The sequence below is a fragment of the Arctopsyche grandis genome, chromosome 8 (assembly GCF_051622035.1).
Source record: "Arctopsyche grandis isolate Sample6627 chromosome 8, ASM5162203v2, whole genome shotgun sequence".
NCBI lineage: Eukaryota > Metazoa > Arthropoda > Insecta > Trichoptera > Hydropsychidae > Arctopsyche > Arctopsyche grandis.
Genome location: NC_135362.1, coordinates 20,618,145 through 20,762,323, shown reverse-complemented (window position 1 = coordinate 20,762,323; position 144,179 = coordinate 20,618,145). Strand labels below are relative to the sequence as shown.

Genomic DNA, 144,179 nt, shown 5'->3' with positions numbered 1-144,179 from the left:
TCTGGCTTTCTCACATTTTGGAAAGCTGTGGTGGTATTCGCTGAGCACAAATCGATGTTCAAATTCAATTTATGTAATAATAACTGTATAAACGGTCGCGCATTTTGACACCACCCAGTGCTGGTTAGCGACGGGGTCGGGGTCCCCGTGGGCCCCCGCTGGGAATGCACCCGGTCCCCCCACGGTGAGTTATCACCCATAATTTAGTCGGTTTATTACCGCCGGTCACGTGAGAAAATTTCTCCGAGCTCGCATAACTCTGCTTGGTTTTAGCCACCGCAATATTGTCTTTATTTATGGACGAGAGGGGTGAAATCGCGCCACAAGATTGACGTTCGCTGAACGTCGCGGATAATCGCGCTCGAGCGCCGATCGATTTGCGAAAAGTCAACCGAAGCTCAAACTGTGGCGTGCAGGTCAATCTCTTCCGACGAGCTTTGTAAATTGTGGATAGGTCGATGGAATTAGGTATTTCGATACTGGATGAAAATTTCAGACCCGGATTTATGGGACTAGACTTTTTTAATACCAAGGTCCTGGTATTTTTCATACATAAAGCTACTAGTAGACTGTGATTGCACTAGTTTAATTTTTACTTTATTTATGTACATATAGGTAGGTTCATACATTTATTTTTCATTGATATATATTCAGTATAAATAGGCACCTGGTTACGTTTTAGTGATAGAAGCGAGTGTTCAAAAAAAAGCTACGTCGACAACTTTTGCAGTTTTGTATTTTGGAAGTTTGAATGGACTTAAATGAATTTTTTTATTAGAATTCTCTCTCCACACTCTTTGCTTCATTTCTAAGTCATCTTCTTCAAAAGGCAGCAGTTCAAATATTTTTTAAATATATTCTCTATTAAACATTGTATATTTGCTTATATCAAAGAAACATGATCAATAAATTCTAATATATTGTTTTTTTACACTTCTAAAAAATGATATTCTATATTTTGATATTTTTTGACATCGATTTTTTGCATGTAGATATGAGCCGTTATATTTGAAAGCGGCATAAGTCCACTTTTCTTCATTTCGAGAAATATTTCGCAAATTAAATATAATGTTTTGCGTTAACAATATTTAAAAATACTGGTAGCCTGTAATGCGTTTATTCTGCTTTTTCTAGATTCTGGACATATCGAATTAAGTAATGACAATTTGTAAATTAAGTCAAACAGAAATAGCGTTGTTGGAACTGAAAATTGCCACTTTCAAATATAATGGCTCATATATTTTTCTTCAGTAACTCAGGAAAAATGTTTGTTTTTGAAATGAAAAATGGAAAGTTCTGTTTTTGCATGCTTTGAGAATTCTCTTGAGGTATGAAAAAATAAACAAAACAAAGGTATGAAAAAATAAATAAAAAAAATAAAGTTTCTATCGGCGCATAAGATATCGACTGCTAAAATGAATTTTCCAATTTTTATTCTTCATGTTAGGTACGTAACGTAAACTTGTAAAGCTATATATATGTACATACCATTTCGTCATATAATTTTCAGATTGCAGCTACACATAACAGTCGAGAAGAGCGTGTCCGTGGACCGCTCTTTGATAAAACGATAACTTTCATATGAATCCGGTGAGATTTCGCGCTCTGTCGATAATACACACTTACAGAAAATATTTCATAACGGCCATATGTGTGTGTGTGTGCTTTTGTGATACTTCTCGCTGAATAAACATCGCCTAATAAAATGAACCTACAGAAATAAAACTAAATAGAAACTAACCGGTTGTGGAAGCGAAGGGCGATCTCGCTCGATGGACGAAGTAAAGGGTGGGATCCTGAGTGACGGCCGGTCCATTCAACCGGAGCAAAGTGTTACAAATCAAGAAGCCGGCTGAAAGGGAACTGGAAATGATATCTTAATACTTCAACTTTTGCTCATAGACATATGTATGTACATATGAGTGTATATATTGCTTTTGCGTGGCTCAACAATGGCTTAAAAGCTCCGCGCGCTCATCAGATGTCCAAGGGCTGGCGTGATCGATGGGTGTCTCTCGGCCATTGTGCCGCCATTATGTGGCAAAATGCTCACTTTGTAAGAGGCAAAAGGATGGCGTTTATTCGGCGTTCAACCGCAGCTATGATACTCTGCACGGCTTTTATTGTCGACAGATCAAAAGATGCCAAAATGAATAAAAGTCAGTCGAGCGTTATGTGAGGTCGCATAAAGAGCGAACGAACGCATCGCTCTCTTCATATCCCGTGGACTAATTCGATCTGGATACGTTGCTTTTAATCTCCAAGGATTTTTTTCGAATAGGGTTAGAGGTCGGTGATGTTAAAAAAAAGTCAAAAATCGCCGTGATAGCATTTGAATGTGTTGATTTATAATCCTGTGGACAGACTGTTCACTGTCAATTCTAGAAATTCATATTGTATGAGGAGCTATGATTGGGTTCAAATGCGTATATAATAAATTGATTCTGTCAGTTATGAAATAAATTGGAATGGTAGTGGAGGTTAAATTTCGTACTATCGAGGTTTCGTTATGTTGACCGCACATCAGTGAGATTTGACGTTTTGAAATTCATTGAATGTATGATTGTATTTTATTACGAGATAAAATTATTTCAATCTGAAACTAGGGGCTCCAAAAACCACCTGAAAAAAAAGCCGGCTTTCGGTTTTTTCACAAATCAAAAGCCGTTTTTTTATTTTAAAGTTTAAAGTTTTTTAAGTTTTAAATTTTTATATTGCAAAAAATTGTAAATATAATGCAAGTGCTGTCCCTTTCTTTGGTTATTCAAAGAAATATACCTCTATTCCCTAAGAAAGTCTGAAAGTCTCATTTCTTTGGTTCTTTCATAGAAATTTGAAATTTATAATTTATAATTGTTAGCTTTGAGAAAAAAAATATTAAAAAATAAGATTATATTTCTCTGTCGACTATGCGGAAACAATTGAAATCTCTATCGGGGACCAATCCTCGAAGAAAGTTTAAAAGGAATCGGAAAAGTATAGGAAGTTTTTCTATAACATTGGGCAAAGTGAAACTAATATAAACATTGTAATAATAAAAAGCTGGTTAAAAGCCAGTTTTCGGTTTTTTGAAAAATGGTCAAAAAATCGGTCTCGGTTTTATTCGGATTGGAAGCCCTAATCTGAAACCATCCAATATTTATTCGGATGGTTTCAGATTACTATTATTTTTGTGTATATTTAATAATTTCAATTTACATGTATAATATCTTAAGGCATGGATATTTTAAATCAGTTTATTAACTTGGGAATTTAAACTTTGAAAAAATAGTTAGTATTTTAAGATTGAAAGTATATACTAATAAATTGATAGTTTCCACTATGAAATTTCCCTTGGGTTTGTGTAAAAAATGTATGTAAAAGTTTTGTGCATAGCTTCAAAGAAATCTAAGTTTTCCAGTATCGTAATTTATGATATAAATCAGGTGAAAACCTTTTTTTTCAATTATCTTGTTCTCAAATGTCAGTATTCACGATTCAACTAAATCTACAGAAGATATATCGGCAGTCAATAAACATAAATATGCTTATGTAAATAACGATTCAGATATTAATTTTGTTGTAAATGTAAATTGGAATCGTTTTATGGCAAACTATCGGTTTATATATCTAATGACCAGGTAAAAGTTTCGTGAGTTATTGCAGCGTGTCGTGTCGTCTTTAATTTTTCATTGAAGACTTCATTCATTCGACGAAAGAAAGATCAATAACTGAACGAAGTTTTCACTAAGTTCAAACACCTACTTTGCCCCGACAGTTAACTTGCTTCAATATGGCTAAAAGCATTTTAGCTTTTCAAAAAAAAAAAACAAAAAAAAACGGTAATATTACACGATCGTTCAATTCACGTAGTTATTACATTATTTATTCCGATCAGATTTAGCCTTATAATTTAAAATAATTTAGTGGCAGTGTAAAGCGTAAGTTCGTCGGCTTGTTAAATCGCCTCTCACATGAAAGTTTCCTTTTGATTTTCTGTCACAGAGTTGAAAATTCCAAGAGCGCGTCACGTTCACGCGAAGAAGTTCAACTACGGAATTGAGCCGCGGCTCTAGCGGTTGCTTGGGATTGCTGAGGATGGAAGGGTATCATTTATTGTAAATTAGGGCAATTTGCGTCAGAAATATGCCCCGAATTCCATGGGGCGGTGATTCGATTCGGTTTGCGCCCAAAAAGAAGGGTCCGGTGACTCATCGCTTGTGCCGTGCAATTGGAGCCCGAAATTACGCACCGATTATTACCCCACCACCCACCGAATCAAGAGAAAGAGATGATATTATGCAGGAACGTGTTTGAATTTGAAAAGTGCTGATTTCTCTACGGAATAGCCCGAATTAAAAGAAAATAGTTGAAGTTTTTAATGAAAGCAGTAATTTAACCCTTCCATCTGTCATCCTTTGTAAACGAATCGAATCAACTGAAAGTGATGAATTCTATAGAAGAAGATCGCAGTGATAGTTCAGACGACGTACCATTTACATATACAATGAAAAGCATTTATAATACAAGAATGCAAATTTTTTTAATCCCTATAAAAATTTGAACGATGTTAAATATAGATGTCTCTAAAAATTGCTTATGAGAAATGACGAAATTAAATTTCTCATACACCTATGTGTAATACATACGAAGATAAAGTGATTTGAGTTGCTTTTTAGAGGGGATATAATAGAGGTGTAGACACACAGAGCGGTTCACGGCACGTGTCTTTTTAGCGGTTCACGGCACGTCTCTTTAAAAATACTAGCACGCTTAATCTATGCCATTTCAATTTTTTGACAAAAATCACCCCCTGGAGTATTTTCGGTGATATTTTTATCTATGTATTGGCATGACCTTGGCAGTGATCGATAACGGTGATTACCAAATTTGAAAAAAGGAGAAATTTGTCATCATCTCAACGCCGATCTTTACTCATAAGTAGTCTTCGGCTTTGGCTGGGTGCTTATCAAATAACAATATACTGCTCTATTAGTGTTGAAAGCAAGAGATAAAAAAGCGATGTCGACAATAGTACAATAGTGACAATAGTGAACTATTTTTTGTGTGAATATCGATCGTTTCCCATCAGAGTTTGCCAATTTATCTGATTTTCACTGAAACGGTTCTTGCACAATTGGTATCCCCGTCTATCTCTCTAACAAAAATTCGAGTTATTCGGCATCTCGATTTTTCGCTCGTTTTTATACATCCTGAAAATTTCTTCACATATGTCTCTGTGGATGTTGATCGTATTTGCCTTGTACGTACAAAGATTACAATGCTTCTGTACAGTGCTAGACCATAATTATCGTGATCATGCAGAAAACTTCTCCATGATCACGATCCTAAGGAATGAAACACACGGCTACCGAATAATACGCATATTGTATGTATAATATAAAATTGTTTTTGTAAATAAAAACGGTTTGCAGATTAGTGAAGCAAATTAAATTATGGCGAGTTGCTTTACCATACAAAGAAAAGGTTAGCAATGATAAGCGAATCCTTGGACTAATTTTAAATTAAAGGAAGTGTTCTTCATATAAAATGCATATGGCTGTTTGAGTCAGTTGAGTAATCATCAAAACGATTGCTTTTATTAAGTACATAAGCCCTGGGCCATAAAGATAAGCTGTGGGTCGGCAACGTTTAGATATAACAATAATGAATTTATTATGCATACAAAATTAAATTAACAGGCTAATCACAAAATTAATAGACCGTCAAAGTAATATATTGCAATTAAACGTCGGTAATTTTCAAAGTTATTAAGGAATGAATATCATATTACATCAAATATATTCATTAGTTTAAACGGTAGGTGCATTGTAATACTATACGCATCGGTCGTAAAAACCGGAAAATTATTTGTTTTATAATTATGTATTTTAAATATGACAATATTTCTATCGAAACATTTCATAGCAATCCCCCAACTACGATGTTAACTGATTCGAAAGGTAATGCCACCTGCATTTTTCACGGGAAAATCATCATCAAATTAATCAAAGCGTGACGTACGCTATTGGAAACGGGTATTGGAAATGTTAGTGCTTGCGTCGAGTTTTTCCAGCGGCGTCCGTGGGCATATTTGTTCGGTCTTCAACAAAGCAAGCTGGTTAGTGGAGCTGTCAGGCCCAGTTTGGGTGTCACATCAGCTCTAATTTAATTCCAGTGTTCTCTCCCGTTTGTAAGCCTATATTAGTTATGGGGGACCCATTGTGGCGCCGGCGCGCGGGGATTCGGCCCTCTATCTCCTGCGCGGAAAAAGGGACCCATTGTCATCCCCATACCATCATGTGCACCATCAGCTCGTACAATGTTCATTGATTAAAACGTAAATATCATCATCGAACTTCAATTAAAATTGACAATTTATTTGATGTTACATATATGTATACATACCTGCACTCTGACCGACTAGATCCGGTCGACCTCCTATAACGATTTCAAAGCGGAAATCTGTCGATGAACTTGATGTTTCTAGTTTTTTATTTATTTAATACTTAATGTGATATATTTTCGTATCAGATCTACCGGTAATATGTATGTACATACTTCATGGATAATAATAGTATTTTTTTATATTCCAGACGATATGGAGAATGGTGCAATATTTAACATCCATATAAACAATATCTAACTAATAAAAATGATGAGATAAATATAATATTAATATACATATTAAAATAATAAATGAATAATTGATCATTAAATTGAAAAATAGTTTATGCTCGGTGAAACAATCACATCCATCAATATACAGTGATGAATGGAAGTGAGTATTCGCGGCAGCATTAGTATAATTAGGCGATACAGAGACACGATAACGTAGGGAGGCCGTTTTTTGCATGTGCAAAACTATCAAAAAAAAAACACGTACCGCGTACCTCCTCGTGTGTCTTTACCTTAAGCATAGTAATGAATCCATGATCACTATTGATATTTACTTAGAACAACAAAATTAAATTATTTGTAGTCCGTTGATCTATTGGGCTAGTATTTTAATAGGAAAATACATGTGTATGTACATTTGAAACATGCGTTCTTTTTCTAATGATATTTTTAGTATAAATTTGATTTTTCATTCAGATGTAAGTCGCATATTAGGCTAATGATCCAAATGATACAATGTATGAACAAGTTGCATCATAATAAATTACAAAGTATGCATATGTTTCAATACGCACTTCTCGTAATGATAGAAAGAAGCAAACGACGCAGTCACGTTCTGGTTTAAATTTTCGTATCTCCAAACATTGTAAGTTGATCTCAAGTCTCGAATCGTCCGGTTCGTTGAATGGTCATGTTCAATCCTTAACTTTATAAATATAATCTTGGATCTTCATATGTGGAAACAAAGCACGATACTTTGTTGTATCAATCAAGTTTGGTGTGAGCATACGCGATCTCAAAAGACGAAACAATAGTTTCACTGATCGATTTTTGATAATGTTTCAAATCACTTTAGACTTGTGTATGTGCGATCTGAAATGAAAATCAAGATACAAACAGTTGTTTTATTGGTTGCGTAATATGAAATGACTGGTAGAGTAACTTACGTTTTGTGTTATTTTTCGGTAACAATTTGAATAATTAATAAATAATGTATCATAATGTTTTTTTAAGCTTCTGATGATTATATAAAGATAAAAACAATCACATCATTATTCCATATCAGAAACGGAGTCCATTGTATTCAAAACGAAATGCGTTTTTTGTCGACTTAAATTTAGAGGTACCTAAGTTATGAGAATAACAATGATCGCTTCTTAGAAACTTGGAAGGCGTATCATTATGCAAAAATGGTTTTTAAGGAAAAGGACGATCTTTCAATGTGTGATGGACATACATCACATATTGAAATAAAAATTTGAGAAGAGGTTTGGTCAGTTGAAGATAAGGTGTCAGAATGAAGTGGTAGAGATAACGAACATTGGCAGGGTTGGATGTTAATTGGTCAAGAAAACACCTTTGTCGAACTACCGTGTGAGAATCAATTTGCAAGTGGTCTCAATTGAAAGCCAATAGGTCGGTAGCTGAGTGACATTATCAATTAATTACAAAGCGAGCATCTAAAGCCCCAATATAAGTTCTATGCATATTTAACAGGCCGGTCATAAATCTCGCCGTACTTCCTATCTCCCCTGTATATCAAATGTATCAAACGCTTAATGGAAATTATCCTGCATCGACGGTGTAAATCTTCTGTATCATTGTCGAGGTTCTGAACCACGTGGAAATAATTTGAAATGAAAAAAAAGAAATCAACGGAGTAAAAATAAAAACACGCAGAACGGTGCTGGTTCACATCTGTTGTTCGCCCACTTTAATTGGATTAAGATTGATTAAGTGCGTCATATATATCGAAGTATATGGGCCGTAAGGCACTTTGTACTCGTAGCTTGTTAAAAAAGTGCACCTAGGTGGTACTTACGATGTGAACATAGATAAATGCCAATTTTCTAGTCAATAACATCCGTAGAACTGTAAAACGCACGTTTTCTGCGTAATGACGACTTGAAAGTTAAGCCTGATAGAGATCAACGTGGCACAAAGCAGATAGTATCAAGGACAGAAAGAGACTGACTATTCTCTAGTGTGCATATGAATGATCTTGTAAATGTCAATCGACTGATAAATGAGTCTATTAGACAAATCATGATACCGATTATGGTATACGATGTAAAAGTACTTAAAAATAATTGACCACTTTATTTACATTACAGGTAAAATTTTTATGCAAGTACCTATTATACACATTTTACTTATACCGGTTTTATATGTTTTGTAGTGTGACTGTTTTTCGATTCAATATATTCCAATATATTATTTGAAAGGGTGCCTTCAATTGAAAATGCAAATATGTAGATGCGAATATTTTATATAGTTTGATATTGAAAAATATCGCATGAAGCCTTAGTGACCAAATGGAAAATTTTCCTCTCATATTATTTATATACGAATTGTGAAAACCGATATGATAGTGAATGAAGACCTTGATTGAAAAAAAAAACAAATATTTTTCAATTCAGTATCTCGACTCTGTGCACTTTCAATTATTATTAACGAGTTGTATTGTATTTCGTTAATATTCGATTTCACCGGTTTAATCCCCAACAAAAATGTCATACTCTGCTCACGTTCATTGTGCTTAAAATAATTATTATGTCCATGGTACAGTTTCTGAAATATGAATTGTGGTATGAAAATAATTGGTATTGGTCGCAAGAGGTAATAGTTGGGAGGTACTAGGACCTTCGCAGAGACACGCCTTGCCGTTTTAATAATGCAAAATGCAATTGGGATGATTTGTAGTCCCGGTTCTAACAGTCACCATCCAATAAATCGTACGGCACAATTGATTACATTATCGAGAGTCCCGCGTTAATAAATAATGCATCGTTACCGCTCGATCTACTCATATGCATACATGTAATGTATGGGGCTTTTATAAGCCCATTCCCCGAACATTTATATTTATTTATACGTATGTAAGCACACGCTTAATATATTTTTTTCTAATATTCAACGCGTCTATTGTCGTTTAACAGTGATAATTGTTTGTTGTAAAAAATATAATAATTGCTTGTTGGAGCTATAAATCATGTCCGGTATGTTTGTATGCGAGCGCATGAGCGGTAAACGCCGCATAATGTGATCGCATTGATCGCATTAATTAAATCGAGATGTTACAGTCGTAAAAAACAACCGGTCTGACAGGTACACGGTATACACTTGCATTGGATTCTAATTGGCAGGTGATAATTTAAACAGATATTAATTTAATTGCAATCCGAAAAATATCTCCATTACTACGAAGGCTAATGCTTCAGCGTATTCATACCTAAATATAACTTCCACGAGTATGTATGTATTTGATATTGGAATTTGAATACTTAAATACATACATGTACGTATTATAAATACCATATAGGCATATTGGAAATGTAATTTGCTCTATATTCGTCTATTCACAATGTTCGGAAGTGTATTAAAATATTTAATTATTTCGTTAAATATGTATGTGTTAAATTTTCAACGACAATTATGGGTATAATAATCATATAAGTGCAAACCTCCTTCCATATTTTCACAGGCTATAAATAAATTAAATTTGATGAAAATTCATATTGTAGTGATAATATTATTCATAATATTAGAAACGTCTCTTATATAATTATATTAAAAAACTTTAATAAACTACATACATATGTATGTGGTGGAAATGTTAGAACTAACGTCAAAGATCTATCGGGTTGTAGACAGTATTTTTGAAACTTGCCTGACTGCTAAAAACATCCGCTAGCCACTATGCTGGACCGGCAAAAATGTGTGTTTTAAGTTAAAATAATGTAAAATATGCTAGGCTAATTATTTTGATTACGTATAAAAATCTTTTTGCCATGTATAATATATAAAATAAGTGTAAGAAATGAAAAAAAATAACAAAAATAAATCATTCCAAGGCGGATATCTTTCTCACACTGACCGTTGAGCGCGGCGCGTACTGAATCCCCCCCCCCCCTCTCTCTCTCGCATCTGTGAGGCTCGTGTACAAGGGGCTTCCCGTGAAAATAATTATTTTTGTTGATTATGATAAATTTTTTTATGTCGTAATGACATAATTCGAATCATGGAGGTTTTGACGAGGAATACATACAATATGAAGACGCTGCTTCAGTTTATTTGGAGAAATAAAATAAAATAAAAGTCTTGGTCACTTGCCATCTATCACAGTGCGGCAAGTGTTAGTAAAAATGGTTAGTATTATTTAGTAATATTTACGCTGACATTAACCTAAAGGAATGTATAACATTCCGAATTTGAACCCGATTTTCATACGTTTATAAACGGGCACGAACTTATGGAATCATGCACTCACCATCCATTGCTGGATGAAGGTCTCTCCACATATTTCCATTCGTCTTTTTTTGCGGAACTCTCATCCGTCTCACCACATTCATTTTCCTAATGTTGTCAACCCATCTTTCTTGCGGCCTTCCTTTTACTCTTACATACAATATGTACATATATTCTTTGGGTACTATTCTAGCACTTATTTCGTCCATTCTTCTAGCTACGTAATTCGCTCATTGTCATTTCAATATCTTCACTCTCTCCACTATATTTACTACAAGTGAATACATACATATGTAAAAACACTGGAAATACCGACACAATTAGATTACATGTACATATTATCATTGTGACCTATTTTGAAAATAAAATAAAATATTGATTTCGAACTTGTACATACGTATCGATATAGATACTGGAGATTCATTTAAAATAAAAATACCGACCGGTTAGTCAAATTATATATAATTAGTATATAATTAACGAATGTACGTTTGAATGAGTATTCAATTAAAAAACTGAATTATTACAGTTTTCTATATTTACGCATATAAAAATCATAATAAATTAGTATAAAAATTTAATTTGTTTGAATGTCATATTATTGAATTAATTTGCCACCTGTTGAATGCCTAGAGGCATTTCGCTAGTGGTACTATATTTGGAAAATGTCGATTATGAAATGAGTTAGCACACATGCTCAAATTTGAGCGGAAAATTTCCGAAGTTGGCCAAAGTGTAAAATTTAAATTAAACATCCGAAGTTTTCTTCTCGTTGTATCGAAGCGATCATATTGTATCCACAACATGTATAATTTATATGCAAATAATTTCGGGTAAAAGTTAACGTCGGGGTGGGTGCAACCATGCGTTCAGAGTTAAGGGGGATTTATTATCCTCAGGCCTGTGCTTCAACCAACTTTTAGTTATGACTAATACGCCCAAGAAAACTTTGCTACGATACAAGCTTAAGTGTTACGATTCAGAACCAAGACAATCTCGGCGCAAGTGTTCGCTTGTATTATACAAATATACAATAAAACCATACTAAAAAGAATTATTTTTTTATATTAAAAAAACAGGAAATATTCCAAAATGTTACTGTGTTCGATACATTACATACATACGAGCATTGGTAACAAATTCCACACGTTTAGAGATTGTGTGTGGACCATTGTCAAGCGATCGTCCCACACTAGCTTGTAAATTATTTAAATATTATGGAAATCCGATTCGGTGAGAAGCTACCGGGGTCCTTGTCATCAAAGGGAATCCATTTTACTAGAGGGCCCCCTCCTGTCCTCCAGTGCTTCTTATCTGTCGTGTTGACACTGATGTTGGTTTTAAATGTTGCCTCAACAACTGTAAATGCAATATAAAGTGACAATGCATGTCCAGAGCATAGAACAATTCGAATACAAGTAAAAAATGCAACTTCCGTGTAGCTCAAGTAGTGGACATGTTCAATCATTTTATCACTATTGTACGCAAGAAGGCGATAGCTAATGTTTTGTTATGTTGTTTTACGTATGAACCTGTAAATGTATGTATCATATACACAGTATCAACTATCAGGTATGTTAGTTCCAAGGCAATAGGAAAAAAGTGTGTTCGTTTACTGACTTATTATAAAAATTATAACAAAAAAATGATCTGAAGTATGTATATGTAGGTATAATCAAATTTTAATTGGACATTCGTCCATATTGGCGTTCAATTTTTTACGTGAACAACAACGGAGTGTGTTCTTATTGTAAAGTTTGCCGACAAAAAATTTTTACAGCGGCCGCAATAAACTTTATGGTGTTATAAACAGTGGTTATTTAAAAAGAATCATTTTAATTGTACGAAAAGTCGTTTTAACGTAAAAATTTGATGCAATCTCGCTCAAAGGCTCATTTCAATATTTAAAACAAGCTCAACGATAATAATAATCGCCACCGGTAAATTAGTAATTTAACGTACGTATGATATTGTATGTATGCCTACATACATACAATATGTATATTATTTCACCGCGATGAATATGTACCAGAATTTTTTGAACCTTGAATTAATTAAGTACATGCGTGTGTTCTAACGTTCGATAAGAAATTACAAAGTGGAATGCTTAAGATATGCACACAAATTCACTCATATTTAACATAGATTTTCCATCGGGAAATGCATCCTACTTTGCGTAGCGCATAGTTTTCCGCATATTTAAAAGTGTTCGCGCCGAGTAAAGCGGATGACGCACACGGTGGCTTCTTCAATGCATGCACACACAAAAGAGACATAATCATAAAATTTGACGACAGAATTTTGCCATATTCCTTGACCCAAAACTGGTTTCTGATTTCTGAACGTGTCGATACAATACTGTTTCACTTTGTTGCCGACGTTTTCATAGATAATAAACGCGCCATTTGAATAATTATGCGACTACACATTATACGTATCATGATCACGCTATAATATTATCTGTATTTGCATAGAGGCGTGTTTTTTGGAGGTATTTGCCCTGTACTTTAAAATGTACATTTATTTTCGGCTTGAATATGTTGAATTTTATATGAAATTCTATGAAGTTTTATCTTAGCATATCTGCATCATTTCAAAAAAATCTCGTCTAGAGCATATTGCATATGTTTAAAGCAGCAAGCTGTATTTTATCATTATCATTCACCATTCACTGTTGGATTAATGCCTCTCCATCACGCTTGCATTCGTCTATGTTTTGCGAAACTTTCATCCATCTCACCCCACACATTTTTCTAATCTTATCCACCCATATTCCTTGCGACCTTTCTTTCATATTTTTACAATCTCTCTGGTACCATTTTAACATTTTTTGTCCATGTTTCGTCCATTCTTCTACCCACCCTTTTGTGTACATTTCGTCTATTCTTCTAACTATGTGACCTGCCCTTTGAAATTTCAATCTTTTCACTCTTTCCACTATATCCATTTCCCTTTTCACACTTCTCGCTTATGTAAATACGTCTTTTCTTATATGTACCATCATAATCATAATCATTTATAGCCATTTTCCATTCACTGTTGGATGAAGGCCTCTCCAACACGTTTCCGTTCGTATCATCCATCTCACACCACACGTTTTTCTAATTTTATCCACTCATCTTCACATTCTCTCGGGTAGTATTCCAGCACATATTTTATCCACCTTTCGTCCATTCGTCTACATACGTGACCCGCCCATTGGCATTTCAATATTTTCACTCTCGCCCACGTATATCGCTTCCTATCTCTCCTCACTATTCCTAGCATACAGAGTTCCACGCTTATTTGATTGAGTATTATTTAATAAGTATAAATTATGTAAAACGTTAAAACGTGTATAAATAAAAAAAATGAGCCACATTTTTTCACTGAATATAAATATGATTTTTTTCGCTTGTTTTATTATAATTTGAAAGAAATTATTTAAAGTAGATCTTTATATTTGATTTCTTATTGTTTAATAACAATAAAAATGTGACGTTTTTAAATATTAGCTGTGATTTTATTTCACTATTTGATGTTTACATTTTTAGTACAAATAAAGGGGCAACAACAAAATTACATTAAAACAAGTTGATAGCATTATTTAAAGTTAAAAAAATAAATATGGAATTCAAATTATACCACATTACATGTACCTATAATATCAGCACTGATTTTGTTTGTGAAAAATAAAACGTTTGTACAAAGTTTCAATACAACTATTATTTTGAGCTTCGTCCCCGACAAAGTTCAGTTTGTCCCGACGATCAACGTTATTATAACATGAACGGGATTTTAGCAGTCGGAATTACATATATAATCTCTTTCGACAATTATGAACACACACTTGCATAGGAACGGGCAGGTAAAACGGTAGGTTATCCAAATGGATATTGTTCGAGTGGACAATAAATGGGCATTAGTGGATTGTATATATATATATATGTATGTATGTACATATATACGTACATGGTACATATTGTGGAGAAAATAAAAACAAAAAAAAGAGAGAGGTGAACCTGACGGTACATTTGTTCGATAGGGACGAGAGTGCATTTTTCCATTAATTCTAGCGGAAGTGTCCATGGTTCACACATGCCAGAAACAAAGGGCCGCTCATTTAAATATTACATAAGCGAAACGGCTAGGGGCTTCTCTCCCTTTCCGCACTGGCCCATCCACACTGCATACCTTTTGTAAATGAACTACCTGTCCCCCACTACAATACTCTATACACGTGTGTTTGTATAGGTATAATATAACATAGGTATTATGTTGGTTAGTGAGACAGTAGATCTCCCTCCCGTTCTATTTTTTTTTCATTTAAAATCCTTATTATTAATTTCATTGTGCTTATATTACACAGAGAAAAATAATTCATTCATATGCTACTATTGAACACTACTCTTGCATTCTCTATATATGTATATAAAAGGTGCATAATATGTATGAGAATGGCTTGATGCGTGCACGTCATAAAGTTAATTCACGAAAGTTGAGGTGAGAAAACGACAATGTTTTATTTGTGATTAAAATATCCAGATGCATTTTTAAAACTTATTGCACTATGTATGTAAGTGCTGAAAACAGAATACGTTGGTGATAAGTGTGACAAGCCAAGTGACTATAGTGGAGAGGGTGAAGAGATTTAAATGGCAATGTTCGAACCACGTAACTAGAAAAATAGACGAAAGGTGGACAAAATAAGTGTTAGAATGGTGCCCGAGAGAGTTCAAAAGGGCGAGAGGTAGGCTGCAAGGAAGATGAAATTAGAAAAATGTATGGGGTGAGATGGATGAAAGTTGCGTAAAGCAGAAACGGATGGAACCGTATTGGAGAGGTCTTCATCCAACAGTGGATGGATGAATTCCTGTAAGCAGGAAAGGGGGAGTCGGTTTATTATTTTGTTATTGATTATATTCTAAAGATTGATCATGGAAGCTTTATTTTGATATTTTTACGTTATTTTCACCGAGATTATTTTTTTAAAAATTTGAAATAAATCTATGATAATTTTTAAATCAATTACTACTATATTTTTTAAATGATAGTAGTAATTGATTTAACGTTTCGATAAAAGGAATGATGAAAACTTAGACATGTGGGCATTAAATTGATAAAAAAATTATCTTCATTGTAACTTTTACATATATAGACTTACTATAATAACGAAAATATAATATAATATGCTTACTATAATAACGAAAATATAATATACTAGTTGTTTTATCCGGCTTCGCTGAGTATTTGTAATATAAACAGCGTAAACATGGCGAATCTAATAGTAAATATTCATTTGTTTTTTTATTAAATTTATTTGAATCGAAAAAAATATAATATTCAACCAATTGAATTGTCGACATAGAAACTTTGTTTTGTTTATTTAGTTCCCAACCAACATTACATATTTTATTACATACTTTGTACATATAAAGTCTCTTTCGAAATTATATATCAAGATAATACGAAAACATAATATGCTCATAATTTTAGTTTTGAAAGACATTGTTTATTACGCAATCTTAATTAACAAGTAATATAAGTAAATGTAGGTAATGTGGTGATGAAAAAAACTTTATATTTTGGACAAGTAAAATTTGAGTAATAATGTACTTATGAGTAATATTATATTGTATCAAGTATATGACAATGGTTGGGAAAAACGAAATATGGTTGAATTTTGAATTAAAGATAAAAGGTTGAGCATTTCTGAATAAGAACGATGCGTTTAGCACAGTTTTTGGAGATTCGTGCCGGACAGATATTTCACGCAACTACTTTGGAAAACGTTACGTTCGCAGCCATCACGTAACACGTAATCACCACTCACTCACTCACTCACAGTTTATCTTGCCCTCGGTTAAAATTGGTTACAGTTATAATTGTCGAAACGTCGGCAGTTCGTACACTACCGTCTTACATAGAAAAATCATCTCGGACACGCAATCTGCGGAACGAGAAAGCGTGATTGAAGATGGCCGATTTGATATTGAACGTGCCCGGTCGTAACGAGTCCGCTCGTATCCGATGGTAAAGAGAAGATGGAAAAAAAATTATTACCCCGGTCATCGGGTTATGAACTTTTCGATACGCAAAGATTGGCCCGAAATACGGAATAGGAGACGATGTTTGAATGCTGCGGGAGAATGTTTGAGAGTGCGTGGTGACGTTTATGGGTCAAACGAATGCTGGTACGCAAGAGGTTGTTTTTGTAACAAAAATCGAACTGTGTACGAAAGCATACGTCGGCTGTTTGATGGCTTCCTAATTTAATTGACGACTCTCATCAATCTTAGTTAAATCAACACTAAATCCTTGTTTACTGTTGCGCAACCTCTTGTTCAACGAATCGCCAAATATATGTATGTATGCACGTACACACGGGCTTTAAAAGTTAATTCCGGGAAATTGATCTTAATTTCCAAGGATAAGAAAATGCATGACGGTGCAATGTTTTTTGTTTTTTGATAAATCATCATCGTTAATCTCGGGGCTTATCTGAGCTTTAGTATTACGTGCTGACACACTCGAATGATGTACGAAATTTTAGGCACAATTTAATATTCAAATGAGGGATTGGGAGGACGTGCAACCTAATACGGGTATATAAATGAAGTATATCATACATACATATATGCTATCACATATTATATTATTTAAGTCAGTAAAGCATTTATTTCATTGTTGACATGTATTGAACTTTATATTACGGCGACTTATTATTTATGCAGATTTTATTTCATTTAATTCTCGAGATGTTTTTGTAAACAAACCAATATATTTTATCTGTAAAATCAGTTCTCCTATATTTTAATATGTACGTAGTTTTTAGATAAGTAATCTTCTCAAGAGATTATTTGTTTTTTATGATAAACCTTTTTATTGCTCGAAATCATTGTGAATCACTATATTAACCATTATTTATCTCTAGGGACATGTATAGTAAGTAATCATCAAATTTATTATATTCTGTTTGATCTTATGAGGCATATCGTAGGTTAATTGTGTTAACCCTGTCCTAACTAGAGGGCGTACAATTGAACTCGATTGTTACTCATTGATCTCCAAATTGTGAACGAACTATTTAATTATATCATTAGATTATGATTATTATATTTTTATTTTTAGTTTTGTAAGGAATACTATCCCTTTTAACGGTTTCCATTGACTGTATGCTGAGGGGAATTGTACAATGAATCTTACACAATATTTCCAAGGATATCAAGTTCACACGAGCAGGTGTTTTGACCGCAGAAGACTGGTCTATGTTGTACGAAAGAGCATCCCCTTGTGAGAAGGTGAGTGAGGTCGGATCCTTTTTTTTTTCATCATAGGATCAATTATTTAATTTGGCATAACAGGATGTCGTGAACCACCGACAATGGTTCTCTCTCAGCTGTTACCGGCAATATCTACTACCGCATTTGGTGGTCGGTAATAATAGACGAAAATAAAATAATAATAATGAAAAATAAGTTTGAATTGAGTATAATAATAAGCTTGGTTCATATGTTTCTTGATCGTTCAATTTTATTATATTGAATTTTCATATGGTCGAAATTCGTCTGTATGAGTGTCCCCGTTTCACACTTTCCTTACTTATTTATTATAGGCTAAAATAGGCTTTTTTCCATTAGGTCGGGGAGGGTGGGGACATGCCCTTCCACCCCTTAGCACACCCACAGCCCAGTCATACATATTTATAAGTCGTTAAAACGAACCTCGTAACAAATAACGACAAACGCGTCGCAGGAACGTGCGACGGCTCCGCATTATTACCGCGAATGAATCAACAGTTTTCCGGCCACTTGCACCATTTAAATTCGATCTTGATTATTTCGGGAACGATATTCAGATGCAATTTATGCGACTCCGTTGGAAAATGTGATGGTTTTTCGAAGGAAAATGTCGCCTTTCCGTGTCGCAAAGAAAACCTTTAACGCACATACTCGTACATTATCAAACCAACCACAGTAGGTGATTCTTATGAGATTAATAGCAATCCTATGGAGCTATGATCTATTTAAAATTGCTTTACTTACCAGTAAAGAGATTGTGGGTTCAAATCTCATTCAGAATAGATTTTTTTTTTCGATTTTATCCATTATTATTATTGTCATTGATGGATTGATTGTCTCCTGCTAGAGTTTTCCAATTTCATCCTATTTGTATAATCTTGGAATTTGGACGCCAAGATGCTAAGCAAAGTCCAATGCACTCAAAGAAGTATGGAACGCTGTGCGATCAGCATAACGAGGATAGATAGGAAGCGGAATATGTGGGTGAGAAGTATTACAATGGTAGTGGATATAATAAAGAGAGTGGACAGATTGAAATGGTAATTGGCGGATCACGTAGCTATGTATGTATGTAGAAGAATGGACGAAAGGTGGACAAAAGAAATGCTAGAATGGTACCTGAAACAATGCATAAGGATGAAAAGTAAGCCACATGGAATATTGGTAGACGAAATAAAGAAAATGTGTGGGTTGCGTAAAACGGAAACGAGTAGAAGCTTGTTGAAGAGGCCTTCATCCAGCAGTGGATGGTGAATGGCTGTATATGATGATGGTAAAAAAATTTCATATTTAAATATATGTATGCAATATGCTGTAGATGAGATTTATTTCAAATGATGCAGGTATGTTAAGATAAAATGTATTGTATTGTATTGTAACGGTTCAAAACATTTATACAAAGTCAGCTTCATTGTATTTATTGATTTTTGACAAACATTATATTTATTTATGTATTTATTTACTACAATTTAGCTATAGTGACATTTCAGATATAATCCAGAGCGTCATATAGTATGGTCTGTAATTTTTACAAATTGTTGCATTATATAAATTATTATATTGTTGTAATATGTTGTACACGTCTGGCTATAGTGACGTGTTGGACAAACTTTTATTACTATGGCATACAAATTTGTTAAAAAATAATTTAAACTTAACTTAAAAACGCAATCTTGGCGCCTTTGAGTAAGCAGACGTTCAACTACATATATAATATTATATGAGCCGCTATTTCGAGAAATATTTCGCAAAACATTAAAAACATACATATAATGTTTTGCGTTTAACAAAATTTAAAAATACTAGGGACCTGTTATACGTTTATTCTACTTTTCCTAGATTCTGGAAATATCGAATTAAAAGAAGTGATAATAATTTGTGAATTAAGACAAACATAAATAGTGTTTTTGGAACTGTAAATTGGACTTCTGCCGCTTTCAAATATTATACAACGGCTCATATGTATGTAGATATTTTATTAATATACAAAATTTTATTCTTTTGAATTATATGAAATATGATGAGATGGAATTGAAATGTGCCAGCAAGACATTTCATGTGATTTTGCATCTTTATGGAGTTGCCGATGCACATGTGTAATACAATGAAATGTTATATATGCATATGCAGGTATAGTCTTGAGCGCGGTTAGTGTTCCGCTGACGCTGATGAAAAATCGAACGAAATTATGCGATTCAGTGCATTTATGAGTTTCGTTCCTCATTCAAAAAGTCCTTAGCCGACACGAAGTCCTCACACCGATACACTTTTGTTAGTTATGACGTTATGACCTGCGGGTGCAAGACGTGGCAGTTTCGACGTAAGCACCACTCGTTACGAAACTGCAACGCGAGCACAATATTTGTTATATTGGAAAAGTCCAAAATAACGACAAACCAGAAAAATTGCGAGACATTTATTATTGAAGGACCCTTCACTTCTTTACAGGAACGATTTCCTACTACCGGTTGTTCACAATGCACTTTGGCGATATCGCATAACTTTGTCAAGGCGCGGTGTAAAAGTACATATATACATATATATGTAGATAAGTACATATGCCTGATTGAATTTCAACTGAATCGTGCACCGGAAATATAACGATTCTATTTGCTCAAAGCCGGAAACAATAGAGTCGGTGCACTTCGTTCTAACGACGTGTGGAAAAAGTGCAATTAATCAAATTGAATCTGTCAGTCTTTGGAAAATGCCATACATACATATTCACCTACAGTGAGCATTTTTTATAACAAAAAATATAATCTTTGAAAATAACTGTTTGTATATGAACCGTTAATTTATTTGAGTGGAAAAATAAAAATCGCATAGCATTAAAATAGTCCTGATGAAAATCAGTTATATTTGTTTCAAAAGAATGATAGCATCTGAACATAAACTTTTGAAATTTTAACAAAAAATAAAACACAAAAAAATGGGAAACAGGTAGCTTTTTTTTGGTAGATAAAATAACAACCACAGTTTTTATCAGAATACTAAAAGGATAAGCTATGTATCGTCTAAATATACAGCATGCCTACATTGAATAGTGACTAGACTTTAGTCATTCTTGTAATAAATTAAAATGAATTTTTAGACATCACTCTGTTTTCAGTGGATACGTCTCATATTTAAAATTCAGATTTTGACCAGTGCAATATCCTCTTGGGGTGGGGCAAGTTGCCAATTGGCCGTATTGGTAACACATTAAATAATATATAATTTCTATCGGAAATACATATAATAAACAACTTTCTCTTCTTCATCTACTAAACTAAACTTGTCTTTGGCTCATGTACTTTTTTAATTAGTCAGAGGGAGAATTTTAGTCCTCGCCATCAATAGAAAATATCGAACGCTAATATTAGATGCCCATTAATTTGGTACTAATAATTAAAATAAATATATGGTTCTCGTATTATTCAAAAATAATTTAAATTTTATAAATTATAATAATTCCTGGAAAAATATTAAAAAGCAATTGCCAAGTTCTGCCTCCAAAGTGATCATTTTTAAATTGTGCCATAATATTTATCCGATTTTATTTAAATATTCATTAGTTGATCTCATTCATATTTCATTGTCTTTTCCAAAAACGGAAGTTAAAATATGCCTGTTTTCGATGATACTAACAAATCTAACCTGGTAGCCGAAAGATGAAGATTTGCCACGGTGCAACGTTTACAGATAACACAACCAAGTGGCCAGCATGAAAAAAGAGATAGGAGAGAAAAAAAAACATAGCACCACCGTGTTATATCATTCGTTTTCTTCGACCGGTGTTTGCTCAAGCCTTAGTTAAGCCAATTTACTTTGGTATAGTGCTGTCACGATGCTGTCATCAGATATCAGCTACTGTGCGACTAACCGAACCAACAGAACTGAGAATGTTCCAGAAGCACGCCATTCGCTCATGATCACGGCAAATATTTGAATTGGAGTTAGTAGCAATGGTGGTGGTTGTGATGGTGGTGGTTATTGTACTACCAGCGGTACGCGTTTAGGTTTTTCGTTATTTCGTTTTAATTGCTCTCTTTTTATTGCCACTATAACGAGCTCTCTATAAAGCAGAATGTCCTATGTCCTCAAAAGAGGCACCAAAAAACTAATGCAACCCATTGAAAATAGATAAATACTATTGTTTTCATGCGATATTAATGACATGGAGACCGCTAGATTCATGCAAACGATCCAGGTCGCGTTGTGCAATAAAATCTAATAAGCTCGAACCGATCGCCGAAATGACAAATGAAAGCTCGTATAAGAATTGTGGCAATTCTAGCTAAATCATTATGCCAATTTTATATAGATGCACTAGATCATAATCTGATTGTTGGGCAAGAATCGACCGAACGTTAAATCAAAATGATCTAGATTTTTAGCTGATTGGAATTGGCATTTAAGTCAATTGAGAAACACTGAAAACGCATTGCAAAACGTCGCTTTCGGATAAATTTAATAAATGCGTAAATTCGCCTGTTTTATTACATACGTATAAAATCGATAATACTATATTATCACATGTGCAGTATAAATATGATTCATAGTACCTATTGTGTCGTTTGCATTATATTTCCATATTGTTATATTTTTATTCGCTTCAGATAAATTTCCGTACGTACAATGGGGGGGATCCTGGGAGGTTTGCCTATATCCTTCGTAAGTCTTTTACAATTGACTTATGTATTTGCGTCTGAACAAATAAAATGCGTTGCGTTTATGTCGTCGTGTGCGTCATTGTTTTCCCATTGAATAAAACTGAATTCATTAACAGGAAAAGTGATAAGAATTTAGGAAAATATGTATTCTTCACATAGTTGGAATATTTTATACACAATTTGTAAATAGAAATGAAGATTTTTCAAATTCCATTGGGAATACGTCAGGTAAACAAATTTCTATTATATCAATTATGATACATGATAATTATGAAGCTATTACTCATATATGTATGTAGATCAAATTGGACGTTTTACATATCATGAAAAAAATTGACTTTAAATTTATTTTGAGAAGCCCTTTTGTATATTTGAAAATTATTAAAAGAAACTTAAAGAATAATTATTTAGATTTAAATTGCATTCAATGCAATTTATTGAATGCTAATTTTTGGCATATTTTTTATCGTAAAAATATGAATTAAATGTGAATTAAAAAAAATCTTGACATGTATGTAAATAAAATAATTAAAAATTTAATTTATTTTTGTTTTGAATTTTTGCGTTGGCATTCAATTGTTTTGAGTGAAAAAAAAAAGCGACCAGTTTTTATCTAATGGCCGCGGAACTTGCACAGTGTTTTTTTTAACCGTTTTAAATCAACATGTCAGATAATTCAGATGGATTGAAATGGTCTTGCATAAATGCAGCGTCTTTGTGAGTGTGAAATTATACCGATGATAAATGTAAACAGTTTCTTACGATAAGTACATAAACATTTGATAAAACGATTTCATGTCAAGCGGTCGTCATACATAAAATTAAATTTAACGAAGGTATTTTTTAAAATCAACACATCGTATTTTTTTAAGTAAATGCACTTGTATATAAAACATACGTATATGTACATAAATATAGTATGGTATACTTCAATTGCACAAACACATGTAATTCAACAGTGCATATGCATGTTTAAATTATGGATAATTTTTAATTTACTTTGAATAATATTTCAATATCTCAGATATCGGTCACATATGTAAATTCAGTATAAGTATGTACATACATGCACGATACATATTTATGTATATCATTATCATCCATTATAGGCATTCACCATTCACTGCAGGCTGAAGGCCTCATCAACAGGCTTCGATTCGTCAATTTTTTGGGCAACTCTCATCCATCTCATCTCAATCATTTATCCACCTATCTCCCTTGTGGCCTTTTTCGCACCCTTTTACATTCTCTCGGGTACCACTTTTTTAGTTCAATCTATGATCCATTCTTTTAGCAACGCGATCTCCATATTGTCATTTCAATCTCTTCACTCGTTTACTATTTCATATACCCTTCGCACCAACGTATTCTGTTTCTAATCTCTCCCCAGTATGCCACGCTTCTTTAAGTCCATTGGACTATGGAATTTAAATGTAGAATTCTGACATTCAGTTACCAAACTTCACATCCATACGTCATCACCGGCAAAACCCATTGATTGAAGATATTTTTCTTCAAGCGAAGTGACAGTTTGGATTCGAAAACAGCGTTCATTCGCCCAAATGAACTCCGTCCTAATTTCGTGCGTTCCTTTTTATTTTCTCTATTTTGCTACTGGACATGTCGATGATTTGGCTTGTAAACACAACGAAGTATGAAATGCTCTATGTTCAATATAACAAGGAGAGATAGGAAACGGGATACGTGGGTGAGAAGTATGACGGGGGTAGTTGATATAGTGAAGAGAATTAAGAGATTGATATGGTAATGGGTGGGTCATGGCTTCCAGTTTACGAATTCTGACTAAAACTTTATCAACTCTAAGTTAGTACAAAATTAGTACAAATATAAATTTTCAGCTTGATAAGTTCAGGGGTGTGGAAAAAATCGTGTGGTCACAATATTTTTGACTTTTCTAGGAGGAAAAAATCCCACTTACGGTTTTGTCAATTTAGTGATTTTTTATATATATTTTTACTGCCATTTCCGGTTTAATTTTGTAGTAAGCTTAAACTTCTAGATATGAAATTACAGTTCAATAAACTGAAAGGTTTCGGAGAAAAACACAAAAAAACCTCGATTCTCTAGTAAAAATACTACTTCCGGTTGAGGTAAAAATATTTTTAAAATCACATTTATAATTTTACATTCAAATTTTTTAGTCTGATTCGGTGAGCGGTTTGAAAGATAATGGAGTTCAAAAACCTAAAAAAAAGAGGACACCTGTAAGGGCAGGTACCTATTATTTCCAGTCAACTTAAAATTTTGAAAAAAATTAACGTAATATTGATAAGAATTATAATAAGTATAATAAGAACCGATAATAAGTTTCAGTTCGATAAGATGAACGGAGTTCAAAAAAAAATCTCCAAAATACACAGACACACACACACACATTTTTTCTAGATCATGAAAATGTGATCAGTGTTCCAAAATAGATCATGAAAATGTGATCATTCCGAGCTCGAATCAGTCAAAATCTCAAGTTCAAATTTTCGCATTATCGCAAAACTGCATCTATTGTTACTACGTAAAATAGATAAAGTAAAAAAAGGATAGTCGGTAGAACAGGGATTAATGTGAAATAATGAAGAAGTACGGAGGGATCTGATTAGAAATTGGAATAGGATATTACTTAATAAATAAGGACTGCCAATTATATAATTCGAAAGATTTAACAAAAAACATAAATTATAAATTTTGCTGTTAAGAAAACAAAACGATCATGTACAGAGCTTAAAAATGAAACCCAAATTCTTATATACCTATGTATGTATGTATGCATATGTATGATGTATGTAATAGCCATAGGACATACATACATATGCATGCATATTTCAACAAAGAACGTCAATTGAAAATCTCTGAATCACAATAGCACACTTTCTGCAGAAGTTGCAGATATGTATGTCCTCAAACCAATTAAAGCTGAATAGTTGATTACGTAATCAATGAAATTAATTCGACACAACTGACAAATCGGTATGTCACACGTGCGTAGAGTGGGGAGAGTTTTCTGAGCGGAGACAGGGGAGGGGGAGTCGGGAAGGACGGGAGGGGGGCTAGGAAGAGTGACCGTGGCGGGGAAGGGGGTGAAGCCTGCGACGAGTTCCGTAGTTCCTCAGTCGGGCGTCAGCGCTCGTGGCGAGTGAGTGTGCGTAGGGGAGTTTTCCGACTGTCGAGTAAAGTTTTTCCGACTCGCGATACGCGACACGTGACGCGAACGTAAGTTTTCCCGATCACTGTATTGCTGCGACTCTTCACCACCATACATTTTCTCCGTATTTTTTTTTTCAAATGAAAAATTTAATTTTGAATATTGTTCAATCGCATTAAATATTTCATACATGTGTGCACATACATACGTATTTTTATCGACGAATTCGAACGTTATAGTACCCATGTACTCGTATTGAGACTTGTCGTGTTTTAAATTTAAGTGAATTGTCGGTATTGATAAAGTACCGTGTGTAAAAGTGAACCGTTTGTAGGTAATGTCCGTGATACGATTTGTTTGATTTGTTTTACTCATCAAAGTTGAGATGTTTAAATTTACAGTCGATATAATTGTTTGTATTTGTGATGTGATGATTTTATCTCTTGTAAAATGATGACAGTAATGTCTAATTACTTAGTAGATATATTTGTAATTGCTGCGCTTACATACATACATACTTATGTTTCTTATCTACAACGACGGATGATGCGTTTTTTTTTTATTTATTTTTTTATTTTTAGCTTCAAACGTGTTCATTGATTTGACCAATTATTGGAAATGTTATATTATTAACGTGTCGTCTCGTTTGTTAGTTCATGATAGATTGTTTTATTCAATAATGGTAATAATATTAATGGTGTTTGATTTAAATTATTATGTGTGTGTGAGTTATAGCGAGATTAGTATATAAGTTGTCGATGTCTTTTTTCGGAAATTGAACATTACATCATTCAGATTTGTAACTCGTGTGCTTTTTTGTGTGTTTTTCTCGACAGTTTTTGCTGTAACGAAAGTTCTGTACGACATCGTATCACTTCATAAATTACGAATCTCATGAATATGTAAACGCATACTGGTGGCGACCCGTTCGAAAGTTTCCCGAAATGAAAATTAATTTTTCAACTCGCACCCAGTACGAGTAGTGTGTGTGTATGTTTGTGTGTTTGTGTATGGATGTGTTACGGTACGTCCTATTGCGAGTTTCGTATGCGATGCTGTTTTTCGTCCGTTTCGTTTTGTACAAATTTAAATATTCAAATCGTGGCTGTAATTTAATAACAATTAATCATTTTGTGAATTGTTAATAAGACCTATTCAGACACACGACGCCAAAATAAATTACGGCCGAAAACAAACGTAAACGCCACTGCACACACTCGACGTGAAAATAAACGAACGAAATGCACACATACCGTTTATTATGTATATGTGTGCAGTGTATAATAATAATACATCTTGGTACTTCTTGATACACGCGTGCGGATGTGTAAAATTCAAATTTGAAATCTAGTTTCCTAGTTTCCGTTGCGTCCAGTTTTGCCAGTCGTATCGAGTTTCCTCGTGTGCAAGTTTGAACTTGCGTCGAGGTACAGATTGATAAGCGATCGACGTGCTAAATCGCGGATAAGTGAAAGATCAATGTGACCGACACACGATTTAATCATTAAATGGTGTTTTAGAATCATTATAGACAGTCAAAATTGGACATCTACTTCCGCTAGAGTGATTTCAATGTGTGATACATGCGTATGTTTCTTGTTTATGCATGGCGCGTAAGTGCACGGTTACCTACTTGGTTAGATTGCGAAAGTATTACGAATTCAAATACATGTGTGTTAGATTGTAAATCGAAACATATATTCAATATTTATGTGCCGTTTGTATAAGAAGTGATTCATATTTAAATATAATTATATATTTACGGAATATGATGCAATCGTTTTGAGATGTCAGGTTGTCGAATTGTCTCTAAATAAATTGAACATTTTCATAAAGTGATATTGTAATATGTATGTAATCGCATAATTTGTGTGAAAAAGTTGATAATAGCATATTGTATGTATGTATAATAGTGAAAATTAAATCAAAATAATTCTTAAACCACGTTCGATTATTGAAATTTACGTAGAATTATACGTTATGTTTGAACTTGAATAAAACTGATAAAACAGTCAGTGTGTTTTTCAAACGTATATACATTTTATGTATAGTAAGTGACACAGGACTATTTAAATTTTACGTCCAACGGGAAGTGATTGTGAAGATGTCGAATGATGAAATCTATTGTAATTGCAGTTGTGTTTTAAATTGAAAATTATTAGTTGTTTTATCTGATAACGCTATCGTCGGTTGATGCAATTTATAAGGCGAATCATAATTACGACTGTAGTCAAGCTGTCTGGCTAGCTACACAGATATTTCGTTTCGAATCGATTAAAGTGTGATGTAACAAGTGTTATCTTGTTGTATTGGATGTTCACTATGTATGTACGTACTATTTCGATAGTAATTATATTGAGACATCCGAGTAATTCTTACTTGGAAACACTTCAAGCGCATTATCAATCCCTTGGTGTTTAGGTAAAGTGTTTTTCAACATTTTCCTTGAACAAATTTTTTTGTTCAAGGAAAATGTTGATTTTATAATTTGTTCGAAAAATTGTGTCGTTATTAATCAAATATCGCTCGTGTGGATTTTACGCAAATGTACAATCGAAAATATTTGCTTGTTTGTAAGTACATATGTATGTATGTAAGTACATGAGCATAATTTGAAAATTTGAATAAAAAAATTGTACAATTTTGATAAGATATATTTGCATACATCAGAATAAATTAAGTGATTTCTATTTTTCATACCATAGATTCATTTTTCCATAAATACGTATATATGTGTACATGGGGTATGAATTTTAAAATCGAAATTTCGTATCGGAATCGATGATTTTTTTATATACTGATGATTTCAATGTTATTTCAATTTGGCAATAAACCTATTTATAGTGAATTTTGCGTCTTTATATCAGTGGTTTCCAAACTTTTATCTACTCGGTCTCCATTATGAAAAAACTAATCTTGGTGCCTCCCCCCCTCTCGATCTTTATTTCATAAAATAGCACATTTTTAATTGACAAAATGTATTAATACAAATATAAATAAAATTCTTCTTCCAAATGGTTCGCATATGATTAACTAAACATTATTTCAACCATATCAATAGCTGCTAGTAAAACTAGTGTTGATCCTATTGTATGTGGTCTTTTTACGTTTTGCGAGTCTGTGAGAGATTTTGTACGTTGCTATGTAGCAACAGAAACTACATATTTTATTGAAAGTTTGCTGCTGTTTATTATTAAACTGACCTAATTTTCTTAAAAAAAATTATATAGATTTACCAACGTATTCAGTATGCATAGTTTTAAGGTGCCGTTTTAATTTACTCGAACTCATCCTATTTGCAGCCAAAACTTTCGTACAGAGCAAACACATTGGTGGTTTCCAAGACACTTGTGAATCCCATTGATAAATATGTAGGATGAATCGTATTTTCTTGTCTTGATATTTCTACTTCCATGTTCCATGTCGTTTATATTTCATACTATATTTAGTTGTATTACCGACAGTATCTTCAGTATAAGTGGATTTTCTCTTGTGACCAGTCAAAAAGTACGTGCGTTTCAGGAAAGTTTGAAAGTTTGTTTATATGTACATATACATATATTATTTTATTTTGTTATGCTATGTTATAAATTAGCTCTTCGTGAGCTCCTTTGTACTAGTCAGCGCCTCCCAGTTTTAAGTGGCTGCTTTATATATATATATATGTATATCTCAGTAATACTAAAAAAGCTATGTGAAATATTTAGTGCGATTATTCAATAGTGGTTGGTTGAATTTGAGTCGCCGTCAACTTTCGATATTGTGTCTATATAAGTTCACATTGTCGTATGAAAGCATTAACGAAATTCAATTTATCTTTTCAGTGTCAAAGGGAATTATTGGCCGTTTTTTCAACTCGCTTCGACTACAGGCCGGCAAGTGCTGCCGCCACGCGGCCAACGGCTAACAACACACCGGCACAACACACGAGAGACTTCACTCGGCCAGTGTGCGCGAATCACTCGCGCCGACAGGACGTGTTGCGTGTGTGTCGCGTCGACGCACGTTCACATGAGTTGCGCACGCGCGACTTTACGACACGACTCGTCAAAGTGCTGAAAACACTCGCAAAGTCGACCATGCACAATCCGACGCGACTCCACACCGTGCGAAACTAATCGTTAATCAAAAAAAAAAAGTATAAACTCGAATTTAAAGTTTGTACTTTTTTTCGTCGTTGGTTGGTTTTTTGTCAATTTTTTTATTTCGCGCGTGCAAACTAAAAAGTTCGATTTGACAGTTGTAAACTTTGCGTATGTGAGCCGTGTGCGTGCCGATCCGCTGGCGAAGGGGTGGTGGTGTGTGTGTGTGTGTGCGTGCGAGTGTTTCGGGGGCGAGGGGAGGGGAAGAAGTTGTGCGCAGGGGCGGCGGGAGTGCCGCGCTCTGATTGGTCGGTCGCAGGTGGTGGGGGGTCCAGCTGGCTATATTGACAGCGGGGACCACGTTGCCGTCAGTCGCGTCGCGACCTCATGCGACGACGTACGTGTGTTGACGTGTGTGACGGATCGCGTCACGTAGTGTGCGCGCTGGTCTGCTCTCGATGTTGTCGCTCGTTCAGTACGCGTTCGGACACCGCGGGGAGCGTTCACGTGCCATCGCCAAAATGATATTGCGCTCACACAAACAATAATAATACACGCATCTCTACGAATCGTCGTCGACAATTTGCAATTATTACATTTAGTGTGACAATTTGAATTGTTCGCCTGAGACTTGGAAGTTTTCGGATTTGCGGATATCGACTTGTCAAAAAAAAAAAAATTTTTTTTGCCGATATCGTTGCCGCGTGCCGAACTCTCTCCGCCGTATTACAAATACTATGACTTTGTTGAACTTGAGAATATATAAGTGTTGATTTTGATCGTCGATATATTTTTCTCCGAATAAGTTTTTTTTTTTTTTTTTGATTAATTCAAATTTTATATGAAGTGTTAAAAATGGTTCCACAACAGTTGGCTGATGGAAGGTTGGCTAGTCCATCCTCGAACGGAAGGGCTGCTGCTACGCTCTTCGGGTCTCAACTCGTCGATAAGAATTCGTCGACGCCGTACACGGATGCTACACAGGTAACTTATTTCAAACTTGTTTATATAGATTTATAAAGTGACATGCGTGTTTTGATTTGAACACTTTTGTACAATTTCGAGCGTGAGTTTTGAATTTGTAAAAGTTTCGTATAAGTGTGCGGAATGCCGACGAAAGTGAATCCGACGACTGGTTCGACTCGTGTGTGCAACAATTATTTATTCGCGGATTTGATAAACGACAAATTTTAGTGGTAATTTATCGTAAAATGTTAATAAACGCAATGCACGTACTTGCGTTTATATTTACGACCGATTGCTGTAATTTACGGTTGTTGTAAAATCGAGTTTTTTCTGCTAAAAGGAAGTGTGTAATATAATCTCGTATGGTTTTTTTTTTTCGAAAATAAATTCGACGCGGTAAAAATGTTACGATCCGTTCGATGAATTCGCAATTAACTCGTTGCACCTTTGAACGTTAGTTATTTTTTTTTTAAATTAAATTTGGCAACGCGAGTCGGTGCTAACTGTGAAATGTTTCTTATTTTCACGCTGACATGTAATCGAGTGCAAGTTCAGAAATTATGACGAAATTGGCTGAAAATTGCACGTGTGTGCACTAAATGACCGTAGTACGTTTTATTGAAAGTGAGCGCGCAGAATGCACTTTTAACGTGAATAAATTCTCCTATGCGATGATGATGAATGTCGCTCGAGATTGAAAAATTGATGTTATATACGAATTCGTAAATTTTATTTGATAGCTTTTGCCTTGAAATGTGACACAGTGAGAATGCAATATTCCAAGTGGTAACAGTGACCGTGAAATACATATATTATGTACATTATACATCCCTTCTCTTTCATTTTTGGTTTATTTTTTTAAAGCAAAATATTCATCTTTAGTGGGATTTTTCATGTACAAAATACGTAATTATTTTGGCTGTCGTAATGTTCTAAAATCGGAGTGCAACGATTCGTGTTCTATTTCTAAGTCGCTCGTTACCCATGCGCTTGCCTAAATATCTGAGTTCCGTTTTGAAGCAAGTTTTAGTTTTGATTTTCGTGTTTCCTACATTAATTATATGAGCCGTTATATTTGAAAGTGCCAGAAGTCCATTTTTGAGTTCCAAAAATACTAATTATCTTCGACTTAATTCAAAAAATGTCCAGAATCTCGGAAAATCTCAGAATATGAAAAAACTTTTATTTTTAAATATTGTTCAACATGAAACATTATATGTGTCGAAATGAAGAAAAGTGGATTTTTGCCACTTTTAAATATAACATATTTTTGACTGAATTCATTAAAATTCGTTCGCACAATTTGTAATGTTCTGTAAGTAGTTAAAAAGACTATGTTCGTTTTGAGAAAATCGAAAAATAATTTAGTGGAATTAAATTTAGACGATCTTTCGAAATTACACATCGTTTAAAATTTTTGTAACTACTTATTTTATGAAATTTTACGTAAATTGAAAATTTTGGACTTAGCTATTTTATGGTGTCATAATAGAATGTGTTGTGATTTTTATTGATTCAATATAGTTTTTAGAAATGTTTGAAATGAACTTAAGTCACTTAATAGTTTGAGTTAATTTGTTCGTTACATTGGCATGATTTACGCCAAAAAAATATATTTTCTCGTATTTTTGTGCAAAAATTAGACTCAATTAAAATTTTTGAAAGTATGCAAATCGAGCTTACGAGCATGTGTATTAAACCGGCGTACCAGATTTGGCAATAGTCTCGAATAAAAACAATAATTTTACGGAATAAGTGCTCCGACGAAATGTCGTGCGTGACATTACCAACATTTAGCTTTTAAGCGTTACGAAATGGCGAATTTGTACGTTTCGGCTCTAAAATAAATGTACATAATATGTATGCACGTATAATATTTCGGTGGTCGTCTGTCAGTGAAGTCCCCGAATATACATACCACATATCTCGAAATAAACAATACTTGTCAGTCTTCTTCTCCTGCATACTACGTATGTATGTATGGATGCACTCTCGCAGGTATTTGGAGCGTTCGCGTATATGTTTTTGCGTAAATAATTTCGCATATTTGTGTCTTTCGAATCGAAATCATATATTTTTCAAATGTAATCACGTATCGGACGTGTTATCGGCAGTGTGACAAGAAACTTTCCCTATTTATCACGGTCCTGTATTAACTTGACGTCATCGCGAGGCGTAGTGTTAAAACGCTCGTGTATCGATAAGAATTAACACGGTTAAGATTCGTTGAAATATCTCTTTTGCATAATTCGACATCGATAATTGTGGAAAAATTTAATTGTTTTACATTATCCGAGACGAAATTGTATGAAATTTTATCCGTCATCGTAGTTATTGTTATACGTAAATTTTTCACACGTTCGGGCGTGTATTTTTTTTCGTTGATATATTTACAATGCGCGATTATTAATATGATATGTATGTATGTGTATCAAGCAGGTATCGTTTGTTGCGAAATGTTTCGGCTCGTATCGGGGTGTGCGTTTATTTTCGGGATTATAAGCGTGTCGTAAATTTTATACGAATTTTATAGTTTTCAAATAGATACGCTTAATATCCGTGACAAGACTCGAAGTTGCACGCATGCCAACTTACCGGCATGTTGTGTTTTTGGCATCGTTTCGCAATTTCATATTATATGTGACAGTGTGTGTGTGTGTGTGTGTGGCTGTTTTTGAGGTAGACCCCAAGGTGTGGTGTAATAACATAGGTCAGGTGTGTTGAGCTAAAATAATTTCAAGTTCAAAGATTATTTTTTTTTGTTTGCCTTTTTCGACACAGCACTGAGACAAGCGCTGTTTGATATGCGTAAATATAACTCACAGCTGTTGTCGACGATTGTGAATGACAGATATAAAATTTAAAAATTGAATTGTCAGGCTTAATTTTTTTGCTCAGTATCAAAGACTCGCTTATTATGCAAATCGGAATAAAATGTATGTATGTATGTAGATATAAAATTATTCGATGTGAAACGTACATAAATCGAAAATTTCATCTGCAGATATTTTTCCGATTCGGGTTTGAAATATTTATGAATATGTGATGAGTGATATCACTGAAAATCTCTTGACCTTACCATATAATATATAATATATGTATGTATATAACACCTACTTGACTTTTTTTTTCGAAATTGGCTTTTTTTTTGTTTTTGGATTGTAGATTGCTATTTTTAAGGAACCGGTTTTTCACCTTTGGGTATAAAAACTATGGAGATTATTCTAAACATAGATTAAATTGTAAAATTATTCAATTCAAATGTGGTATTATACAATTTGTCACACCGAAGCTGAATGGAATGATTTATTTTCTGGTCTATTTCTATACACTTCTGAAAGTGTGTGGTATTTACATAGTTGGTGATGAATTGAACGCAGTTTTGCTTGACGGAACTAATCCACACGAATCGACGGCTATCACAAAAAAATGAATTGTTTCAACACCTTAGAAGGCACTGAAAACCTCAAGGAGGAGAGACCAAAACCGCTCGTCTCTTACTGCGTTCTCAATCTTTGATACAGGTGTACTAATTTTCTTCGTTTTGATATTTGAAATTCTAATATTTTGAGGTTGTACAATTCGAAAAAATGATATTCTATATTTTTATCTTTTTTGACATGATTTTTTGCCTTATTTGTATAATATAATGTATATATATATAAGAGTAGATATGAGCCGTTATATTTAACAGTGGCATAAGTCCACTTTTCGAGAAATATTTCGCAAAACATTAAATATAATGTTTTGCGTTTAACAATAATTTCCGAGTTTCTGGACATATCGAATTCAAAGAAGTGACAAATATTTGTGAATTAAGTCAAACATAAATGTAACGTCTTTGCTTTTATATTGCACAAAAATGATTCATTAAGTTGCAGTTTGATTTGTTAAAACTGGGTATATTTATCTGATATAATGTTGGAAAGGTTTTTTTTGTTATTTTGGTGATTTGATGCAATTTTACAAGGCTGGGTTTTATAGCTGGGTTGTCGCGCGCTTTCGCGTCGTGTTGCGTGTCGTGTGTTTGTACGTGTATAGTACGTTCACGAAGCGAGCTTTTATTTTCTATCTGATTGCACCGGGTGCGTTTTATTGGACGGCTCGTGTGTGCGTTTCCGGTGTTTTATTTCACCGACTTGTCGGCCATATTGCCGACAAGTCGGCGAAAATTTATCTCCGCGTGTAAAAACACTTGTTACTGGCGTCGGCCAACAGATGTCGCCTCTCGGTCCAGAGTGTCTCGGGATATATCTCGGGCAATTATCGGGTAAACGTTGCTTTATTGTGGTGCAATAAAACCGAGGCGGGGTGAAAGGGGGGGGGGGGAGGTGGTAGGATGTCATAAATACGTATGTGCAGCCAACTGCTGCCAAAAATGGCGGTTTAATCATCCGGGAAGAGTGCTTTTAACCGTTGTTAAATATGCACATGCTAAGCTGTATCATTGATTTTGTTTGATTGATATGAACTTTTAGGATTTTTAATATTACATTTTTTTTTTTGAAACATCCGACACGAACGCTCAGGACTAAAACACGAAATTACTGACCGTGTAATTTATTTATTAAATACATTATTGCCTAATTATTTACACGAAAATACCTGTAACGTGGAAAATGTTACAACCATTTTTTTTTTCACCAATCGCCATTTCATTAGAGCGCTTTAATTTATTATACTGTGTGTATATAATAGATATATACAAAAAAACCGATTTTAGTGCATGTGTGTGTATTGGATTCGTAATTGAATTCGTAATTAACGTTCACGTGCGCTTTATTCGCCTATTATTCTACTACGGGGTATTGTTTTTTTTTTTTTTTAGTTGTCTAAAATATTAAACAAATTGCTATCTTCATTTAGTCGGCCAGGCGAGCAAGCAAGCGTGTTAATTGTTATTATAAAATTGTATCGCGGCTCGATGGTGCGTTAGCCCTGCTCTCAACGGAGTTTTATCTAATGAGAGGAACAGCTGAAAAAAAAGTTATGTATGTGTGTCGTCATGGTCGGTTTCGGGATGTGATTCGCCCTTGCTCTTGGCTTGCCGCTGCCTTGCCGTTGCTTTGCCACTTCAGCCGCCACGGAGGGACGAATCATTGCCTCGTTGTTGCCGAGCAATTTAATTGTCATTAGCGTTTGAATTAATTCATTTCGGAGATTAAATTGCCCTCATCCTCGATTAAAAATTAGCGGGTAAAAAACGAGACCGATTTTTTGGGAATCTCAGCTATTTCCGCACGGTTCGAATTTTTAATTATATATGTACGTACATACGTGCGGCACTGAAACGGGACGTTTTGAAATCTCAATCGCTTTTCGATTGAGGTGTTTTTCATTTTTTGTATGTTTTGAATTAAGCAAAATTGGAACGCTGTGAAAGCGCGGGGTATTTCCAATATATTGGCACTCGAGCGAAGATAGTTTTCGCTCGGCTCTCCCTCGAGCTCGATTCGTATGCTAAGGGGGTTAAATTGTATGTTTACTTACTTCGTTGCATTTAAATAAACGATTTGTTAACCGCATTGTCTGACGTTCTTGTGTTTATTTTTTTAAGTAGTAAGCGTCCTCGGTCCACAAATGTGTATGCGAATTCGCATTTGCAAATTGACCGGTTTATTTAAAAAGCGCGCTCGCTTACTTAAAACCGGGTCGTATAAACATTCATTGTTCGTTTAATAAATTTTTCTTCGGATGTACATACATACGAATGTGTGGGTGTGTGTATATGCAAGGCATACATTTTCTTTTTATGAACGAATACATAATTTTAGGGGTGTGAAAATGAAAGAAACGTTCAGTCGAATGCCAATATATTATATATGTTTTTTTTGTACAGTGGAGCATAGCGTATTTCCAATTGCCATTATTACTATGGCTTTCCTTGAACAAATCCTTCGCGGGGGAAAGTCTTAGCTCTCTGCTTCTCCAATAATATATCCTCCTTTTATTTTTCCACTCCCCCCTTTCCTGTTTCTTCTCTCACGTTTCCCTTTCTCTTGTGGGGGAGAGGGATTCCTCCCAGCTTTTCCTTCGACCGGGCTTATACACCATTCTCAGTAAATAATTCTCACACCACTCTCACATGCCTCAGCTAGGCAACGTTTCCCTCCTGCGAGCCGACGTTGAAACTTAAAACGAATAAAATTGTTTTTAATCGATTTTGTTCCGCTGCTCGTTCCTTCCTACACCGAACTTCTCGGCTACCTATTCTCGGTGGAAGCTACAAAAACTTGGACCGCTCCAAGTTCTTTCAAAAAAAAAAAAAAAGAAACTAAAGAAAAGGAAGTGTATAACTACAACCTTTGCGCTGCTGAGAATATTTACTTATTCCGTACCTTTGTCGTTTTCGTATTCCGCAAACGATGTGGTTTTAATTGCCTCGTTTGCCCTTAAATTCTGTACCTTGTTTATCGCTATTAGTTCGACATTAAATGTCTAAAAATAATTTCTTATTAAAATTTAATAATTGCTCTAGATTTCACAACTCGAAGTAATGAAGACTGTCACCAGCTGCTTGGTAGACGAAAATGTATCTAAGTACATATAAATTTAGTCGGTAGATTCTGTGTAATCTTCGCTTTGCCTCCTGCTATATATTCATAGACATATTTTCAGTTGGTGATAGGTGGAAAAAGCGACGACTTTCACGCCTCGACGATCCGACCCAGACGATCCAAATCGCATTAATAAATTACTGGGTGGAATCGGCACTCGCCTCATATATTTATTGGATCGGTCCAGCTTCGACTCCTGCGGGGGTTGATAGCCTCAAGTTTCTGCAGGCGATTTAATAGTCTTCCACAGCGGTAAAAGCTCCAGAAACTTTAACGTACTAACTTTCGAAAACCCCTCCGCGAAGGTTATGCTTAGGTAGATAGAAGTGGTGGGGGGGGGGCTCGTTTGCACAGTGAGTGGATATTCAAATGTTAGATAAGAAAAAATAAATGAACCGAGGATACAGTATGAAATTGAATAAAATAGCGTCGTCGACATCCACTCTACGATCCCGAGGAGGACTCGGGCGGTTCTTGTTGTTTGCTTGGGAAGTTGTCGGTGTGCCATGTCGTTGCGCATAAGCCGAAAGAAGTTTCGATGTCTGGGTTTTGTAACCCCTAAACTGGCCAAGTCTTAAGTGGCCATTTACTCTCAGATGACTTTAAAGCACCGACGCTCCTGAATGAAGCATAAGCGACACTCTCGCTCTTCTTCTACACATCCACTCTTATATGCATGAGTTCGCTCTCCTCTTTTTTTGCTATTTTAATCTTTAACGTTCTTTTGTTTGTATTGGTCGGTTATATGTATATGGGTCACGGGAGTCGCAAAACCTTTACGACATTCGTCCTTTACGATTGCCGTCGAGGGCCACGTGTCGGAGAAGGGCACTCGATAATTGCTTATCAATTTTGGGTTAAATTACGTGAGCACTTCCGAAATTGACCTTATTTTGAAGGTTTGACATTAATTTTTGTTTTGGATGATTGGTCGCTGAAATTGGAATAGATATTTATTATATTGCTACTGGAGGTCTGTCTATTTTTCTTGACGTTTTCATGTCAGAACATGTCTTTTCGAAACATCAAAATTAAAAGTTTTTAAATTATTTTATTTAACATTTTACAGTTGCATTTTATATGTGGCGCGCAATTATTGAAGTATTGAGATGGACTTTCACGCTGTTTAAGCGTAAGATTACATACCCCTCCCTAGCTTAGGCTTAGTATTTTTTGTGGTAATAAAAATACCAAGGCTACTGTTTTTTAATTTATTTCATCGGTGTCACAATTTATTTGTATACTTTTAGTTTATTTTTGAAATTGTATTTATATACATACATACATACATACAGGAAGGCCTAAAAAGTAAACCCCAATCCGCCTTCCTGGCCAATTACAGTTATCGATAAACAATTTTTAGAGTAATTTTACAGAGCATCATAGAGATATCTATGGATATGTACATTTTGACAAATTTTGATAAGTTTGCATTGTTTTTATGAGTCGCCGAGTTTCATGATGCTGAAAAACTTTAAATTTGCAAGACATCTATGGACAAATTTGTAGCATTTTATAAATTAGCGAATCCAAGATGCTGTAAACTCATTTTGCGAGAAGTATGGTAGGGTTGCCTATTTATTGGAACCTTTTCAATGAAATCATATAAATTGGCAAACTCTGATAGGAAACGATCAACCATGCAGTCACATATCCAAGGTATGGCCGGCAGCACAGCCAGGGCTAGAACCCGTGACCACACGATTGAAAGCATGTAATGCCGTAACGCTCACCACTGATCTGTGCTGCTGGTTGTACGTTTTATATTTTTGAAATCATTGGAATTTAGAATAGTTTCGTTTGTTGAAAAGTTGAGAATAACTTGAATAATGAGGACTGAATATTAATGACTATCGCGTTGTGGCTATCGCTAACATATGAATGTACTTTCATGAATAGACATGAAATGTCGTCTATGGAATTTAGAAAAAAATGTTTTATTGTATTTGATGTAACCGTTCATAGAATTATTGTTATTTGAAAAGTTTAGTCCGTTGATTTTGTTTTATTTAGTTTTGAGGGCTCGTCGAATACCTTTTGCCATCGTATCTTTTGATCCACTGCTCAAAAATCGCCGGAAAATGTCGATTTTCGAAAATTCGTACACCGAAAGCTTTCCGTCGCGCATCCGAAAATAATACGAAACCAATAAAGCTCAAGCGAGGAGAAAGAAAAATAAGGGCAACAAATACAAGCGGGCGTCTCGAATCATAAAATACTTTTTTATTGCCGCTAGGGGGTGTGTGGGTGGGACGGGGAGGTTGAGGCTGTGCACCACCCCCTCCCCCCTTTCCCGAGCCCACCCACCCACCCCACTGTTGACCGCTGGCGAGTGCAGAGAGAGAGAACACTTGCGAAAACACCACCGGCCAAACCCCCGTCGTATTTTCCGACTTAACGGCCGCTGGGGCAACGGGAGATGCAAAGACTCTGTTTTTAAGCGATATTGCCCCTAGCGGTGATCTATTACGCGCCCCTCTTATTTTTATTACCCTTTTATAATTTGCCTTTTACGACCGGACTGCCGATATCGAATCCGACGCGATAAATGCGGTGTGCGAGGCCTGAGGTAATGCGATATCTCGCCGATACTGCTGCGTGGTCCAACTCGGATTACTCGACCATGTTAAAATTAATTAATAAACAATTGTTATTAATTTGAAATTGCACTCGAAACACGTGTGCTTAGAAGCACACGTGTTTTATTCGCTACCCATTGGGAATTGTGTGTGTTTGATTTGGCACAACAGTTCAAAAGGCGTAATTATTTACAAACTGCACTTTTGAACGTATCGTGCTAAGTTTGTATATGTACATGTGTACATACAATATTCGTTGTTGATTTAATTTAAGATATTTCGAACTGATTTGTATTGAAAAATTTTATGACTAATCGTTTGTTTGTTTTGTTTCAGGTAAATGTCTATACAATATATGATAAAGCAGTTTTTATGCAGAAATGTGTATGTAAGTTTTTGTTGATCTTCTTTTCTGTAATAATTTGATTGGAATTGTATGTATGTATGTACATACATCCTTCTATATTTTTGTATATGATTATATATTATTATATTACAAGTATACATATGTATATGTATAAATTCTATTTGGGTACATCGAAAACAGCTACTTTTGGAATTTGGAAACACATTTAGTTGGAAAAACTTTTTTTTTGGATACCCCATGATACAGAACATGTTTTCTAATTAGAGGTGTTTCCAAATTCCAAAAGTCGCTGTTTTCGATGTACCCTAATGTATATGTATAGGTTTAAGTAAAATATATTTCTATTTTGGATTCAATGTTCAAATTTTATAGGCCTGTTTACGATTCAAATGTATACATGTAGTTTTTTGTACATGATAAATTCTATAAAGGGGAAATGTACTTGATTTTAATTGGCTTGCGTGTGGCCATAGATTTTGTCGACCCATCTTTTTATGTGCGACTGTACGCATACAGGTGTATTATGTTACTGGCATGTTTTATTGAAAGTGTTTTTTTTTTTACGATTTTCTTCCGAGTCGATCAAAGGGAATTCTGTGGATTCTATTTGCGTCTGAAAATTTATTGCGTGTAGTTCGCGCCATTAATAAAAATTTCGTGTTTTGTGAGCGCGCTCGTGTTCGCCAAAAGTGAGGAAAACTCGATAATAGAAGTAGTAGCGTAGCCCTGATTGCCGGTCTCGAAAAATGGGCGCACGCCCCTGTCTGAGGTACGAGTGTGGGGCGGCTTAGGAGAATGCGAGGGAGAGGGAGGTGGGCGAAAAAAGGTGAATTTATACAGTGAACAAAGGTGAATGAAAATAAGCAAAATGACAGCGGATATTGGAAAACTTTTTTTTTTTTTGAAGAATCAATATTGCGAGAGAGAGAGTCCGTACGTTGAGCGCACCTGGCCGGTCGGTAACGGTGGAATCTACTGCGATAAAGTTTTGTGGGCTTCATTGAATCAATACGACCCGTTTTGGCAAATTTATTGCGTGCGATTTTCACCCGGTGGCCCCCCTGCAAAAAACGAATGTAAAAAATGCACGTACGCAATGTATTTTCACTATCTTACTCGCATTTTGTACCGAAATGAAGCAGTATTGCGACCGTGATCGAACTTCCACATTGAGTTATTGTTATCGTCATCATTTACTACCATTCACCATACACTGCTGGATAAGGCCTCCAACACGCTTCCTTTTACACTTTTACATTCTCTCGGGTACCATTCTAACACTTCTTTCGTCTACCTTTCGTCCATTCTTCTAGCTAAGTGACCCGCCCATTGACATTTCAATCTCTTCACTCTCTTCACTATATCCACCACCCTTGTGATACTTCTCAACCACGTATTCCACTTCCTATTTCTTCTCATAATGCGAATCGCACTATGAGGATCTTGGCGTTCATTGTCCAAGTTTCATATCCATATGTCGTTACTGGCAAAACGAATTGATGGAAGATCGTTTTCTTCAGACAAAGTAGCATTTTTGATTATTCCAAATGCACTCCATCCTAATTTCATACGTCTCTTTATTTCTTCATCTTTACTACCGGACATGTCACATTATTATAATATTAACAAAAATCCAAAGTCTATAACTTTTTGTTTAAATATATAGGGTAGTAGTGTATGATACTAGTTTATGGTTGTATGGAACATTTGAAAATCGCAAAGTGGGGTGTAGTTGTATATATAATAGTAGGCCACGTCAGATTTTGTCTGTCGTCGAGTTGCGAGATACTGTCGAGTTTGATTTGGCTCGTTCAAATATTGAAAAATTGTTAGGGCCCGCTATGTCGCAGAGCTCGCTGTTTGTAGTTTGGTGGATGGTTCACCAGAGTCTGGGACGTGACTCGGAAATTCCAACGGCAAATATGAAACCCCTTCCCCCCAACCCCACGGTTGTAGGTAGATTAGCGTCGACAGAGAGAGGTTAGAGGACCCACTCACTCACCACCCAGTACCCAGTAGATTCTACGAGTCTACATACACGGTATACCGTGCTTCGCCGGCTATAACAATCTACATATGTATACGGGGCCGCTCTCGCGGTGCATGCCAAAGACCACTTGCACCAACTTATGTGAAAATCAATACAAAACTATATCCTCCGGGGAAATTTCGTGCTTGCACATCCTTGCAGACGGTTCGTGCCGCTCTTATCCTTGCCAATTTCCCGTGCGGAATTCTTAAAACGGGCCATCCTTCAGTGGAAACCTCGCCGCAACCGCCGTCACATATGTAAATAGATCATTTTATTTGAAGCCGATCTATGTATTTATTTACAGATTTGAAACAATCTTCAGATTCATAAATAGTTGTAGCATTTGATATTAGAAGGTGTCATCATTGACGTACTACTACTACGCAAAGGACAAGAATACATTGTGGAATGAATATAGGTTACTATCAATTTTACATACACCTGAACTTGACGGGATATCTTTATAGGTTTAATATTATACTCAATTTGAAATTAATACATAGGTACGGTTTTATATACATACATATTATTCGGCCATGTTTGTATGTATTCAAATCGTTAAATTGATTATTCTGTTAATTCATTATGGGCCGTTCGATTTTTCCGAAAACTCTCCGAAAGCACGTGTATTTTTTGAAAAGTAACGGTAAAAATATTAGGTTTTGTAAATTAAACAGAACTTTCAAACATTTCTATCAATTTAATTGGAAATTGGAATACAGCTTCTGTAAAGTTGTCAAACTGTGGTGATTGCTGTATTCAATTTTGTATAAAATTTATATATGTTACACTTTTCAATATATTTTAACTAAATAAAATATATCTATCTTTTGGATCATTGTGTTCTTCATTTGAATGAAATATTCAATTTGAGATATGTATGTATGCTAGGCGAGAAAAAACGATATTTGAGGATTTGAAATCTTTTCTGAATTTCGGAATATAATCGGAAAATTCCTTGGAAAAATAGTCAAGCCTTAAATTGTAGAAATATATTTGATTTTAAAATTATTTATCGATATTTTGGCGACGGCCTTTGAATAAAGTTTTATTAAAAACACAGCGTATGTGTTTATGGCCCATAGTGAGTTAATTTTCAATATCAATTTCAATCTAACATTTGAAAATAATTAAGAAAATCTAATAAATATGTTCACTTATGTACAATTCTTAGCCTAGCTTCCTATCTACTTAAATATGTACATGCATCAAAGCAGTAAAAATATTTATGAAAAATTGGCAAACAAAATATAAAGCTCAGTGCATTTTGACACTGAGCTCTGTTGTGCGAGTGTGTGCATTACATAATGTTATATTATATTTACTTAGCATACATTCTCTTATTTGATTCAGTTAATTGTTTTTTATTTGAACCGCGAAAAAAATTGTAGCGTTTAGTTATTTTGCTTCCGCGCACGTTCATTCGTATCCTTCAAATCACCTCTATTGTTTTCGCTCTATTGTGCACACTTCGCACTGCAATTAATTATATTTCAACATTCGTTTAACGTTGCCGATTTACTTTTCCGCACTGACGATCGGTGTTTTGTTTCTATTATATACAGATATATGTACATTTTTTTTGATCTCATGCGAAATCTTCCTATGTTCGCCTCGAGCATTCGGTTCAAAATTGTTTTGATAGAATTCGGTAGGGTGTCATTGGATTCAGAGGATAGTTTGATCGACCCTCTCTTCGTCCTTCGAGTCCGCAACTTCGCCGATCAAAAGTTTGCTTTGGCGTTTTGTCGATTAGATAGATAGTTTCGCCTCGGGACTTGGGGATATTTTGTTTTATACCGGGATAAATTTAGCTTTCGGGCCGAAAGGCAGATTGTCGACGGACAAGTTTATCCCGCCGTTTAATATATACGTATATTTATAGTGTACCTACCCATATAGATTCTTATTAACATTGCATCGAATAATCTGGTACGTTAAATTGATTCCAATTCTAGTGTTTGTTATAAAATTTGACGATTTTTTTTATATGAATCGATAAGATTGTAATATACTCTAGGCGTTGCATTGATTTGACAATATTATTGATAATAATTTTGCATTGATTTGATTAAATTCCAGTTCCTAGCTATTTAATTAGTGTGACATTAAAAGTGTATAATGTTTTAATTGAACGTTAGTATTGCCATTGCAATTTTAATTGTCTTAGTGAAGGTTTCTCTCTCTCTAGTTGTCATTCGCGCTCCCATTCTTAACATGTACATACATATAATCGGGTATTCTGACGTTTGTAATTTACATATTTATGTTTTATTTTTTGTGCATCTTATTTATGTTCATATTATTTCGTTTTAAACGGTTTGTTCCGGAAGGAGGAGACTTCTCCCCCTCTCCAGTTAAGCTTTGTCGGTATTTAAGCTGCATATTTTATATACACAATATATGTATGTATATACAACGAGAAGGGAAAACCGTCAGATATACGCAAATTTAAATAACAAATCACTATTTAAACGAGACTCAATGATAATTTTTCGACGGATTTATTAATCTTTTCCGAATTTATTACGGGGCAGTAGGTGCGTCTCCTTTAAATGCATATTGTGTTCGATAATGATGTTTCGCGTAGGTCTGTAAACGTTTTTCATCAATGAATTAGTGAATGTGTGTGTTTTTCCATCCACCGTTTTTATGATTGTAATTGTAATTGTCGTGCTGTATATCATTATAAAACCTCGAATGAATAACCATTTTCGTACTTTGGTGTGTCTTCGTATACGAGCGTGCACACATACGTGCCCGGAAAATAATAAAAAAAGTATATAATGGCTATCAAATTATTTTTATGGTGGAAAATTGTTTAACGGCCAAGTTATTTTTGTGTAATTTATCCATTATTCTCACGACTTTATCACGGATTGATAATCCATAAAAAGAATTTATGAATTATAACGGGGAGCGATAAACGTCAATACACGCGTACGTATCTTTCAGGAATATCGTTCGATACGATATCGTTTGTGTACTCTTGAGAAAAATTTCAAGAGATTGTCGATTTTTTTTTGGCATTTTTTAGTCCTAAGTGTCGGGCTTAAAGCGGATTTGCTGAAATTCAAATGAGTACGGCGAAAATCTTTAAATTTATCTTTGTACAAGTATTGAAGTACGACTTTTTAGTCGCTTTAAACAATGCCTTCCGTGCACATTTGTATATAATGCACTCTGATGAATATGGAAAGCGGACGTTGCTTTGCGATGAGCTTGCCTTCTGTTTTTTTTCCCTATACATAATATTTTTTGGGCTTTTCTTTTATTTTTCTCCCCTTTTTGTTCTTCTTCTCCTCTATAGTCGTGAGGAAGAGTCTGCCGTATAGCGGGGCATACCGAGCGGATTGTTGAATATTTAAAATTATGCATCAGGCAATCTCGTCGGCTTGGCGGGGGCGTCTCTCTCTTTGTTGCTATTTCTTGGAAGTTTTCTTTCATACTTGATTTCCTTTTCGTAAATTGGATCGGTCATTCTTTGTAGTGAATGGGGTGTGCATTTTCTCCATTGAGAAATTTCGCACTGGCGTAGAAAATTTTCCAGCTGTATCACGCTGATTGAACGAGTCCGCATCAGAAACTTCAAATTTTAATGCATTGCATCAATTGGAGTGGGTTTTGTGTAACCGGCGGTTTCAATTAATTTGATTGACAGCTCTGATAAATTGAGTTTTGTTTCACCGGGCGTACGTATGAACATTCGGTTGCTCAAGTCCCTCGCAATACGTCCATCTCTGATGTTCCATACATTGTCTTATCACTTCATATCCATTTTAAAAGCATCTGAGCAATAATTCTGTCGATATTATGCAGCTAAACATCCGTTTTGTTTTTTTCGTTCCGCTTTATCTGTAGCAGCTGGAAAACTATTGGAAAAGTAGCTTTTCCGAATGTGGTAAGTTTCGGTCGTGGTACGCTCTAAATCGCGTTTGAATTATCAAAAATATAATTTGAATTGAAATTATAATATTTTTGGCCACTGTCGACTTGACCTCAGAAGGTTCGGTAAGCCGCGACCGTAGCCGCTCATCCACGACGGTCAGCTAACCCATGTATTATGACCAGACGGCCGAAACCAGGCAATCAAAAGAACTCCATTGTGTTATTTATTTGATGATGAAAAACGTAGAATCAGCAGAGGTCTCTCTCATCATCACGACACGCACACGCTCGATCCGGACCCAAAATGCAAATTACCGACTACGGGAGGGTTTGTGTATGCCTGGAGAAAAATTCCACAGTCAAAAAGACAGACAGACGAAAAGGGTTTTGATAATTCATATTTAAAATTATTATTATTAAATAATGATAAATAATTTGAGGAAATATCAATTTCAAAGATTGATCTGGTTTATATGTAATATTGTAGGAATGGAATATTTGTTTGAATTTGTTTGGAGAAGGTCATCCATATGTGCTGTTCAGATATAAGTTTTATTCTGAAAAAGGTGCATGAACTTTTTTAGTTGTCTAATATTACGTATTACCTCCTCTTCTCTTCACCCCGTAAAGTTAAAGGTCGGTCAAACGCGAAAATTGACATCCCGTTGTTGTGGCCAACACAATGACCCCACACAGGCAGTCGGTGAGTGACTGACTGACGGTCGTTCACTGTCATCGACCGGCAATTACCTCTTTTCAAATTCGCTCTACGATCTTGTCACTATCCGCTAATTCGGCGCGATGATACTAAATAATTCAAAAACAGTCGCCGCGGAAGCTGCGGATTCCGAAATCGAAACGAGCCAGGTCTAAAACCTTATCGTCGATTCTAACTGTGACTGTTTGACAATATACAATGACCCTACTTAGTTGACGGTCGTGTCATGTCATCGACCGACACACCGGCGATTTCCTCTTTTCAAAATCGCCTATCAGTTCCATTATCATCGCCACCATCATCATCACCGCCGTCGTTACGCATAGTCACGGTCGTAATTGAGATTCCACATGTTGATTTAAAGCGATCTTTAACACTTTCGCAACGTTTTACGACCTTATAGATCGGTGTTGCGGCATCCATTGCGGCAATGACACAAAACGCGTACCAGAAAAGTAATGGTCGTAATGGATGTGCGCTGTTCGCAGTGTGTGCCACCGAAGTGTCCACATGTCACAGTTTAACTGGCTCAAATGAAGTCGGCACCCATAAAAATAAATTAAATTAACAAATCATCTGATAAATGTTATTTCGAATTGACCTTTCTATTGGTTGTTTAATTTTTGCGGTTGATTTCCACGAAGTATTCCGGCACGCACGCTGTGCTGTGCCTTCAAATTAATGAATTTAATATATGGACTATGTATAAAAAAATCAAAGAAAAAAGCCCGAACAAGACGAGACAACCATGAAAAACTATACGAATTCGAATAATGATGATAATCGAAATACGACGGTGACTCAAAAGAAAAACATGGACGTATTATTATATATTGTGTATGTATGTATTTATATTTGCAAATATTTGATCAGTAACTCAAAGTTCGACAAATCCAACTGAAATATACCTCATAACCACAGTTTTAAACAAATAATGAATGTTTTTTAAATTGACGTATGAGAAATTTTACCGTTTAAAAATAGAATCTACATATTATGTGCGAGTATATTTGTACGTACATATGTATATATAACATATAACATATATACGTTTCCTTTTCTTTGTCGATTATTCCACCGCATGAAATTGCTAGGTTTGAATCAGTCAAATTAACACATTCGCCATAAAATTTCCGTAGTTCAATTTTTGATTACTCTGGAATTGTCTGTTGATTTTCCGTTGCGCACGCGGCAAGTTAAGGGTCAAGACTGTTGTCGACACGTCCCAACAATAAATCTATAATGGAAACAAACCTCTCCTTCCATTTTATTCGCCTCGGCACCGATATTCGAACGATAATGATCCCGCTGACATATCGGACATGACAAGTTTAACAACCTTGACTGACAGAAAGCATTGTGGCCCGGCGTTTTTATTTTTTTATATTTATTTTTTGTTCCATTCCATCAGAGCACCAGAGAGACATTACGTTTTCGGTCGTGTCAATTTTTTTACAGACTATCCGCGCTTACGTAATTCGATGTTTTTTTTTTGCTCATTTCCGCGATATGTATCTATCTATCTGCTATATAGCAGCGAGATTTAGACGTTTCATCCACCCTTAAAATCATATGTATTGGTGTTTCACTAGTTATTTTTTCAGGTAAAATTCGCCCAAAGCGAGTTAAATGGGGGCAGTAATCTGTGTATGTACATCTTGTGCATTAGCGTGTTGTTAGTCAACTATTCATCATTTGATTGACATCGTCGATTCGGTTACTTCAACACCTCTGTCGGTGCAGAGCTATTTTGCCGTGTGTCAGCGCTGTAGATAACTCGTTATTATTTTATCTCTGAGCTGTTGTTGCTATGAGCACATTTTTTTCATTGTTTTGTGAGTGGCATATATGCACATACATACATGCACAGGTATGTATTTTTTCGTATTAGTTTTCGACCGCGATTATCTATATCAAATAAAGGCGTGAAACGTGCTCGTAGGAGGATTTTTTCCTGGAACTACATATGTAATTACTTAAGATTTTTTTAAACGTTTTTTACTAGGATGTAGAAACTTTGTATATGTAGTTGTGGGTTGATGGGTCACGGTTCAAATCCCTAGAATGGTACGTCAATTCTGCACCTGGGATATATTCAGGTCAATTCAATTTGAATTTTAATTGGTTGTGCAACGCAAACTCTCTTTCTGTGTATTAGCGGCAAATGTGTATGGAATTATTTAACGCAACTAGTGTATGAAATTATTGGATTGATTGAAATTATAGTCTTTAATCTAAATTTAATATCGTTTCATTGGGGCAATGAACTATCGCTGATTCGTGTGAGGCTAATCCGATTCACGCGTTATAAAATATTATTAATTCATAATATTTCAATTAAACATTCAAATTTTACGTGTATGTAGTAGTTTATGATATGAATTTTAATATGCGAATTCGGATTTAAAAACGGTATAAATTATTAGAATTTTTAACTGTACAGGCTGCAATACGTACACATTTTGAAATTGTCGTAAACATATTTTTTATTTATGTAAATCGTTTGAAAAAGAGTTGTGATTTGTATAATCCGTGTGTTTCGCAAATTCGTGCCGCTTCTTCCCCTTCCATTAATTTGGTATAGCTTGAGTTTAAGTTTGTATCAGTGGCGTGCTGTGACGGGACGAGGTAAGAACAAAAAATATACATATATAAAAATAAATTTTTAATTTTTGAATTATGATAATGTGTCTTGAAGTGATGAGTTATAATTGTTCATTTTTATGCTAACAAATATATTAAGTAGCCTTTCTTAGTAATATCTTGTTAGTTTTCAAAACTTAATCCTCTGAATGATTTGTCGAATAATCGATCGAGAATGAAACATTCCAAGGTCTCGCTATTTGTTCTTAGGGAATCGTTTCGCGTGCCGAGTCCCTTATCATATTTGTTCTCAAAATTTCTGTGTTGTTTTATCAAAAAAAAAGTTCAGAATGATGTTTGATAGACACAAATCAGAATATTGTTAGTGAAAATTCCACGAAGGCTTGACGAGGCAAGTCAATTAATGTTTTGTCTTTGACGAAACATCGGTACATAACAATTCGGCAGTACCGCGAAGGGAACAGAATTGAGACGGCGAGTCCGTGCAAGTGAACGACGCGGCGGACCATACTATAACAATCCACTATCACTAACACTACCTCAAGTAGGGCTGATTCCGGTTTCTGAACCTCGCTAATCCGAGTAAACAATATCAATATGGAAAATGATTTGAATTTATTGTAATTGAATTGTTATATCCATATATCCATATTCACTAGAGTCCAATGACGGCACGCCACTGCTCTGTACCAATTTGTCGTTCTCGAAACTGATATTTGTGCTTCAAACTTTGAATGTGTGGACCTGTTTTTATTATGAACTTTTCCTGCACGACCGTATATATACAACGGGTAATTTAGTATAGATACCTTTTTTTGTGCTACTAGTATATATATGTATATTTTTTGCCGATGGTATACGCAAAATTGCGGTTTGATAATAGGTTTCTAGGGTGTATGTTGCTCGAAATAAATTATATATTTAAATATTACATGTGTGTCGACTTGTTGCACATAGGCCGGTGAAATTGGTATTGCGGTGTCTCGAAGGTTAGTTTATTCTGTAAACCGCATACGTATTATATCATCCTTTTCCGCCGTGTGATGTTTAGTGAATGCGTTTCCGCTTTATCTGTCCGGCTGTGAGTGTGTTAAATAATTGTTGTTTTTTTTTTTACTCACCTACCAGTCGTTCGAGTGATAATCGATGTTATCGAATAGGTGTAGGTACATGTGTGCATTCAGCGTAACATCTGATTCAATTTACACTGAATTGATTTCATGTCGTATCGATAGAATATTGTAGATAGTATTTTGAAAATATTCTGAATACAGTTAGCTTCAGCCTTTCGGCGTGTATGTATGTATGTTTGCAAGCTAATCGTCATATAATAATCGTTTGTCGAGTTTTAATCTCGGGCCGCTCGTTGCCGTCGAGGTGACAGTCCGTCATTAGCGAGTTATGATACTGGCTTAATGTCGCCATTTTCCTATCTGTTTTCCCATGTTTTTACTACTACTGGACTTAAATTCGAGTTACGTAAATTCGAGACACTTTTGCCGCTAAGTAATTTGTCATTTCGGACCGACCGATCTCTCTCTCTCTCTCGTTGCCGTTTTCGAAATACTACGAAATTTTACGAAACGGATTCAAATCGGTACATGTCACGGAATAACTACACTATTGAATCAGTATGCGAGACATATAATATTTATTGACAGGTGTGTAATTTAGTGCAGGTGTTTATAACTATATATTATGCTAATAGTGTATCCTTTGCATACATAATGAATCTTAAGGCATCATCAGTTACATAATTATGATGAAATACTATTTTGGTCATTATGAAAGCATAATTCTGTATTAATTGGTTTTAGAATAAACTGTATGTATGTAACTCGGCAGTACATTCATGAATAACACGGATGTTTTAAGCGAAGATTGAGTCGTTAATGCAAGCACGAATTTGTAACATACGCGATATACACTGACCGATAGCAGTATTAAATTTTTGATAGTTTAGTCACCCTAATACACCATAGAACACGTGTCGTCGGTAATGGAAAAATGATAGTAGCGTCGAAATTCGATACTACTTCACATTCGATCAGCTGATACATGTCAGATGATAACGCACATATACGATCCAATCGCTCTAGCTGTGCGACTGCACGATTTACTATACGATCGATTTTTTAAGCACAATTGGTCACTTTTTATAACATTTATGTATGTGATATAAATAATATTATTAAAATTCATTATATGTACGTGTATACACATTTGATGTGTTTGTGTGTGTATTTACTCGGGTATATGTATGATGGAAAAATCCGTATCAGCTCGTGTTGATTTACTGTATCTGGTTTCCGCTTATCTCGTCAAGTGTGCGCGATTATAATTGTATTATTTGCTGATAAGTGAACGTACATCATCAGCTCTGCAAATAGCCTCGTGCGGCCAATTGTCTCAGACAGCTTGGCACTTGGCACATGGCAACACACCGTCGGCGACACGCTACCGTTCATTTTCCTACGTGTGATTTTTTATGTCATCCTCCGTTTTATCTAACGACGCTTTTCCGCTTTGTAAACAATCGACGAATTCATACGAAAAGTTTTTTCAATCCGAATTAAATTAATGTACGTTTACTAATTTCTGACTCTGGCCAGTTTGTTTGCGTGGTTGTTGGGCTCTTTCCATTTCGTTGTGTTATTAGGTAGTATTGAATATGTCATATTTGATCATTTATTACTTATTATTACAGTAGTGTACGGGTCGTAGGCGACTGTCAGATTTTAAGTATGAAATTATGTACATAAATACATTTTTATCTCAATGTGTCACTTTTTTTTGTGGTTAGCTGAATTTTCCTATTTTTTGTGGTTCCGATCGTTTGATTTTTTTTTTAATTTTAGAACGGCATCGCATGGTTTAGTAATATGTATATAATATTATCAAAATATTTTTTTTTAATCTACCAAATATATTTATTTCGTATAAATATAAAGCGCACTTTAATTTTTACTTTAGCCTCATATGTCATTTAGAATAATTTTAACCTAAAAAATGGTTTTTAGCCATTTTATGCAATATATTCTAGCTAACCTGTTCTATTAATTAGTTTTGGTCAGTCACATATGCACATTTGTGTAAAAAAAATCCTTACAAATTCACACGACTTTTACAAATCCAAGTAATATGCATAAATTTCGTCAATGATAAAAATTTTTCATTGCCGTTTAAATTCCCTAATATGTTTTGTTTAACTCTTGAATTATGTTGTTTGTTCAAGTTGCTGTAATATCGAATCTTCTCTTGTGTATTATAAGCTAAAAAATATATTTAAAAATCTGTGTTTACATTTTGAAAATATTACGGAAATATTGTGTGCAACAAACGGCAGCTAGTGAGCGGCGCGTGTTGATGTTTTCTTCCGATTTTATCTTTTGCTTTTTATCTCTCCTCTTGCGCTGGCCATACTTTTCCCCTCCGTCGTGTTTTTCATATCTCGTCGGGTCTTTTTATATATCGAGATTTATTTATTCTGTACGTTTACATGTTAAAAGCACCATTTATACCTATATAATGTATTCACATGAACGTCTTAATGTTGTGTGCGGTGATTATATCGAATCCAAACAAGATTTGAGTTAATTTTAAATCACACGTAACAACATTGTATTAATTAGAATTGTATAATATATTAGACCGGTGCTATCATCATCACACATGTACCATCCATGTGTGCTATTTATCTAAAGTGCACTCATTGGACGCATGAAAGCGACACGCTTTAGAGAAATTCTATTTATGTAAGTTCGTAGATAAGGTTAATTTTTTCCATTATAGAATAATATTATACTTATATACGAGAAATGATAAATATATGTAATTTGCATTAGTTTTGGGTCGAAAAATGTACTGTGTATAAAAACTGGTTTTGTTTATATCGACGTGTGAAACAAAAGTAAAACGCATACTCCATATTTTACTTTTGATAAAATTATTTATTTATCCGACTGTTTGTGTGACATTCACTATAATCTCGTTTAGTTATTATTATTTTATATAGGATTGTGTGTGTAAAGTGAATCGCTTTTAATAATAATTATTGTCGTGCACATTTATCAGCCTACATACAACTGACCGCATCGTAATGGCGTCGTGTAAAATGCATTTACGTGCACAATGCGCAAGTTAAACTGCGATAAGCCGGTATGCTTTTATAAAAACAAATATAATTTTCATAATTACTGTAATCTAATAATTATCGCCGTTATATTATAATGTAGTAAGACGGGTGTGCTTTTTTATTATTTCGAAATCAAACGCTTCATAGAACTCGCACAATCGCGCCGAATAGGCTCAATGTGATTTAGTGCTTTTTTTTATTATTATTTGGTTTAGTTTTGTTTGTTGGAATCTCTCGGCGTTTGTATGAATAGTTGGTAAATACGCTTTATGCGGGGAGCTTCTTTTCCGAGAAAAGCTCTCTATTTTCTGTCTATGCGGAGCTTTATAAAGGCATCGAGTGGCGTTCGTTTGTCTGTAGTTAAATAAACAAGCTTTTCCACCCGGTTCTCCGTCGAGCTTTCCTCCTTTTAAATACCCGCTAAATAAAATAAATTATGCGACCTCACGTAGCGGGACGCCACTGTCGCTTTCGCTAAATTCCGCGACAGACAATCGAGAATCGTAGAGCAGAAATTTTGGCACGATTCTTTCACTTCATACTACTTTACTACTCATAACACTTATAAAACGTACGAAAGTTTATTATATCATATTTATGTACATACATATGTTTACTATAAACTTATCATGCTTTATTTTGTATTATCAATTGATAATTAATCAAATTTTCATAAACGAGTTCATTGACTTTTCAAGAATCGCTTTTGAATTGTTTTCGTTTGTATTGTAATTAAATACGGAATGAAATGTAAAGTGGCATTGTCTCAGAGGCGTTCGTAATCAGGTAATAAATCTGTCGAAAAGCATAAAAATTCCATATCCTCAGGGCGGACAAGAACAACCCGTAAAAAGAGATGAAAAAACCGCCCATGGGAGGAGTGAGGAGAAAATGAATGGCGAAAGCGAAGAAGGAAAACAGCGACGAGGCCGAATGAGAGGAAGAGGAGGAAGTGAGGAGTCGTCGTTGGAGAGAACTTCGACAAAAAAAAAAGAATTAATCTTTTTATTCGCACACTTAAGAAGTGTGCCGGGATCATTGTCGATTATTAGATTTCTCGCGAGTGTTTATTCGAGCTTTTTCTTAATCTGCAAAGCTCTCCAGCGTTGGGATTCTCGAGACCAGGACTCCAGTTGTTTTTATTGCGCCAAGCTGGCGTTCTTGGGGAGCTTTAATTAATTACTTTAACGTCTAATTGATGGATTGGGCAAAAGCTCTCGCAGCGGTGCTCGAGGGAGGCTCTCTCCTCCTCGTGCGTGTGCGGCTTGTTATCCCTACATATGTTTGTGTCCAAACGCGTTGTACTTACATTATTAAAACAAACTTTTGTGCTCCCACACACACACTCGTCTCCCACTCCTCGGGTATTATTTTTTCCGCTTTCGGTTCGACGTAGCTGTATTTTTCGTACAACCCCGGTGGAAAGCGTGCGAAAGCCACGGACCATAAACTTGCCGGGATGTCAAGCGTAAAAGGTTATAATTTTCGTATTTTATGAATGACATACAAGTGACGCTCACCATTCAAGCTTTACTGCCGAGGATGGCAAACAAAATTTCGTGACACACGAGTGTACCGGGGGCATTAAAAATATATGAAGACTCAAACCCACGAACCGAATTTCGGTCAGTGAACAAATTCAATTTGAACTTGTGTAGAGTAGATCCTGTTTTTATTATGCTTAGAAGTAAACATCCCACTTTCTGTCACATTTGCCTTGGCTACTTAATACCGTATGGTGTTTTCTTTCGGTATAATTGGTTATTGCCTCGATGTTTCCACTTTTCTAAATTGCAAAACTTTGTCGGCAACCCATTGAATCGGTGTGAAATATATTCGATATTTTTGACATGTGTAAAAGTAACTCAAAATTTGTTGATAAAGTAAAAGATAGTCAACGTAGTTGTCGATCTTTCTACCTTAGTAAAAATGTTAAATTTCCGTAGAAAAATTGAATAGAATTCGACTAATGTTGAAATACATGTACGATGAGTAGCAGTATTACGCTGAAAGTTCAATATACATATGTATATATGTAGATTTAGATTAATTTAATATCATAGGATTAACGTCACAGTGCGTGAAAAATATTTGCATTGAATGAGGCTTATTCAGTATTATGTGGTTCGTTCCGAATCTTAAGTCCATTTAACGCCATCTTTTGTTTGAATAATTGCTTGAAAAAAAAATGAGTGATAAATAATTGGCCTTACGAAAAAGAGTCGTGACGGAACCGCGAAGCAACGAAAAAAGGCACAAAAAAAGAAGCAACAGAAGATAATAAAACTTTGGTTTATTGACACAGGATGTTGGCGTCGAACAATGTTTGCCGTCTTCGTTGCCAGAAAATCGGTCTTAAACTGTGTGTACTTTAAAATTATTTACTTGTCGTTTCTGGTCGGCCGTACCCCCAAGGACCGGAGTGAGGAGTGTTTGTTGGTGTGGAAGAGACGACAACGACCAAAAAGAACCAGGTTCGGTGGTTGTAGACGACCAAAAATAAGTTCAAAAACAGCAGAAGGGACCCGTCGAGAGAGATAGAGAGAAGAAACCATTCAACAATTTATAGTGTTTATTTGTCCGAACGGTGGAAACAATCGACGAGTTTTCGGTCAGCAGCCGATGTGGTTGATTAAAGCAGGACGTGCATGAGCAAGAGAGAAGACTGCCAAATCGAAAATACGAATCGAACCTCTTTATACGGAACATTTCAAATCATGTGATCAATATCACTAAGATACATAACTTGCACATGTTTTTAAGGACTCGCTGAGTGGTTACTCAATCTATGAATATCTTTGGAGAGAAGATACGAAGTATGTTCATGATGTATCCATCATGTGTTTTAAATCGATTTGAATATGTACTATTACGATGAAGGAACTAAGTTCTGCTGCATCTCCATTTTATTCGCTCATACATTGTATCTAAATCGACAAGTAATTTAGTTTCGAAAACTTGGAAGCGAATTTGTGCAACATCGCGAACGATCTTATTGTATAAGTTTAGAATTCAAAGAGCTACTACCTACCACACGGCGGCGTGCATTTATAAATCATGCGACGAAGGGAATGCACATTATGTGCATAAATTGCATAACCTTCTGCTGCCGTTTGATTTACCCGCATTCTGCACGATAAACGCTGAACTTGCGTGGGCTCGAGACCTACTTTTGCCAACACGTGCACTTTAGAAAGTATATCGTATTTATGTATAAACTCATTTGTTAATCTATACATATAGTACATAGTTTTGTTTTTACACACGCAGTATAATTTTAAATCTTCAAAACAGCCGCAAACAACCAACGTAAATGATATGTGATGTACTTGACCTGAAACTATGCAACTAAATATTTATTCAGGTACATGCATAGTACGATTGTTATATAATTAATAATGCAAATTTCAATCCGCATATTTCTTGTGTTTCTAAAGGTAGTATACATATACGTATACATACACACATTATCATACCCAACAACACTGCTGGATAGAGGCCTCTCCAACATGCTTTCATTCGTCTCTGTTTTGAGCAATCGACTCTAGAGTACAATTCGAGCACTTCTTTCTTCCATCTACGTACGTTCTTCTAACTACGTGACCCGCCCATTTAAATTTCTTGACTCTCACCATTAAATCAACCACCTTTGTAATACTCATAAACCCACGTATTCCGTTTCATATATGTATGTAAAAAAAATTGTTTTTATCTAGAATTTTATTGCAAAAAATCGATGAGCAAATTTACATATATTCTATATGATATTATTACGTAATTCTATATGATATTAATACGAAGTTTGAATATTTTGATTTGAATTATTTTTTGATCGATTGTTGGAAATTTTATTTGATGCACAGATCATCACTGTTGAGCCGTCATGTCGTAAAATCATAAACATTTCAATAATAAATTAAAAAAATATATATATTTTAAGCACAACCGAGAAAAACAGATGACCGTGATCAACTAAGAAATTACGTAAAAAAAATTGTGGTCATATAATATTATCTATTTCTGTATAGTTGAGTAGCCTTTGAATTCAGTTTTGTTGTAGAACTTTGTATGTATCATATATGCTGCCTTTAACTAGATATAAATCAGTGAAAATTACGGTTTGAAAAAATGATAATTAATTGCCCCGATGACTCGACCGTATTGTTTCAATGTTGTTTTAAAAATGTATGAAGTATCAGTACTGGCCGTAATAAACGAAGCTTATTTTAATAATGTATTATATGTATAAGACAGTGCTATCAATTGATGAAATGAATGATTTTTTACAGAATAGCTATTTTGCTATTTTGATTTTCGTAAGAAATTTTAAGCTGGGGTGTATGAAATTCTGCGTTTAATAAATCAGTTGATTTTACTTTGGCTTAGTGTTTTTTTTTCTACGTGGTGGACGGTAGGCAATCTATCGATTTTCATTTAAAATTTCACAGAAGGATGTGCATGGAAAATGCTTAATTTTCAGTAGCATTCGCTCTCGCCTGGGCGCATCGGACTCGGCTCGGTTTCTCGCTCATTGTTTTACGTGATCGGTCGATAATAGCGGCAATAACTATAGCGAAACTGTCTGACGGGTCGTGCAGTATATTGGCCTCCTTCCGAAGTCGCTCTGGAAGGGTACCACAAGTTAACCTTCGGCTGTTCAATTTTCTCGTGTTGTGTAACAGACAACAACACCGGAGCAGAAAAAGCACGTGTGCTCTCCAGCGAGATTGAAAACAAATCATAATCATTACCATCGTCGCTCAGGCGTTGCCGATCGATAAACACCCGGAATTATGACAATGGTGTACGGACAACGTTATAAAAGCCGATCGCAAAACGCTACAAAATGTATGAATAGTATATATCTATGTACATATGTATGTACATATATATGCGTTGTGAAAAAAGTGCGTTAGCGAAGCGCGTGTGGGAGTATCGAGCGGGTATTGATTATAAAATTGAATGAGATTTTGTACGATTCCCAAGTATATACATACATATATAAAGTGTATAAGAACAATGTATGAGCAGTTGTCTTGTGTGTATAAATGTACGATTTTTTTCGATTCAAACGTCTAACTGCTAATGTATCGTGTGCAGAATGGTTGTACGTATATATTGATCGCATAAATATAAACGGTATATATTTTTTAAAAAGCTTCATTGATTACATTCGTGTATGCAAGACAAAATTATAATTGCGTTTCATAAGTATTTATTTAAGAATACTTGGGAATGGCGGCAAATTTGATGGACTCAAGGGGTTTGATAATACATGCAGTAGTACACAAATACAAATATATAAGATAATACAAAAAAAAATGCTGAAAAGAAAATATTAACAACTCAAAATAGACGAAAATAAAATAAATAGAAGAAAATACTAAATAGGAACTTACTTTAAAAATGCAAGAACTACAAAAACCCATTTATTTTAAGGAAATCATCAAGTTTATTTTTAAAAAGGTTTAATCTACTACGTAGAAGTTACTTATTCATTGGATAGACTTTTCCGAATTTTATCCACTGAATTTGGAAAGAAAGATTTTCAATAAATTAATACTATCATTAAATCGAAAACAATAATGAGAAATATTCGCTATAGACTTTTGCAAATACCACGGTATCATTTAAAAGCTTTATATGTAATAATATACATACGTACATATGTACACACACACTTTTTTTGGATATTAATATTTAAATGATACATATAATAGTATCCATTCATGATGGGAAAAGCTTCGGTTGATATTGTTATAAATTCAAATTAAAGTTTATTATCACTATTAGGTAGAATAATAAAGGCTTTTATTTCGTAATTTGCAATGGTATTGATCCAACTTGCGTGTCAACTTTTCCCCGGAGAATTGTTTGTAATATGTCCGCTTTTTTTTTCGTTGATATTATTATATCTAGTAAGTGCATCAATGTGATTTCAGTTTATTGTGTTTTTTTTTTACATAAAGCAATAGGTTGTATGTGCCGATGAATAAATAGCCTCGTTTTAATGGGGTGCTGCGAAAATTTGAAAGCATATCTACGCCACGGTCCGCGCGAAACAATGCAAGTTTTTCACGAATTGGGCGCAGGGAAAATCCCATAGCGAAAAAATCCTTGAAAATTCGTTTTAAAATAAGAACAGACAATATGCAATATATTTTATTTTTATTTTTGAATATGCCCTTGCTTCGTATCTCTCGTACATACTAAGTTGCCCACTTCAGTTTTTTTCCCTCCATATCGGCACACTTTTCCGAAATTTACCCACATGAATATAATTGAGATTGCTATCACGCGCACATTTTATACACGTGTACGTACGTATTTATTTTTACGACTATCATCTAATTAAACCGTTTCGCAATTCGGCCTTTTGTTCAATACTATGTATATGTACGTGAAGGTCCCCCCCCTCGTACCCAGTATCTTCGAATCTTTAGACTACCGTGCACCGCTTCGTTACCAACAATGAAACGATAAAATTGTGCGTACCTGTTTTGCACCGGTTTCGATTCCATTAAAGTGTTATGTATTTTTGTTTTTACAACCTCTGTTTATTTATTGGATTTATAAGCGAATTCATGTCCGAAATTTATTGCCGTAACGGATGAATCGAGAAGGATGATATGACGAAGTCGTTGGCGTGTACTGAAAAGGGCATTATTTCCACGGCGAAAGTTGCGGAATGAAAATTCACAGAATGTAAATCCTAGAGGAGCAATCTCGAGGAATTTCAAGTGACAAGAGATTTAATGTTCTTGTTTCGTTTGTGTCCAAATTGCCCAGCTGCGAAACTCGTACATCACTCGACGCCATTGAAAATCCTCTCCTCCACACTCCAAATATCGCCTCGCTCCTGTCGACGACGTTGCTCTTACACTCTCTATTCTTCTTATTCTTATTGTATGTACATACATACATACTATGTATACTATCCTCGACGGTTCTTTGTGATTCGTTCGGTCCTATCCTGGTCGGGTTCAATCCGAATTCCTCAATTATGTGACGATCTTTACAGTCGCCGGACCAAGACGTGGTCGAGAGCGTGAAGCAGAGAAATTTGTGACCGTAAACTTTTGTGTGCGGCAGCGACAGACCGAGTCTCCTCGGACCCCCCCTTTGCCTTTTTATAGAATCGACCGGCCACTACTGGGGTAATTCACTTTTTTTTTCTCCAAAACGCATACCTAGTAGCTGAAGAGTTATTCCGTACTATTAGTGCGTCGGAAATGCACCGTGACACACGGAAATTCGATGCATTTTCACAGCGTGACTTCCAAAAAATCTCTCACACACAAATATTATCTTCCGAATTGATTAAAATCTCAACTCTTAAAAGTTTTAGGATTGCATATCACGATATAAATCTTAATGTATAATTGAATGTTAGTATGCGTATATAGCCCATAGCGGTCGGTAAAGAGAGCATTATGTTTATGACTGATAAGTTCTGTTTCAGAATTTATGTACTATAGCAATTTTGATCATGTGTATCTATACCAGTGGCATGCCGTGGCTTTTAAAACAGGGGACTAGGTATGAACAAAAAATATATATATAAAAAATACATTTTTAATTTTTGAATTACAATAAACCTTCTTGAAGTGATGGGTATATTTTTTCAGTTTTGTGCCAACATAAATATCCTAAGTAGCATAGCTTATTACTATCTTGTTTGTTTTCAAAACTTAATTTTCTGAATGATTTGTCGAACAATCGATCTAGAATGCAACATTCCAAGGTGTCGTTTTAGTTTCCGCGCGCATCGCACTGATTTATTTTGCGGGAATTATTTAGCTTGCCGAGTCCCTTGTCATATTTGTAATTGAAAAGTTCTGCGTTAATATGTTTTTATTTTAACAAAAAAAAATCAGAATGATATTTGATAGACACAAATCAGAATATTCATTGTGAAAATTCTATAAATGCTTGAGGAGTAAATTAAAAGATGTTTTGACTTTGATGGAACGCCTATTTATAACAATTCTCCAGTACCGCGAAGGAAACAGAATTCAAGAAAAAATCACTACCACTAAGATAAGGCATATGCCGGTTTCTGTACTTGAATTATTGCATATTGTATTAGTCTATTATGTTGTTTTAACTGTTATGCATATTAAATGCTTGGGGGGGGGGGGAAGGGGTGCAACTTGTATCATATATATGTGTAATACCCCCCCTAATATTAAAAATGTATTTTAGCGTTTTAATTTTTTAACGTTAGCATGTCGTAGCGGTTAACTTACGTGTGTCACGCATATGTCCGTCGGACCGTCCATCCATTAGCGTTTTGCCCTCAACGGTTAGCCTCTCTGGGGGTGGGTGGGTGGGACATATAGAGGTAAGTATGTAATAGGAGTATGATATTAAAAGTACTGAGATATCATTTGTATGTATCACTTTATGTGTTGAAAGATTTTTTTTAATGGAAAGAGTATGAATTTGAGAAAATTGCATTGCTTTTGAAATATATTGGGGTTGTATTAAATAAAATGAAATTTTCAAATTGTTTTGTTTTATGTTTTTTGGCTGAATTGACACTGAGATCTATGATAAATTTCTTTGGTGACTACTGTTTATTAGCTTCGATCGAATCCAAATTAAATCAAAATAAATACTACATACTTTCTTCACATTTGGAATGGTTTTGTTGAACAACCTACTCATTTGACTGTTAGTAAATTCAGTGGCATTTTACTACCACGCTAGTTGAGCTCTATCAATATCGCGTTGGAGTACATAGGTACTCACTATATGTATTGTGTACGATATGTGCGAGCGTTTTCGTTCGCTTTGCACCATCATTATTGGGTTTGCTTAGGCAATAAACAATCTCTATATTTGTTGAGCAAATATCGCGCTACACTTAGTACACACCATTCGATACATTCTAAAATCAATATTGATGCCGCTCGTTTGTTGTGCATCGCTAACTGGCCGACCAAAGAAATTATTATCGCAGCCGCGTTCGGTCCATCAACCACATCATAATTTGACAACACTTGGTTTTTCGTTGATCTTTCCATACCCACTAAGAGTCTATGTAAATAAATACGAAATGCAAAAAAGGCCCTTCTGAGTCGGGAGAATGGGTATTAGCGGTGGAATTGCGGGAATTCGTTCTAATAACGATGCGATCTCCGCTCTGAGCAGTTTCCAACGCCACTTTCGCTCCGCGCCTGATCTTTTTTCGGGTTCAAAATTGCCGTTAAAACGTCGCACGCTTGCGACACAAACTCGGAGATTTGAACGGGCGTTAAAAGCGAATCAGCGTTGGTTGTTAAAACTGCGAAATCGTTTTAACGATCGAAAGTCTAAAGCACGAAGTGACGTTTTAACTGAAAACGCTAATTTGGTCTACGTTACGCACAGTAGGAAACTCTATCCCGATTTTCCGATCCAGTTGCAAAATCAAACCGGCGAGATGATTGCAAAAACAGTCCACTTTGTAGAGTGGTCTCGAGTGAATTGTTAATTAATTTATTCGATTGATATCATTATTATTACGTTCGGTATGAATATGTATAACAATCGAGAGCGTTCCGCTGATATTATCATAATAGCAGCATAGACATTGGAAACATAATTTTTTTTAGTGACGTAATAAATAAATCATACACAAAAAATGCGAGTTTTTTTGCATGTAGGCTGAGGTGAGGTTAACGTACTATATTAAATGGCCATAAATAACTTTCAATATCTAAATTGTATGATCGGAAAATATCTATCGCTTCTCAGAATTGATAATGCCTACTTTTGCAGAAAAAAAAATAAATCAAGCAACAGTTTTTTTTAAGATCAAGGCTATAATTAATGTATCAGCCGTGTATAATAATATATATTTTTACATTTGAACTTAATTCGCTACTGTTTTTTTTTTTCGGTGTATGTAATTTTTTTTTGATAGTGATATTTTAATTCTATTGTTCGCTCTACTCACTTGTATCTATGTAGTATGTATGTATATGTATATTGTTGAAAGTTTGTAGTAGTTTTATTAGAATTTTTACCGATTTTGTGCTAATTACAATTTCATTTCGGGATGTAAAGTTAAAACGTATTCGACCGTTCGTATTGTGCATTTGGTGGTTAAATGTGTACTAGTTACCGTAGCAGTTAAGTTACAAAACAGACGCATTGTGTTCTCGGTTTAATTGTTCGGCACGCACACCGGCGTTTACCGACTATTTATGCAACTGCCAGCCAGCCGCGTACAACTATTATTATTTTGATTGCTATTATGAATATGGAGAGGTCTCCTGTTTATAAATTCACCAGGCATTTGCCGCGTAGGCTTTTCAGACCTGATTCGTTTTCTATGGCCATACGAAAAAACGAGGTATCGACTTGGCCCGCTGACATTGAAGTCTCGTCCTATTACGACATTGAATTTTAATCCAACTCACTTGATCAATTCTAATCTTGTTTTTTTTTTGTTGCAGGTAAATTTTCCACGCATACATCCCTACTATGTACTGCTACTATTCGAGATCGATTGTTGGTAAATACACTTTTTTTAGTGGTAATTATTAAATTGGTTCTTTCTTGTCGAATCGTATGCCGATGTTAAACGATTCGACTTGCATAATTCGTACCGTACTCGCTCGTTGTACGTTGCCAAATGTCTTACACAAATATACCTCGGAAATAAATCTAACTATTGCAGCGTTTTTCTTAACATATAAAAAGTGAAAGCCTTCTGTACACTTCAAGCAATACTAGAAAAACGTAAATTTTTCATTTATATTTTCTATAATTACATTTGTTATCACAAAAAAATTATATAGAGTATATTTTCATTTGAAAGCACAGTGTTATACCGTATCGAATGTATTACACGGTTTGTTATCGACATGGAAGTGTATTGAAAATCGGAAGTAAACTGATCTTAAAATTGATCAGCATTAAAGTGTGTGCAGCGCAACAGCATGTGCACAAACCACACTTTCGTATCAGAATTGCGATGATTGATTGCAACTAGCATGCGATTACCTATTCCTGATTGAAAATAAGCACGGTAGGGAAAAATATACGGTTATAATACCGCGCTCTGACATCGTTCGATATTCATAATAATTGTACCGGTGTGGAGTTGTAGTCAGCTCTGTTATAAGCTCAGTTTGACACAGATGTGAGGCCACATATGTATAATGTAAAGGGCGAAAAGGACCGATCTCATCGGTTTTAAAACCGCAAGGCCGCTCGACCGCAACCTATGCTCGCCATCAACTCTTTGCTACGATTCTCGTTAAATATTAAATCTCAAAAAACGGACGGTTTGACCGCTCGACTGAAAAAAAGAAAACGGTCAGATTTGGTGTTTCTTCCGGTGACCCATTGACCTAGGAGCCATTTGATTTTTTTTTTCAATTGAACGACATACCGCAATGTGTCTTAAATTTACTGCCGATTTTTCAACTGTGCGTGTGCCATAAATTTACATGAACATCTTCCATGTGTTTTGTATCACTCGGAATAAGATCAATATTTATAAATTTCGCGTTTCAAACGTGAACACAGTGTGCACAGACAGATAGACACGTACGGGGTTCGTTCGAACTCGCCGACTCTCTGCCCAAATTCATATCGATTTTGGTGAAAGTTTTGCATAATTGAAGTGGATATGTGAATTTCTTAGAACGATCCTTTGCCAACGCCTATTCGGTACGATTGAGTTCAGTCGTTTTGATAACAAAAGTTTAACTTTTCGGATTGCAACTGAATTGTTTTTCCAATCCCCTTTTTCTCTGACGTCTTCGTAGCACACGTGAAACTTTCTACTTAGATTGGGTTGTTCATGTGTTGAGTGCTGCTTTTGACACATACATACATACATACATATCAACATTCACGATTCATAGATGCTACATATATAATCATTTTTATTTACAATAAGTTTATATTAAATTGAAATCCAATGTTAAATTATTGAAACAGATATATATGTATGCACATATATCTGAAATATTAGAAATATAATAAACACATCGAAGTGAAAATAGGATGGGGCTTTTTGTTGATTAGTTTTAATGACGATGAGTTCGATCGGTGATTTGTAGTCAATCGGAAAATGTGGCGATGTTTAGCCGTCAAATACGCACACGCACTCTCCGCTGGGAAATTAGGCAGAACCGTTGATTTTCTTTAGCGTGGAGCTGCCGCACATTTTCTTCGACGAGTTACGAGAAGTTGCTCGATACGTCGACATTAACATGTACATATATATTCTGATGGAGAGAGTTTGCTCGCGGTTAGTAAATGCTGAAGGCTAATATGTTGCTGGTATAGGCGGATCACGAGGGCAAATCGTATGGTAATCGGCCGCGGATGTAGGGCTCGGCCGCCCACGAATAAATAACGGGGATAAATCAAAATGAGGGACGGCCTTTAATCTGAAACCCTTTCGCCTAACCCCATCCCAACCCCTCGACGTCGACCGCCCGACAATTATTCTCGTAAGATGCCCGTTCTCCGGGTGTACGACGGCGAGCTTCCGGTTTCGGCGCGTCCCTAATTAAAATTGCCAGATTTTTCCTATGAAATATTTTAGTCGTTGAATCAAACGACGGAATTTTATTATAAAGCGAGGTATAAAAAGAGCTATCCGTGGACTGAATTAAAAGTTGCCGTTTGAACATTACTTTTTAACCATACAATTAATCTCATTGGAAAATACTATTCATGTACTTCGTTTCAGTGATGTGAGTATGTATGTACATATATAATGATTTGTAGGAGTTGATAATTTTTGTAAACTACGCTAGTCTTGAATCTTTAAAAGGCACTTTGTCGATGTCAACTTTGTTTTGCATTAATTAAACAGAAATTCAGAAGTATTTTGTGTACTAGGTAAAAGTTTTCCGCTTCCGGATAACTTCGTTGCCGTTTAATATTGGAAGGTGCGCTTAAAACTTTTCCACTAAACCGGAACTAACCGAAGAGTCGACTCGGACGGGTCAGTGCGAAACTGCGAATCGACCTGTTCTGTGACCCACACGATATTTTCGTATAGTCGTTTAATTCAAACGACTTTTCAGTTTATAATCGACTGAAAATTCGACTAGTTCGTTCCACCGCACGCGAAATACAAATTTAAATAACAAGACGAACATTAAAACGATCGAATCGATGTGTAATTGTTCGCGAATTAATTTTACTATTAATTGAATCGGTCGGTGGTCTTGCAGCGTCGAACGTTCTCGCTCTATTAACTCTTGATATTTTGTAATTCTCGTTCCGAACTTACATATATGTACATATGTACTATGTATATTAGGGGATATTCAAATTTGAACTGTTAGACTAAATTTTATTTGCTTCGTTTATTCACTTTATGATAATCTTGTTTTTATTTTAGCATTAGTTTCGTGCGTTGTTTGTATAACAATTAAGCTGGTGAATTGAGAACACGAAAATTAAATTTAAGCTAAATTCGAACGTCCCTCGTACGAAGTTGCGCACAATTAACCATTAACATGTGTTTCCTAATTTCGTTTTTGTATTGTATCGCCGCAGCCTTGACTGTAAGAAAACAATAAGAATTTTGAACGGTTGATAACCGAATTTCAAGTTTTCAAGGCAAAGTATTTCGCGTACGTGTACACGTAATAGCATAGAATCTAACCTGGGTAGGTTATGTTCGTTTTAATTATCGGAACATTATACGTGAATATTTTCAGAACCTTTCTGACGAATCGGCCTAATATTATTATTGATTTTTCGGTTTATATTCGGTGGATGACTTGAACACTTCCTAGTTTTCAAGTCGGTTGACTTAATCGACTTTAGTGCTAAACCTGTATTACTGGCTCTGGCCATAATGTCTCGTCATTTCGTATTCGTTTGCTTGCGCTCCACTTCGTATATACTTATGTATGCATTTTGAGCTTTACAAAAATAAGCTTATCTGTGGTTGACATGAAATTAGTCGAGGCTCGAAAGAGCATGCTCTTCTATCTTTACATATGTAGATGAGGTCATTTTGCTTGTGTATAATTTGGCAGTTGCCTTTAATAAGTACATATACCTTTTAATATATTTAATTATAAATTTGCCCTTAAACCATATATGTATATACCTTTTAATATAATTATTTGTAAGTTTGCCCTTACACTTTTTTTGAAATATTAGACAACGTATTTTCCGTTATAGTTGGGTTTTTTTCTAAAAAAACAGTTCAAACAGTAATAATTGTTATATTTAATAAATGCAATCTTGTTTGATTAAAAACGCATGGTGTGAGGTTTTTTCTTTCAATGGAAAAATGGCCGGTCGCGTACGTTATTATTAGCGAACAATTGTGGGAAGCATATTACTGAAGAATGTGCGTATTCACGTTTAATTATTCCAACCATCGCTTCTGTCTGATAATCATGTGTATTTCTAGCATCATTTTCATATATGGTAGTGTTTTTTTTAACGGTTTTCTGGCGATGATTTGACCCAATCGTCGCAAATAATCCTGTACGCATACAACACAACGCAAGGCAATGATTATGTAACTTGCCATTATGTACAATTTTATAGTTATTGTGTACTGAATACGTTTTGTCGAGAGTGGAGAGCAGTTCATAGCACACTTGACCCAGCACACCAAGTGGACAATCTAACAGTACAAACACATCGGTTCGAAAGTGTACTCGGCTCGTCATATATGCGTGGGGGTTTCTCTAACATCTGAAAAATCATTTCTAAATTTACGACCGCTGTTATGAGATAAATTAACTGTACAAAAAACAGGCGAAACGCCTATACGCTTATTGTTGTCGGTTTAATCGATGTGTAGCATTCGACGATTTATAGTTTTTTTTTTCTTCATCGATGGCTCAGTAAGTAAGGATGGGAGGAAAAATGGGGGTTTTCGCACAAATAAAAGGTTTGCACTGCAATTTCGTCGAGTTTGTGGGAGGGGTCGTTTTCTCTCACGATTAAATATTCCTGTTCGGGGCATTTATTTGGGATGGGAGGAGCGATCCTTTCCGTGCTCCTCTTTTATCGCTCAAGTTTCGACGATATTCGAGAATTCCTACCTAAATTTAATACCCGAATCGAAGCATCGAGATGATCGCTTTTATGCGGTCCAATTTTTATTATATTTGTTCCGGCATTAACATTGCACAATAACAAAAGATAAAATTTTTAATTTTTATATTCCGTCATAGGTTATTTTAATTGTCAAATGTGCGTTAACTCTTTACAGCTTATGCTTTTACAAAACTTCATACCATATAATTTGAATTTTTTTCTTATATGTATGTATACTTTGTAATTTGTACTAATTCTATACTTCAAAGTGGCACATAATAAAGCTTGTCGTTGAAAGATTTATTTGAATATTTTTTGTACGAGTGTTTTTTTTTTTGAACGCTGTTCAAATTTTGACTTGTGTCTTGTAAATATAAAAAGCATTGTATTCTAGCGTGATGGTGTTACAAAGTATATTATTTATGGTATTACCTGTTGCCTTAGTGCTATGTTGTTAGTTGCATAGCAGCTCATATATTTCGAACTCAATTAAGACGCGCGTATTAAATTAATAGTACTTTTATTTTAATATTATAATAACAATACATTCAACAACAATAATAATAACGTTAATAAAACGGCGTGGAAAATTCCAAAGTTCAACAGTCCATATTATATCCTCCCATAAAAGACAATTATCATAAGCTCGGTTACAGTTTCGTAGACGTGAGGAATCTTCGGTGTTTCGGTGAATGAGTTTTCGGTTTTAATTCCGTTGGTTTTAGTTTCTTGTTTTACTACATATGTATACGCAAATCTTTGTGTGTTTGTGAATTTTTTAAAATATTTTGGTCGCGTTTAAATTTAAACATATTTTTTATTTTATTAGTTACGTTTTGTTTGCGGGAGCTGCCCCGTAGAGTGTTCCATCATTTATCACGCTTTCGACCGTCGTTAAAAAATCTTTTTATAATGACGTTAACAGAAGCATACCGTAATAACAATCGCCTTTTTTTCTCTCTTATTTCCAGGTAAGCGCTCCGAATAGTGTGATGAAACTGGTTTCGCCAACAAAGGGAAAGGTCAGATGCTCTTGAAAATAATTTTCAACGCGAGCTCTGCTCGAATGATTGATTGAAGGTGCCTTCGCGCAGACCGTTTTCTTAAAACTTGCTATATTTTAACAGCCAGAGCTATTCGACATCACCGATAGCTCAACCTTGAGAGGAAATATTCGAAAAATAATTGAATGTTACGCAATTTTTACAGTCAAAACTTCAACTCATCGCATCATTCAAAAGCAATTAAACACGTCGCGATTGCTAAACATCCCATAATAACAGATCTTACAAGTCGCGCTCGATGCGTTTCTTCGAAATTTTTACCATAGGCGTAGGTCAAGTGACTGTCGCGCTTTCGCGCCGCTCGGTGGAAAATCGCGAATTTTCCGAAGAAAACCGATACATTTCTGATTCGTGTGAGGTTATATATCATAATCGATGTGTGCACGTAGAGAGACGTGCGTATACAGAGACGTGCGTGCGCGTATTTCGGGCCCCCCCGGTTGATTTATGTGCGAAGTTGCGTAGCACACTGTTGCCTTCTTATTGAGTGCGATAAATCCATCCAGAGGCGTTTGTTGCTCTCGCTGGTGTTTCGTGGATACTACTCTACTCCAATTGTAAGAACCGCCACGACCGGTTCTCCACCGACAGTGTTCTACGTGTAGGTACTTGTGTGTACCAGAGTGATAGATTCTCCTCGACTCGACCTAACAAATTGCTACTTGTCTATTTCGCACGCATATACCCATCGATATACATACATACACAAGTGCGTAAAGATAGAAGGATACTCCCCCACGACACACGTACATACATAGATGTATGGTGACTTATTGCCGGTAAAGTTCAAATTTTGTGTGCGATTAGATTTTATCACGTGTTAGGAAAATTACATAAATTATCCCGTTGCGGTTTGATTTCACTCTTTGTTGGTTTTTTTCATTTAAATACACTAGTTTTTAATCGGGCGACTTTCCCGGATCATAAGTAAATACATAAATTTATAGTACAAACATTAAATGTTAGCAATAATTTCTCATTGAAAGATTACTTGATTGAAGTTATTTGAAACTATGAATAGCTTTATTCTTCTCTATAACTCAAAGTGTTATATTTACATGTCAAAATACCATACATATATGTGATTGATTTAAATTGATCTAAAAATTGTATGAAAAGTTCAATAGCATTATAATAATATACAGATTTAATTGATTTTTTTATGCTAGTATATTTGATTTCAATGTCTTTCGATAATTTATAATATTGACACACTTATTAAAGAGTTCGATTTTTATATGAAAAATATAATACACTATACATACTTAAAGCTTTATTTTTAAAATATCTCGTAAATCGTAATGCCGACTGCCCATTTGCTTTAAACAAAATTAAAATAATAGAAACTCATTGCGTGGGAAGCGACTGCTTTCGTGAATTCTTTTTTCCTTAATAAAATCTAATATGTGGAGGATATGGTCGGTTTTTTTTTGTTTGCTATTTTAACACACACTAATATATCTTTTCATAGTACGTTGGTCTCGTTTTTATTTTTTTGCCATCGATCGAGTACGACTCGGACGTAGGAAAAAACGACGTTTTTAATTTAGCAATATGCATATACGACTACGATAATAATAGTAATAATAGGCTTAGGATGTTCTCTTGAGAGAGCAGGCCTCTCTCGCCAGCGCGTGTTAAGGTAAGATATCTCGTTTCTGGTCTTTGGGGCCCCGAGGCCTAATGGTCCGTAATGCTGGACAAAGTCAGGAAACGCTTTCTAGAGGGCCCCAGACTGTCTGCGGCCCCGGTCCGGTCATTCAACGGATACCCCTGGAACGTCCTCGGGAGGTCAAAATATGCACCAAACCACCCCTTAGCCCCTCACCCAAAAACCACCCACCCACCCACCGACACCGGCCGTTTAATTAATCATTCAGACTATTTACATTTTGGGATGTCGGCGCCCCGGGGCACCAGCGACCGAAACCAGACCACCTAACCCCAACCCCACTGCTTTTAACAGTATTGAAATGCTAATGAAGACTATCGGAGCTGCACTCACCCCCTCCCCCCCCTTCCCCTTACGAATCCTGTCACACCATAAAAAACCGCAATACCTAAAGATCAAAGAAGGTATACAGTGTACGTACGTGTTCGAACGTTACACACGATCATTATTGTTTGATTAACTTAATGGTTTTCCCTTTTTGGGCCTGACGTCGCTTAGTAAATTGGAAATTAACTAATTTGATTGAAGTAGACATACATATGTAGTTACCAATTTAAATGTTTGTGGATGAAGTTTTTTGAAATCTGAATTTTTGATTTGAATTAACCATCAAATAAATATGTAAAATTTAATCAACAATCCGTAATATAACCTATAATAATAATAATAAAAAAATAGAAGTTCGATTCCGCAAGTTTGACGTTTTTATCTTACAGCTTAAAATATGAATTTTTTAATGATTCTATCGGCGTCAGCAATAAAATAGTCATAAAGACTTAATCGTTAATGTGTGAATCGTAAATTCGTTACGATGAATTAATTCTTCAGTGGTTTTTTAGTTGTTGTCTGACGTAAGCCTTAGTGTAGTAATTTTACAAAACGTGGGCGAACTGCTTAATTTTAACTGGCATATTAAAATTTTGCGGTTTTCGATAGATATCGCGAGCTTCTTATGTAATATTTTCTATCGGCCATTGATTGAATATTTGTTTAAAATTGTTCGACGATGCTTGAGTCTGGGTTTTTTTTAGTACATATGTACATATTATATGGCTATTTCGGGGAGCGTGCTCTTAGTGACTCCCTTTAACTGTTATTGATTCTTATCGTTATTATAACGCCTATTTTAGGACTGGCACTTTCCTTATATAAAAGTTCCATCGTCGTGCTGATTGGCCATTAAGTAAGCTTTCGGGGTCTTTGGCGGAAAGCTCGATCGGAAAACCTATCGACGTACAAATCGCACGAAAAACACATAAATTTTCGTCGTATAGAAACGATTTTCGTTCTTCGATACGTGCATTAATTCAATCAAATGTTGTTTGTTAGTAAATAAGTGTTCGCATTACGTACATATGTACATATGTGCGGGTCAAATGAGCTGACGATGATCCTGTACGTTTTTTGTCGCTTTTCTCCATCACCGAAATGAAGTGATGTAACCTACGAGAGATCGTTTCTATCTAAGTACATACATATGTGGTGTGGCATCAAAGGCGCATTACAGTGCGTCCGATGGATGATTGTCTGATGTGTGGGGAGTGGCCAATTACATCCCGGTTATTATGTATAATAGAGAAATAGTAATTTATTTCTCCTCGTGCTTTGGCAATTAGCTTACCCCTTAGCGCAAATGGAATAAACAAAATAAAAAGAAAATGTGAGGGAGAGGAAGAAAAAAAAAACGCACACAGAAGAAGACAAAGTGCAAAAAGACAGTGCAAAAAGTGTGTGGTGGTTTGGTTGCCTTTCAAAGCTGTAGCAGAAAAATAGCCATAGACGTCTCTCTACGAATAAATCTGCCTCTTTCTTCTTTTGATTCTCCCTTTTTATTATCTGACATTAGCGACTAATCTCTGATACTGTGAAAAAATCACATTATGCTGTATTTTTTCCAAGCCCCTTTTTATTGTGTGCGAGGTCCGATTGAAAAGTTCTGAGATTATTTTCATCTCGAAAATGTCTGAGATTATTTTCTCGCTGCATATATGTATGTATAAGAAAAACTTGTAATCGGGAAAGTGCGTTTAAATAATATTTTCATAGAGGGAATCAAAACAAGGAAGCCGCTTTTGTGATTTCCACCCAATTCCGATTGTATTATACAAATGGCCTGCAAAAACAAAAACTTTTAATGCTTACACGATTTTCCTTTTAATGGAAGCGTGCCGATGTTCTCGTTATGATACAAATAATTTCGATGAATATTCGCTCGGATATGAAAATATGAAGTCCCAAATTTAATGGTGCACTGATATGTTTTGGCGTAACGTTATCGATGTTGACGTGATGTATTATCGATCGACTTCAATAAGCTCAAAATTAGAACGTGGAGAGCGTCACACGGTGACTTCAGGTTATATTTTCAGCATCGTAAAACCGGTTTCGATATTTAACGATACGGAAAATGACTTCTTTTTGCCCGTCGCGCTCCTCCTAAACGTGTATGTTAATGAAATTGATATTTTGATATCGATTTAACGATAATGGATCAGGTTTTGTAGCTGGGTCGTCTTTAAGGTGAAGAAGCAGACCAGACGAGATCGCGGACCAGACCCAGACCAAACGACACAAGCGTTTTTGATGAATCACACACATAAATCAATACACCGTTATACCCCAGTCTCACATCGTGCACCATGAACAATATATAGGTATATTATTTTGCCGAACTCTACGGGAAATTTGTGCAATATGACTGAAAATATTGGCAACGGTAAATCACGACGATAGCAGCAGCAGTCGCCCGGTCCATTTTTGGGTACGTCCCTATGACCAACTATCATTGTTTAAGCCAAATATTTTATGTCGAAATATCATTGATTGCGCGAGACGTCGACGAATTTTGCATACGGTCACTTATTTTGTTTTTCCTCGTACGCGAGTTTTTTCATACATTATTCCGATTAATGTTTAATCAATGGCATCAAATTTAAGTGTGAAAGAGATGGAGAGAAATTTTGATCGAACGATCAATCATTCTTGTTGAAATTTGTTGGTGAGAGATTGTACGTACGTTACACGCGAGCGATGAAAAATGGGGTTGCATTTGAAGCTATGGGGTGGCTGAGGGGTTTTGATAATAGTAGTTGTGGTGGTTGTGACCCGATGCAGCCTCCAGAGTTTACGTAGTTATAAGCACTATGCTTCTGACCAGGTAACTTTTCAGTTTTACCACACATCCGATAGCTTTATCATCCGTCTGACTTGTGTGTGTATATATGTATGTATGTGTGTGTGTGTGTGTGAGTTTGCTAGTGTTCCTTTCCCAGTTTCCGGAGTGAAAATAGTGTGTTCTTTTCCTTTTTCCAGCGATGAGTCCCAAGGCGAGACTGAAGCTGATAATTTTTCTTTGCGCGCCCTCTCCTTATCTCAACTGAAAATATTTTCATTCGCTTCTGCTTTCCTCCCCCTTGTTTCATTCTTCTGTTTTCTGTCCGTTCCGTTTTCCGTTATCTCTTGCGCACGGATACTTATAATGAAATTCTTGAACGTCCTTTACGAGATGGATTCCGCCCATCCACTAGGAAAATTTATATTGCTTACACCACACCTTATCATACTGCACCCGACAATTTGTGTGTTTTTTTTTTAATATTTTATTTAATTTTAAAAGTAGCATTATATCAGTTTCAATTCCCAAACAATACTAGGTTTTGATAAACTTACAAATCTTCAACATTTTTTCTTTATAGTTTATCGTCAATCTATAATGAGCGCTTTTATAACCCGAGTATTATGTTGTCGATAATGGATTTTTAATGTTTATGAGCCGTTTCGAGTAAAATCGTAATATTTCAGAAGTGCTGGCAATGCACGAGTCCACTTTGAAAAGTCGTCACTTTTTATGAACCCTTAAAATAAAGCATAATTTTTAACTACACTTAGATTGAAAAGAAATGTCTATACTCTTATACGTATGAATATATGTTTTTATCCGTTAAATATAAATATACACACACACAAATACATACATATATATGTACATACATACATACATACATACATACATACATACATACATACATACATACATACATACAAACATACATACATACAAACATATATACATACATACATAAATACATACAAACATTCATACATACATACATATATTGACAGTATCGTAGGAAAAATCGACTAATAAAATCTCGCAATATCGAATTTCTCGCGTGGAGATCCCCCTGCAGTATTATGATATCATCTCTTCAGCGTTGAGATAGTGAGATAGTAATCCGTTAAAACATTTTTCATGGACTATTAGTTAACCGTTAATACGTTCGAGTTGTCATAGATTTCGATTGTTATCGGTATTTTTAGTTTTATTTGTTGTATCTCTAAAAAGTTTGTACAAAAAGATAGTACACATAATTTGTAGAATAACATTGAATGAAAAATTTTTCAAAATCTTATATAAGTATACCACTTTCGCATACATACATATATATGAACATTTTTTTTTATATTATCAGAATGGATTTCCTTGAAATCTATCTCCTCCTATTTATTACTTTTGCGTTCTACTTTCTAAGTTTGTATCCGTGTAATTGCATTCGAATGCAGAGTTTCACACCTCATCGTAGAGCGTATGCAATTAGAAAATCTCTCTCTAGACTTTATCGTATGCACTCGATTCGAATACGTGTTTCACGAGCCCTAAGGCGGGTTCGTAACTCGGAAGACGATTTGTTAAATAAACGTTTCAGTACCGTTAGCGGTTATAACGTTTCGAGATTACTATTATAAATATGTTTCGAACGAGTCACGGCTTTTGCGAGACTTTTGACTTTTCAGCGTGTCAACTTTAGCGCAAATAGGCATTATTTAAATTTAGAAGAAAAAATGTAATGTTTGCGAATATTCGTTCATGCACGCATATAGACACACACACACACCAAAAGAAGTGGTCACGACTCGCTTTTGATTCTCTCGTCGTGATTTATTCAGTCAATTTTAACATAATCATGAGATAAAAAAAATCGAATCACCCATCGTGATGGTAATTTTCAGTTTTTCTCACATTTGAACTCTCGAATCGTACATATTCCTATATAGGGCTTTGAACACATCTGACTTGAACTCGTTGTTGGATAGCACACGGACGCAATCACACAATCATCCATCTCTCTACGTACAACATGTTTTTTTTTATATTATTTATATCATCTGGCCTCTTCGCATCTTGATATAATTAAATGTTGCGCTGTAGCGTTGGGTAATCTTAATACACAGTAGCTGTTTTGATTGATGCCTTTTTTTTCGTAATCGCTACTTTTTAATCAATATCTGTCAGTGACTACCGTCTCACGTATATAAATTACCATTCAGAAATACACGCCTATCTAATTTTACTATTTTTGAAGGTTTGAAAGCATTTTATTTAAGTGAAATACGTATACTTATATATTTATTTTTTTACAAGTCGGACGGCTACTGTAAAGAACAGATTAACATCACTTCGATCAGTTTATTAGGCGCCAGGTTAAGTTGTTGCTTTTTTTTCGTGTGCCGTTTGAGTTGCCTCGGCAAGATTGTGATCATCGTCATCGACGAAATTGATTTTAACTTAAATATTCTGTATGGTTTATTTTCTTTTTGTGATTCACAAACAGAGCAATTGTTTCCGAATCTTTCCCATTCATTATTCAGCGTGCATTTAGAATACGGGAGCTAGATTTTCATCGATACATTTAAGTGCTTGTGTAATCTTCTTTGTATAAAAAAGAAATAAAGGACAAGACAAGAGGAAGAAGCGTAGCAGTTTGTTTTGAGTAATTGCTTTAAGTGAATAAGCTGTTGGATTTAAAATTAATCCGTTTAGTCTTGTAAAGTATTGGAACTTAAGTAGTTCACGAGCGTTGTTATGTTATATATTATATTGTACATTCAGTTGTAGAGAGGTTGAGTTGATTTTTTTTCGTTGTCTGTTGTTTACAACAACTACTGTTCAGGAACAAAATTTGGCAACTTGTCCTTGCATCCAAGAGTCTCTGCTTCATTACTTTCTATTTGTCCAATTGGCGCCCACGCTCTCGGCTCTAGCGCCACTGGTTGGCCGTGAACGGGACACCATAAAACACCGGTTCTATAACCCAAACGCACACCTGAGGTCAAATAGTAACCGTCATCGGCGCCGGTAGTAAACAGTATAAAGTAGGCAGTAGGAATTAGAGACTAGCATGTATGTACGTACATGTGTACATGCAGCTAGTAATCGTTTGTTGCAGATTCCAGATTAAGAAAAAAGTTCGCTGGCTAAAGTACCTACATACAGTCGTTCGGTTTGACATTTTTACGATGTCGGAAGTGTTTGCACTAACGAAGTGAACGGATCCATTATCATTTACTCTTTTGGAATGCCCCGCTGAGGCTCAAGGTGCTCGCGATTATGTCCGCCTCTAAGCACCAAGGTCGTACGACGATAATACCCATTTTCGCTTGACTGACATTTTTTTTTCGGAAGAAAATATCTTCCTCGACGACTTACCTCCAATGGCTGAGACCCGGAAGTCACCAATAAAAGCAAGAGGAACAACAATCATGGTTCTATGTAGAATTGGCCTTTAAGTTTTGATCCACCACTTTTTTTTTATGTGTTTGACATCAAGTGCTCTCGTTTCACCTTTAAGTTATAAGTGAAGCGAGAGTTATAAGTTATAACATTGCATATTTACAAATTCCATTCCATATTGCCCAGAAGAGAACACTTCCTTGAAATAATGCGTGTATTGGATGGAGTGTTGAGTATTGTTGTGTGCGTGAACCAAAGAGCCCGATTGGCGAAAAATAGGGTTGTATATCATTCCTTTACTTTTTGCGTTATGAGAGAGCCTCTCATTTGTGCAATATGGAATTGGATTTGTAAATATTCTAACTGCAGAAGTAGAAAAATGTATTGCCTTATTTTTTAAGTCTATTAATGCAATTAATGAGGTAATTTGGTGAATATGTTCCGGCATTTATGTTTTCTTATGTACTTGACTATCTTATGTGATAACCTATCGTTTATAATAAAATTTACTCCTTAGGTGAACCGACAAGGGTTCAAACGTTAAGTCAGCGAGATCTTGACCCTTGACTCTACATATGTACATATGTACGGTATATACCCAAGAGTATCGCAAACATCTATACTTTTTCGTCCGAAACGTATCGATCCGGTTTTACCATTCATTTACAGCATACCTGCAAACTTCGATGTGTCTTTCGGGTATCGTCCTCGGTTTGGTGGAAAATTCCATCTTACTTTTTCCATAGTTTTTCACGCTCTCGTTCGCGTGCTCCACTCGGCAACACGAAGCTCACTATCGGGACGCGTTCTATTTTTTTTATGGGATGAAAAAAAAAGGTATTAACGCCTGGGGCGTTATTAGTTAGTCCGGCTCTGATCATGCAATCTGGACACGCTGCTAGACCGCTAACTGCCTCTCCAAACACTATATCCACTTACTATGGTCGAACTATACCCGCGAACTATTCGACCACTCTGGGGGCCATTACCGATTTAATACACGCGCTCAACTACTGTAAGTACTAACTAACCCATCGATCGTTATTCATCTGTTCAGGGAGAGTTAACTCAAATTACCAAGAATAAAAGCTTTAATTAGTGAATTAGTACCTAATGGAAAGTTGAGCGAAAACCGTTGGAAGGTTTACTCCTTCATATTGTGGTGTTTCTAATGTACATACCTACATATGTACATATATTTAGCTGGGATGCTCTCAACTATATAATTTTATGTATAGTACACGTTTTTAATTTAAGTGTATAGTGCACGTTTCTAAGAATAGAAGATCGTCAGTTTTTAACTTTTTTTCAACTTCAATTTAAAATTTCTATTTCTGAGTAACGTAATTGGTTTTGATGGGTGTAATTTTTGAAATTGTGCAAAAAAATGTTAGTCAATTCGACAATTTTTTCTCGGAATTTACATTCAATAATATAATAGCTTGAGTGAAGTATCATTCATATGACTTTTATGCAATATATTTAGAATATAAGCTAAACATCATAAAAAAACGATAGTAATATTGTGTCTCATTTACTGTAAAACCAATTACTTTTAACCTTAACTATGCAGAATTGAAGCGCTTTAACTAAGGTTACGCGATTTGAACTTGCACTTTAGAAGCGATGTTCTTAACGATGCTTAAGATTAATCGATTCTAAATTCGACCGAATGCACTTCGCATTGTTTCGTGAGCGTGGCACGTGTAATGCATCTTTTATCATTGCACCTCTGTGAGATAAGATAAAACCAAGAAAACAGATATGTACGTGTATTCGCATAATGCGATAAGCATGTCCAAAGTCTTCGCACACGCAAATCTGTAATATATGCGGTTTCATTGAAAGAACGAGAGAAAAAAAAGCAATAAATCCATACTTGATGATGTGTTTTGCGATTCGCTCGCGGTGCAACGACCCTCTAATGTGTGACCTCTGCTGTATCGATTGACATATATTTTTTCAATGTAAATACGCGAGTCTAGGGAAAATGAATCAGTCCGAAATGTATTTGCATACATTTTAGTCTTCGGCCAGAGGCGTACGTGTGTGTTTCACGAAATAAATTCAAGAATAGTATTGTGCAACTCGGAATCTATCGTTTGTTATGTTCTGTGTGTGTATTTTTTCATTTTATTTTAGTTCGGATCGGAAAATTTCGAGGAAATATTTCTCGGACGTCCTCACGATCCGGAGGGGTTGTTTCTGGTGCATTATAGGCATCTCGTGGAGTGTCTTAATATTGTAGAAGTGCGCAATAAATAAGAGTGTCGCGCTACGTGACGCCCGTGTTGATCGGTTCCGAAGTGTTCCGCGGAACTGGCCCGGAACTCATGCATAACGCATGGTCACTCCGCACGGATAGGAGGAAATACACTCATTTTTACATAATCCTCGGCTCAATGAATTACATTGGAATCCAAAGGACGATTTGACTCCCATATATACACAATACATACCTATCGAGCTACATTTGTATATATGCACATATTTGTGTACATCGGAAATGATATCAATATCGTTTTATTATACGCCTGCTAAGCGAAAATGAACATTGTATAACCGGACGCACGATTACATATGGTAACATTGTTTTAAATTATATACATATATTTTCTTATTATAGAGTGAAAATTTTTGGAATGTTTCCTTTGTGGCGGGATAGTTGAAATATCGTCGAAAATATTTTTCATTTACTTTGCGGAAAAGTTTTCACTCGGTTGAAAGATAGCAAATGGGAAAAGTTGGGTGCCGGATTAACCAGATCAACTAACCGTCGGACTTTACTTTTTCGTGACCCGTTTTTATTTAAATTTTCACTTTTCAACCGTCTTATTCTTATAAACCAAGTACGCGGCGATAGCTTTTACATTCAATTTATGGAATTATTTTCGAAATGTGTAAAATTTTGTCGTAAAAACGAAACAAACACTAAGCATGTATGTAAATATGAAAAATTCGTTGCTACCCGAAATAAAAATATCGTATTGATTTTGACTGTCGCAATTTGAAGTTTGGTCACAATTACACAAATGGTGTGAAAATAAATATTGTATTATTCTGTTGAAATGTTGATGTTCTTAAGATATTGAATACTTTCTATTAAATTTAGAAATTTTGTATTAAATTAAATTAGTGAAAAGTGTGTGAGAGGCATTCTACATATGTACATACGTTAAATTTATAATACGCCTTCACGATGATTTATTGAAATATTCTAGTTACATATTTATTTTATTGGGATGTTGGAATTTCAGATACATTTCCAGGTTTTAATCGATTCAATTGTTGTCGTGCTGGGGGGCGCTATTTTCAATCTGGATGAGAAAGAATTCCACTGTTAATATGTATCGATTTTTTCCATTCAAATTCGTCGGTTCGGTTTATTCAAATCGCTCTTTTCCGATTAAATTACAACCTTATTTTAAATTATAATGTCGGGTTCTTGCGTACGCAAAAAAAGTCATGAACTGAGCCCGATTCCCGTCTGGTGGGTTGTCTGCGTACTTACATTTACAGCAGATGGGATCCGTGAATGTATCGAATTTCCGGGATGAAAAAATAAAACGAAAAAAGCACGATCAGAATTGAAAAGTTGCTGTGGTGAAATTTTGAGCGTCGACAGACGAACGCCCGATTCCAAAAAAGCCAGATGTCGCCCGTTCGATATAATTGACCCTTCTGTTTTTCGTTTGGGAGCTTTGTGCGGGCTTTCGAGAGAGCTTTTTACGACCGGCCTTTTATTGGCTTTCGATTTATATCTGCGAAAAGTGGAGAATATATACATATAATCTGTATGTCTGTATAGACGGGCGTCGCATTAACACGCGCGTGAGACACGCGAAATCGTTTCACAATCAACATTGTGTCGAAGTGTTTGTAAAATACGTTTTTAAAATTGATGGCTGTAATCTTCTTTAAAGGCTATTTAAGTGGACAAAAGAGGATAATGGCAGGAGAGCGGACCGTCTCGCCTTCTGTTGCTGCAGCGAATGTAGGATTTCCTCTCGCAATTTTCCATCTACATAATGCAATACATCTGCGTAAGTTACTCGGCGTCGCTTGGGAAAACGACTCGGCTTCCTCTCCTTCATGGCGTCCTTTTTATTTATCCGAAAAAGACTTTCGTATTAATAAATAAGGGCGAATAGGGTGAATAAATCAACCCCCATACACACCCGAGCTGTGTAGATAGTGCAGCGTGTTCCCGTTTCGCGATTATTCATACATAGCGTGCGCTTTTGGGGGTTTTTGTTTTGTCGGATGTCAGACTCTTCGTTTTTTCGTCTTGTCTTTTTTTTGGGATTTTATATATAAATCTTGCAAACTAGCTATGAATTTTATTTAGATTTTCGACCGTGGAGCGCACTATTGTTTCCTTGTATAATGAACGTTGAACTTAACGATTAATTGCCGTTGTCACCTTTAACGGTAGTCGTGAAAAGAAATTGTTCTTTTCTTTAAAACTTTTGAAAGCGTCTTTTGATATGTATATAATTAGAGTTTCCTTTGAAATAATATAACAATCCTTACAATTTAATTATAATTATATATATATGTAATTTTCCATTAAATATTTGATATATGGATTGTTAAAATTATTTAGAATTTATTTACATATATGATTGTTACATTAAAAATTATTAATTATATATACATTAAACACGACATATATGTATGGTTAAACATTGTACAGAAGTATCATACAAGGCAAATACAAACAACGATTAACATTCACAGAGGCATCTGTGGATAAATTTGCAGCATTTTATACAAATTAGGTAAAATCGTGATGCTGATTAACTCGAATTTTTGCGAGAGGGATATGACAGGGATGCCAATTTGTTGGATTCGTTTCAACGAAATTAGATAAATTGGCAAACTCTGATAGGAAACGATCAACCTTGGAGTCACATAACCAAGGTCTGGCCAGCAGCACACATTAGGGATAGAACCCGTAACCACTTAATGCTGCTGGTTGTATTTCAAATACAAAATAATCTGTTGCGGATGCATGTGTACACACAATTATCTGAATTTTTGCTTGATACTGATCAGATCAGTGTGATCTGTACACTCCCAAATTTGTAGTATTGGGTATGCAGCGATAGGGCTCTGTGTACGTGAGCATGAAACAGTATTTCCTCAATAAATTCCCGTAATGTCTTATCACTGACCAATTTGTAAAACTGTTTAAATGCACGTTTATCACAGCAGGATGAACTGGGGTCATTCCTAGAACTTCCTACTACCGCTAGACACGTATAATATGTTAATTGTGAATTAACCGAAACACGGGTGGCCAAGACAAATTGAAGCGTATCAGGCGACGCTCGCTAGCTCCTTTTCCGTGGACCTCCACAACCCCTTCCCACATATATGTATATCTACATCCACACTAAACTTTTGACTCACACGTATACTTGTATAAGGTCGTAAGTGCCACCGCAGTCTGGTGTGCGCTGCACCGGCGGCGAACCAACTTCCGACCGTACCTCCATACTTTGCCGCCTCTCATTAATTTTCCACCCCTTTCTCATCCCCTTTGCCGAAACCACCCCCTCAGTTGGGTAATGTGTGCTTAATTCGAAACTGATATCCTCGAGAGTTTCGGTCGGAGACCGCTTTTCTGCAACCTTCCCCAACCCTATGTATGTATATGTACTAGCTTCTAACTCTGATCTGATTATGCGGCGTACCCGATTGATTAACTTTTTGTAACTCATCAAAGCACTTTGATCTTAACTGTTTTTATCATTTCGACACATGTATCTTCAATTACTTTTAGAAGTCAAATACTTCTAATAATAATCAATACTTGCTGTCATTCAATGGGTTTCCGGAAACCATTTGTATATAACCAGAAAAATTTTGTTATATGTATATGGATAAATTAGTTTCAGATTGCCAAAAATGGGTTTTAATTCTACTGGCAATGAAATATTTTTAACCATTTCCATTCAATATTTTGTAAACAGATTAATGATGAATGGGTCCATCGAACATCATGTTTAATAAAAAAAATCAGGAATATCCTAATGGAATGCCCGATACAGATGTCAGCCTTATCTCAATTTTGGAAAATTCTTCCCCAATTTTTGTAGCGATATCTTATCAGAATTATTTAGATATAATTATAATAGTATTCTATGCAGGGGTGGCTTGTCCTAAAGAGCGCTGGTGCGGTGAACCAAAATTAACAAATTTATATCAATATACTAGCAGTAAAATAAACGAAAAACATAAAAAATTGTGGTTATTTTTAAGAAGTTGATGAAATTGATGAAACATATGGTAGGACAATGGTATATACAATTGTCTGCGCTGAGCCTGGTGCGTCAACGAACTATTTCGAATGTGCGTTTTTTTTTGCCCTCCTATTGAAAAAATCTCCATACAAAAACCAATGAAAGAGAAAGAGAACATTCAAGTGTTCTCGAGAAGTGAAAGAGATATATTTTCAGAGCTCCAAAGTCACGAGTTTTTACGATCGGTTTCAAAAGGTTTAATTGTTAATGAAATATTTGTTTCTATGTACACATATGGTACATTCGTTGAGCACCGTATTATAAATGCAAGTACTTAAGCGTCACGTACATACGTAGAATAGGGTAAACAAAACGAAACGAGAATTTTATTCCATTCCAACAGGAACGATCTACCACCTGTGTACTAGATTCACTTGAGGGTGGAAACACTAGCAATTTTTGAAATGAAACACTTGTGTTTTGTTCAAGATGCGAAAAGCAGCAAGTGGAGTTTAGTGGGTCAATGGTTAAAGTATACAATGTTGCAATCAAACCGTATGATTTTTCTTTTGAAACGACCGGAAAAATTGTACATAAATTTGTCCAATGAATGAAACAGCCGACAGGGCCTCAAAGGGGGAGGATTGTGAGGGGTAGAAGCAAAAAATAACTTTCCAAAAAATCCTTTTGGCTTGCAAGCGACGACCCGCAACGCGGACGGCAAGATTTATGTTACTTTATGCAATAATTCTCTCTTTATAAATTGCTTATTTTGGCATTGAGTCTGTGTCGGCTATCGTCGTGTTTATGTATGTACATACATATGTGTGTTAAAAATTTACGTACGTTTATATTGGATCTACATGGCTTTCTTCGGAGAGTAACTTTTTTACGATTTAAATTAATTCTCACGGCGCATCTCGGCTATATTCGATCTTTCGATAATTCCGCTACAGTCGGCCGTCGCCAATACAAATATATAAAATATTAAAGTTTATGCAAATTTTCTGCATTATTTACGCGTTCGAACTTGAAGAGGTCGTTCTCGAAACGTTTTCGGTCGATAACCTTTCTTTACATTGATATTCGACATCGTGTGTCAATGGCATCTCTCGCTTGGCTAAAACAAAACCGAGGATATCGCGCTTATACGTATTAAAAGTATTATTGTTTTCGCAGTCTTTTTGTAACGAGAAAAATTTTCAAAAGCCGACCATAAACGTACACATGCGAAACGAATGAATCATCGCTTCAAAAAAGTGCGATTAACTAAAATCGCAACCTTAGTTTTATCTTTACGTATGTGTAAGGACGTCTCATTTATGTATAGTATCGTTTCGCATAAAAAAATAAGTAATATATGCTAATTATTTGTAATCTTTTGAAAAATTCGTACGAAGTAAACAAAGTTGGTGTTTAGATTATGTTCGGATTTTTTTTTATTTTTCTTCATATCTATATACATAATTTTCATGGTTCATAAATTGTATGTATGCGTAGGGTATAACATATATAGGCCATTCGACTTTCGTACGCGCGAATGGAATAGGAAAAATCGTAGACTTTTTGCCGCTCATGTTTGCTTATGTATTTTTTTTTCTCCTTTTAAAGTTATCAAGGAGTTTATCTCCTGGGAGAGAACATTACCCCGGTTGCGCTGGGGAATGGTGTTTAATGTGTGTCGATTTACATACAAAACACTTTTTTCTTCTCGTCGGGTGCGTACAACGGCGTCGCGACGAACGAAATATTTCGCTACCCCAAACCCCCCTCTGCATCCTCTCCGGTTTTTGTTTTTCCCTTATCTCCGTATACAATTTCCGCAATCTCTTTTCAATAGTCATATCCTGTTGTGTCGGGCGCTGCTACGTTTTCCGGCGGTCGTGAAAACGCGAATAGACACAGGGAAAACATAGGCCTAATTGAAAATTTCACATTATACCCCCACGTTGGTATATTATACGATACGACTTTTTGTTTGTCTCTTCGTATCTCTCTCTGGCCTGAGCACTGTTTGCTCGCGTAATGTTATTTTTGTTTTGTCGAGCGGGGTGAATTTATGAAAGCTTTCCATTTCACGAACGGACAGATAGCGTTAATGCAAACGATCATTCTGTATATCGTTAAGATTTTCGCTACGCATGAAATATTCGCGCACGGCCGATATTATCGCATTATGCTTGAATTATGTCTCGTAAAATGAAATTGTCCTTCTAATGGTCTTATAGGTCTTTCAGCGCGATCTCTCAAATATAATATACGCATATGTACATATATGTTATATTGCCGTTTTTTATGCTTGTTTTGTATTCTGTATCAAAGATCGTCTATCAGGAGATACCCATTCATTTTCATGGGCGATATATCTTATTGATTATGATCTACTTAGTCTACATTAATATATTTATATATTCACAGATGTGATTTGACGTGTTTGTCATACATATGGTATATATATGTATATTTATATAATTTATCCCAAATTATGTCTAATTATCATGAAAAAAAAACTTCGATCAGTGTCTTGCCAGTGATGCTTGGCATAACGAGTAGACATATAAAACCGAATACTTAAGTTAGAAGTATGACAAAGGTGATAAACAGGAACTATTCTTCTCTCAAAAAATTGATGTAATGGTGAGGGTAAAGAGATTGAAATGGCAATGGGCCGCAGTTAGAAGAACGGACGATAGATGGATGAAAAATGTGCTCAAATGGTACCCAAAATATTGTAAAAATGTTGCAAGGAAAGAAGAAAGACACGAGTGGATGAAATCAGAAAAATGTGTAGGATAAAATGGATGAGAGTTGCCCAAAATAGAGACGAATAGAAGCATCTTGGAGATGCTTTCATTTAGTAGTGTAAATGGCGAATGGCTGTGAATGATGATGATGATAATTCTATATTTATATATGTATGTAATTATATAAGCATTATATTGATGTTGAATAATTGAATAATATCATTTGAACAGCATTGTATTATTTGTTGTGTTCTATAGTATGATTAGAAGCGAATATTATTCAGTTGAAAGTATTGCAGGTTTAATTTGTTTGATTGCGAATTTATAATCCCTACGGTAGACAGATTTTGTATGAAAATTTAATGAATTTTCGCACTATAATATGCAAGTTAATTCGCACAGTGTCGATTGTGAATTTCCACACGTTTTTATGTCACATTTTCCAGCTCGTTCCCAGTTTGAATTGAAAATCCTCCGTCAGAGGCTTTAAGGATGTTCGCAATGTGTGCATGGTGAGAACCCTTCCTACCAATAAATTTATATCGAACGTATGTGGGCGGACTTAGTAAAGCGACACGGCTGTCTATGCCGATTAATCGTTACGTCTGTCTGTCCGTCTCTGCCATTATAGTTTCATAAATGAACGGCCCTTTGCACCCGTCGGTAATCCAGCATATAATCCCGAACACGCATAGAAGGAATATTACATGCGATGCTCGTGTGCTTAAAAGGGAATAATAAATCGACCCTTACACGTATAGTCCATGTTAAACCCAGTCGGAACCACCCTACAATGTTCGCCATAACGACCCATCACGATTCTCGCACCCCGCTTCAATATTTATCCGGTTCTAATTGATTCAATGCAATTGACTCCACTAGCGATGCACTTTGCTGTATAAAACTTTATATACGAAGGATAAGGTTCGTAAAATTAGGAGCGGCTTAGGTTCGTTTGAGTTTCAAAAGTTTGGAGTATGATATTTTTATAATTAAGCTTTTTTGCCGATGTTAAAAACCCACTTTGCCGGTCGCTCGCTAATAGGAAAAATGTATTTCGCGTTTGTCTTTCTTGAGAAAAATTCGCGGAACATGTCTTGTACCGGAAAGTTAACCCGAGCGAACTTTTAACTACGCCATCTGAACAAGTTAACTTTTACCTGTGGCGGTGGCCAACGACCGTGGTCTCTGAAAACACTTCCAATTCGGACTTTAACTTGTCTCAAATTAAAAGTTTCAACACTTCAATATATGTATACACATTTTTATTTTAGCATTTTTTCACGCATATTAAAATTTTTCTTCTTCTTTTTGTTGCAGGTAATTCAACTTAACTTTAATCGAAAAATGGCTGAATACAGAAACTCTCGCATGTATAAGGTATGATATTTCTGTAAAAAAACACGCGTCACTTTTGATTTCACGCTCAAGTTTTCATTGAAATAAATATTATGGATAACTTATATATTTTTTGTTTCAATCAATCGGTGATTGATGTATTATTAAAACCTGAAATATATCTGTTGTCATTCTCCATCTATTCATTGAAGTTGTGTGTGGTTTGAAAAATACATTTTCCTGCTATGTTCTGACGTAGTTGATCTCTCCTTGAAAGCCTACGACTACCATGTCTGAGCTCGAGGCATTCGCCAAATTTAAATTTCTCTGGAGATCGCTTCGTCTAAATTTAAAATTCATCCTTCGCACTTGCCAGCGAAAGGGAAGGAAAGTACAAAGCTTCAGGCTATGACAAAGTGTGCTGTAATTCAACAGAGAAAATCTTGCAGTGTGTACGTTGAGAATGTGAATATTTGACGTAACGACACTTGTTGGTTTTATTTTTTACGCGAATCTTATTAAAAATGGATGCTTTTTTATGCAAATAATAAAATAGTATTTGTATTTGTTCGAAGACAGACGTGTTTGTATAAGTTGAAAAACATGTGTTTAGGGAGGCGGTTGAAATACGAAGTAAGATCTTACGAGAGTAAACGGAAAAATTTTGCAAGGATGCACTTCTGAGTCGATGGAAAACTTGTTTGCGGCGAGTGTGGTTTAAAGTATTTCGTCGGATTGTGTCTTTCGCAACATTTGTGATGTTCAAATTCCTATTTTTAAAAACAAAATAATGTGCCGGGCATTTTACAACATGAAACGAGACTTTAAATAGTATTTTTAATATGAGTCATGATGGATCTTTATAATTTACATATGTACATATTATACTATTTTTTCTTAAATTATATTAAATATTCAATAACTGGAAAAGCACAAAGTGAATTTTATCTTCACGCTTCATATGTACATATATAATATATATATGTAAGTATGTACATAGTATGTGCGCTGACTTAACAGCATTATTACGGGACGTTGCACTCTTATCCGGTTACAATGGGCTTTGCAAGATTGAAGAAAGCCTGATTGCACAAGAGTTTAATTTCGCTTTTGTTTGCTCGTTAGTAACAGCCTTCGTCGGAAAAATCTGACTTTTTTCATACCATTGTATCCTTCCCTTTATATACGTAGATATTTTCCATTAAAATTCTCACAAGTAAAATTGCAATATCTCGAGTTGTTCGACACGTTCCGTTCGAACGAGGGAATAATAGTCCTTTTTCAAAAATTGTATGTGTGTGTCTATAATGTGTTTTAGTTGTGTCTATTCCCTATAATAGTGTTGTGGTTGGCGAAACCCAAAAACTTTGCAGCAACTTTGCCATATCGCAATCTAGAAGGCAGACCGTCTAGCTATCATAATAACACACTTGCGGCTGCCGAGATAACGTATAGCCCAAACTTCATCCGAAATGGTGTAAGCCACGAACTATGCAAGCGAACGTACTGGGTATAGCCTGGGGCGCGTTTTATCTGAGAGGGAGAGAAAGCTTCGGAAAAACTTGGAAAAATTTACATGTAACGCGCTCCCCGAAACGAATCATGCTTGCAGTCGCTTCTCGTGCTGATATTTGTCAAGTCAATGTTCCGATTTTAGCTTGTCATAATACGATATGCTTTTAAGAGGAAGGGTATTCTAAATTCGATTACGGTTCGGAAGGGTTGCCGACTTTCACGCTTATTTTAAATGCATAACCCAAAAACTAAATGGATGTATTTTTTCGGTATACATATATACATAAATATAATCCAAACAGCTTAACGATACCGAGAAGTTTTATATATTTTCATTTTTTATTTAAATCTGTACCTTTCATGTGTATACAAAATATGTACATATTTGTCTGTCACATTATACCTATAAAAAATATTTTTATGTAAAACTTTTACATTATTATAGATTATCCATTGATTTACTCTTACTTTATATTTTTAAATTCAAGCTTATTAAAATATTTAACTGTAGTTTGATTTTAAGAAAAGTTTCAAATAAACCATTGTAATATGTATTCATAGCTGAGATTCATTTATAATGTATTCATTTTTTATCTACATATATATATATATATATATATATATATATATATATATATATATATATATATATATATATATATATATATATATATATATATATACATATACATACATATATATACATATATAAAAGGAGGTTCAGATCTATATAAAAGGAGGTTTGTAAAAATGGAATTATGTGCATAAATAGTGGATAGAACATGTATGAAGGTATTAATGAATGTAGGATTACGGAGGGATCTGATTGGACAATGCAATAGGTTCTTGTTTAATAAATAAGTACTATCAATTATATAATTCAAAATTATACTGATATGAATGATGATGATACATACATATCTATGTCAAATTATTGTGTGAAATTGTAATATGAATTGTAATAGGTTTTAATTAGTTAAGGGTTGTATTTTTACTTAATGGGTTTAATATTATAGAATGGAAGCTTATGAAAGTAACCATCGACTTTTATCGAGTGTTTGCCAAGTTTTAGTTGAGGAAAATGTTGGGGTTTGACCCTGGTGCAGACGGGCTTGCGGCGGGCGCTGGCCAGGGCCGTGGAAAATGGTCGGGAAAACTAGAAAACGCCGAGTTATCTATTATAAACTTTCCCCTCTCTCCATTATGGCAAAAATTCTCTCCGAGAGCGTAGACATAAGCTAGGAATTCTGCACCAACTTCGGTGGGGCACTCCTCCGCTCTCTTGGTAGCTTGTTATTTTTCTTCTCCCACTGATGCTCGCTACTGGTCTGCCACATTGCAAGCACCAGTAATAGTTCGGGGGTTTTCCGTGTTTGCCCACGAGCGAGCGGTATTTTTACTTTTTAAGTTTCGGTACGGATGTAGCGAAATTTTCGCGAGAGAGCGCGAAAAATTTAAATTTCAAATGGTTATCGGATGTATTCAAATGATTTCATATTTTCAGCGCACTTCCTCTTGTTTACCTGTAACACACTTTTGAAGTAATATCGCGCGATTTACGTAAAAGGCGAAACTTTACCACCACACTCCCCCATCGCGAACATAAAAATTTACATTTGAACCCTCTCGGGGATAAGTTGAATCCATACACAAACACGTGCGCACGTACACTTATGATTTCACGAAAATATTTACTCGTGCAAGCTTTCATATGAATCTGGACAATGCGCAGCTTGAATCTTAATTGAAATAATTACCAGGATTTGCCGCTAGAGATATGTAGTAGTTAATTACACCGACCGAGCGTTCAAAGAACGCATTTATAAATGCATTCGTTTCGTATCTTACGCACTTGCGTATGTATGCTCTCGGATATTTGATACGTTTCAGTTCTCCAGCTTACGTACGATGGTAATTATACCACGTTCGTCACGTAAAGTTTAATTCTTTAAATGGAACCTCTGTTAAATGTTTGCGCAACTATGTAGGTTATACCATATTTATGTATGTATATGTATTCCGTTCACACTTTTCTATATGTTTTGTAGTCATATTTTCTTGATTCTATAAATAATGCAATATACATATATTATGTAGATTCTATACATATGTATGTACTTACTAAGAAAATCGAAAAAAAGGGTAGCTGAATAAGATTAGTTCTTAGTCGTTAATCGCACGAGTAGTTTTATACAGACAGTATCATTCGACCATAACGACAATTAAACAAGCCAATTGTTATTTTGATTAAATATTACTCTACAATTTAAGAGGAAATCATTATGTGCAATAAAAGAAGGTTAAATTCACCGTTATTATTGTCGTTTTTTTGATATTATTATTTAGGTCGATTTTTTTAATAACATATTAAATATAGTACCGTTAACGATTAAATGCGTAGAAACAAACACTTTGAGTAGTTTATTGATTTAAAATATTAAAAATTGTAATTTGCGTATAATAATTTAAACTGATCATTAATTAGAAGATTTTCATAAGATTTGGTTTTTTATTTGTATTTTGATACGATGAATACATCTTGATAACGTCAAAGCAAATATGTAAATGCAACTTCGATGCTGTAAATACATACATACATGTATCATTCTGAGAAAGTTAATTTCCATAAACATTAGCCGACGTCCTCTATTCAAAATACTCTTCAATCATTCGCAAGCATTTAATTTATATTTCTGAAAATGAATGCTAGGTTTTTTTTATGAGTAATGAAGGGATTAACCAGATGCAAAGTCTTGGCAGTGTTCCGCCTACACGCATTGAGAGCTTCGGCTTTAAATTTTCCGAAAATCTTCTTCGATTTCAAAACATTTTAAAAGGCGATGATTTACGATACTGATTTATATTCTTTCAGTGAAGAAGATATTGAATTTCAGTGACTGAGAAACGCTTGTGCAATCTCTCTGGCGTTCTGCTGGGGGGGGGGGAGGGGGGAGGGACACGTGTCGTACCGTCGATAAGAGCTCGGAGCCAGTTCGCCGTGAACTTAACACGTTCACGACAGCTCGCCGCTATTTCTTATTTTTAATTTAATTTATTTATTTCGAGATATGGTTGACAAACATAATAGTGCATATAATACGCGCGTATGCGCCGCACATTAATTATAATAATAAACGCGGCACGAGGAACCGGTTCTCTCGGTTAACACCCACGGGGCGGTGTGACATGACAAATTTACGTCCGCACGCTCGTAGTTTATGCCATCGATTCGTGCCTATATTGTATCAATTTTGTTTTGATTCTTTAAATTAAAAAAATAAATAAAATTCGAGCACTTTGAACCATTCGCGAGACTTCAAAATCGTCCCAATACAACGAAACTATTTTTCATCGCGACACGATGTTTACAAAAGACACTGAAAACGATGAAATAACGGCAAGAAATATATTTTTTTCACTTTTAAATGCATTTTATTGTTCACGAATTGTGTTCACAATACATCTTGGGTCTATTCTAATAGCTACTGATTCAGTCATCATTAACTTTTTTTATACAAAATTTTCCTTGTTAGTATTTGTGTATAAGGCATAATAGGAAAAATCTATTTGCAGGAAATAAAATAAGCTAGGACGTACGTAGAACTGCAGTTTTTATTGAGAATTTGTACCCTCAATCTAAAGCTCAATACTGAGTTACGACTGTTTCGGTGGATCTTCCTCGGTTTTAAATACAATAGGATCGCTTTATTTCATCAATCGATTGACAGTACATCTTCGCGGTTCGTGTTCATCCGGCACGACCATGAAATTTAAATTTCAAAGTTTAAATTGTCGTGAAAGGTTCAAGAACTTAACGATGGAAAAAAGCCTATAATCAGGCTCTCATCGTTCTCGGTGCGGATTAAAGGATGGAAAAAAAACGAACGCAACCTTCGAAGGGACCGGACGCGACTGTGCGGGCGAAAATCGAAAAACAAATCGAAGCTCGGTTATTGTGACGTCTCAATATTGCCTCGTGTGAATATAAATTTCGGAGAATTAATTGCATATAATTGCACGTTGCGCGATTTACATACTCCCGGTTCGAATTTGAACCTTTTGCATAAATCAACGCAACCAAACTGTTAATTTCACACATCGATACAATGCGATATGTGCACCGCTCAAGGCGTATTTTACTTAAATTTAATCAGGATGCAAGTAGATAATTATAGTTAGAGGCAAAATGCAAAATGGTAGGCGATAGCCATCGCCGTATGTGAAAAACGCAGTCTCTCTCGACGAACGGACCTTGGACTTAATGCGTTTCCCTTTGGTGCGAATGTTAACTGATTAATTAAAATCAATGTAAAACGCGATGTTTCCCGACACGTTCATTTTCATCATTATTATTATTATCATCATCGGCACTACTATTATCGTTGTTTAATTTTATGATAAAACATGCAAACGCTTACGTTCTCGTTGAAATTCCCTTTCACGGTGTATTTATATTATACAAACGTACGTGTATGTTTGTACAACGGAACCATTTGTTATTAAAATTGCACATAAATATGATATAAATTTATTTATTGTGCGTATAAAAAATGAGATATAATTGCGCAATTTTTTTTTTGTGATTTAGCGCATCCTGTCGGTTATGGCTGTTTTAATAGGCGTTTATACCGTTAATCCGTTGGATTTGCACCGATGTTTCGCTCTTTTATTATTATCGTCGTATTTAACGTATTTGTATGTATTATGGAATTATTCGTTTCCGGTGTGTTTTGTGTTATTCTCAATATTAAATCGATGCTTTCGTATGGTAAATTCCTTTATTCAAACACTCTCCTAAAAATAGAATATTGTATACGCGGAAATTTATTGTCATTTCGTTGATGACGTCACATCATCGAATCATTGAAATATGTACGTACGCACTCGGGAAAGATTTAAAAACTTATTTACATTTCATACACATTCTAAAAATACACAATTGAATTTTTCTTGTTTATATGTATAAATATCCAGAAACATTAGCTCCGTGGTTAGCTTATAATGTTAGCAAACGAAGGATCATGGGTGCAATCCCTAGCCCGGTGTTGCTGCCCAGACCTTGGATATACATACATACATATGTGACTCCAAAGATTCCTATCAGAGTTTGTGAATTTATCTGATTTCATTGTTGAAACAGTTACAAACAAATTGGCAACCCATCCTCATTTGTTACCGTAATTTAAATTTAATTTCAAATATATAATAATAATGTAATAAATTTATATAAAATACATATGTACAAATTTACCCATAGTTTTAGCCTTGAAGCAAAACCCGTAATGGCACCGTGGTAAATATAAACTTAAAAAAAATGTTTATCAAGTTACTCATATGAATTAAAACGATAGTGGTCGTATGTGGATAAATACTTAATGTTCACATATTTCATGCATTCAATTTTACTACAGTAATTAAAAGTAATATATAAACATTCATTTTAATGTATTGTAAATAATTAATAAGTAAAATCTAATTCAATTTTCGAATTAGGTACCAATCGATGATACGTATTTTCAAGTACGTGTCTCGATGGAAGTGCATATATAATTATATGTATGTATGTATTTATATATTTCACGCTTAACATGCAGCGTGTCTCAATCGTAGATGATTCGAATTTGCATCCATGTTGAAATGTATGCAAAATTTCCATCGAAACCGATGCTAATTCAGCACTTATTAGAGGCTGACGTTTCGATTTATTTCAAGAATAGACGTGGCTCGTTTCGCATCCAGCGAAAGCAAGAGTGTTCAAACCACAGCGAAATGCTAATCTCCCTGCATCGTTTAAACCGACGTGTGCACGTGGATATATATTTTAATTAAAATATTGATCGAATCTGTGTGTAAGGTCTGTGGGCGCGCGCATTAGGGCCGTGTCGAATCTGCATCTGCGCGAGTGCAGCAGCTTCGGTAATGGCTCGTCTAAATCACGGCTCTTATCTGGTGGAAGCTGGTGCAGCAGCTCCGTATTAGCATTAACCTTCGTCGGATACGTCGGGCAATGTGCACAATCGCTGATGCAACCGCATAATCGCCTAGCGATCCTTTCGAAATTCGATTTTTGCCAGAGCGAACCGAAGATTCCGATGCACTTTTTGCGCGGCGCATTTGCGGTGCATTTGGATGCGCTTTTTTTGTCTTTCGGTCTTATTTTGGCAAGCCGCTCGTCGGGAGAGACGCTCGGTGTATTTCGGGATCGAACTCGTGGCCATCATAAACCGATCTCAACCGGTAAATAAGTGGACGATAACTATCCCCATTAGTCTAATGATGGAACGGTTCTGGTGTACGCAGTGCACTTTGATGCCAACGACGTATATTCACGTCATATGCTCACTGAAAGAGCGCTTGTAATATCTTGAACTTACCTATGCCACTATGTCGTAACTAACGCCCCCCTAATTAACAGAGCGAGTTGAATGTTCCAAAGAAGCTTTCCAGGGGATTTCATAACATGTCCACATGCTCAAGTCTAAATGTTTACCGAATTGCTGAAACGTATAAGCGCACGTGTATGTATGTATGTGAGTTCGTGTATGCCTAGATGGAACGATGCCCGATGCGAAATTAAATTATTAGTTAGTAAACTTTCTTAATAGAAGTGCAGAGACTTGTAGAATATTTAGTGCGGCATTAAATCTCATTAGACGTAATTAGTCAGGTGAAAATTTCTATATGGGAGCTTGGAAATTTCATACAATTTTCACCAACATATTACATTGTACAAAAAACCTTACATATAAAAATACGTACATTTAATGGATATGTTCGATTCGAAATGTTGATATTTTATGTATTAACTACATACCAACATATAGTATTTGGCAATTCTTTATCATCATCATCATCATCTAGAGCCACTCCCCATCCAATGCTGGATGAAAGCCTCTCCAACAGGCTTCTGTTTTGCGCAAATCTCCACACATTTTCCTAATTTCGTCTACTCATATTCCTTTGACCATTTTACATTATCTCGGGTACCATTTTTGTACATATTTTTTCATCTATTCTTCTAGCTAGCCCATTGCCATCTCAATCTCTTGACTCTCTCCACTATATCCACTGTCATACTTTTCATCCACATACACTTTTCATTTTCATACACACCTTTATATAAGAATTAATTGAGTAAAATCTTTTTTAATCTTTAAAAAACGGTTGTAAAAATGAAACTATTCACTTACTGTTTTATGCATACATGTTTATTAATTGATAAGGTTTGTTTTTGTTTTCGATGACGGCTTAAAACTGTAATAATAGGGAGAAGAGGGAAGAGGGTCAACTTAATATGAGCCATTTTATTAAAAAGTGGCGGAAGTCCAATTTTCAGTTCCCAAAACACTTTCAGTTTGACTTAATTCACAAATTGTTATCACTACTTTTTAATTCGATATGTATGTCCAGAATCTCGAAAAAGTAGAATAAACCTAATTACATTATTTTTAAATTTTGTGAAACGTAAAACATTATAAAGTTTTACGAGAAATTTCTCGAAATGAAGAAACGTGAATTTAGGCCAATTTATGTGTGTAAAATTTTGAAGAAAAAAAATCGCTCGTAGAAGTGGTTTGGAAATTGATTGCAAGATTCGGATCCGGACTGAAGGAGATTTCCAGTTTAATAAACCGTGTAGTATTATTAAATTAAATGTATGTAAATCTAAAGTACAATCTGAAACGGTTTATTTAGTTTTAGTTGTGTTGAATTAAAGCCTTCCATTGATCGAGGTGTTTGAGGCTGGGTCAAGTGGTGGAAATTTCAGGCAAGGCATTATTATATCCAGGTCATTCATTTTTCAGCGTTCAAATGTGAAAATTATTCCGCGTATAATTGCATTACATGCGACATTGATAATGATATTTATAATACGACGTTTATATATTACCATTTCTATTACCATTATGAATAATATAAAACGTTTTAACTTCTTATTTATACGCGACGTTTTGCCCACACGGTATGGTAATTACTCGAACGACATCACACAATATGCAAATGTTTTCAGCATTTTTTTTCCGTTTTCGTTTAAAGCACCATTATTTTCGTTTAGATACACTAGCAGCGGGAGATTATTTCGCTCGATGGGGGAAAACTTTGGGAAAGTCGGAATTATTAGTATTATTATTGCGGCCGCGTGGGAAAATCCTTTTGTTTGAATCGTGTCAACCTTGCAAACTTTTATCTGGCGCTTTCCGACCGACGACTCGAGTGTCGTCTTTTATCTGCACCGCGATGTGGTCGATCTCCCATGGCGATCATGGTTTTAAAAACTACCCTCAGAACAGAGGGGATGCGGTCCGGTAGAATTTGGCCACTTACCAGTTATTCGCACACTATATCGAGACATTTCTCGGAAGCGTTCAGCTATATTTGGTTTTTGCCTTGTACACTCGCACAAACGTATACAATGTATAGTGACTAATGACTTTTAAATATATAACTGACCAGAAACTGGTTTTGTAATGTTTTTGGCACGGCACTGGATTAATACATATTATGCTTTTGCCCCGGGCGTCGATTCTAATTAGCTCCCCTTTACGACTACTGCTATTAACTTTTTCCAATCGTAATTTTGTTTGAATTAGATATTTTAATAACTGGCAATTATATTTTTTTCATATAATACAAACGCGCTAATTATAGAATAACGTTTTGGGCTATGTATAGAATGGATTTTATTGATCCGGAAACGAGTTTATCATACGAGCTTTTTTCTCGTTTTATATTACGTCTCATTTATACGAGTTTATTAAAGTTTATACACTATTATTATACGGTGGTATTGTATAGGTAGTTGCTACACAACGACTTACCTTTATGTCGTTACAAGCTTAGTTTAATTTTTAATTAAAATTTTTAGTGTCGAGTATGAAGCTTTACCCAAAAGCACACGGCGTGTACGTTCAGTATTTTCCCTTTACGTTGGAAAGCATTTCCTTCGCACCGGAAATATTAAAACAAAATAAAAACGAGAATGAAATCGCTAAATGTAGTGGAATTGAACGTGGTTAAATTCCGTATGCGCCCAACGGCGACGCTTAGCGATTTTAAATAGCCATTTTTGGAACACGGAACACACACCCTTGTATATAGTACGATTCGAATAGGTTAAATTCGTACGATAGTAGTTGATTTTGAGTAGATTTTTCTTTAGGTTTTAGTAATTATTCGATCCGTGTCCTTGCTCTTCCTCGGGGGCCACAAATCACCGCCACGTGCTGCCCCTCCAGGACCCTGGGATCCTCCTAGGCCCACCATAAATCCACCGAGGGACGACAGGTTACCAGCCCTCCCCCTCCTGATATCCCTCCCTTCTCATTCCCATCGGCCAAACAATAACGGGGAAAATAAAATAAAACGTTGCACTAATTTCGCCGTTTTCACCCTCGGTTGACCTTAGGAGTCGTCGCACAATAGGGCGACTTGCACTTTTTTGCAATATATTTGTACGTGTGTTATGATATGAAAATTGTTGTTTTATAGTTGCGTAATAATATTGTGAAGTATACGTGTGCCTGGGCGTCAAGTGTACGTGCAGTAATCAATTGAAATTAATTCTGCAATCTAATCGAAAGCAATTATTCTGTTAGCGAATGCTAAACATTTCATTGCTCGACCAAAGTGGCATGTGATACGCGCGTACTGAGACTTGTCTGTGGAAATTTCCACTATCATTCAATGTATGATAGTTTCAGAATGCTCACTATATGTATATATGAAAATATTTGATATCGCATTATGTTTAGGGTGTATTGTAAGTACATGTGTATTTGTGTATATGTAGCTTTTTTCCTACAGAATGCGCTCTACTCAATTTTCATTAGATCTTAATGATTATTTTCTACTGATTACCCATTTTATTGAATGAAAATTCTAATGATTTTATATCGAAAAGTGAACGTGAAAAAATTTGCAAACTTACAGCATAAAGCGTATATAAAGGGTATGCGCTAAATTTTTAAACGAATATTGTATGTATTTGAGATAATGATTTAAAGCTTTTTATATAAAGCTTACCATTCTAATCTCAATTTTTAAGTTAATATTATATATTATATTATAATTTTTTTCGAAAGTTTAACTTTCGGATAGATAAAAATCGTGTTAAATTAGGCTACAACCTATTATTAGAGTGAGAATTTTAAAAAAGTTGATTTTAACCCGGGAATTATTATTTTTTACATAAAATGTTTCTTTCAAATTACATACATTATTACTAACCGATGATTTGGAACACATCAAGATTAAAATACTAATTATGCGGTCGCCCTAATTCCGGGAAGCTTTATCTAAATAGCTTCAAACATTGCTTCAAATACACATTAAGCTTGCAAATGTGATATTTCGTTCAAAATTCAACACATGCAATACTGAAAGTTGACAGATTTTCCACGTTAGAATATCAGTAGGATGATGTGATTGTGCAAGACATTAGTATGTGTGCCGATTTTATCCATTCCTTATTTTGCTGTTGCCATCGGCAGGCAAGCAATGCGCTACATACACACTCGATACGAACAGATTATTTTACAAATTCACATCGCGTCGAGATCGCACGTCGGACTAAAACGAATCGCCATTAGCGCATACGACAAGGGCGACTGGTTCACTTCCTGAATCTGGTCGACCCGACCGACGCACGCTTATAAAGTCTCGTGACGTCATATGCAGGCGAACGCATTCGCAAGTTCAAGTGCATTTGGCTGCAGTGGCGAAGCTGGGGTGTCGGCTGGCACTTCGAATGAATCCTCGTTTTGACACACCCACATGTTATTTTCACACGTGAAAATTTATTTAACGCATGTTTTTTTATTTACATATGTACTAAAATCAAAATAGTCAAAAAGATGAAATATGAAAGAATTTGTACAACAAGGATTTGAACGACTGTAAAATAATGGGTCAAAGTGGACAGGAATGATATCGAATTTGATTTTGATTTTGAAATGCTTTTTATTATTTATAAATTATGTTTATAGTGTCCTATGACATGAAATGATTCACAATGTCTTGGGTCTATTACAATAGTTTATAATATCTAATTTTCATTTTTTTTAGTATTTACAGATCTATCTTAAAATGATATTGAATGATGTGCGAGATCTCATATGTACAATTTAAATATAAAATTGAGATGAATAATATTATGACTTAAAATGCGCATAAATTTTAGTTAAATTGAGTGAAATATTTGATACAAGATGTAGTGGAGAGTGTGAAGAAAGTGAAATGGCAATGAGCGAGTAACGTAACTAGAAGAAAGGTGGACAAAGTACTAGAATGGTGCCCTAGAGAATTCAAAAGGATAAAATGAAGACTGCATGGAATATGAGTAGACGAAATTAGAAAATGTGGTTGATGTTAAGTTGAAAGAAATTAAAATGGCAATGAGCGGGTCACGTAGCTAGAAGAACGGGCGAAAGAAGTGCTCGAATGGTACACCAAAGAAGATGGGTAGATGAAATTTGAAAAATGTGTGGGGTGAGATGGACGAGAGTTGCGCAAAACAGAGACGAATGGAAGCATGTTGAGTGATTGGCTGTAAATGATGATGATGATGATTATATACAAGTATACGTTTTCAATTTTTGTTCATTATAGGCGAGAAATCGAGTATCGCAAGTTTTGCGTATATATTTTAGAATGCACCGGACTCTTTTAGGATAATAACATTTAAAATTGAAAATTATTAGAATTATTAGAGATTAGTATATATTTCAGTCTCCAAGTCAGTCAGTCTTCTTCTATAGTAAAAATACAATGCAATACATATACTAATATATTGCATTGTATTTTTGAAGCAATATGCTATACAATTGTCGCAATCCTTTACTCCGAGGTTGCGTACAATGGAAACCGAATCGAGTCCTTATTTAATTAACCTAATTTCTAGCTGTCATTTTTTTAGAACTGCAAAGGGCTAAACCGGTAATCTTACATATAAATTGTATTCGGCCAAAATGAATATTCTGTGCGTGGTCGACCAGTTTCCCACATCCTATTACCGTTGGCAGCTCGCCTCGCATATCAATGAGTGACAACAGCAAAAACAATAACAATCGATACGTGAAAAAAGACGGACAGCGAGCCCTGGGGCGTCCGCGCCGCTAACGAGCCAGGAAACGATAACATTATTTATAAATCGGGCATGTGTGTGTCCATGGTGTCCATATGTACGTCTATGGGTATATACGGTTGTGGTGGCCGAGCAAAGGACACGTTTATTGGCGTTTTCTGTAATAAATTGCGCGCACGTACGGCGTCGGGGCGCACACACACGTATCCTTATTTATGGTGGGGCCTGGCGGAAAAAATACCGGTCGACAGAGTAAATCTTGCCCATATCGTTGGCCACACTAACGCCCCCTGGATTATATGCAGTTTGATGTTTTTCAATAACTATCGCACGGTGTGATTTTCCATTCGATGTGCTGCTACCACGCAAGACGTCACGAAAAATAATGTTTAAATTGCAATAGTTTAAATTATTTCACTTCAATCGGATTATGGATAGATTGAAGAATTTAAAATGCATCTGGCATATTTTTCCGTATGCGTTATATTCTAGTTAATTCGTGTGATTGTGTCAACCTTGAAAAAACCGCAAGATTGCGCGCTCCTATCGCTTTTCGTTCTTCCTCTTGTTTGTTCATCCAAATATGTGTGTATGTATATTAGCCATTGTTTAGCAGTAGGTCCAAATCCTGGCCGGAATCGTTTTATTACTCTACTGGCAAGATCTGGATGGTTATCAAATCCAGATCGACCGTCTCCGGTTATAGTTAAATATTTTATCTAACTTAATTGTTGGACAGAACCAATACATCGGAATCCTAACTCTTCTCTACATATGTACGTATTTCTTGAGTATTTTTTTACAGAACATCATATGGATACTTTCGCATTTTTGTTAATCCGCGTATTCGAAATGCTGAAAAACTCGACATTAAGGAACCTTTTCAATTAAAAATCAGATAAATTGGCAAACTCTGATAGGAAACGATCGACCTGGAGTCACATATCCGAGTTGTGGCCATCAGCACACCGGGCTGGGATTTAATCCGTGACCACTTGGTTTGAAAGCATTAGTCTATGCTGCTGCTTATTATAAATACCTCCTTCCTGATGATAATCACAGAATGAATGTGGTCGGAAATCTCCCTCTTTCTCTTGTTCCTCATTTCACAAGTCGCTCATCCATCCTCGTCAAAAGTTTTGGGACGAGGGCCAAATTTTAAGTACTAGAAGGCTATATTACATAGGCTAGCTCCGATTCTAGGTCAGGTATCGGCAACCTATACTGTGACTCATTTGACAATTGTGACCCACTGAATTGTAACCGATTAAGACTTTACTTGTCCGATACCAATGTATCGTGGACATGTAGAGGGTGAAATACGAACTAGTAGTGATAGAGGTAGTTTATTGTTGTTGATCCGTCGGCCTGCCAACTCCGGATGAAGCACGAACCAAAACCGCCGAATATTCATACTCATCGGGTACCTTCGGCACAGAGATCATTGGTCGTTGTATACGGCTCGTTTATAGGCTGAGGCCTTTTTTGCGCGAACGCGAGATCAGGTGATCAGCGTTATTAAACCAGTGGTCGACGAGCGCCAATCACCTATTATTATTCACTAAAAGACTGTTATATAAAGTTTGGGAATTCATACATACGTACTGATTTATTTTAATGTTTTGGCTATTTTGCTAGTTACACAGGTACCCATAGAAGGATGTTCGTACTCCAGCTGGCGCTAGTTATGCCACCTTGCTTCCTTTTTATTTTCGACGCACTAATGTCATAATGTGTGTGTGTGTCGTTCGTTTATTAAAAACACGTCTGTGTTGTGTTTTTATTACGGTTTGCATCCACGATGGCGATGCGTGTTCACACGAGCCGCATATCAATTGGCGGCCGCGTGTGGTGTGTTGCGTCCTCCGTCTATGTTTTGCATACATACGGGCATAATTTCTGTTTTAAAAAACGATGCACACCCGCCCTTGTGCACCAGCATGAGCGATTATGGTCGCCAAACCTCGACGATAAATAAATAATAAAACCTACGAATTCCGCTACACCGATTTCGGCTTGTCGATTGTACGATCTGTGCGTGTAATTAATACATTCCCTGCGTTCTGCCCTTAGCGGGACCTCTGTGGCGAAAGGAAAGGTGCGAATATGGCGACGTGTTACGAATCTAATTATCATATGTGGGATACGTATGATTTATGATGAATTGACAATTCCAGCTATAAAAAAATCATTGCTTTTTTATAGCTGGGACACTATGTAAATATATTTTACTATAATATTAATACGCATTCTAATCATTTTATTTCTTATTTTCTCTGTATTTGTGTGTGTGGATTGACAAGATATATCGCGTTGACGTATAGTCATTTATAACCTTTATATTAATGATTTGGTCAGGTCTTCTAGGAAATTTAATCTCCACTGGCGTGTATTCATTTCATTTGAATGTTATGTTTTGTGTGATGAATGATGTATCACTGAGTTATTAGCTCAACTTTTATTTATGAATGACATCAATTTGATTAGATGTATATATCAATTTATATATAATGTCAATACTCGATTTACTAGATGCTTAAAACTTTTTTATCCGCCGAATTTTAATAATAATAAGTCATTTAATGGTACAATTGGTCTTTACGATTTGTACAGACGATTAACCTGATTTATTCTCTAATTTAACCAGTGCTTTTAGAGCTAAGGTGAAGAAGCAAATCTGTGGTTGATTCATTGTTTTACTTTATATTTACTATGTCTTTGTTTTTATTATATAGGTATAAATAAAATGCGGTGGTCACTTTAATACTATTAAATATTTAATTTCATTTTTATGTTTTTTTCGCTCTCGGTATATCTCTTTTATTATATTTTTATTCTGTATGTGAGCGGTTATATTTGAAAGTGGCGGAAATCCAATTTTCAGTTCGAAAAACACTGTTTGATTTAATTCACTAATTGCTATCCCTTCTTTTAATTCGATATGTCCAGAATCTCATAAAAGTAGATTATACGTATTACAGGTCACCAGTACTGTTAAATATTGATAACCACAAAACATTATATTATGTATTGCAAAATTTTTCTCGAAATTAAGAAAAGTACGCTTACGCCAATTTAAAATATAACGGCTCATATTTAAAATAAAATAAAACATTTATTAACATATGTATATGGCATAGCTTGGAGAGATATAAGACGGAATACGTGGGTTAGAAGTATGACAAAGGTGGTTGATATAATGTTGAGAGTAAAGAGATTGAAATGGCAATGGGTGGCTCAAATAGCTGGAAGAGTGGACGATAGATGGACGAAAGAAATTCTTGAATGGTATACGAAAGAATGTAAAATGGTGGAAAAAAAAAATGAAATTACAAAAATATGGATATTGGTAGCTTTCAAGTGTAAAAAAATAGGAGCAATTTTTTAATGGCAATTTTTTTGTTTCAGACTAAGAAGAACAATCCAAATCACATAAAGCGACCGATGAACGCCTTCATGGTGTGGTCGCAGATAGAACGCAGAAAGATATGCGAGATGACACCGGATATGCACAATGCCGAGATTTCGAAAAGGCTCGGACGACAGTGGAAGACGCTGAGCGATGTAGAGCGACAACCCTTCATCGACGAAGCGGAGAGGCTCAGACTACTACATTCGCAGGAGTATCCTGACTACAAATACAGACCCAGGAAGAAGAAGCCCAAGCCCACACCGAAGCTGGCACCTCCGCCCAAGAAGCTGAAGAGGTCACCTCAACCGCTAAAGATGAGGAACGACTCGAACAACAATGATAACAATTTGAGGAGCAGTAAGCCGATGTCGCCATTGTTAGTTTCATACGCGCCCGCGCCTCCTAGTGCCGCTGCCAAGGTGCCGTGCAGTCCCTCTTGCGTGGCTCCAGATTCTCCAGAGTCGGCGTCCTTCTACGATGAGACGTTGCTGATGGACGTCTCCTTGGGGACGACGGACACGTCCCAAACCAGGGACTCTGGCCCTCTGCCCAACGACCTAGACTCCCTCACCGACTTCCTCGAGAACCCCACCCTGTATGACATCGACGGCTTGGCGGATATCGACAATTTGGAAACGGCCAGCTCCAGCTCGGGATCCCACTTCGAGTTCTCGTGTACGCCCGACGTGTCAGACATGCTGTCCGAGATCGGCCCCTGGGACCCCTTGTGTGTCCTGATGGACTCTTAAAAGACTGACCGGACGGCGAGAGGAGCTTTTTTAAAACAGAATCGCGAAGGCCGCCGGGGCAAAGCTCAAGCACTCGCGGCCTACGCCGTGTGCCGGATTAGCGTTCGACAAACTCCGTTTTTTGCAAACTGAACAAAATGATCTCATACGATTAAATATGCCGGGAGGGCGGCGACGCCGCTCGCTCGCAGGGTTTTTCAGTCACTTTTTGTATAACTTAAATAAAATAAATAATAAAAAATGAAAAAAAAAATATAACAAGAACACTCTCGGCCGGTTGTGTGTGTCACGTTTTATCATTTGCCACAATAGAGTGCCTAGATCCAAATCGATCGCGAAATTTTTGGATGTTATGTACAAAGAAATAAATGTAGATTTTAGAGATGGGCCAATGAGCGATGTAATATGTATTTACGTTGTATGTGTATTCTATTTTTTTTTGTTTTATTATTATTACTGTTTGTATTTAAAAAAAAATTTGCTCCAGAGATAAACAAAATCAGGCTGTGAATCGACACTTACTCTGGTGACCAAAATAGTGTTTTTTTTTAATATGTTGTTTTTCTTTTTTTTTATTATTTTATCTCCCCGCGTCGGTGAAGGAGGATTTTGGTCCTCTCGAGTGCCGTAGAAGGCTTTTCCTCCAATTTTGGAAGCATTGCATTGTTAAATTGTCAGTAGCGTCCAGTGCGACGGCTGTCTTCGCCGCCAGCACAATCGTCCGCCTATTGTCCGTCACCAGATAAAATTTTTGAAAATAAGCTAGGGACTCTCTTTTTTAGATAACGTTCAAAAATACATGTAGTTTGTTATGTAAAATAAAAATAAAACACGGTAGTCAGCTCGTTAGTCGCTTTTAAAATAATGTATGTGACGCTAGCCGATCACGCTTTGCAGCTTTAGGGGTCGCACGTCTCGAGCCAAAGTTCTGCGATTCGCACAATAGCTTCTCAATAGGATTCGTATTTATATTAAAAATAAATAAGTAAAGAAAAATAAAAAAGAGATACAATAATAATTAAACAAGAAAAAATATATACATATATGTATAATATATATATATGAATGAGATAAAAACAGTTTTGTACTTTATACATTTATTTTAAACAATTAATTGAGTGTGCTATATTTATTATTGGATGTGCTTTTTACACTGTACTTGTAAAATAAATACGAAATAACCACATATCACATATAATTGAAAGAAAATTAAATACGAATTTTTAGCTCGCGCCATTTTTTCAGTCAAACGCTCTGCGACTGACTTGCATTCATACCTATATTTCCTCTCGCTCAGTGTTTTATTTACTTTATCGAGTCTTTGAATCTTCGTTTTCGGTTGCGGTGGCTTCATATAAAGTCGATTTTGTTTATTCTTTCCTTTTTTATTATTATTTAAATTGAATTGGCCTGCAAGCGAGCGACGTTCTGATCTCATTTACATTGAGTTCCTACATGTGGAAGTCAATTGAACGTCGTCCAAACTACACGGTCAATTGCTACTTACAATTTTCATTAAACAAATTCATTATTTTATACTATAATTCAATGTAATAAATATGTTAGCGCTTTTTTATACTTAATATTAAACATTATTATTATTTACGATGCTTCACATACGTTTTCTTACGCTCTTAAAATATTGTTTTATTTAACTAAGTCATCCATCACCATTGAATGTATATTTATGTGTTAAACGAAACAAATTAGTTTGTACGTTGTCTCATATTTAAGCTTTAACCGTCATTTGGAATAAGTAATTTTCATTTTTTTTTATACGAACGCTTTTTATACACACGACATACATAAGTATACATAAATATATATTACCAAATAGTTAATTAAATCATCTTTCGTTGATATATACATATATACATACATCGTCATTCTTAACTATCTGCGCGTTTGCTATATACATAATAATAGACTTCTTTGTATTATTAACGTTTAGGGCGACTCCATTTTAAATATTCAGTTCTACGTAACAATCATATTAAGATCAATATCAACTCGTTGAAATAAATAACAAGGGAAATATTTCTATTTTAAATTACACATAATTGTTTAAAGATAAGGGAAATAAAAAAAATATAAATATATATTAATATATGTGTCTAGATATCTTTTTAAATGTGTAAATTTTAAGGGTTGAATTAAAATTTGTAGTATGTGTGGTGGTTGCAATTAATATGGAAAAAATACATATATATTATATATATTTTTATTGGCTTGACGGTGAAGTTTTTAATAATGGATTTGTGTGCAAAACTAACGGCCTTAAAACTAAAACAGTCACACATTATAAACGTTGGTTTGTAAATTTTCGGTGATTTTCTCATTATCGTTTTCAAAATTATGTAGTTTCGTTGTTTGAATGTAAATTTCTAAAAGTAGCTTTGAATTATTTCATTATTTTGAATCTATTTGATGTGTGTATTTATTTGTTGACGTTATTGCAGGGTTTACCGAATCCTTGACAATAATCTTTCTATGATTGCATGCGCCAAAATTTTAATAAGCTTTTCAAACTTTTATAACAGCGGTGTATTTTGGTCAAAATCGCCCGACCATCTTCATTAGTTATTCGTATTATATGATATATTTTCATTTTGTAAAAAAAATCACCGTTGGAGCGAATGGCTGACTTTCGCTTGACGCAAATTCATAAATTCCTTACGTTCAGTTGTAAAAAGTATAAGCGTTTTGTGTAAATTTATTAACATAAAAATTACGTTTGAAAATGGTCGAATATATATTATGTACATATAAAATGAAAAAATATTATACATATAAACGTCTATATTTATAACGCAAAATAAATTTATTTAAACTACTTATAAATAGACATTATAAAATATATACAGGTTGGTCGTAAATAAAAATTCCGAGCTTCGAACTAGTTCTACGGGCGCTCGCTTGAGCGCCGACTCCGCCATCCCTTCACTATCATCCTGTATATATTGAAATTGAATAAAAAAAAAATGCACTAGATATATAAGTAGTTCACATTTATGTGCTTTTGTGTGCCCGATGTTGTAGCCTTTGAAAAACTTACCCAATGAAAATATTTAATTGTTGATCTCATTTCGTATGTAAATTACTTACCGACCAAATATATCTATTACAATTATTTTTAAATTTTATATCATACAATGAGCAAACCCATGTAGATGTGAATGACCGTAATATTATAATGAAAATTTGGTGTCTATATATATATATAATATACCTACATTATTATATTATAAATACATATATAAAATTACTATTTATCCCGTGCGTGATGTAATATTACTAATTAATTTCTAGCACTGTTATCTATTCTTACAAAAAAACGTTCTTATTGTCTTCTATTTCAAAAGACTGCAAATAATTACAGTGCTTTTTCATGGGATGTTTATTAAAGGTATCGCATGTTGTTAGAGATAGCACTGTTTTATGACACATTTAAATATAAAATTATATTTTGAAATTATTGTCGACGAAAAATTAATGTTATGTGAAAGTCATTTTCACGGGACTGATGTAAAAATAATTAGCTTTTCTTTATTTGACTTTTGGTACTTTCATTTCGGAAATTCGATCGATAAATCATTAAAATTTGCGTATTTTCAATCATTCGGTCATTCTGTTCATATGCACAATAATAATATATATTCATATACATATATGTATATATATTTTATGTGTATAGGTTGCATTTAATTTTCATCCATAATTTGTCAAAAAACGCCGACAACATACATTTTCCCGTAAATTAAAAAGAACATTTTTCATTTGAACAACGATCCTCTTATGGGAATGGTATACAAGGAAAAAAAATGTGTTGATATTTTTTATTATCACGTTTATTGTTATTACATTTCAAACAGGGGTGTGTATATTTGTATTAGTAATATAATATATATATAAATATATATTATACTATTTAAGAGTCTGCAGTTCAATTGTTGTTTGTAAGAAAAAAATGTAATGTACATACATATATATGTGTACATAAAAATTAAAATATATACATATATATGAATGAAAAGATTGAATGTTTATTGCAGCTGTTAAGTTGCCTATATATATATATATTATTGTATTATGTGTATTTGTATATTAAGGTTGGTTCGAATTTGGCGATTTCTTTTCTATTTGTTATTATCGTGTGTAGAAATGTTATGTAATTATAACGAGTAGGATTTTTAACAAATTGTACCATGTATTATATAAATTACATAAAAATACACATAATAAAGTATAATAAAAAGTAATAAGAATCAAAAATATATGATTAACATAACATGTTTAACCAATAAGTCGCACAATCATCAGCAATCGTAAGAGGAAAAAAAACCTAATTTTCGTTTGTCTTATTTATTTCAATTATTTTATTATGTGTACTGATTGGAAGTCTCAATTTTTTAATATAACCAACCATTCGATTTTGAGAACCAATTTGTATGATTATATATGAATTGAAATTGTTTTGAATGTTATTTTATTATTGTACATTTTTTTAAATGTTTTGTAAATACATTTTTTTTTATTATTTCATTTGAGAAAATAATTAAGAAATATTGTTTATAGTATTGAATTGTTATCATTGGGTTTGTGATTTTGTTTAATACATTTATTTAAAGTTTTATTGAAACTTGTACATATAAAAAGGATCAACGACATTTGTACGTTATTTATATATAACACATTACTATAATTTTACACAAAATACACACAATTCGGTGTAAAACAATTGCTACAGCACAAAGCCATTAATATTTTTAAAAATAAAAATATTTTTCTATACATTGAAGTAAATTTTTTGACATAGACGAAAATGAAAAAAATTGAAATGAAGTACTAGATTTTTCATATCGATTTTTCTCTGATTTATCTTTACTGTATTGATTTTTTTTTGGCAAAGAAATTTTAACAGTTTTGTGCTCGAAAAGTGGCAGTGTTTTGTGTATGTGTCAATTTTACCGGATCGATTTAATGCGAGTGATACTTTCATTTTAACTACCAAAGGCCAGTTATTCGTGTGGACATTATATTTATAAATAGCCTTATAATATATTACTAATTTTTGTTTAACTTCCATTCTTTGTGCGAATTCATTATATATTTGAGGGTGAGTCGCCCTTTTCTCTTCCTTTAATTTTTAATATTATATATTATAGTATATTCTATCAATTCATTTCATTAACTGTGTTAATTTAACAAGCACAACAGTTCGTCTGCGGTTGTTGTGCTTTTTCTAACAATACATTCACTATACAATCTTATTTATCCAAGTTTTCTTGTTGGTATGCTCAATACTTTAAAAATAGACACTTGTCCATCTAAGTCATATAAATCATTAAAATTAGTTAGTTATTTTAATAAAAATTTAACCATTTTTATTGTTATAATTTATGTTATTCATTTTCCACTCAATTATGTCTCAACGTGGATAATGTTTTTTTAAAAAATATATGAAAATGGACATTCGTTCATTACTTAGTTTGTAAGATCGTCAAAATTATGTTATTGAATAACTTCGCTAATAATAAACTATTATTATTATATGAAAAAGATTAGCAATATTTTTCCATATAAAACTTATTAAGATGAAAAATGTTAAAACTGATGTATGATGTGATGATGGTGATGCGTGTATAAAAGAGTTTTCCTTATATGAGAGAAAATATATATACATATATATATATATATATATATATATATATATATATATATATATATATATATATATACATATATATATATATATATATACATATATATATATATATATATATATATATATATATATATATATATATATATATATATATATATATATATATATATATATATATATATATATATATATATATATATATATATATTATATTAAATAGTTATTGTATGAAAAATTTTCTTTTTGTAAATCATCCAACACCCTATGTATAAAAGAAAACAATGTCCTTATTATGTTATGTTGTATGGTTTAAAATATAAACATTAAATAAAAAACATAAAAATATAACAAAAAAAACTTATAGTTATTATGCGATGGCGTGTAAATTTTGTATTGTAGTTTGTTTATAAATATTATATAATATGCAAATAAAAGAGAACTTTTTTAAAAAATAAAACTCACTTTTATTTATCATTTACTAAAAAAATCTATAAAATACACAATGTACAAATATATTCTAATGAATAAACAACAAAATACAATACATACACTGTTGAGTAGTTTCATACTATTCATAATATAAATACATAAACATCCAAAGATATCAAACACCAGGATGTTTAAAATGACTACGATCTGTGTCATGTTAAACATCCTAACACATACCAAGAATTACATACATATATGCCTACATACATACATACATATAGTATTAAAGCAAATGAACAAAATAAACACACAATTTCTCCAGGTCCATGTAAAGTAAGTGGCCATATAGTACATATGTATGTATATACACACATTAATTTTCAATTGTATTCAATTCTGATAGCATTGAACACATCGAAATTTGATTTTCATCCCATTAAATTTGTACACATTATACGTATACATGAAAATACCGGATTAGCTGTCTAATAAATATTGACTAACATATATGTATAACTATTGTATTATGTACGTATATGTATTTACATTGTGAACATCATTGATATTGACGATAATTTAATTTGGGAAACTTCATACAATTTTCCTTCCATAACTTTGACGCAATGATACGGGCTGGCTATAGGTCAATAAGCATGCTTATTATTATTTATTTATTTAACGTTTTTGACCATTGTGGCATTACAGGAAGAACTTAATGCGCCACAATGGCCTACATAATAAAATATTAAAATAAGAGAGGGAGAAAACAAAAAGCAAAAGCAAAAAATTAAAATACAAAAAATTACAAAAAAAAGAAAAGTAAAAAAGAATACAGCATTTAACACAATTGTAAAAATTTTGAAAGTAATAATTAAAATTATATTATCGTATATAATAAAGCGTCATCATTGATCTATTCTACTACATGAATATGCATGTAATACGTATTTCTGCTATATTGGAAATAGATTTATCTATATACGAATATGTGTAGTTTTACTCCAAATTTTCACGTGGTCCATGAATATCAATGGTCAATGTACATACATATTGGCCTAGTGCGTAGTGTCTTGCACTTAGTAATATAGGTAGACAGGTCGTATCTGCGTTTTAGGTCAACGCACTGTTAGGTGGTGCTATGGAGCGCTTTTCCGGAAGCGGAAGGGGAGCGTCGCCCTTAAGTTGGGGGAGGGGGGAGGGGGTGCGTGTTCACGTTCACGCGCTCGCCGCTAGATAACCTTATATTGCTGAGAAGGCGAAAGGCGACTGGAGTCCAAATGAAAAAATAATACGCACGCGACCTTTCGACGCGTCCCTCTCTGCCAGCAAGAGGCTCAGGGCGTTCTCCTTCTGCCGCCATAAAAATTTACGAGCCATTTCGGAAAATGACTTCTTTTTCTTGGCCCGTTAACAGTCGTCGTCGTCTTCGGCGGTGGCGGTGGAAATTTCGCACGACGAAGCCGCCCGCGCGCAGGTTACATTTTAATAAAATATTCAGTGCGCCCGCGGGCAATGGGTTAAATTGCCGAATCCGCACACGAATTCGACGACGTACAGCCTCCCTGCTCGCTCCACAAATCTGGGAAAAGCGACGAAGACGCTTTTCATTGAATTAATTCTAGAAAGAAACACTTAAGATTCCACAGCTACTTATCGAATCTCTATGTAGTACATACATACATACATACAGTATCAATAGTTTTTTGATTGTGAGAAAATTCAAATTTGAGATTTCTACTGTTTATTTTTTGCTTTATATATGTACATATGTAGATACGTAGTAAAAATAGATGAAATTTTATGATCATGCGAATATTTGAACTCGAGATTTTGACTGATTCGTTCTCAGAATCGATCACTGATTACGTTTTCATGATATATGTGTGTGTATGTGTGTTAGTACGCATGTGTAGTAAGTGGTAAAAAATGTTCTGTAATTTCCAAATAATGTACATATCTCCTCTTAATGATTTTTGCGTAATTTTGATACATCGTATGTTTATTTTCATGTAAAATAATATAATATAATTTTTTTTTCTTCAAAATCGATCAAAATATAAAATAATATTATATTTTGCAAATATTAATCGTAAAAAACGATATTTAAGCAACATTTTTAATGTACCGGAGAAGCGACAGCCGCCGATACTGACATTTGATACGCGACAAAGTTTCAGATTTTTTTTTCACCTTAGCAAAATGAAGTTTTTTAATGTATAATTATAATATTTCATTTATATGACAAGGAGAATAAAAAAAATAATGCTCAAATTTAAAAAATCTGTAAAATTTACGACCTCCACAAAGCTAAATGGGCTTATAATTGCAAATATTTTTTTTATTAATTCCTCATGATACATAACGTCTTTTCTAACTTAAGCTGTTTACAATTTAAAAAAATTGCTTTTTTCAAAGTATCATAATGCACTTGCATTGCATCCTCGTATTTTATGTACAGACATTTATTTTAATGTTAAATAAGTTCAATTCAATGTAATAATAATATAATATTAACGAAACACACTCTGCAAATAATTAACTTTAATCTGAATCGTTCACGCGCAAGTCAAAGAACATCAATTCGCAGGGTGAGAAAGAGGGAGAGAAATACTGTGGAACTACACCGACTACTGGCCATTATCTATTTTGATGGAAAATGAAAATGTAATGGGCCGAGAGGAGCTTTCCCCGCTCGAGCTGGCTCTGGCTATCGAGACAGACAGAACACGTGGTGAGAGGCCGAGAAAGGGGGGGTGGGGTGGAGATCCTTATGAATAATTGATTATTTCTGCCGGCGTATGAGAGGAAGTCGTTCCCGAATCTGTTTAAGGGCCGGGCAGGTAAGAGACCCGTAAGAAGCTTTCGCTGATAAGGGAATTGATAGACTGCCAAGTCGTGATGAGGGTCCAGACCTGCATCACGGCCCACCCGCTGCGCCCGCTCAATGATTGACTTTATCTACCGGTCGAATTATACACGCCGACTGTAATGGCGGCCGGCGAAGGGAGCTGTGGGGAAGAGGTCGAAAAAAAAGCGCAACCTTCGCTAATGCATTGGGCTTTTCGTCGAAGGGAGTGAGGGTGGTGAAGGGGATCGAAGGAGGGTGGGTCGGAATGAGGAGGCGAATTTCCGGCACACGGCGCGCGAATATAAATGCGGTACAAATAGTAATTAAAACGGCTAGCGGCTGAATACAAATATGAAAGCCAATTTACATAGTAATGCGCGCGCGACGGACCATCGGATGAGTTCACGGTGCGAGATTCGAAGATTTACTAGAGGAAAATCTTGGGAAAATCGAGACAAAAATGTCCCATCCTCCCCGAAGACAATTTCTCTATTAGGTACGTACCGTACTAGAAAGGCAGTGTAAATTGAAGTATATCTCATATACATATATATATACATTTAATAATGTACATTTAATAACATATATATTTAATAATTTGATTCAGAAAGATTATGCGTGATTACATATTCTGTGCAGTATTTAATCAGTTTTGAATAGAGATTAGTTATAAGATATAAAAAAGTATTTAAACTTCTTGTGTAAAAGGGTGATTTGTAAAGCGATTTTTTTCATGGAATGGCAGATCAATTAATTAAATCATCCAACTAAAATTTAAGAGACGGTGATGATTTAGCAAGTATGTCATCATCATTATCTATAGCCATTTACCATCCGCTGTTGGATGAGTGCCTTTCCAACATGCTTCCATTCGTCTCTGTTTTGCGTAGCTCTTATCCATCTCACATTTTCCTAATTTAATCTACCCATCTTTCTTGCGGTCTTCCTGTTACCTTTTTACGTACCTTCTCTCGGGTATCATTATTGGATATATTTTTTTCGTCAATTCTTCTAGCTACGTGACCCGCTCTTTGCCATTTCAATTTATTCATTCTTTCCGCTATATCCACAACCCCTAATAATTAATGACATCATTAATTTTTACATTATGGTCAACTTAAAATGTAAACTAGGAAGCATTTTTCAGCGTGTGGAAATAATAGTTACAGCAATATTCAATATTGCAGCAATATAGTACATCATTTACAGCCACCCACCATCCACTGATATGTAGATGAAGGCCACTTTAACACGTTTACATTTATATCTGTTGTGCGCAGCTCTGGTCCATTATTTTTCCCCACACAGGTTGCTAATTTCATCTACCTATCTTCCTAGCGGTCTTACTTTCATCCTTTTACGTATTCTGGCACTTTTTGTTCATCTTTCGTCCATTATTCTATGTAGCTACATGACCCGCCCATTGCCATTTCAATCTCTTCACTATACTTCTTGTCATGCTTCTTACCCACGTTTTCCATTTCCTATCTCTTCTCGTTATGCAGAGCATCTTGGCATTCAATGTCCAAGTTTCACATCCATTCGTCATAACTGGCAAAAAATATTGATCGGAGATCTTTTTCTTCATGTTTAATTTACTTCAAATTTACTCCAACCCATTCTCATACCTATCGTAGCAAATATGTATGTACATAGGTAGTATAATTTGGACAGAAGATAACGGGAAAAAAACATTTTTTATGTGGTATATTTATATTGATTAAAAAAGATAATGATATTTTGAATAGGATGAGTAAATTTTCAAATAGATCTCTTGTTTTCGCCAAAAACTAATAAGATATTCAAATTCAAAGATGTGTTTGATGTGCTCATTTCTAGGCATACAATTTATTGATATGTATGTTTATGTACATAATTATGTAGTTCAACTTGTATTGGATACTAAAATGTTAGCTTAACTTAAGATTAAATGCTAAAAGCATTACAGTTCAAGATGTAGTGACTTTTTTTTGTAATAAATCGTGTACACGATTGTTTTAATTTCTTTATTTTTTTAAACATAATTTGAAAATGGGTCACGCGTAATGAATTTGAATACAGATTTGGCCCGTCCATATCTCGCCGGCGAACGTGATTGTTCTCACTAATTCTTCAATTAACAGGCTAATTGCCGGCCGGGAACACTGACGACGCACAAAAGGGAAATCGGCCCCCGTCCGGAGCTTATGCAAATTTATTTACATTTTTATTTGAAGGGTAGCGGCACTAGTGAAAGATTATTCGATCCTAGGGGGTGGTGGCCATTTGCATACCGGCTAAGGGAGAAAGGACGGGGAGGTTGTGAGTGTTGGACTGCCGTTGGCGGAGATAAAGAACGGCCCAAGTTTTTTTTAATGAAGCGAAAAATGTCGGATGCTATATAAAATATATGTATGTAGGTACAAACACTTGGTTCAAAACTGTGGAATATTTATGAAAACGAAGTACATGCGTATAATCACATCAGCAAATACGCCCTTACAAAGCTGGTTGGAGTTTATATCACTTGAACGTATGTACATCAATTACGAAATTATGAAACACATTACCCTTTTACCCACGCCTAAACATAGGTACATGATAAATCGTAATTTAAAATCTAAAATATGTTTCAAATGATTTTCATGTACCTATTTTACACACATGTGTATGTATATATATATATATATATATGTATATGGCGTTAGCAAGAATTATTCATTCTTTTATCGAATTAACAAACCAGTATTGGAACTCAAAATAAGCCCGAAACTAAAATTGTTACAACACAGTATGTACATATTTATGTAAATATCAAAGAATTTGCTTATTTTCTTGTTATATTATAAATTTTATATACATATACATACATATATACTAGCTTTATTACCCGGCTTCGCTCGGTATTTGTAATATAAACCGGTTAAATATGACTAATCTAATAGTAAACGTGTTATTAAATTTATTTGAATAGTTTTATTTTATATAAATTTATTTGAATAATCTTTTTTTTTTTTTTATTAAATTGACTGTCATGAACAAACAAACATATATAGTAAGTATCTTATAAAAAATTATATGTACACCCTCGGGGTCTGTGCTCCCTATGGCTCCGCCATCGGCGTCTGCGCCCCCTAGGGGGCGAAGCCCTAGGGCTCCGCCCTCGGTGTCTGCGCCCCCTAGGGCTGTTAGCACTTCAACTAAAACGTTCGTGTATGAACAAACTGGTATGGATGAACTGGAGAGAACACTTGGACTGTGGCATGTATGTATCTACCGTATTTAGTATGTTTGTATGTACATATGTACATACACATATGTTACAGTGAAAACATATTTCAAGTGAAAATATATTTTCACTAGTAAAAATATATTTTCACTAGTGAAAATATATTTTACCCAATTCAAGCAGTGAAAATGTATCAAACATTCAATTAACAACGTTTAACTCTATAAATTTAACCCTAACAACTCAATCTTAGATGAATAGGGCCAACCCTTACTTAACCTAACCTATCCTAACCCTTAAATAATACCAACCCTAACAATCTAGTCTCAAACGAATAAAACCGACCCTGAAAATATAACTGGTTATGATTTCAATGAAACGTCAGCGAAAATATATTTTCACTTGAAATATAATTTCACTGTGACATATACATGATTTAAAAAAAATAGCTTACAAAAGCAATTTCGAACATCATATTTACACCGACGATCGATCCACTGCCGAAATGCTACCTATCCCCCCTCATAGAGAGGGAACCCTAGAGGACCCTTCACTCCCCCGCGCAGGTCGGGATATAATGGTATACTCCCCTACCTGTTGACCCTCCACGTATGTACGCACATATCTTGGGGCACTTTTTTCCGGGGCTCAGCGAAAATCGATGGGCCTCCAGCATTTCGCGGCAAATATTTGGCCAAGCAATCTTTCAGAGTCGGGAATCGAGCTCTGCGGGATTATTGCAAACCGGCGGTGTATTTAAAACGTTCCCCGGCGAGAAAATTATTCGCAAGTGCGTGCAACGAGACGTATACCGTGTTTGAACTGTACTCGGATTTTATTTCATTTGCTCGTAAAATCCGCGCTAGGTACTTACCCCCGTTCTGGAGCTGGATTACAACCCCATGAGCAATCAAAGCCCACTCCCTGCCTCTGCCTCCATTCGGAGCTCGCAGGGTGTCTGAAGGAGGGGGTGAGAATTGGACCTGCATGAAATTAATTGATTTTCAATTACATCGCACATCAAACTGCCGGATTAGTGTTGATTTATTGGCTTTTAATGCTATACTGCTTTGCATAATACTCGCCCAACAACTTTAAACTTAATATAGCGGTCGTCAATCATAATACCTTAACACGGTCGGTCGGTACATTTTATGCGAAAGTTTCTTTATACAGCTTCGATAAATCTAAATCAGTATACTAATAAAATTATCTATGAGAAGCTTTTGAGATAGATGTCAAAATATCAATTCAATTTTACTGAAACTGCATTGAAAACTTTTAGTCAGAAATTTCGATCTTGAGAATTTCAATAATTATGTTTTCAAATACATAATTGGACGAAAAACTTTTACTTTTTGTAAAAAGTTTGAAGTTGAAATTTGTAGTTTTGTGAGAGCTTTCTTTGAAACTGGTTAGTACAATATATTTAACTGAAAATGATGTCTGTAAGTTTCATATAAACAGCAATATTAAATTGGTGAAGATCTATAAGATCTATTCATAAATGACTATTTAATTGTATAATAATAAATTAATAACAGAGCAATAAAAAAAACGCATTTTTTATTTACCGGAGCGAAAACTAATCAATCTTTATTACCCACCCCACCCACTTAATTTAAATATCACTGATTTTTATTTCCTTCTTCTTGTTTATGAGATGCTTTAAAAACATACTCACTTTTTTTTAAATTATGGCTTTAGTAGTCTGCACTAAAAATCTAATAAGTGAGTATTGGTATCAATAGTCACATGTTTTTCGATAGATTGTAATTTTAACTTCGCTCAGTATTTGTAATATAAACTCATTTGTTTTTTTATTAAATTTATTTGAATCGAAAAAAAATATATCGAATCGTCGTCATCGAAACTTTGATTTGTTTTCGATGTCACCAACCAACATTATATACTTGCATACAAAGTCTCTTTCGAAATTATATATTAGATTATCTAGCGATAATTTAAGTCAAATATATACATTTTTTTACACCAAATAATAAAAATCATTATCATATTTGAAATTAGTGGATCAAACTTAGTAACGATTGATTAATCTCCGCTCCGGTAATGTTTTTGTTGCTCAGTGTAATTGTATTGTAACTTTTAAAATTATTAGTAGTTATTTACATATATACAGAAAAAAAACGTCTTGGGGCAACCTGTCATAGCAACATATGCATTAAACAAAAAGTATAAATTGGAAGTGTTACTTATTGTAACTTATTTTCCTTTAAATTTTTATTATTTAGTCATTTTTATAATTCTTAGTATCCCATACATCCCACTATTTAAAGAATTTCTTCTTGCTTTAAATTTATATCATTACTATAATTTTTTTTAAATTTTTTTTTTGGTTTCGATGCAATGTGAATCGTAATACAGTTTGTGTCTATTTTAAAAAATAAATGGTATACTATTTTCAGTACTGCTTTCAACATATTGTACATTTAAAATGTCTATATTTTTGAGAATAAATTTATTTGTGTAAAAAAATGTGTATTACGCGCTGTGAATTGAATCATAAATATAATATGTAGCATGTCTTCATTCTATGAATAAAAAAATAACGTTCCTTTGAAAATAGTCAAAAAGTAAGAAAATACGATCAAATGAAATGACAATGACGCGATAGTCGTCTTTAATGCGAAAAAGAGCGCACAGGGCGTTTCTTCGGAAAGAACGCTCTTTTTATGGACGAAAAAGTAATAGTGGTGTGTTATGATGAGTTATGGTGGTCGATTGGACATAAAGTTTTTTACGACGACCGCGTTATATACCTACATCTATACAAGCATATATGGCGGTCGTTTAGCGCTATCTCGCAGGGTGGTCGAGGGAATTTGGGAAGGAGGAAAAAGCCTCTGAAAAGCGTGGCAGTGACACATAGGTCCTGTCCGAGGATCGACACATATCTGCAAGTCTTCAAATCTATAGCCGACGACAAAAAATCAATAGGGAAACTGGAAAATGGTGAATTTTCACTTTTCAAAAGTGACAAATTCCCCCCCACTATATGGACATCGAGGGGATGTCGCGTTTCACCGATGCATAGGGGTTCATAACATAATTAAATGTGACATAACACAATCTATATACGTGATTGTGTTGTGTGATTTTTTTTGTGAGTTGTGATGTATGTATGTATATGTATACACATATTTTTTGGTTTATTGAACTGAAATTTCATATCTAGAAGCTTAAGCTTAATACCAAATTATGTATAAAATTTGGTAAGCAGCCATCAACCGGAAGTGGCAGCTTATTCTGGTTCGATTTTTCTTCCACTATTTTTTTCGACCCCTTAAATATGTGTATAATAATTATATTCACGGAAAAATTCAAATATAATTCTTGTATCAATGTGATGAAAATAAAAAAAAAATTACTAAATTTAATAAACCGTAAGTGGGAAAGAAAAACCAAAAATGTTGTGACCACGATTCTTTCTACACCCCTGAACGTATCAAGCTGAAAATTTATATTTGTATTCTTTATGTACTTACTTAGAATTGATAAGGTTTTGGTCACAATTTGTAAACCGGAAGTAGTGGATTTTTTAAAACAATATTTAATTATTTTATTTTGACCTTTTAAATTATTTTTATTTTCTTGATATTTAATGTGTATAATAATTATAGTGATTTTAAGTAAGAAAAGAATTTCGAACAAAATCCGACAATCGGAAGTAGAACTTTTGTCTTGCGTAAGTTTCCCTACATTTGCGCTCAATTTGTATCGAAAATACTCTCATAACCGGTATGTGTGAACGTGTATGTATGTTTAATTATCGAAAATTTTGTTTTTTGACCTTCTTATATTCCTCAAATACATAGATAAAGTCATGGGTTGGTCACATCCGAATTTTTTAGTTTTCAAATGTGAATTATACTAATAATGTATGATAGGTTAGAGTTTAAGGTGCGTTTATACCAGCAAATCTCGAGCCGGCAGCTGTACGTAAATACCAGTACGGTAAATATTCTATAGTATAATCCATAAAGACACATTCAAGTTCCATAATGTGTATGTTGCGTATCGGAAACAGTAGCAACCGACACAATGTATCCATATTATACATGTCAACGAAATTTATCAAATAAAACCAGTTTTCTTGGACCATTGTGGAAATATTCACGAGTGCACCAGTTCTAACGAAAACGAATATGAATTTCTTCAGGAACGTCATAATGTGACAATATTGACGCAAGCAATGTTGCACCGCATTGTCGCGTTCTGTAATTTATGTTTGTATAGGTACATACATATATCAAAGTCGATATTGCATTGCACTCGTTTAAAACAAAACGGGTGGTGCTGTATAGTATGAATAGAAGTAGTCTTTTCCGTGCAGTGCTTTGCCGAGCTGTTGACGTGCAGTGTTGAATGATAAAAATGGATTTTATAATCGGTGGACAATTAAAATGAATTACAATGACAATTTGAGCTCTGAATAAATCAGTCTGGATAGAACACTTAACGGATCGAAGTAGATTATTATAAAATTACTAGTTGTTTTACCCGGCTTCGCTCAGTATTTGTAATATAAACAGCCTAAACATGGCGAATATATTAGTAAATATTCATTTGTTTTTTTTAATTAAATTTATTTGAATCGAAAAAACAATAATACTCTACCATATCGAATCGTCGTCATAGAAACTTTGATTTGTTTTTCGATTACCAACAAACCTTACATACATACATACAAAGTCTCTTTTAAAAATTAGTCAGAAGTCAGTTAAAATTTCTACGAACATGGAATCATATTAAAATTTTTAGACAGTAGTCAAAAAATGATCAAAACCCAAAGTAAATGTACATATCTATTAAAACTTATTTCATAGTGAAATACTTCCTTAGACTGAATCATTCATTATTGCTGCTATTCACGTAAATAAAGTAGGTTTCTGTTATATATGTTCATACATACATACATATGTTACAGTTGAAGTGTATCTTTCGAGTTGTAATATATAATATTTTGAATAGTTAGTATATATTTCATCTAACCTGATACCAACTACCGTTATAGTTGAAGTATATTTTCACTTGTAATATATTTTGACTAGTTAGAATATATTCCGTCTAGCCCACGTAAGTTGGTTCATATTGATTCGAATTACATTCCAACTGGTAAAAGTATATTACAACTGAAAATACAGTTCAACTAGAAGATTCAGCTATAAGTTTTCGTGAAAGCGTCACTCGATTAGTAAATAGAGTTGGAAAGTCTCATTTTTGTTTTGAACATATTCTTAGAGTTATCGTAATACGATAATCATCATACCTTTATTTGTAATATCTAACAAATATTATCGCATTATTTAATTATAAAGCATTCGTAAAAACAACATAGCTGTCAGAACTCAACTGTTATATTACAACTAGCGCACATTGTTGAAAGTGTATTTGCGCTTGTAGAGATATAATCTACTAGTTGAAAGGTATTCGAATATGAATTACCTAAATCGCCAGTTGGAATATATTACAACTGAAAATACACTTAAATTAAACTCGACCCGAGAAATTTTCGAAATAAACGTTTCAATGTTTGTACATACTTATATGTATATGTTCAATCTGCATCTACTATTCTACTACATGTAATACATTTCATTTGCGGTGAATTTTCAATTTTAAGCATGAAGCACACTTGATAAATCGCGCAAAATTTTATTACATTCCTTTAGTAATAACTATTGATTTTTTGCTCGGTATTGGCCCATTTTTTACGACGTAAAGCAAATAATCTATACGACGAAGTGATAGTCCCAAAAGGCGGTCCGTTAGCGGCGTGCAATCAGTACCACCGAGGGTTTCATCCCTAGTCCCTCCCCATCCTCTCCCACCCCGTGCCACCCCCCTACCCCGTCACTGATATTATTTATTCACCCGACGCAATGTCCCAAAATGATTGTCATAAAAACTGCTCGTATATCAGCGACGAAATAAGATCTTTATTGCGTAGATTCGGTTGCGCTGTTTGCCGGCGGAACATAAAAGTTGCGTGCCTCAACCCCCTAAAAACAGTTCATCCCCGGGTCCCTCGCTCCTGTGGATTAAGGGAGGATTTCATTAAAAGGCGGAGGGCTCCCGCGGACGTTTAACGAACCAAATTATTCCCCATTTTTTCGACAAACCAACCCCGCGTATAAGAATTCGCTTATTTTATTTTTTTTTATTTCGCGCACACCTACCCAAGTGCCAATGTATAATCTTAAGGTGTACGCGCGCGTTGATAATGCGCGTTCCTAATTCGTGATTTAATTCAATTTCGCATTATCATGGGAATTATACGTGGCTACGGAACGAATGTGTTTTGCTTTAAGTTATTTGTGGAGTATTCAGATTTAACTTTTAAATTATTCGGGCACGAAATTTCGTATGTCAAGCGACAGTAAAAATATAGGGCCTACAATATCACCCATACAGGGTGACTTTACGCGAACTTTTCCATGTTGAGACAATCGTTCATAAATTTCCTTTTGCATTGCCGACGCAAATATAGTGAAATAGTTCGGCAAAAGTGGTGAATATTAAATATATGTAGTTTGATTGTGTATTGCTTTGTACACATCAAAAGAGTTATTGAAAATGTTTCAATTTAGTTAAGCGAAAATCGAATCTACATTATATATTTACATAAGTTCCTATATATGTAGTTAGTAAATTGTAAATTGAATTGTATAATTTAAACAACTCGCTGTTTTCGTTAATGCTAACCGCCGGGAGGCTCGCGGGTTCAAGTCCTGAGTTGACTTCGATTGAAAATAATTTATTCAGAAGTATTCTGCAGTGCTGCTGGTCAGAGACTTGGATAATTGTGACTTCAAGTTGATCGTTTCCTACCAGTTTGCTGATTTATTTGATTTCTTTGTTGAAAAAGTTCCTCATCAAATTGCCAAAAACCACCCAACCCACTATCACTATTTGAATATTTAAAAATTATCTTTAAATTTATATATGTACAAGTTTAATAACTCTAGATCTCGTTGAAGGGCAACCCGTGATGGCAATATTGTAAAATTCTAATTTTTAAATTTAAAAAATCGTAAATTTATATCCAAATTTTTACACCTTTATGTTTATATAATATAAATATATCTTAAATTTAACGTTTTGCGAGATTTTTTCAAAATTTATAAAAGTGGACTTTTAATTGAAAAGCCACTTTCAATTATAACGGTTCATATATGCATGTAATCATACTAGGGTGAAGTCTACATACATATATGTACATCTGTGAAGTCTACTTGTACATACGTCTGTGAAATCTACTTATAGGTATGTAAAGTCTACTTGTAGGTTTGTGAAGTTGTCAAAATACTTGTTTTACTGCTTCGAATTCTAATCAACTATGACCGCGATTTTGAATACCTCTTTAACTATAACGTCAATTTTATCTCAAATTCCAATTTCAACTTAATTTCGGTTTAACTCCGATCATATATAATTTCAATTAAAACTGCCCAAAATTCATGACCTTGACATGAATTGACAGCTTTGAATATGATTTGTTGTTATTATTTAAATAAATACAATTTTGATTTTAGCGTTTTATTTATATAAAAAATTCTATGTGTATTTGAAATTAAAACCATGAACGTTCATTACTTTTTAAATAAAAATTTTCTAGGGGCATTTTATGAACATCGTGTGGAATTCAGACGGTCGCCGTTAATAAAGGGCCGGTCGTTTTAATTATGAGTGATACCGTGGTTCTCGAAAACGTATTTTCTCGGCTGTTTTGTGAGTAATGAATATTAGATACAGGGCTATCGGATAACCACTAGATGGCAAAGGGGAAGGCAACGGAGAACCCTTCCACGGCTAGCGATCGATTAGTGCACAGGAGAGGGTGGGGGGGGGTCCTAAGGGCGTGCACATGCACCATTACCCACCTGCTAAGCAGTCGTGACCTCGTTAACAAAAAAAAACCAACATTTTTTTCAACGATTAACCCTTTAGCGCCGGGGAATATTTTGTCTTCGGCCGTGCACACGCGCGTGCGTTATCTATCGCGGTCGTAACGCTAACGCTCCGCGCTCGTATCGGTAGCAAAATCCGCGGCAACGCTAACGATCGAACATAAAAAATAACGCTTATCGCCTAGCGCGCACATAAACCCCTTGCATGCAAGGTGTTAAGATAACGTGCTCCTCTATCGTCCCCTCACTATACTGAATTTCTTAAATTTTTTCTTTCGTCAACTTTGGCAGGTGCGTAGTGGATGTGATTTGGTTTTGTTGGTATTTTTATACGTTTGCCTGCGCTGTGGATTTTTTACAGCTCAATCTCGTCGCATCATTTATTCAATCGATATCGATTTTATTTTCCTTTATTTTATAAGCTTAAGTATCGCGAATACAAAGTAGAAATTCTGTCGAGCTTTTTAATGCTAGCGTTATTCTGCCACATGTGTACTACGTATTTTTTATTTTATTTTATTTTATTTATTGAAAAATCACCAGACAACAAGATGTAGACATGCATAAAAACAAATAGTAAATATATATAACATCCGAGTCCAATTACAGATTTTTACAAAGATAAACAAATGAAAAAGATAAATACAAGATAAACAAATGAAAAGGAAAATAATAAAAGCTATAACATGACTAAATAGCATATTGCATAACTAAACTAAAGTGTTAAAATATTGGTAAAAGGTTATAAAATAGAATAAAAGAAGAAATGGATCAATCGGTCAAGATTCTCTTGATGTTAGTCCTGAATTGATGTAGGGAAATACCGAACAGATCAACCTCATTCAGCTCCCCGTTAAACATACGATAAACACGCTGCAGATAAGAATATTTTTGGGAATTAGTATTGAAAGGATTAAGTGAAAAGAGTGCAACGTGTCTAGAATACCTAACTGGGATCCTAAAATCAACCTTATTCAGTAAATCAGAACAGTCAAGAAAACCATTTATGAGCTTAAAGAAGAATGTAGCATCAGTAAGTCGTCGCCTGACAGAAATATTGTTAAAAGATTTTTAAAATATCGGGAACAGTAGAATGGGTATAGGTAGGAAAAAGGTAGCGTAAGGATTTAATAAATTGAAATTTACGTATTTTATATTATACTAACAGTTTAGTGATTATTCCTCACAAAGCGATCTCGCACACGTCTCTAAAATCTCGATCACGGAACATCTGAAATATCATACTAACGAGAACTCGGGTGGCAAATAATCCGTATTCGTGATTTTCGTGATAATGATTGTCGTGTGCGCGATAACAATGTGCGAAATAATCTGTGTACCTATACTAACCTACACATTTACATATATACAGTCTTTGATACTCTCAAATAAATCGAATTAAATTTGCGTAAAATCTACATATGTATTATAATAATACTTCCAGACGCACATCCAAAAATATTAGTGGTGGCAGAAGTGGGATAGTATCTAAGATAATGATAATTCAGAAGTATTAATGTTTACATTTAAAAATATGTACACTAAAAATATTTTGAAAATTTATGCATTATATATGTACCTACGACGTATGTATGTATGTATTTACATATGTAATATATAATATTAAAGCTGAGTAAGATGGTAGACTAAATGTTGTATTATAAATGCCTAGTTACTTATTTGTTTCATGGTAATTTCGTTCAACTTCAATGTATTATATGTTTTATTTCTGAATTGAGTTTTAAATCCTCGTTGATTTTGAAATCCATTCGATTATAATTGACAGAAATATTTTTAATCCCATTTGGAAGTTTATCTGGAAACCACTGTAAAAATATTACTTTTAACTTAAGTATTTCGTTTTTTATTAGGTTATTCTGTGACCCAAGGGAAAACACTGTATTGACAGATATGAGGATAAAGACTGATAATCCTTAAGTCATAATGGGTTTACGCATCATTATTTAAGTAAGGTAGAATATTGTTTGTTTTTAATTGTTATAATTTTACAGAAGTGAAGACTAAAAAAAAAGAAATAATTGAATATTTAATATAATGGATTAAATTCGCTATATTTTTCATTGGGGATATCTGAGAAAGCCTATACATTTTAAATTTTAATTAGATTGAGGAAAAAATGTCCTTTGAGCGAGAACGAAAAAATATGAATTTGGAGGTATTGCGTAAAGGCGACTAGGATTTCGTGTTGAACGAAACATTTCTCACGAACGTCTCAAAGAGAAATATAGTCCAATTCAACACTCCAGGTGTGAACACGTGATGATATATATTTCGAAGCGGATTTATTGAACGATTTCCCATTTCCCAAAGCGTTTTTTCGTTTCGTCGACGAAAGCGCCCGCCGAAAAACACGTTCACACCCGCTTTCCCAGAACAGATATCCGGCGGGCGCGTTTACACGCACTTTTTTCCTCCCTTTCTCGGAAAATCTCTCGCGTACCGGAAAAGTCGGCAAATCCGGAGGCCTCAAAAAAAAAAAAAAACCGGTACAGTTAATGAAAGCACCCCCTAGGCGGTTCGTATCTAATATTTCTAGAGACCTGGGGGGTGGTGGGTTGATTTATCCACCTGGCGGCCCGTTTAGGATACGGTTATGATGTACATAAAGGGCGTGCGAGGAGGGTGTGCTGTTCGAGATGTTTATTAAAACTAAATCCCTGGAAACGACGCCGTGAATCAAACCGGTTATCTCGCCAGTTTCCCCGCTAGTTTTAACCGGGGGTTTAATATCGCTTAATGAATGCAAAAATAGTCCCGCAAAATTTACGATCGAATAATACAAAAACGATCTTCTTAAACATGTTGTACATATTGGACAAAAAGTTTATGTAAATTATTGTATTTAATACCGTCCTCTTGGCAGCCAAAACATGACCTCCAGACTGGAGCAAATAAAATTGGAGTGAACCAGACTTGAATTCTTGTACTCTTCTCGTAAGAATATGCGAATTTCTTATTACGTTTTTTGATGCATCCGAGTGTTCTCATCGCGCAAGAACGCTCCCGAACAATACACGGACAAACTCGCGAAATTTTCATGTAAAGTGCAACCTCAGAATGTCGTTCGCTTGGCACAAGACGAGACGTTTCAATCAAATTAATCTGGTCCAAAATGTACGAATACAGATGCAAAGAGACGCAGACAACGCCAGTGTTAAAGGAGGCTATCGTATTTATGGGAGCTCGCTCGTACATAACGCGAGCGTTGTTTTGATGTTTGGGTCTTCTTGACCGGTTCGGTTCCAGAATGCAATTTAACTTTCAGTGTCGCGGAACTTTTTCGTCTGGCGTTGAAACGGTCCAGCCAAAACAACGCGGGAATTTCTCCATTTCGGAAATAGCTCGCGGGGTTTTCTTCTTCTTCGAACTGGGGACTTATTCGGTCGTTTTTCGCAGATTCCAGACACGGGCCGTCCGTCCATCTGAAATATGGGACGGTTGACTGTCTTGTACCCCTGCGAATTATAGTCCGTACGCCACTGTGCGTCTCGCGTTCACAGACGATCCGGCTCCGAAGAGAGCGACACTGCGTGGGCGTTTCACCGTCTGGAAAATACGTCACGATCCAATTAAAATCATAATCAAATTTCAGTGCAATCTCGCACACTTTAAGCTGATGGTAAATTTTATGACAGATTATAATGATCTCATATAATTTAATATAATAGTTTCCAGAGTGAAAGTTCAAGTCACAGGCATATGTAGATGCAAAATGCCACTAGGCATAATATAAGATCAATTGAATAATTTTAATAACAAAATACAAAAAAGGATTTAAAAACTCTAAGATGTACATAATAGGTCCATACATGCAGAGCCGCCGAGAAGAATCCCGTGCCCTAGGAAAAATAATTCCGCCCCCTATGATAAACTAAAAAAACGATATTTTATATATATATTTTCAATATGCGAAAAATCTATCAGAAGTACAAGCAACCAACATGTAGCTATTTTTAAAATATTGAATAAGAAATATGATGATGATAACATGTATGATTTTCGACACGGGGCCCCTCGATTAGTGAGGATCCTAGAACTTTACCTCGGCTCCCCCCCTCCCTCCACGGCCCTCAATGTATCTAGATATATTTATTATATTTCTATTTCAAGACAAAATATTTGTCTTAGAACGTTCACAGCTGCGTTTAAGTACATTTACACATAAATGATTATACGAGTATATCAAGATAAAAAGTACCACGATAAGCATCAATTATTAAAAAAAAAACCTAGTGGTTTTACCCGGCTTCGCTCAGTATTTAATAGTAAACAAAATTTATTTGAACCGAAAAAAAATTTAAACGTCAGCCAATCAGAATTAGGAATCGGGAATCGTAACTGAAATCGAAAACGGGAATCAGAACTGAAATTGGAATTGGAAAACGGAACTGAAATCGGAATCGAAAATTGGAACTTAAGTCGGAGTCGAAATCAAAATCGAAATCAAATTCGATATCGATAACGTCGTCACAGAAAAATATATTTGTTTTATATGACGCCACGGATTCTACAAAACAAACCTTAGTTACATATAAAGTCTCTTTCGAAATTATATATTGGATATATACATACCTGGGATCAAAGCATTTAATTACTATTTATTTGTGATTGGATATGTAGTAGAAAATTGATTGATAGTTGATATTTTTAGATATAGAAAAACTTTTGAAGAAGGCATAAATTTAATAGATGTATCAAAAGTAAATGGTAAGTAATCGGAATATGAAATCACTTTAACATATCATCATCATCATATATATAACATAATATATGTATACACAACAATGATACTGCAGCTCAGAGCGAAGGCGTATATAATTGTTTTGAATTGAAAATATCTACAAATAGCCTCAGTTTTACTTGACCTATCCTCTCAACACGCGAATATGTACGTGGATATAATTTAACTTTTGAGATCGCGACCGATATGTAAACTCTCCTGGACATGTGTTTGGTGAGTGTAGAATTAGCATAAATATCTCGTCGCGGACGAGAATGCGTTGTCTTTTGGAAATCTTTACTGTTTTCGCAAATACGTCCATTAATTTCGGGCCGCTTTGAATAAATTCATTGCACTTGTGTTGTTTGAAATGTCGGGCACGTAATAGAATGCTCAGACGTACCCATCACAAGTATATTCGAATGGGGATTTATAACCTGTGACGTCAAACTCAGACGAATATGAACTTGCGTTCGATTGCATTTTCATTCGAGTAGCAATTGTAAATAAAAAAAGTAAAAGTGTCGAATGTGCTTTTCAACAGCGACTACTCTAAGTTAGTCTTGAGTTTGTAATTCTAGTTCGTCCCAATGATGTAGTCTTCGACGTCGACGGTATCAACGGACTCATAAGAAACATGTAGAGGGGAGATGTTATTTTTTGTTGCGATTTTCTGCGAGATTTTCTCTTTGAGGAAAGCATGACGCTTTGGTAACGACTTGAGCCTGGGGCAAAACGAACAAGGTGTCTGTCTAGGAACATAGCGATCATTAAGGAGGACTCGTCTATAAGACAGACTCACAATCTCTGGGTTGGGACAAACACAACAAGCCGTTAGTTCGGCAAACTATAAAACAAATAATGCGCTTCGGACCCCCAGAGGGCATTCACTTTAATTTAAAACAAACACCCGTTCAACTAAAAACAAGAGCATTTCAATGAGGAACAAGTTTCGGTTTCATCTGGCGAAATTGTTTGAATGTTTCATTTTATACCTATGTATAGTAGTAGTGGATAATTCTGTCAATGGAGGTAAATTATTTTGAATTTTTAGTACTGTTTGTATATATACAAGCTATAAGGAAGGATATGTTTATCTTTTTTTATAAATAAAGTTAGAAAAGGAGGTTAATATTATACATTACTAATTCTACTTCAATTACTTTGTATTCGTAAGAAATCCGCTACTGTAAATTTATCCTTGAAAATATGAGCCATTATATTTGAAAGTTTACTGTTCTTCATTTAGTTGGAGAAATATCTCGCAAAACATTAAATACAATGTCATGTGTTTCGAAATATTTAAAAATACTCGTGGCCTGTAATAGGTTTATTCTGCTTTTCTAAGATTCTGGATATATCGAATTAAAGTAGTGATAACAATTTGTGAATTAAGTCAATCTGAAAATTGGACTTCCGCCACTTTCAAATATAACGACTCATATGATAAGTTTCCGGTAACGGGAAAGAGCTCAATACTATATATGTAAATACCATAGTTTAAAAACGAATAAATTCGACTTTCGGCACTCAAATGCGGGGATCGATGAAAGAATTCAACATGAAAAAATTATACATATCGGGGTTTTCGTAGATTGTTTGCTCCGCAGATACGTATCAATTCGTGGAATATATTCGCAAGAGACTTTGCCTTTGCAATTTCGAGGGGATAGTTGAAACAAACACCGCGGGATATCCCCTAAAGCCTATTTCGAGTACATAAACGGAAGCCCTGCGGTGTTTCAGGAAATATTTTAGAATTGAAACGATTCCGAAGACCGAAATCTGGCGGATATTGATGACAATACTATGTAGTGCACGCTTCGGCCGGCTTAAATATACATTCGTATTGGGAAAAATTCAATTTTAAATAATAATACGACTTGAAGAGCTTTCCGTGTAATTTTAAAAGTGATACAATTTCAAAGCACCGTAGACTCAATACGCTATATTCGCTGAAGACGTTTTAACTCGTCAGGTAAAAGAGGATTAAAAGACACTTTTTCGCAGTGCTTTTTTTCTCTTTTCATTTCGGAGTCGGTTGGACGCCTTTCGACTGCTTTTTGCGCTTTTTTCCACTGGACTCGGGTTTAATCCCGCAGTTGTTTCATTTAATTTAAATAGAAACTTTGAAGAGACTCTGTTTTAGACGTGCTGTATTTTGAATTAAAAAACAAAGGCAATTTTAATTTATACTGTCACTTAAAAAACAATTCACGAACATGCATCGTCGTATTTAACACTTTAAAATGACGATGAAATTTAACTATAAGATACTTTGGTTTGAAAGATTTTACTTTACTATATACCTACCGTAGTGCATATACATATGTACTATAGTATAAAATCATAAATGTTCTTGATTATACGTATTATTAGTCATACGACTTATTTTCAAAACCAATCCTTGTAAACATGGTAAAATGAAAAACTAGCGAAATAAATTCATAATATCAGGGGAAAAATATTGTAAAAAAGTATGTTTTAATTTTTAAAATTCGGTACATAATTAATGATACGTAACACAATCAATATAAAATCATCTGACTGTACTTATCAAATATAAAATATTCCATATTCACTTTTATCACAGCAATACTATATTTTGAAATAACGACTTCAAACGCCAAAAAATTGCGTATTTTTATAAACGCTCATATCTCATAAACGAGAGCAAACCAACAAATATCATTTTCATTCGAATTCAATAGGCTAAACTTCCACTCCGGATTTTTTTTCTTGTTCAGTCTAACTGATGAAAAGATTCCATACAAAATAATCACCATTAAAATAATTCTTTCCGTAGAAGACAAACGGAAAACCACATGGATATAAAATTCCTTATCAAGATAACTTCACTAAATAACAAATATCATAAAAGGTTGATACGGTGAAGTCTATTCAGAATCCTATTAAAAGTTCTATTCATTAAAATCACAAATTCTAGTACCAATACAAGTAACAATTTTTTTGAAAGATATTGAAGAGTTAAGCTTTCGATAAGTATAAGCTTAGGCATTTTTTTTTTTGAAGGTCAATCGAAAGAAATGATTCGTATACGAGGTAATTTTTAATGCAGAGTTTCGAGCAGTGGGATTCTACACGTGTATATTTACTTGTAATGTATGCGCCTTTGTGCGGGTGGCGTATGCGCTGGGAAATTCTTCTGGCGACATTTCACAGACGGCCGTGCCGGGGAAATTGAACCGTTGTTTTGAAAATGTATTATGCCACTTACACCGAAACGCTTGTTCCACACCAAACCACCCTCACATCTCTCTCCTCCCATCCGGTTTGCAACTCCACCGAAGCCTCCCCAATTCCACCCGCAACCCACCGAAGGAAACTTACACTTATTTACATATATTTTGTCCAAGTTTAGCGTCCCACCCGCAACCCCCCAGTTCTAGAAGAGAGAGAGGGGGAGGTCGTCTGGCATTTAAATAAAACGCCCGTTTCTTTTAAAATCCGGGCGACAAACAAACGCGCCCTCGTGCACCGCGATAAGGACGGCCAGAACCTTTAAAATCTATTTAATAGTTTCGGACAAAGCAATTAAATGTAAATTTTCCTCTTTCGCTTTTACGTGAACGCGTACGAAATGGGGGTGCGCTCGTAAAATGGCCTCCGACTTCAACGTTCCATTCGGACTTTTTTTATTGCGAGACTCTGGGGGTAAAAAGGGCCAATAAGTTATTTCGTCGATAAAATTTTTCGATTATGTCATCATTGAAAATGGAAAAATGCTCGGAAAATCAACAGTTATGTCTATATAAGCCATTCAAAAAAAAAAAAAAAATCACAATTTAATCTAAATAATATGTAATTTAATCTACATAATATGAGTGAAGGAATTTGTTTCATTTATATTTTTCAAACTGTTAATGGAGATTTGTAATAATTTCACATTGTGTAAAGGGAATATACTAAATATAACACAATTTATTGTTAGAAAGACATGTTCTTCGTATTGGATCTGTCAAAGCATTTTTTTTTGTATCATGAAAGTTTATGTTTTTGGTAAAATTATAAATAATTCAAACTCCTATTATTCTTCTTATTTTTAGCAAGCCTTTATAAATTATACATTTATGAGTTTCTCAACAATTATTATTTTAGGATGATGTACAACATAAACCCTTTGCGTAGACTCAATATATTATACATAGATATGTATTTATTGTAATGAAAAGGTAATTTTCACAAAACTAATACATATTTTAAAGTTTTAGTATACATACATATACATATGTATAATATATTAAAATATATTTAACTAGGCAATGATAAATTTAATCAATGAAATTTCCATCTCAAATAAGTTTACAATAATTAATCTAAAAACCATTAATTTCTCGTTTTTTATGTATTAATATTTTAATTTATATTTACCATGATATCAAAACGAGTTTTGCCCCAAAGCGACACCTTTTTTCCAAATTTTTACATACTATATACTTTTTAAAATTTTTATAATATGTATATTTTAAATTATATTCAAATAATGTTGACAGAAGAGGATAGGTTGCCATTTTATTTGGAACCGTTTCAACAATGAAATCAGAGAAATTGGCTAACTCTTATAGGAAATAATAAACCTGGAGTCACATACATACATACATACATACATATATCCAAGGTCTGGTCAGTAGCCCCGGGCCAGGGAATGAATCCATGACCCATCAGTTGATGGCATTATACGCTAAGCACTGATCCATGTTACTGTTTTATATCCAATACTCAAGAGTGTTGTATACAGATCGGTTGCTATGTTTCTGAAAATTTAAACAATACTGTTTTTCTCGTATGTGACTACACTAATGATAAATATTATTTAAATTTACATATCCTCTTTATCGAAAATATAATTAAACGTATATTGAATATTACCATCAATTTACCAACTGACGTATCCGAAAAACTTCCTTGTACATTTTCTAATCAAAAAGAATATGTAGACAGACAGACGCACAGGAGAGGAATCAAATTCGAACTACAAGGCCACCAGTCGAATTCGTCTCGTATCATATATCTCAATCTGCTTTTTTCACATCGTGACGAATCAATTTCCGGTCGAGACCGAACCGGTCGTCAAATCATAATTAAAAGGTTTAACAGAATATCGTTTAAACCGGTCGGTAATCAATTTTGATGATATATGAAGGCTTCCGCTGTCAAAACTGGGAGGGGGAGGGGGAAGGCTTCATGAATATAGTATGTACATATGTATATATGTACCCGGCGTACCTACTATATGACGCATCATCATGATTTTTTAATATTTCGTTTAACACGTCGAATAATAGATACAAAACACGAACGAAGCCAACGAGCCGAAATCCCGGCCGTCGCTTATTACGAATTATATTTAAGTTTATCAATATTGATTCGCGTTACACGGAAAACGCACGTAATCTACACACGTACCGCACGACCATCGCTAACAATAAGCAAAGGAGCCAAATCGTAGCATCCGGTGAATGTGGTTATATATATATATATATATATATATATATATATATATATATATATATATATATATATATAGTAGTTGGCGAACTAATCGAGCGCGCCAACGAATATCAACGGCCACTGTGCCTAGGTTTCGTCGATTATGAGAAAGCCTTCGATACAGTTAGTCATAATGCAGTACTTAACGCTCTAAAAACACAGGGAGTGCCGGAACCCTATGTGGGACTGTTAGCTACAATATATAAGAATGCCACAGCTTCAGTTAAAATTTTTTCAGGTACAGATAGATTTAGCATAGGAAAAGGAGTAAGACAAGGAGATACAATCTCGCCCAAGTTATTCAACGCGGTGCTTGAGGGAGTTTTCAGGAAATTGGATTGGGATACAGCCGGAGTAAGCATCAATGGTCGCTTTTTGAGTCACCTTCGGTTCGCAGACGATATAGTTTTAGTAGCTCGTGATTCAGCTGACCTACTTATCAGACTAACACAGCTGGACAGGGAAAGTAGAAAAGTAGGATTAAAAATTAACGTAGATAAGACTAAACTAATGTTCAATAGTTATTGCATGCCTGATAGCATCCCCTTAGATGATAAACCAGTAGAAGTAGTAAATAATTATTTATATTTAGGTCAAATAATTGACATGTCTGGTAGTAAAAATGAAGAGATAAAGAGACGTATGAAATTGGGGTGGAGTGCATTTGGACGGATGAATGCTGTTTTTAAATCAAAAATGCCACTCTGCCTGAAGAAAAGGATCTTTGATCAATGCGTTTTGCCAGTGATGACGTATGGATGTGAAACTTGGACACTGAACGCCAAGATGCAAAATAAAATCCAATGCACTCAAAGAAGTATGGAACGCTGTATGCTTGGCATAACGAGGAAAGACAGGAAGCGGAACACGTGGGTGAGAAATATGACAAGGGTAGTGGACATAGTGGATAGAGTGAAGAGATTGAAATGGCAATGGGCGGGTCACGTAGCTAGGAGGATGGACGAAAGGTGGACAAAAGAAGTGCTTGAATGGTACCCGAGAGAAGGCAAAAGAGTAAAAGGAAGACCGCAAGGAAGATGGGTGAACGAAATTAGGAAAATGTGCGGAATGAGATGGATGAGTGTTGCGCAAAACAGAGACGAGTGGAAGCGTGTTGGAGAGGCCTTCATCCAGCAGTGGATGGCGAATGGCTGTAAATGATGATGATGATGATGATATACATATATATATATATATATATATATATATATATATATATATATATATATATATATATATATATATATATATATATATATATATATATATATATCTAATCTATAATTTGGAAAGAGACTTTGTATGTATCCTTGGTCGTCGTCCGTAGATCGGTGACGTCATCGAACACGTGATTCGATTTTTTTTTTTTTCGATCCATGGGCGCCGATTTGTTTTATTCGTTTCGCGAGTAGCTTCATGGGGCCCCGCCAGGGGCGCCACAAGGGGCGCAGCCCCGTGGGGCCCCGAAGGGGGCCCGGAGGGCGCAGCCTCATGGGGCGCAGCCCCATGGGGCTCAAAAGGGGGCGCAGCTTTATGGGGCACAGCCTTATCGGCCGCAGCCTTATGGGGCGCAACCTTATGGGGCGCAGCCTTATGGGGCGCTGTCTTATGGGGCGCAGCTTTAGGGGCGCAGCCTTATGGGGCGCCCCCCTTAGTTATTCTTAATGGTATTTTCTATTAGCTTGCTGTTAAAATCCCTGACATCCCTGACTATTCTCTTCTTAATTTCCTTATTTACTAGATTGTATTCTTGCTTATTATTATCCCTATCTAAATTCCTTTTATGCTTAATTAGGTTTTTTGTTTCCGCTGAAATTTTGCTTAATTTAATCTGTTTCCTGAAACCACCTAATTTCTTACCTGTTGAGGTTAGAACCGAACTAATTACAGTGTTCAATTCCTCGATGTCTGCTTCTGGGTTTAATTTCCCGTATCGATTTCCAAGTTCGAGTTCGAATTCCTTTTTCCTAGACCTTAGTTGAGCGAAATCTGGAGAGTTACTGCATCCTTTTATTAATTTCCTACGTTCGCAATTTATATTAATGGCCATCTTGGCACGGACTAATCTGTGATCGCTGCCTATATCTACTTTACTTAAAACACTAACGTCTTTAACGGAGTGCAGGGCATTTGTTAGGATGAAATCGATCTCGTTTCTGTCTCCTTTAGGACTCTCCCAAGTCCACTTATTGTTGGTGTTTTTCCTGAAAAATGAATTAGTGATGAAGAGCCTGTTGTGTTCTGCGAATTCTATGAGGCGATCGCCTCTGTCGTTTCTTTGGCCGGTACCAAAATTGCCTACTGCTCTTTCTGTGTTTGCCTTTTGTCCTATTTTTGCGTTAAAGTCGCCCATGATTATTTTAAAGTGGTGGCGGCTATTATCGTATGCGCCCTGTAGTTTTTCGTAGAAGTCTTCTATTTCCTCGTCTGGGTGGCTAGATGTGGGGGCGTACACTTGGAAGATTTGACAAGTGTACCTGCTCGAGATTCTTAATACTACATAGCATATACGTTCCGATATGTCGTTTATTTCTATAATATTTCTTTCTATTCTCTTATTGATAAGAAACCCTACTCCTCCTATTCTACCATTTGGTAGCCCTCTCCAGTAGAGACAGTTACCACTTTTTAGGATTATTTGGTTTTCCTGTTTTCGTCTTACTTCGCTAAGTCCTACTAAATCCCATTTGATACTTTCTAGTTCATTCTCTAATGCAAGCACACTTCCTTCACTCGATAACGTTCTTACATTGTACGTGGCTAAATACAGGTTTCTATTAGCTAAGCTATCATCCATCGTCACTCTTACCTTGTTGGAGGTTTGGATATTATTTTTCTCGCATTTATCCAAGATGTGTTGAGAAAAAGGCGGTACTTGAGAGAGATTTCCATTCAAGGAGTGAGTTCTTACCGCCATAAACTCTTCTCTGTGGTCAGCTTTGACATATAGTCATCCTAGGTATCACTTGGATCACTTATGAGTTATTACATGCCATTTAACAGGGTTACTTTGTAAGTGAAAGTAGTTAGTTTATATATATATATATATATATATATATATATATATATATATATATATATATATATATATATACATATATATATATATATATATATATATATATATATATATATATATATATATATATATATATATATATATATATATATATATATATATATATGTATGTATATACATTCCTACTTGCGGGTGTATGTGTGTGCAAATGAAACATGTAGCTACAAGAGGATATATTGTGTTCATACACAAAAACATATCGTCAGAAAGCAAATTAATGTTTGAAATTTTCTTGTGTTGATTCAGTTCATTTGGGTTAAATTTATACAGATTAACTTCATTGAAATTAGTAAAATACATATAATTATATATGTATTCATATTAATGAAGATATATGATTTGACTTCATATTAATGAAGTCATATATCTATCAATTCATAGATGAATGAAGCTCAGAGTTGGGTAGAATTGAACGGTTTCAGAGAGGTCCTTATCCAATAGCGGATGGTCAGTGACTCTGATGATGACATTTGACCTCACCTTAGTTTATAAAATAGTTAGGATAATTTTTTAAAAATAAAATCAATGTACATATATGTATGTTACAGTCGAAGTTTATTTTCAGTTGTAATTTAGGTCATTCACATATTAGAACACAAATCAACTAGTAAATTTTATCTCTACAAGTGCAAATACACTTTCAACTTACATGGGTTAGATGGTGTATATTCCAAATAGTCAAAATATATTACAGCTGAAAATACACGTCAACTATACGGTTTGCTGGTACCAGGTGATTTGGAATATATTTCAACTAGTCAAAATATATTACTACTGGAAGATACACTTCAACTGAAACACATATGTAAACCAGACGAGCTTCGTGTTGAATACCGTCTAGAGTTGCATGTTGCATTCAAGACTAGAAGCATGTAATTAAAGATGCACAGACTTACATCACCCCATATAGCAAATTTACGTTATAGAAACAAATTGAACTATGTAAATATGTAGCAGTATAATCTCATGATGTTTAAATCGTAGTTTGGACTTAAAAAATATGTAATTTATTGATAAAATCAACTAATCTACTGACTGCGTGTACAAATATGTACGATTAAAATATTTATTTATTTATTTTAAAATACAGAAAAAACAGCATTACAGTGTAACATTGACACCAGAAAAGTTTCTAAAAATTAATAATAACAATGAAAAAAATTAAATGAAACAAAGAAGAAAATTGAAATTATTTTAAATACGGAATATACATATGTATTACTAAGAAAAATGATCAAACAATAGAAATTTAAAGCAAGAAAAATAAAAAATAAATAATCAATTTTAGGAGGAATATTGTTAAAAGAAGAGTAAGGTCAATGTATGCATGTATATGTATATAAAAAGGAGTTACAGGAATCGTTGGTAGAACACGGGTTAATCTGAAGTAATGAAGAATTACGGAGGGATCTGATTTGATATTAGAATAGGATCTTTCTTAATAAATATGGACTATCAATTATATAATTCAAAGGCTTAAACAAAAAATAAATGTAAATCATGCATTTTCCTCCTAGAATGAAAATAAACAAATCGATTATTGTGAAGAGATCTGGAATTGCTGTAATTATCTGGAATGGAATTATTTATCTATTTGTTCTAAATTATTAACATATGTATGTATTCGCGATAGAAAGGATTCCAGACAGTACTAGCAAATTCTAGATGACTTCTTACAATTAGATTGAAAAGCAAGGCAACAGTCCTATGGGATTTAAAGGGCTTGGATTGATATGATTTTATTATTAAAATATATTTTAACCGATTCGTAATATATAGTCAGATCGGCTAGCATATACATATACATATATGGAGAGTGATATCGCAAGTAATCCTCACCACTTTTTCAGATTTATTAAGAGTAAGCATATTTCACATGGCTAATTTGTGTCTTGTGCTTAATAAAAGTTGTGTCGGTCCTGAGATCGCTAATGCTTTTGCTAGTTTTTTTAGCTCTGTATTTGATCAGAGATCACCATCCCTTGATGCTAATTTGGCTTCCCAAATTGGTACTGAAGGTGTTGGTATAGACATTCCGCGGGTATCGCTTGGAGATGTTAGGATAGCAATTTTGAAGCTGAAGGGTTCTGTTGGGCCTGACGGTGTGCCCCCTGACGTATTAAAGGCATGCTGTAATTCACTCTTAGAGCCTCTTCAGTTTATTTTTAACCTTATTCTGGGTTCTGGTAATTATCCTGAAAAATGGAAATTATCTAGAGTCATTCCCATTCATAAAAGTGGCTCTAAAAATGAGGTTGAAAATTACAGACCTATTGCTATCATCTCGGCTATTCCCAAAATTTTCGATAATATCCTTCACCGTTTGATTCTTTTGCAGTTCAAAAGATTGTTGTGTGATGAGCAGCATGGTTTTTCACCATGTCGTTCCACTACCACTAATCTTGCCTGCTTTTCATATTATACCATGTCTAAAGTTGACCGTGGACAACAAGTTGATGTAGCCTACTTTGACTTTCGAAAAGCGTTTGATCTTGTCAACAATGACGCTCTTATGATCAGATTAGCTGAAGTGGGCTTTTCTCCACGTCTTCTTAAACTCTTTGCTTCTTATCTTAGTGATAGGAAGCAATTTGTTAGATATGGTATTTATGAATCTCCTTCATTTTTTACGCGATCTGGTGTAACTCAGGGGTCCACCTTAGGCCCTTTACTATTTACAATAGTCATTAATAACCTCCCTAAAGTACTACGCAATGCTTCATGTATCTTATTTGCAGACGACGTTAAACTATTATTTGCTGTTAAGGATGAGAGGCAAGCCTCTCTCCTTCAAGCTGATATTAACGCTGTTTTAGAGTTCAGTTCCAGTTTAGGGCTTGAACTGAATACTAGTAAATGTGCCATTATGAGTTATGGACGTGCGAATTCGCTCTATTGTCACGGATATTCCATTGGATCCGTATTGTTGAAGCGCGTGGAATCAATGGTCGACTTGGGTATCACTTTTGATCCTCAATTCACCTTTCACAACCACATCAAGACAATCGCTGACGTTTACTTTCGTCGACTTGGATTTGTCTTGAGATATGCTAGATTATTCTCCAACCCCTTGTCTTCTCGCTTGCTTTTCAACTCGCTTGTGAGAAGTAAGCTAGAGTATAATGCGATTGTGTGGAATCCGCATGAAGCAAATTACTCTCTGATGATTGAGAAAGTGCAAAAAGCATTTCTTCGTTTCCTATATAGGAAAGAATATGGGTATTACCCATATCTCTATCCTACTCCTTTCCTTTTGGGCATGCTTGGGTATAATTCCCTTGAACTTCGGAGAAACTTCTCGTTAATTCGTTTCGTTCTCCAGCTATTGCGTGGTAATACGTCATGCCCGTTGTTGCTGGAGCAGTTGGGACTTTATGTCCCTAATAATTATGTGCGTGGTAGACATCATCATTTGATGGTTGTACCTGCTGCTCGCACAGTTCTTTTTCGAATGGTTCCTATTCCAAGAGCTATTCGACTTCTCAATGAAATCGTTGCTGCTGTCCCTGAATGTGATATTTTCCACCTTGGGGAGCGTAGATTATCGGATATTATCTTAACATATTTATCTGGTAACCTGCGCTCATCATTACTTTCTTAATTTGAATGTGATGAATGAGTGGAATCTTAATCTACTCTCTTCCATTTGGGCCTCGCTGTGATTTTATTTTTTATTCATATTTTGTTTTATTTTTTTTTTCTTTTTCTTTCTCCTTTGTATATTTTTATATACTATTTTAATTTTGTTCAGTGTAAACAAAGAATGGGATTTATGGATTTTATTTTTAATTTTTACACTTTTGTTATTTTTTTTTTCTCTCTGAATGATGTATTATTTTCCTTTTGTAACTTTTTTTTATTATTTCATTTTACCATGTTTTCTGCTTTTGCTTTTTTCCTTTATTTACAGTTTACTTGTTTTTATATCTTTTTCAAATGTTGGCCATTGTGGCGCATTAGGTTCTTCCTGTAATGCCACAATGGTCCAAAACTATTAAATAAATAAATAAACATATAGTACAATTATACTTTTACATGTGCATATATATTTTGACTTAAATGAAACGAATTTCATACGATGCAAGCAAAATCATCAGTTAAAATAAACTTCGCTTGGCTTATTGCCTCATTCCTTTTGAAATTTTGCTCAAAATGGAAACGTTATGGCAAAAACGACATTCAGACCGTCAACCTATACCAAATTATTGTATCGTATTCGAATTGACACTCGTTCCGTATAAATTATGTTCATCTAAAATACGGTTGTATTATTCGAGAACATACAGACCGACAATCTCGTTGCATGTTTTAGCTCGGCAACCGGTTCACAGTGCCATCTCTTTCCCTCTTTCTCGCGTTACACGAGCGATGCGTCAAATTGATATTTGAACGAAGGTCACAATTGTGGAAGAAGTTTATGCGTAATGGCTATCCTCGCCCACCGTGCACATTGTATGCAAATAAGTGCACTATAAGTGTTATGAATTAGCTGCGCATCAAAGCGACACATGCGGGGATAATCTACTGCACATATTACATG

At 34.9% G+C, this 144,179-nt stretch overlaps 1 protein-coding gene across 1 annotated transcript; it reads left to right on the top strand.

Moving 5' to 3' along the window:
- The first annotated feature begins 25,903 nt into the window (after positions 1-25,903).
- LOC143915662 (uncharacterized) lies at positions 25,904-107,200 on the top strand. The gene is made up of 3 exons (XM_077436378.1): positions 25,904-26,005; positions 29,762-31,003; positions 105,475-107,200. The coding sequence occupies exons 2-3, from the start codon at positions 30,875-30,877 to the stop codon at positions 106,225-106,227; spliced, it is 882 nt and encodes a 293-aa protein (XP_077292504.1). The 5' UTR covers positions 25,904-26,005; positions 29,762-30,874; the 3' UTR covers positions 106,228-107,200.
- The last annotated feature ends 36,979 nt before the right edge of the window (positions 107,201-144,179 follow it).

What these genes read in the sequence shown, in the direction of transcription:
- LOC143915662 (XM_077436378.1), top strand. Translation starts at nt 30,875, where the DNA reads ATGGTTCCACAACAGTTGGCTGATGGAAGGTTGGCTAGTCCATCCTCG. An exon ending in CGTACACGGATGCTACACAG is followed by an intron (nt 31,004 to 105,474) that starts GTAACTTATTTC and finishes TTTTTGTTTCAG; the next exon opens with ACTAAGAAGAACAATCCAAA.